The sequence below is a fragment of the Biomphalaria glabrata genome, chromosome 9 (genome assembly GCF_947242115.1).
Source record: "Biomphalaria glabrata chromosome 9, xgBioGlab47.1, whole genome shotgun sequence".
NCBI classification, from domain to species: domain Eukaryota; kingdom Metazoa; phylum Mollusca; class Gastropoda; family Planorbidae; genus Biomphalaria; species Biomphalaria glabrata.
In genome coordinates this window covers 43,345,032-43,465,258 of record NC_074719.1, presented here as the reverse complement: position 1 = coordinate 43,465,258, position 120,227 = coordinate 43,345,032, and the positions used below count along the sequence as shown (strand labels likewise).

General features: G+C 36.5%; 9 protein-coding genes and 1 long non-coding RNA gene across 12 annotated transcripts; 4 read left to right on the top strand and 6 right to left on the bottom strand.

Annotated features, from left to right (window-relative positions):
- Window positions 1-5,615: 5,615 nt before the first annotated feature.
- LOC129928422 (GTPase IMAP family member 7-like) lies at window positions 5,616-12,623 on the bottom strand. Its single transcript, XM_056042701.1, has 2 exons — window positions 12,438-12,623; window positions 5,616-9,607 (listed from the first exon to the last, which is right to left on the bottom strand). The coding sequence occupies exon 2, from the start codon at window positions 9,604-9,606 to the stop codon at window positions 7,984-7,986; it is 1,623 nt and encodes a 540-aa protein (XP_055898676.1). The 5' UTR covers window position 9,607; window positions 12,438-12,623; the 3' UTR covers window positions 5,616-7,983.
- A 457-nt stretch (window positions 12,624-13,080) lies between these two features.
- On the bottom strand, window positions 13,081-21,822 carry LOC129928306 (uncharacterized). Of its 2 annotated transcripts, none has more exons than XM_056042117.1 (2): window positions 21,677-21,822; window positions 13,081-16,871 (listed from the first exon to the last, which is right to left on the bottom strand). In XM_056042117.1, the coding sequence occupies exon 2, from the start codon at window positions 16,868-16,870 to the stop codon at window positions 15,251-15,253; it is 1,620 nt and encodes a 539-aa protein (XP_055898092.1). In that variant the 5' UTR covers window position 16,871; window positions 21,677-21,822; the 3' UTR covers window positions 13,081-15,250. The 2 variants fall into 2 exon arrangements, with proteins under 2 accessions (XP_055898092.1, XP_055898093.1); XM_056042118.1 differs by having other exon boundaries at window positions 21,548-21,688.
- Window positions 21,777-32,139, top strand: LOC129928307 (uncharacterized). The gene is made up of 2 exons (XM_056042119.1): window positions 21,777-22,035; window positions 28,115-32,139. The coding sequence occupies exon 2, from the start codon at window positions 28,125-28,127 to the stop codon at window positions 29,661-29,663; it is 1,539 nt and encodes a 512-aa protein (XP_055898094.1). The 5' UTR covers window positions 21,777-22,035; window positions 28,115-28,124; the 3' UTR covers window positions 29,664-32,139.
- A 1,933-nt stretch (window positions 32,140-34,072) lies between these two features.
- Window positions 34,073-40,523, top strand: LOC106072010 (dermatopontin-like). 2 transcript variants are annotated; one of them, XM_056042122.1, is made up of 3 exons: window positions 34,073-34,165; window positions 37,319-37,551; window positions 40,178-40,523. In XM_056042122.1, exons 2-3 carry the CDS (start codon window positions 37,338-37,340, stop codon window positions 40,471-40,473), a joined length of 510 nt encoding a protein of 169 aa, XP_055898097.1. In that variant the 5' UTR covers window positions 34,073-34,165; window positions 37,319-37,337; the 3' UTR covers window positions 40,474-40,523. The 2 variants fall into 2 exon arrangements, with proteins under 2 accessions (XP_055898097.1, XP_055898096.1); XM_056042121.1 differs by having other exon boundaries at window positions 34,133-34,169.
- A 9,143-nt stretch (window positions 40,524-49,666) lies between these two features.
- Window positions 49,667-56,244, bottom strand: LOC106071997 (zinc finger protein 454-like). The gene is made up of 3 exons (XM_056042126.1): window positions 56,191-56,244; window positions 53,982-54,330; window positions 49,667-52,756 (listed from the first exon to the last, which is right to left on the bottom strand). The coding sequence occupies exons 2-3, from the start codon at window positions 54,270-54,272 to the stop codon at window positions 51,602-51,604; spliced, it is 1,446 nt and encodes a 481-aa protein (XP_055898101.1). The 5' UTR covers window positions 54,273-54,330; window positions 56,191-56,244; the 3' UTR covers window positions 49,667-51,601.
- Window positions 56,245-62,137: 5,893 nt separating this feature from the next.
- On the bottom strand, window positions 62,138-62,718 carry LOC129928309 (uncharacterized). Its single transcript, XR_008779901.1, has 2 exons — window positions 62,214-62,718; window positions 62,138-62,181 (listed from the first exon to the last, which is right to left on the bottom strand). It is a non-coding gene; the product is annotated as an uncharacterized LOC129928309 (long non-coding RNA).
- Window positions 62,719-69,486: 6,768 nt separating this feature from the next.
- On the top strand, window positions 69,487-78,140 carry LOC129928404 (salivary glue protein Sgs-3-like). The gene is made up of 2 exons (XM_056042647.1): window positions 69,487-69,555; window positions 77,577-78,140. Exons 1-2 carry the CDS (start codon window positions 69,487-69,489, stop codon window positions 78,138-78,140), a joined length of 633 nt encoding a protein of 210 aa, XP_055898622.1.
- A 12,088-nt stretch (window positions 78,141-90,228) lies between these two features.
- On the bottom strand, window positions 90,229-91,305 carry LOC129928403 (uncharacterized). Its single transcript, XM_056042646.1, has one exon. It carries the CDS (start codon window positions 91,303-91,305, stop codon window positions 90,229-90,231), a length of 1,077 nt encoding a protein of 358 aa, XP_055898621.1.
- An 11,280-nt stretch (window positions 91,306-102,585) lies between these two features.
- Window positions 102,586-103,704, bottom strand: LOC106071996 (neuromedin-U receptor 2-like). Its single transcript, XM_013232229.2, has one exon. It carries the CDS (start codon window positions 103,702-103,704, stop codon window positions 102,586-102,588), a length of 1,119 nt encoding a protein of 372 aa, XP_013087683.2.
- A 13,727-nt stretch (window positions 103,705-117,431) lies between these two features.
- On the top strand, window positions 117,432-118,490 carry LOC106071995 (uncharacterized). Its single transcript, XM_013232228.2, has one exon. It carries the CDS (start codon window positions 117,432-117,434, stop codon window positions 118,488-118,490), a length of 1,059 nt encoding a protein of 352 aa, XP_013087682.2.
- Window positions 118,491-120,227: the final 1,737 nt, after the last annotated feature.

Below are 120,227 nucleotides of genomic sequence, written 5' to 3'. Positions count from 1 at the left end.
AAAAATCTTAGAAGTTGTGTGTTTTAATGGTGAAATGTTATACAATTTACAATCACAAAGAGGAGTGGCTCAACCAATTGGCATCAGGAAACACGGGCAGAGCCATGTACAAAGAAATGAACAAGCCTAACAAACTGGACAGTATTAACTTCCTCCCCCGCAAAGAACAATCTACAATTTTCCAACTAAGAAAAGGACACATACCACTATTAAATTACCACCTGAACAAAATAAACTCCACACAACTCCCCCTCTGCAGCCCACCCTTTTGAAACCATAAACCTTATCCTCTTTGAATGTCCCTTCCTAATCCACCTTAGGCAGACCCTACTTCCACTACAGCCCAACATAACCAACACCCTGTACGGCAGTGCTGAACAACTGAAGAAAACAGCACACTTTTTTCCTCGGCACAGTCTGCAAAAGAGCTCACAGCTCAGCAGCAATAAAGCTGGCTAGAAGAAGAAGAAGAAGAAGAACAGTGCTAAACACATCATGACATGGTTTTGACTTAACACCTTGCCTGGGTTGCCACAGAGGTTCCGTTTGACATGACATTTTTTTCTAGTAACTCTTGCTGTCACATCGCTACAACGTTCAGCCATACTTCTGGCAGTATCAGTAGCCACTTCCACAAATTGTTGCCAAAGAATTGAAACATCCTCCATGATGTCTGAAACTTCTTTGAAAAGGTCTTTCCCAGTGGTAGTCTAGTTCACTCATCTCACAGCAGCTATGTCTTTTGTGACTTTAAAATTATATTACGTACCGCGAATAAGCAACAACTATTGAGCGATAAAATTTATGTCTGTGGCAATAGAAAACTAGAAACCGACACTTTGGACTCTTCAGCGTCACCTTATAGTTTTAAATTGATATTATTAATAACTGTCATACGAAAAAAAGATGAGGGCTTCAACTGCCTTCTTGTTTTCATAGCCCATTTCTCCCTTCACTGATAGTGGTCGAGAGGCTAAGTGCGCTTGAACTTGGCTTGTCTTGGCAACCTAGAAGGGGGCTCAAGGTTCAACACCCGACTCGGGCAGAGTTGCATTTACTGAGCGCCTAAAGGCAGTACGGAAAACCAATTCCTAGATACCCACTTCCCCTCACTGGACAACTGAGATTGGACCAAAGCGCTCTGAGCATGCTATAAGCATGAAAGTAGCGCTATATAAAAGCTATAATAATAGTGACTCCTTTCTTTTACGCATTCGAGTAAAAAAAAAATGACTTCATTTTACTATCTAAAACTTGAGTAGCTTTGTAGCAAGCTCTAACCACCTACTCATTTTCTTGTCTCTTATTGGTAAATATTCTTGTCAATCTAGTAACCTGTAGGTATTACTTAGAAATCTTTTCTTCTGAGAGTTTTTACATTCTGAATCTACTTTTTGTTTCATCGAATTATCCCATTTCATTAACGTACAACTGTTAAAAGTTACGGCACTCTTCGCGTTGATATCAAAAGGAAACAGCCCAAAATGATGTGGGAAAGATGCACACACAAGATGTCACACGGCCAGTTCAAGACCGGAGTAGAATAATTTCTAAAAATTAAAAATAACTTTGAAATAATAGCGTTGAAAACTAAGGTTTTTTTTTTTATACTTACAAGAATGTTACAAAATCTTGATTCAGTTCAGTTAATGTAAAAACGTTTCCGAAGCATGTTTTTACCAACCTATTTATTAGGAAATTTTTGATCCATCTTTACACGTTGAAGCTCTCACCAAAGTTCAAAAATTGTATTAACTAGCATTGCCACCTCTTTAAGATATAGAAAGATTATTATTTAGCAGCTTGATTCCGAGCCAACGCAGTAGCGGCACTTCATATACCCATCGCACACTCACTCTACTACTTGGTTGGATAGCAACCATGGCACACACACACACAAACACACTTGATAATAAACAGCAAGAGATGTGTTTCTTTACATTTTAGTTCTAATTTTATAAATGTCCACATTAATATTGAGATATGTATTTAATAAAAGCCATTTTATTTTCTGTAGACAAAGAAGTTATTGAACATTTTTCAAGACTTGTGTAAAAGCAAAGATCCAAGTCAGGATTAGTTAGGCTATCATCCTTGAGTTACAAAAAGTAATTTATTTTAGATCCTTGATCTAATTTTATTCACTATAAATCCTTTCTCCCCCCCCCCTCCCCCCAAGTACATATTTAAGGGAAATAATCATCTAAAACTTGTTTAAGAAAACCTGTAAAAGGATTTGTCTACCTTCTTACTTCACTTAACATAAGAAACCATTACTACAGCTAGTCTTTATTGAACTTGTTTGTTTATAAAATGTTTTATATGTTTCGGATGTTCCTTCAGAATTCAAGATAATCTACTTCCTAGCCAGAACCTCCTGCAGGACGATTGGGGATGGCAGCAGGCAGGGTATGAACCCTGGACAATGGAGACAAAGTGCATACCGCACGACCAGGCCGCCATTGAATTTAATTTTCTTTAAAAAAATTGCATTGTTTATTGATTATGTGTTAAATAGTTTATTCAGATTTCATTTACAATGACACGCATATCAACTATGTTAACGGATTCACTACAGCCAGGCTACCGAGAAAATACAATATACCAGCCGCAGTTCATGAAGTGTACATTCATGGTCATCAATAATAAGAGTATAAGCGTCAAGCATTTGTAATCAGTATAATATGCTGCCAATTGTGCAGTATTGCCTGTCGATGTATTAGTTGTTAAAGTATCACATTCGAACTCTTGTTGTCAAGCTTTTGAGTTGGTTGTTGTGTTGAGCAGTGGTACAGAGAGCCTGATTAGAGAGAGATGTAACAAAAATTATCCGCATAATTTTTACTCTTGGCTGTCGTTTGCGCGTGAAGTTTTCTTTTCTTGTTCATTAGTTGTGTTATTATGTATAGGAAGTAATCTGTATTGGGCGTGTTTTGTTGTCAATAATATAGTGTATGTTTACGTCACACTTAGTGCCCGTATTATTCTTTCTAGCTGTAGAATCTGGTCACGCTACAGTTTTACTATTTCCCCGTTTTAACGGTACGTTAGTACACAAATGTAGTAATCGGGTTGATATTTCGGTACTGGTGTCGTTAATGAAAGTTTTGTTATTTAGTGGCATCCCTAGATCTAAGTTATTCTTTGTTTCAGGCTGTTAGGCTTAGGGCTAAGTTGAAGAGTGTAGTTTGGAGCTCAAGCCTGTAGTCGTGACTGATTCTTGATCAGTATTGTAGTACTTGAAGGTACCGAGCCTTATGAAAATGTGACTACTTGTAAATAACAATGCATTATTTAATTACCCATTACTTGTATATGTTCGGAGTATTATTTATTTGTATTTAGCTTTAGTAATAAATAGTGTTCTTGTTCAACGATCCTTGACCATGTGTTCACAGTTCAGTTTGAATGACCATTCACTGTTCAGTAATTAGGCAACTTGGTTCGATGTTTCTCTTTGATTACTGCATTAGCCTGCTGAGGTGGGGGACCCGGTTAATTATGTCATTGTCACGAGGTCGAGTCTGTGACCTATTTCGACCAAATTCTAGAAGCGAGGTCAAACCAGTGCTAGTGTCTAGTGTAAACAAGTTATTTTTAGGTATCCAATCAAAGAAAGAGTTTAAGGGAAAAAAATAGCATACGTCAGCTTCTAGAAGGTCAAAGTTACCAAAACAATTACGGGAGAAGTTTCCATGATTCTGGAATGTACGATTAAGAAAGGTATAAATTAGGGGAAAGTCAGTTAGACGGGGTCCTCGCTTAATAATGGACCTCATTCACCAATCGTAAACAAACAACATTTAGTCACGTGATCTTATTGATAAAAGAACGGAAAAAACTGTCACGTGACAACCATCATGAATTAAACATGGGATCGTAAATTATATAGAAGAGATAGAGCACCACGTGGCTAAATGTTGTTTGTTTACGATTGGTAAATGAGGTCCATTGTTTGATTGAGCCATAGGTTTTGTGATATTAGCGGGTCCATTAATTAGAGTTTTATTAGCTGAAGTGATATGAGTTGAAGTTACCTTAATTGAAGGTACAGTAGTTGAAGTATTATAAGTAAGTCTTGTGTATCTTTAAGATTTGAATTGATAATCTATTTGTATAATAAATAATAATAATAATTTTATTTATAAAGCGCTGTTAACAAACAAAATGTAGGCTCAAGGCGCTGTAACAACATTACAAACATAAACACAACTGCTAAAATAACAGTTAATCTAAAAAAGTTTTAAACAAGTAGGTCTTAATGTTCTTCTTAAAAGTGGTATAGCATGTTGTCTGTCTGAGATCAATGGGGAGTGAGTTCCAAACCTTTGGTCCGTGAACTGAAAAAGCACGAAGACCGTAGCTTTTGAGGGAGAAACGTGGCACTACTAAAAGCGTTGAGTCCATTGAGCGCAGGGTTCTCTGGGGGACATATGGAGTAATCAGTTCGCTAAGGTACAAGGGCATCTCATTGTTATATATACACTGATGACAAAGTGTGGCGACCTTGTAATCGATTCTCGCTTTCACGGGAAGCCAATGGAGCGTGCGCAAGAGCGTAGTAGCAGAATCTTGTCTAGTTTTTTTAAGGACTATTCGAGCGGCGTTGTTCTGTATACGTTGCAGCTTGGCTATTTTGTCATCAGGTATACCTGCTAGCACGGCGTTGCAGTAGTCAAGGCGGGAGAGTATGAATGCCACAGCTAGCGTTTTTGTTGACTCCGTTGTTAAATATGGTCGGATCTGGCCTAATTTGCGCAGCTGCAGATAAAGACCTTTGCAGAGCTGATTTATGTGTGGGTCGAAAGATAGTGTTGAGTCGAAGAAAACTCCAAGATGCCGCACTACATGGACAAAAGGAACATGGCAGTTCGTGATAAAGAGAGAATCTGTGCTCTCAACTTTTGAGACATTGTTCCTAGTGCCAATCTTAATTATTTCTGTCTTGTCTTCGTTCATCTTGAGTTTATTTTCAACCATCCAATCGCTCACCCTTGCAACGGTACTACTGATTTTCTCTGCCAGATGCGACACCTCTGAGGGTACTGATGAATCGTATAACTGTGAGTCATCGGCAAAGAAATGGTATAAGATGCCGGTTGGCCGTATGACACCGCTGAGTGGATATGTGTACATAGTGAACAGTACTGGGCCTAGAACTGATCCTTGGGGTACTCCGTACTTCAAAAGTAAGCTTGTTGATTCCGTCCCGCTAACAACGACACTTTGGGTGCGTTCCGTCAGGTAGGATCCAAGCCACTTTAGGACGACTCCTGCTAAACCAAAAGTTGCAGAGAATCTGGCCATCATAATTTCATGGTCTAGCGTATCAAAGGCTGCGGACAAGTCCAGCATAGAAAGAATTGATATGTATAAAAAAAGTGGGAGAAGTATTATTAAAGAAGTTTTAGAGATAATACAGATATATTTCTTTCTTCATTCCATTTGAATTTATCAGCTTATTAATACAATTCTCGGCCTGTTCGTCCCAGTCATCCCCTAGATAGACCAGTAAAACCCACCTTGACAATGGCTACATCAGAATCTATTCAGCCAAAACGAACACCCATACACATCGCATAGATGTAGTCCTCTTTAATGTATTAGAAAAGGAACTTGTTATGTATGTCTATAAAATAACAAGGCAGTTGTGTCATATGGTAGGCCTAGATTGCATATCGTAAACACTGAGCATGAAAAGAACTTTTTATTGTCATATGTTAGGAAACAGTTTTAAACCATACACACATATGAATCTAAATTTCTCTTTCAGATTTTGCTATCTATAGGGTAGATAGGTGTTATGGTCCTCTGTTTCCTGTGGCCTACGAAGGTGTCATGTGGTCAGCTCAACCCCAATTAATTTCAGAGACCTCTGATAAAGTGGATCCCGAAAATAAAAATCCGTCTTCAACAGGATTCGAACCAAGGACCCTCAGTTTGGAAGCAAGCGCTTTACCGCTCAGCCACCGCGTCTCCACGTATGACACTAATAGGCTTAAACATTCTTTACACCAGCAAGTAACGTGTCGCGTGACATAGCGTTGTTAAACTTGCACCAACTTACCCTCTAGAGCGACCTCGCGAACCCCGCTTTTTTATCGCTGTTCTTTCAACCATGAAATTACCTTGACATCGGTGACGTGCTAATCGACTCTCAACACATCAGTGGAAATTATGAAGTTGGTTTATGCAAGTTTATTATAGCAAGTTTGTTTGCAATTTATATGTCCGCAATGCCTGAACAGGTTGACACTCAGTCTACTTGGCGACCTGGCCACACCGTCTCGTAGTTTCTTTCATCAATGTATCGGAACTTTAACATTAAAATTAGTAATATCCTTTGACTTTGTATTTTCAACAATTCTCAATGTAATTTTTTACATCAATGTATATTATATTCTTAATATCTGGAATCGAAGACTAGAACAAAAATATCTACTAAAAATAGAAAATCAGATGTAAGGCCAATACTTCTAAAGATTTGATAACAAAGTACAATCTTATCCTGATTATCTCTTTTTTTTTCAAATTATTCAATTTGTTTTTTAACCAGATCAATAGCTAATAAAGGATAGTACTGACATCTAGCAGGCAATATCTTTGTCTTCGTTGGATGTGGGAATATTTGTGAGTTACACTGGGTCTGCCTTGCCACTTGAAATGCCACACTTTCTACCTGATCTTCGAACGTGAAGATATTATCATTCGTGACATAGTTCAAAAGCAAACAACTACATCGCCTTTACAACTAATGTCAGGTACCTGTTAGAGCTTTGGTGGATTCAGGGGCGCCCCTCTAAATCTCGGTTCGAAAGCCACGCGTTTTACCCCTCAGCCACATAATGCAATACAAACATCATTCTAAATCCTGATATAAAAAAAGAACACAAATTTTTAAATATATTTTTTATAAAATAGTTAATGTAGGTGGGAATACAGGACAAAGAGTCGCCAAAACATATTTTTGACACACTAGAAACATAAAGAGGATGAGTTCTTGATTAATTTTCGGAATTATAGTTATGTTATTTAGTAGTTACATAGAATATGAAATTGGCACATCGGCCTCGTTTTCATTGCTTGGAAATGTAAAAACAAAACGGTCTTTTGACATGTAAAGTCATATCCAAGTTTGATGTGCTTAAAATATATTTAAAAAAGACTGATCAATTTTTACCAAACATTTCCTACCAACCAACAAGGACCTTTGAGCCGCCTTCGGGACGGTAAGAAGGGGGTATCTTGGTGAATGTTTACATTTACATTTTTAAATGCTTAAAAAAAATTTACTCAGACCTCAAGAGTTCTCAAGAGGACCAATTCACCTTTTATCGCCACATCTGTCAAGTGTGGTTTATTTCCCTTGTTTAAGATACATAGCAAAAATAATTACTTAACCAATCCGAGATTGGGTGTGGATGAAAATAACGGGGACTAACTTTTTACCATACAGAAAGACAAACAGAGTGAGTTGATATAAGCTTTGTAACATCACATTAAAATTGCATATTATCCCTTTCACACTATTGTAATGTAATGGTATCTAGAACAATCTTAGGTAACTCACATAGACTATTAATTATCATAATAATTGGTCACGAAATGGGAAGCGTGATCGAGAGGCCAAGTGCGCTTGAACTTGGCTTGACTTGGCTACCTAGAAGGGGGCTCGAGGTTCGACACCCGACTCGGGCAGAGTTGTGTTTACTGAGCGCCTAAAGGCAGCACGGAAAACCAACTCCTAGATACCCCCTCTTCATTCCCACTGTATGTCGCGTACGATTCGACCAAAAGCGCTCTGAGCATACTATAAGCATGAAAGTAGCGCAATATAAAAGCTATAATAATAATATACTAAAAAGGTTTATTTTAAAAAAGGCTGCTGTGTTATTGTCCAAAGAAATCCAACTGTTTTAGCTAACGTTTAATGTGTATACAGTATTTTATATTCCTCATTGTGTTTTAAAAATAGAATGTACATCAAGTCAGTTTCCGTTTAACAATGTCGAAAAATGATTTAGTCGTTGTTATTGCCCCTGGCATGGCTTTGTTAAAAATTCTCGCTACGGAATGATCACTCACTTCTGCTACCTGACCAGCGACACCCATCGCACCAGTTACTGTGGACACCCCAGCATCAAGAATGACGTCACGGTTGTTTTTCTTGCATTGCTCAACCTTCATCACGGCCTCGTCTTGGAGCTCCAAGACTCTCTCTCGCAATTCCTCAAAACACTGATTCTGGTCAACCGTCACCAAAAGGTCTTTTGCTTTATCTCTGATCAGTATGGCTACTTCGCTGTTTGTCTCCGACGCGGAAATGGCTTTAAGCTTTTTTTCGAGAGATTCTATTTTCTTTTTAAAGTCTTCCAACTTGACGTCAACAGTCAAACCTTTTCTTTTCTCCATTATTGATTTATTGAGTTCTTCTATCAAGATTATAGCATCGTCAAAAATGAGGACATCTTCTTTTTCCCAGTCCATGACCTTTTCATCAACACCTAATGTTACATTTACTTTATCAACAACTTCAATAACAAGTCCGAAATCTAAATATTTTGCGAACACTTGTGATACACATCCCTCGAGTTGATCAAGTGCACTTACTATCTCGCAATGACGTACTTTTGACAGAAACGTCACAATAGATCTTGTCAATTCATCTTTAATCTTGTAAACTTTTTGAAGATGAATTTGTTTTAACAGCTGTTTGACTCTTGATATTTGCTGATGAAATAAACTCAATTCACCGTCAATGTAATAAATCCCCTCATCTTCTGATTGTAGTTTTGAAACAATTTTATTGACTTCTTTTTCCAAGTAAATTAGATCTTGCACGCATTGATTATGAAGTAAATTAGTATTTACTTTATCTTGTAATTCATTCAGTTGAGAGTCATATTCTTTTAACAGTTCTGGTAATTTAGAGTCTAAATGTAGTCTTTTATGTTTCTTTCTAGCGTGGTCGAATTTCTCTTGTGTATAACTTTCATCAAGTTTGTCTGTCATTTGGATGAGCCTTTCAATCTGTTGTCTGCTGACTTCTGAGTCTCTATTTTTATTTCGAAATAATATGCACCTGTGTTCACATCTTTGTAATAGAAGCCCTAGGTCTCCATGTTGACTCCGGCACCAATTTTCAAAGGAAATATTTGTTTCCTCATTGTTTATATCAAAAACTTCCCCATGAGTGAAGACAACGATACAAGATTTTTCCAGGCATTGATCTCCAAATATTGTCTCTATGATGTCCACACACTTTCTGGTCTCTTCGGTAAATCGATCTCCGTATTTCAGGACTAACAGAAAAGCTGATTTGCTCTCCTCTGGGGAGTGATTTATGCATTGAATCATTTCATCCCAACTTTTCTTCTGGACACGATCGCTGGTCAAGGCATAGTCCATAACACAGGGGGTGTCAACTACAGTGAAAATATAACCTTGTTTAGTGGACTTGTCCACTTTTGAAGCAGACGTGACTGACATTCCACAGTCTGACACAAAGAATTTATTTTCGCCAAGAATCATATTACACGAAGAGCTTTTCCCAGAGCCGGTTTTACCAAGACAAATATATGTGTAGGCCTTAACCTTGTTATTCATTCTGAAATAAAAAAAGAGTAAATTATTTTAAAATGAATTGTAACATTTTTTGCAGCTAAATATTTTTTACTAAAACATAAACGGAAGCATTTGAACACAAAGTCATAGACAAGCGCATGCGCAGCGAGCTACGAAACAGAAGTAATTTTGTTTTTAAAGACATTTCTCGGCCCGTTCGGCTTTTCTATTTTTTTTACCTTTTATCTTTACCTTTACCTATTCTTTAGTCTATTGGATCGTTGGGGCACCATGCAAGACTCATCGACCGTCTTTCTCCATTCCTCTCCGTCTCTTTATCATATTTAATTCTAATAAAAAAAACAACTACCGGAAAACTGTTGAAAATGCGACATCATGATAATTTGTAGCTAGCTAATTTCGTCTTTTAAAAGCCTCTTTCTTTGTAAAACTAAACAATTAATCCAAGGCCCCAATCAAGCGCACGAGACCAAGGAATGGGAGACTGGTCATTCATCAATAACTCCATTCGTCCATTTCACCTCATTCCTTTATTCATAGTCTGCCGACTAAGTAATTTTGTTAGTATTTTCCTATTTGTGAAATTATAATACCGAACACTGCTATTCCCCTTTATGACTCAAAAAATTAAAGTTTTAAGTGTTTATTGTGACGGTTTTGCTAATTTGCATAAAAATCATCAAGAATGGTAAGTTTTTATTCCTCTTTGTTTCGAAACGATATTTCAGTAGCCTACTACCTTGTTTACACATATTTTTGCGCTTCTTATGTTGTTAAGCGCTTTCGCGGTGTTCAATAACAATAAACCCTAATAGAGGTAACACTGAAAGAACTGCAGGAACAGATAACACCGGCGAAAGGCCAAAACAATCAATAGAGGTACAAAGACCAACAACAACAGCATAAAAACTGTTTTTCAATGGATACCAGATTATATAGAACAAACTCACAATAAACCATTGCACTCTATCCAGAAAAAATAAAGAAACTAATCGTGAATAAAATAAATGAGAAACGGACAAGCTCTCATCCAAATCACAAGAAAGTTGATGCCTATTATAAGCTATCCCGACAAGATCAACGTCTAATCTTTCAACTCAGGACCGGACACAACAGAATGAGACAATATATTACCGGAAGCTCAAAATTGGAACCAGTGAAATCTGTCCATGTGGAGTGTCACCAGAGAACACTGACCATGTCTTTCAAAACTGATCTCTTTACCAAGAGGCCCGTTGTAGACACTGGTCCCAAAACATACCAATAGAAATAAAACTATATGGAGAGCTCTCTGATTTGGAAACCACTGCGCAGTTCATCTCATATATTTATCTAGTCATCTGAACACTCCAACATAACAATGAGAACGAAGAAAAAGAAATAGAGGTAGTCGACTCTGGTGTTAAGCATCAAACAAGTTTAACAATCATGAAGGGAACTGTCGAATGTCACCTACTTCTAGCCGGTTATAAAATGGCTTTCATTTCTACGTTGTTAAGAAAAGTGTCTTGTTTGTGTCGACTTCTATTTCGTTCTGTCTTTTTTAAAAACTATCACGTCCTCGTCACTAAGTCAAAACTTCCCCCCTATTGCCGAAACAAATAACTAATTCCTCATCGTGCCATTACAATGTGACACTTATCAGCGCTGAAAGCTAACCCGATATCATCGCTATAGTTTTTGTCGGCATGTAGCTTTTAGTTTAACCTTCAATAATATAGCTTATTTATAAGCTTGGATTCACCCTGGAATATACCTCTTCTTATTTGGACACAAGCCAACATCTTTCTTTTTGTATGTAGTTTTTTTTTTCAAGCTGTTCTAACCTGAGGCGTAGTGAGGAAATCGTTTAACGGGGCAAGGTACATTTATAGGCGCAGCCCCCCCATTTTCCATGAACCTCACATAGAAATATACGCTTCGTGTGCCCCCTCCCCTTACTACGCCTCTGGTTCACATGTATTGTCAGTAACCTTTTTATCCTTTGGTTAATTCCGTAGTCGGGAGGTTTTAAACCAGTCAAAACAATTGTCCCCCTCAGAGTAATACATGAATCAGTGAAAAAAAAAGAATATTATTTCAACAATTAGTGGTAATTCATAATTTTTATACGTCGATAAAAGGGAGTTAAAAATGCAGTATTGAGAGATATGGCAGCAAACATTTGGTTCTTCTCATTAAATAAGCTTTTTTAATTTTTTTTATATTTTGCTAGTTATTTCCGTTCTAACAGAGCTCAACCGAGACCCAACGTTATATAAGGCCTGATCACTGATCTGCAACGTCATAATCTGTTAGCAGCTATAGCTCGTTATTACGTCACAGGTGTGTGCCACGTCAGTGCTGAGGCCTTCTATAATGAATGGTCTGGGTCCAACCAGCCGAGACCAATCGTTAAGGTTGAACACTGACCGGCGACTTCGGAACCTGTGGACAGTTTAGATTAGTTTAGTTAGACCACTAGATCGTTACTAGGTCTTATGTCGTGACTAATGTTTTGTTATTGTATTGTCTCTTAACATGAAACTATTTCTGGCATTCAAAAAGATTTCTACCGCCTTTAAAACACATTATAAATACATAGACATAGTGTTATCCTTATTTTCTATATGTCACAATAGAAACACTTGCCTTTGTAATTACATCTAAATACTAATTTTTTAAAACTAATATGATATTTTTTTTTTACTTCAAGCCAGAAGTTTAGTTACACCAATCTCCTTAACAAGTCACTGTAGTACATTTTATCGCATATCTTACAATATTATATACACACGATTTAACAAATCATAATAAGGATATTATTAATGACAGAGAATAAAAAAATAAACAAATACAAATTTTTTCCTTACCTCTTAAAAAGAATCGATAACTAAATGTTTCCAAAACCTGAAAGTGAATTTTTTTTTTGCTGGATATGAGAACAAAATTTATGAAGATTTCTTAAGAACCTGTTAGTTCATTTTCATTTGTCAGGGAAATTAAGTGGTACCTTTGAGAACGTATACGCTGCCACTGTCACGGAGACTTGCGTTTTGATTCTGTCTTTCAACAGTGTATTTGATAGGATGCCAGAACATTGTCCTTGAGGGCTATCAAGTTTCAGTTGTGCAGTGTACGTAAAGCAGATACTTCATTCTAGATCAGCACTTCAAATTACATTTAGTTAAATGAATTTTGGTGTGTTAAACCAACTACTAAAATAGATGAATCCACATCATTGGCGCAGCCTGAAATTATTATTTTTTTCAATTCATAGTACTTAGGTAAATGTATTTTAGCACTTTTTTTTTTTTAACTCGGACTGAATGAAACCTGACGTTTTAAAACATCTGTAAAGATTAAATGTCCCAACTATTAATGAGTTACAAACATTTAAAATACGAAGTAAATGTTTAAGTTTTAGCTACATCACGCAAACGCAGAATATTCCACTACCTTACCAGTCTTGTAGGCTGGTCTATCGTTAATCATATTTTTCCATCACACTCTCTCTTTTATCTCTTCCCGCTCTCTTTTTACCAAGCATATATCAACTCACTTTGTCTGTCTGTCTTGTATAATAGTGTAAGTAAACGATATTTCTCGAATGCACAATTATTCATTGACATACACAAAGCATGAATATTAAAATAAGTAATCAATTAGACAATTTCAAGTTGATACTTTAAACAATTTTTTATTGTAACAAACAAAATATGAATCAATAAAGTCAATTAAACATTGGCAATTTATTACTTTGTTTGATATCGAATAAGGGAAATAACTTGAACATTTTTGGTAGATATAGTTTTAAGGACTGAGTTCTTCCCCTTAAGATAGACTTTAAAAAAAATGTTTTGCTTGCGTATTCAACTCAAGTTGATCTACTTTTTGCTGCCCTTTATGTTTTCCTCTCATTTTGATTTTCTTTTCTAAGCTTCTTTATCTGATTTCGACATGGTCAACATTTCTAAGTATTGTGTTTCCTACTTACATTATTCTACTACGCTCTCAGGCCAACAGTAATTATCTAATAGTTTGTTAAAAGTAATAGAAAATATTCAATGTAGGATTATACTGTACTTTTTTTTTTTTTTTTATTCAGAGTTATGTAAATAATTATTAGATTTATATCTTCTAACCACTTGCGGTACACTCTTACATCTGTATACATCTGTGGACACACACCTAAAACATTTAAAAATAAGAATCTAAGACCAATTTCACATCCAAGAAAATATGCTGAAGACAGATATCTTTCTACTTTTTATGGAGGCGATGAAATGTTTGTAAATTAAAAGTTTTTGTTTAAGCAAAAAAAAAAAAAAAAACCTGGTCAAGCAATTGCATGCATCTAATCAGTGTATGTATGAAACTAGCAGGTAGACGTGTTGTGTTATGGTTGAAACACCTTAAAATAGAGTATGAACAAATACTTCTTATGTCATCACGGAAGTATGTAGAATTATTTGTATGATTGACCCATGTCACTGTAATATAATTGTTTAATAGTGAAATAATAAATATATTGAATTATTTTATTATTGTATATGATTTCTTATATCAGTTAATGTTAACAGGCCTGATGTAAAAGAAAAAAAAAGCCTTCTTTTTAGTTCTTTAAAATGTCTTAATGTTCTGTCTGACTTGGCTAGGATCTTGTGTGTTGTTCAAATCCAGTACTATTTCATTAACTATTCCAAAGTATCCGAAAACATTACAATTAACAAGATAGACTTGATCAAAACTTCAAAGTACTTCAAATGATGCATTTATTCACAAATGGGGGTGCTTGTCTTGTCTCCCTATCCACCGTTACTTACCCGTCTCTACCACTATTCAACCATCTCTTAGCTTTAGCCATCTTGTTCTCTATGTACGCCTATTTTGCAACGTCATTCATCCGTCTGACTACGTCACTACTTTTACCGTCTCTTAAAAAAACAACAATACTCAGTATATTTATCTACCAAAACTAACATACTATCTAAACTTAATTACACGTATACGCTTATATATATATAATTTAGTGAATAAAATACTCATGTGTTTAAAAAAACAACTACAGTTTTTTCATAATAACTACAAACTATTTTCTTTTTGGAAGGCCGCGATACAGATTATAAGATCAAATGAAAATCTACAGGCTAAGACAATCGTAGACAGTGAAAAGAGAACTCAAATCAGTACCGGAAGACAACGTTTTCATCTATATCAGCGGTTCTCAACCTTTTAAGCTCGGCGACCCCTTTTTTACAATATCCCAGTCTGCCGCGACCCCCCCCCTCCCATACGCACACATACAGCAATAGAAGAATAGACAATAACAATCCTTATTTTTGATGGTCTTAGGCGACCCCTGGCAAATCGCCAATCGACCCACAAAGGGTCGCGACCCACAGGTTGAGAACCGCTGATCTATATGTAACTAAAAAAATTTGTAGTTTACAGCTAGGACTGGTTAGCCAAATTAAATACTTCTTAATCTTAGGACCAAAAATACAAGCCGTAATTAAAACTACGTAAGTTTGTCTACATAGGTATAGTATTGTTGCATGTCTATATAAAATCTTTTGAAACAATTGTATTATTATTTTTTGAAGTAGAGTATACAAATATACAATTTATATTAGAGAGTATCGTTTATATTTTATATTTCAATCATAGATTGTGTAGAGAGACATCATGACCTTAGTTTCCGTTTTATTACGTCGAAAACTGTCCTTGCAGCCGTTGCTGTGACTGGAGCTGCTCTGCTGACAATTTTTGCAACGGGATGACAAACGAAACTTGCCGCATGTCCAGCAACACCCAGTGCATCTGTTAATGTGGACGCGACTAAATTAATCGCTAATTCACGCTTGTTTTTCTTGCATTGATCAACTTTCTGCGCTGCATCTTCATCAAGTTCCCTGAGTCTTGCACGCAATTTCTCCAGCTTCTCCTGATTCGGATCAATAGTCTCCAGAAGCTCTTTGGCTTCATCTCTGATTTTAATGGCTTTCTCACTTTTGATCTCCGCTTCTGGAATGGCTATAAGTCTTTTTTCGAGGATTTTGATTTTTCCTTTAAGTTCTTCCTTATAAGATTTCAAAATTAAGGCATTTCTTTTATCAGTAATGGACGTGTAAAGCTCATGAATTAAGACACAGACATTGCCGAAAAGTAAAAGATCTTCGCTATGCCAGTTTAGGACATTGTTTCTATCATCAATGGATATATTATCGTTGTCTATAATTAGACCGAACTCTGAAAATTTTGCGAAGAAATCTTGTATAATGTCCTCGAAATATTCTATGGCGCTAACTCCGTTGCAGTCTTGTATTTGCATTTTAAGCCTCATTATAGTTGTTGTCATTTTTTCTTTAACAGTGTGAATTTCTTGCATATGAATTTGTTTCAACATTTCTTTGGCCCTAAGCATTGGCTGGTGGAATAAGCTAAATTCACCTTGGCTGTAATAGATTCCATCATCTTCTATTTGAAGTTTTAATATAATATTGTTGATGCACTTTTCTAAAGAAATGAGTTCCTGCAAACTTGGGCATTGAACTAAATTCCTATTAGCCTTTTCTTGTAATTCGTTCATTTCTGTGTCATAATCTTTCAAAAGTGATGGTAATTTAGATTCCAAAGCTAGTCTTTTATGTTTCTTTCTAGCTTCGTCGAATTTCTCTTGAGTATAACTTTCATCAAGTTTATTTGTCATTTGGATCAGGCTTTCAATCTGTCGTCTGCTGACTTCTGAGTCTTTAGTTTTATTTCGAAACAATAAACACCTGTATTCACATCTTTGCAATAAAAGCTTTAAGCCTTCCTCTTGACTGCGGCACCAATCTTCAAATGAAATGTTTCTTTCCTCATTGTTTAAATCAAAAGATTCTCCATGAGTAAAGACAACAATGCAACATTTTTCCAGGCATCGATCTCCAAATATTGTCTCAATGATGTCCACACACTTTCTGGTCTCTTCAGTAAATCGATCTCCGTATTTCAGGACTAACAGAAGAGCTCGTTTGCCTTCTTCTGGGCATTGAACCATCGCTTGAATCATCTCGTCACAGCTTTTCTTTTTGGCCTGATTACTGTTCACAGAAGTGTCCATTACGCCGGGGGTATCAACTACAGTGAAAGTATAACCGAGATTAATGGACCTTGCCAACTCTGGTGCAGACGTTACGGACTTTCCAGAATCAGATACTAAAAAGATATTTTTGCCAAGAATCCTATTGCAAATTGAGCTTTTTCCAGTGCCGGTTCTACCTACACAGATATAGGTGTGGTGCTTTGACTTGCAATTCATTCTGGAAACAAAAACGCAGACTTTTAAAAATAAATAAAAACAAGAAAAGAAAAGCATGATGTCAAAAAAAAAAAATTAATAAAAATAAATTTTATAACTGAAAAATATTTCTCAGAATATTTAAGTATAAAACAAAAATTCATCAAAGATTTTAGGAGATCAAATTAATATCGGCTGCAAATGGGCTGAGTGGTTAGGCACCTGGCTTCCAAACCTGAAGTCCTTGGTTCAAATCTCTGTGAAGACTGGAATTTTGAATGTCGGCATTTCTAGGGCGCACTTGAGTCTACCTAACTCTTATGGGTACCTGAATTTAGGTGGGGAAAATAAAGGCGGTTAGTTGCTGTGCTATAGCCACACACTGATCGTTAACCGTTGGCCAAGGAAACAGGTGACGTTAACATTACCCGCCCTAAAGACCACATGGTCTGAAAAGTAAACTTTACTTTTTTTACTTGAAGAAATATCATATAAATGGCAAATTTAAAATTTATTGGCGGAGTAGGTGAAGAATCTAATAAGGAAATAAAACATTTGCTATACATTAATGCAGTGTTTCTGAAACTTTTACCTTAGAGGAACACTTCGTACATTCTGAGTATTTAGTAGAACACTTTGCCTATTTTTTTAGAGAGATTAATTTACGTAGTGGCCTACTAGCTAATTATTCCAGTAGTTCCTGGAACACCTACTGAGACCTCGCGGAACACTAGGGTTCTGCGGAGCGGAACACAGTTTGAGAAACACTGCTTGAATGAAATTAATCGCATGGAGGAATGTTTAAACATGACTGCCAACATCCATAAACAGAAACGTCTCTTTAGAAACTCAGTATTGATGTCGATGGGTTCAGTTCAATAGAATTGACGGTGAACTAGGTTGAACGAAAGGCTACCCTAGTTAAATTGTTACCAGGTAATATTTCGTGTTGTCGAAACCCTTTCTCCTTCTTTGTAAACTTCTATAGCTTCAAACTCCAATACCATACATTCTTATAACCCCTGAACAAAAACTTGTCCTACATACAATACCTACTACTATATGGTAAAATTCGATAGGCTCTTTGTTGCTTATCGGCGAAACCTTTATTTTTTCATGGTCTCTTACAAAGTATATTAGCCGAAACCTGTTTTCTTTTTATTTCAGTTATAATAAAAATTAAATGTTAACTTGTGGACCCCTTTGCGGTTCAAATGGCTATTCGACATCTTTTGAAAATTTGTTGTAACAGGTGCTACGGTATGGGTTGTATTTAATAAATACGCTAATGTCTATAAAAGTATTAAAGCTTTTGGAAATTCATGTGTGGTGTCTGTACAGATGAAGATCTTATTGATCTAAGTTTGCGTTCTGGATTTTTAATATTTGATAAGCCAAAAAATTATCATAACATATATTTGTTTGACTCCTCTGATCAAGTTGACATTGTTGCTTTAGTAACTTAGGTGTTCTTCTTGAGAAGAGAGTTACTGTTGTAATGGCATGTATCAAGTGTGATAACGGAGTGGTGTAATAAAGTCACCCAGGAATCGGCTTTTTGGCTTTGGCGTAGTTGTTTTTTTATCAAGTGTATCATATATAGTTCACAACACCATTGTTACCACAAAAAACATTAACAATACTCTACAGTAGCCTTCAGCGTCTGATCTCCTACTCTCTTTTAATAATTCACTGGTGCTGCCTCTGTAACCACTTCCACAAAGTCATTGTTCCATGTCAATCTACATTTACCTTAGGAATGGCAGCTTTTTCCACGAGGAATGTCCTCCGCTGTTTCTCAGACACATTCCTGTCCTGACGTTCCCACAGAGCACCTCATTTGTTCCTCAACTTTCTTCTGGAATATCCACCTTGTGATGTCTGTGGCATTTTAAGTCTCTATAGACAATCTTTTCCTTTTGCAAGTTCTTATGTGATTAAAGAGGCCAAACCTTGATATACAGCTGCGGTCACATGTTGGACACATGTAATCAGTGGGCACCGTTGCATTCTCACCCTACTTTCTACTGCTGTTGTGTATGGCATCTGCAATCCGAGACCCTTCCTTTATGCTCTCTCTCCATTCGCATACATCCGTAAACCGTAAAAGTGGGCGATTAGCGGCTCTCCTGCCATCTGTTAGATCGCCATAAATAATGTCTTGTGGAACTCAACCTACTGGCATTCTTCGAACGTACCCAAGCCAGCCAAGGCGTCTGCTGCTGATAACAAAGCGGATGTCCTTGCACCATGCTCGTCGTAGCACCTCCTCATTGTTTTTTTTAAAGATCCGCCTTTAGCATCTTTTCCATGTCTTTATTGATTTCAAGAAAGCTTTCGATTGAGTATGGCAGGGGGCACTCTGGGCGACAATGGAAAATTACAAAGTTACTGCAGCGATCGGACCTCACCTATGGCCATATTACAAGATCTGCGGGGCTCGCAGAAACATGCCTTCAGGGAACAACACCAGGAAAAAAGAGGCAGACAGAGAAAGTATTGGGAGGACAACATAAAAGAATGGACGGTCCTACCATCGTTACTTCAAAAAAGAAGATGATTACGTTCTACGCGTCATGTATTCAGTCATGCATGTTAACCAATGACTTAATATCTGCCAAGTCACTGGTTTTCCTGGCTAGATGAACCATAGTCGTTCTACGACTGAAGGAGGCCAACTATAAATGTACAGTTCTTTCACTTATATGAGCTTTCTTTTTTTTTGTTTACTTTAATTTAGAAGTTAATAGTTTGTATCAAATGACAAGTGAATTGAGATGGGGCGGGAATGGGAAGGGGTGGATGAATTCTTTTTTCATTTGTTAATCTTTTTTTCATCCGTAACTTCCATTGGCTTGAATCAACTGTCTACTAGATCTACTGAGTAATAAGACCACAACACACACATATATATATATATATATATATATATATAGAAATAAACTCCATCATAGCAAACGAAATATTTAACCATCATAATAAAATAGTTCACACTAAATTGGCAACTTCAGGCATCAAGAAATGCATATTATGTTTTACCAATTAATTTATATCCAAAGAAATATTCTAAGTTCACAACTTGGTCATCAATATTGAACAAACTACAATAGACATCCATACAGTTAAAAAACCTGGCTACTACTGATTCTCTAACCACGGGGTCAACTCCAGAACGAGATTTCTTGCCTACAATTCAAATTTGGAAGCTTGTTACCCTACGTGAAACATCCAAAGTATTCCTAAGCATCCACAGATAGTGTATTCCGTGCATCACAACTATTTATGTCACTGGCCTATCAAACAGTGACACAAACTACATACATTTTATCTTATAATTTAGAACAGAAAGATTTGAACCATCATTTCTCCCACTTTCAGAGTGGGTGCTGGACGGTCACTTCTTATCACAGAGAACTACATAGAGGTACATAGAAGTACATTAAAGTGCAGCACAGAAGTACATAGAGGTACATAGAAGTACATTGAAGTGCACAGAAGTACATAGAGGTACATAGAAGTACATTGAAGTGCACAGAAGTACATAGAGGTACATAGAAGTACATTGAAGTGCACAGAAGTACATAGAGGTACATAGAAGTACATTGAAGTGCACAGAAGTACATAGAGGTACATAGAAGTACATTGAAGTGCACAGCAGTACATAGAGGTACATAGAAGTACATTGAAGTACACAGAAGTACATAGAAGCCCAATATATAAAGAGCTTGTCGTGTGTTTGTGAGGGCGTGTTAGACTGTGTGGCTTTACAATGTAAATATTGTTCATGTTTGCATCTATATTGTTATTGGTTATGAGGTGGACAATTGTCGTCAAACCGAAATTTCCATTTGTTAGGGCTGTCACAAGACGCTAGCAGTGTGCTGGCGCCTGCTTCAACTGGTCATTGTCTAGGGCTATTCTGGAGGCCCGATTGTTGACACTGGAATTGTGTATTTCATTGCTTCAGCCCTGTCGCGATTTAGGTGTTTGTGTCTACAACTCACATATAACATTGAACACCAGAATAATAGTTAAAGACACGTAGCGTATAACTTTATTGAAATAGAATTTTGAGTCATCCACAACGTTTTAAATATAGATACATCAATGAAACTGATAACAACTAAAGATGTCCAAAATGACTGTACACTTTCGATTTAAATATAGTAGGCTATTCTTAAAACAAGAATTTTAGTTGAAAATATTATGAATAACAAGAAGAAGTGAGGAATGCGACCGTCCGCTCTACAAAACCCACCCCAAGTTCCGCTTTGTCCCCACAGTACCCAGGTCACCCTGCCTCGTTCAAGACCAGGTCACCTGATCACGTGACAGTAAAATAAAAAGGGAAAAATATACAGGTGTTTATTTCCCTTCCCAATAATAAACTAAGTCTAATTTAATAAAATAAAATAGATTAGAAACATAAATAATTAAATAAGAATAAAAATTGAAATAACAATTAAAAAAAAAACATTCCTCAATAACTGAGGCCAGAGGCCATGATGACGGGTAAGGGGTCAGTTGGGTCAACATTCCTTAGCCAGGCCCATAGTGGACTTGTGTCATTCTGCTACGCACACACAAACGGGTGTGGGCACACAGCGGTTCGTGACAAGGACCAATACACTTATCTTATAATAATTATTATTGTAGTTGTTATTTAAGAAATCAAAGTAACACCAATCATCTACTTACCTAGAGTCTAGACACTCTAGTCAAGCTTACAAACAAATTTAGTAAATTAACCCAAGGCTAGGTAATGAAACCGTCACTACAAAACACGTCAAACACATTTACTATTTGATTGAATAAGAATTCTCTCACCTCACATGGAGATACGCTGAAGAGCCTTGTAGAATCGTAAAAATTTCCCTTTATGGATGAGGTGTAACGTGTGATATTTTATCAAAACGAAGCCCGGACTGTTTGTGATTTTTTTATTTCTTAAACGGCCACGTTCTTTGGTACATTTTTATATTGTAAAGGTTTTATATCTCAGAAATACGTGTTTTTTTATCCTGAAAATTCCACTTAAGATTGAATTGCGCAAGAGGGTTAGGTTTTTAGATTTTTCTTTTCATTTTCCTTCAATAGACTGACATTTCTGTCGAAACTTTAAAATATAGGAAATATCAGCCGCCAAATGAGCGGGTAATTTTTTAAAACATACTTTCCTGTTCTATGTAAGTTTCATTAGTTAATTTTTTGTTTTCTTATTTCGATGATTGTTTATGATGAACAATGTTAAATTTTTGTCTTAATTGATGTTTTTTAAATAATGATAATATTATTTTAAAATGGTGGTCTTCGAGTTAAGTTTATTGTATGAGACTTCCCATACCTAGCTGTATCCTCATATTTTAGTATATTAATAAATTGAAGCCAATGGCTAGTACCTGGAGACCTCTTACAAAGTCCGGGTGATACACATTAGAAAAATCAGGAATAAACAAGGTGACAAAGGCAGTTTGTGTGGGAACACAAGCTCAAAATGGGTCCCCGAAGTGGTCCACCCAGGCAGTTAAAAAGGCAGGTTTTTATATTTTTAGAAAGAATATCAGAATGAAATTATATCAAAGGCAAATGACAGAAGAATGGAGAAAGAAGGTTGACAGATCCTGTGTGGTGCCCCAACGGTCCAGGTGAAAGTGAATGTGAAGTTAGATGTGAACCTGGCCTAGCTGATGTCTTATAATGATTATCTAATTGGTCTAATTGTTTTGAAAAGGTTCAATGTCGAATTCAAAGCCTCAAGAAAAAAAAACATTTCCGTAAACAAACAAAAAATGTTTAAATCCTTTAGACAAGAGTTCCATTTATTAGTATGAACACTGCAGTTCACGCAATAATATGAAAAACTACTTATTAATTGTTGTTTTACATTATTTTCCACTTATGTGCATAATAAATAGATTTTTTCTCTTTAAAATAGAAGTAAACATTTCTTTTTTAAATGTAGTAGTTAGTATGAAAAAAGTTGTTTAACTTTGTAATACGATTATAATAAAAAATTTGACAAAAAATCTAAAACAGTTAGCATAAATGTGTTCAAAATATGGTAAACGGATATCTCCCTTACGAAATAGTGTTGGTTACTTTTAATAGTGAATAGTTGTAAAAATGGTGTATTTTTATGAAAAAACTGCTTGCATACTTAATTTAAAAAATTAAATTTTTTCGCTTTCAGAAAAGAAAAAAAGTAGCCGTTGCATCAGAACTTTGAATGGTCTAAAATATTGTGACGTCGCATTTTCACTACCTTTTCTAGTTTACGAGATCTAAACGGGTCGGACGGACTGAAGGACAGTCAAACGACACAAAACTAAAAACATCTTTTCCCCTTTCAGATGTTTCTAAAAAGGCTATCACTAGCATGAAAACAACTTTCTCTAGCAATACAACTTCTGATGCCTTTTAGAACATAAAATTGTTTGCTTGAATCAGTCAAATAAAATGAAAAAATAAATTGCGATCGAGCGCAAAATGGCACCTGAGTTAATCTCTATATCGCTTAGAAGGGGGCAACTCTGTTAAGCCGTTCTCCTTTATGCTTACAAAAGAAAATCGCCGTTAGCATGCGGTCGTCTCCCATGCGGGATAATTGTCCGACACACCCTAGCTCTGTAATGGTAATTTATGCCCACACCAGCCTCCAGCAGAATATATTATGTTATAATATAATCTTGCTAGCGAATGTCCATTATGGAGCAAAGGCCGCAGTGGGCCGCACACTTTTATAGGCCACGCGTTAATTCTAGGTGTAAATTATTAAATTAAACCATTATAACTTATATACAATCACACTTTAATTTCTGCAAGTCGGACTAGAGTTACCCAACGAAAAAAAAAAATAGGGGGGAAGAGAACAAGTAGTATTCAGCCGTCACAAAATAGCAGGGCCGGACTTATCCGTTGTGACCTAGAAGTCATGGAAAGATCACTCTTCTTTATATCTACCCCACGTAGTTTTAGCGCGAAAAAAAGTCGGGGGGGGGGGGGGGAGAAGAACAAGTAATCTACTCTGTATTCACCCGTCACTAAATAGCAGGGCCGTACTTAACCACTGTGGGGCCCTATGCGAAAAGGATTTCGCGGGGCCAAGTTTGGATAGAGATACGGATAATAAGTAAAAATTAAGAGTGTGTATTAGAAAATAAATTCGTCTATACATTTTTTATTAATTCTTAACTACGTACAGAATTGCATTACGAGCCTTGCGTATAGCGAAGTCATACAGTATATCATAAAAATTGTATTTCCTACATAGATTACGCTCAATAGCAAAATTGCCAAATGTTTCAATCTATCTATGAGAATTGTTGACCTCAACTAATGCTTTATTAGTTTGAGGCGCGAGAAGCTTCTTTCACCAGATTCCACAATCACATAGTGCCGTTTGTTTTTTTTTGTATCGCGAGTAGGATTGGCGTTTTCCATAGTGAATGATACCCCAAAAAGACAATTTTTGTCTATATATTTCAGGAGATTTATACGAGTTTTCAAAAGATTTTAATAATTTCCAGAGATTTCCAGGACTTTTTTGTGTATATTTTTCACTTTCAGGAGCCCCTGATAATCAGGCGGGAGCTGGAAATCTGTTATAAGTTATAAAATTGTTTAATTTAATAATTTACACCTAGAATTAGCGCGGGTTCTATGAAAGTGCGGGGCCCAATGCGGTTGAATAGGTTGCAGTGGCCAAAAGCCGGCCCTGCAAAATAGCGGTGTATGCTACGCCGTGGGTCGACTAGTACATATATATATATATATAGACTGATGAAAGACAAAGAGAAGTAGAACTGTTTAAAGGCAATAGAATTGTGGTTTATCTGTTATACTAGTTAACATATATAACCAGTTCGTTCCCCACAGACTACATCCCTCTGTTCACGGTATGCAGACTAGCAGAGGACACATTTCACTTCTCGGGATTATGTGGCAATTTGAAATTGAAAGGATAAATACCGCGCTGCCTTTCTCCAAGAGTTGATCTTTACAATTGATTCATATTTGTTTTCCAGTACAGGACTTGCTCCACCCAAAGCCGCTGAAATAGAGGGGGAAATAAATGGAGAGACAGAGGGGAGGGAGAGAGACATGGGGAGGAGAGAGACGCGTTGGGGGTGGGGAGAGATAGAGTGGGGCAGAGAGAGAAACAGGGGGTGGAGAAAGAAAGGGGGGGGGAGTAAAAGTCATCTAAGTTAAAACGTGAGGATTCGTTACTGAACCAACATAAAGAAAGAGAGAAAGAGAATGTGACAGACATGAAGACAAAGAAATGAAGAGAGAGAGAAAGAGATAGATAGAAAAGAAAGAGACAGAGAGAGGAAGCGAGAGAAAGAGACAGAGAGAGCAAGAGAGAGATAAAAAAAGAGAGAGAGACAGAGAGAGGAAGAGAGAGGAAGAGAGACAGAGAGAGGAGAAGAGAGATAGAAAAAGAGAGAGACAGAGAGAGATGAAGAGAGAGGAAGAGAGACAGCGAGAGGAAGAGAGAGAGAGAGACAGAGAGAGAAAGAGAGAGATTGAAAAAGATAGAGAGTAAGACAGAGACATAGAAAGAGACAGAGAGATGTAGAGAGAGAGATAGGAAGAGAGAGTGAGAGAAAGATGTAGTCAGAGAGGGGAAGAAGATTAGGGAGAGAGAGAGAGAGAAAAAAAAAAGTGTTCTTCTATCAGATAAAGTAGATGAATTGAGAAATAGAGAAACGGTCGCCATATAGAGAAGATTGTGTGAAAGCAACAAAATAAACATGAGAGAGAGAGATGAAAACACGAGAGAAAGATTACAAAAAATTATTAACGATTAAAAAACGCACTAGTTGGGTTCTTATGTCAATTTACATTTTAAAATCTCAAACAAATGTCAATAGAAGTGTACACACCTCTAGCATAAGCACACTATAGAACTATAGAAAGGTAATTCAGTACTTAAAAAATAAACACAGATGCAAAATGGAAAAAAAAAAACTTGGCCTCGTATTTGGAGATTCCTCTTGAAAGAACTAAATAAGACTTACTATACACGCCTTTTGTTACATAATAGAAGCTATTACGCCAAAATATAAAAACGGGGGCGCGGCGGTATAGGGTTTGGCTTCCGTAGTACCAGCTTCGATTCCTGGTGAAGACTGGGTTTTATTTATTTCGGGATCTTCGGGCGCCTCTGAGTCCACCCAGCTCTAATGGGTACCTGACATTAGTTAGGAAAAAGTAAAGGCGGTTGGTCGTTGTGCTGGCCACATGACACCCTCATTAACCGCCACATAAACAGATAACTTTTACATCATGTGCCACATAGATTGCAGAGTCTAAAAGGGGAACCTTATAAATATATATATATATATTAATAATAATAATAATAATAATTGTATTATAAAGTGCTGTTAACAAACAAAGTGTAGGCTCAAGGCGCTGTAATAACATTACAAACACAAACATGATAGTTGTTATGACAATTAATCTAAAAAAGTTTTAAACAGATAGGTCTTAATGTTCTTCTTAAAAGTGGTGTTGCATATTGTCTAAGATCAATGGGGAGTGAGTTCCAAACCTTTGGTCCGTGCACTGAAAAAGCCCGCAGACCGTAGCTTTTGAGGGAGAAACATGTCACCACTAAAAATGTTGAGTCCATTGAGCGCAGAGCTCTCTGTGGGACATATGGAGCAATCAGTTCGCTAAGGTACAAGGGCATCTCATTGTTATACATACACTGATGACAAAGTGTGGCGACCTTGTAATCGATTCTCGCTTTCACTGGAAGCCAGTGGAGCGTGGACACGGGGGTCCGAAAACGAAGTACACAGGGACATTTATTATACAAACAAGCCAATGTTGCATTGACATTTCCTTTCAATGAAAACATTAATTATTCTTAATTGAGCTAGTATATTCTGTTAATCATTTTTTATTATTATTTATGAACACTGTTTTATTATAACAGTGAAAATATATTGACTTGCAGTACCACAGATTCATTTACAATTGTAAACGATACCACAGGAAAACCAATGTGAGTTTAAGTTACCGATTACTATGCATGACCAGATTGACACATAAAATCCGTAGGACGTTTCTTTTTTCTCATTTTACATGTCGGAGAGTTCAGATCCTAATCCTGTATATGAGATGACCTCGAACGGTTTCCAGTTCAGGCATATCTCCGTATAGCTTTTGTTTTATAGGAAGGTTTTTGAGGCCAGAGTCTTGTTCTGGTCTCTTGATATAGTATGCAGCTTTGAAGGACATTCTCTGGTGATGCTCCTCTAGGGCAGGTGTCGCTCGTCCCGACTTTAAGCTTCCGGAACATTTGTTGTCTCATTCTGTTGTGTCCGGTTCTGAGTCGAAACATTATACACTGGTCATGTCGCGCTTTATAATAGGCGTCGTTTTTTCTTGTAATTGGGATGTGAGCTGGTCATGTCGAGCTTTATAATAGGCGTCCTTTTTTCTTGTAATTGGGATGTGACCTGTTCAAGTCGAGATAGTTTTATAATAGGCGTCCTTTTTTCTTGTAATTTGGATGTGACCTGGTCTAATTCTCATTTATTCTACTCTCTATCATTATGGTCAGTTGGTCAGTATGTCTGCTTTTTCATTGCCTTCTAGTTCAACATGTGCTGGAATCCATTGAAGAAGTTTCTTTTCTGTTGATGTTAAGGTTTACAAGAGCTGTCCTGAGTTGCTTTATATAAGAAGTATTCGAGATTTTTTTTAGGCTTTAAAGAACTGTTTTGGTATCGGTCAGTAAGACTGTTTGGTGTACATGGGTAGTTTATTAGTGTGGTAGCTGCTAGTTCCAGTGCTTGCCTTTCTGCTCTATGGCTGTCTGAGAGATCTCCAGTTGCAATTGACCTTTCTAGTCCTTCTCCATTTGACCATTCAATTAGTATGCCTGCTCCTCCGTTTGTTTTAGATCTTTGAGGGCGTAATTATCTTCTTTTTTTTTTCGAAGTAACGTCTGTAATATATAAGATAAGACTCATTTAAATTTGATTACAGTACTACAGATTGATTGATATTGGATGTGCTTTCCTTAAAATTTCAATTTTCTAAAGTGTTTTAAGCCCCCACATTTATGTAGCCTATCACTCTATTTTCTCAATTCTGTTTGGCGTTTATGTAAGTACAAATGGTTAGCTCTAGAGTCTAGACAGCTACCATACAAATTTTAACAGCATTTAAAATTTTTCTTTAATTATGTTTTATTGTATTTTTTTTTATTTTTTTTATTTATAAGTAAGACGTATTTTTTTTTCTCGACAGACAAATAAAAATGTCTACATTTGAAAAGCAGAGTCTGTCTTTTTTGTTGGTGGGAAAAACAGGATGTGGAAAAAGCTCCATGGGAAACTCAGTCCTAGGTCAGAATGTGTTCGCACACAGTGATAGGTCTCAATCAGAAACGACTCTAATTCAAGTCCAAAGTGCTACTGTAGATGGATACACTCTAACTGTTGTTGACACACCTGGAGTGATGCACACTGGTTTGGACCTGGAAGCAATCAAGATAAAAACTTGCAACGAAATGAAAGAAGCGGTCAGCAAATGTCCAGACGAAGGCAAAATGGCGGTCGTTATTGTTATGAAGTACGGCGACCGTTTCACTGAAGAAAATAAAACAACTGTTGATATTCTAAAGCAAATGTTTGGTGAAGAAAATTTGTGCAAATCTTGTGTTATTGTCATGACCCACGGCGACATGTTTGCTTTAAATGACCAGCAAGACAAACAGTTCAAAGACTGGATGGCAGAGCAAACGGAAGACCTGGGTCAATTGTTTTCATTAGTTCAATATAGATGTCTTCTATTTAATAACATATGTAAAGATTCAGCAGAAGTTAACCAACAAAGGAAATATATCATTGATTTAGTGAACGATCTAGATCAAGGTTACACAAAAACTCAATTTGCCCTTCTGAGAAAACAACATCATAGATTTATTCTAGATACACTATTTCCGAAACGTCAAATCATGTATCGGCAGAATGTACAGTCACTTTTTGACTTGCATCTTTCTGTTTCTAAGTCATCGAGACAACCAAATATATTCGAAGATGTGCTCATAAAATTAGACCAACTTGTAGACGACTTGAACCAAGAAGATGACCCAAGAACCATTTTTTATCACGACAATGAACCGCGACTTTTTGAAGAATTTCGTGAACAGCTAACGAAGCTCAAATCCGACATTCTAAAAGAAATTAAAATTCGACATAGTGATAAGGATATTGACGAACTAATAGAAAATGTAGACAATATCATCAAGAACAATAACTTTGATAACCTACTTGATTGTGAGTCAAATTATACAACTCTTTTAGCCTGTATCCAATCCGATTCAGATCTTATAAGCTTAGAGACAAGATTAGACATAGTCAAAAAGAAACTATTGAAAGCTATGCAAGTAAAGGTTAAAATTTCGTTAGCTCCCCAGATTGAAGAGTTACGCAATACTTTAAAGAAAACCACAATCCCCACCAGTGTATGTAAGTTGAAAGCTATCTCCAATCGACTGGATCAATTAAGCACTACTGTCAACGAGGAAAATGTAAAGGTCGGTGGGCTGGACAATCTATTGGATGATATCAAAGACTTAAAAATGTTTCTTGAGTTCAAAAAAGAAGACAATGATATGTGGATAGGCTGGACAACGACTTCTTGGATCATGTCAGGTGCCGGCCTTGGTTTAGCATTCATCCCCATTGTTGGCCTACCAATATCGACAGTGGTAAGTGTGGTACCGACAATAGGTAGAGCTATCCACACAGCCGTGGTAAGGAAACGAAGAACAAATTACTTGTTACGAGAGTAATTATTTCTCGAAAACCTTTTTTTTTTTTTTTTTGTATTTTAATTATAGATTGTTACCATGTTACTAGCAATAAATGTATAGTTCCATTTAATGAACTAATTATTTAGCAAATCATAAAGGTTTTGTTGAAACATTTTTTTCTAACAATTTCTAATTTCTTATGTTGGAACAAATGTATACAAGTGCCCCTTTCTTAATAGTGCCATTAGAAAATGGAATGGGTTGCCTGAGTCAGCCAGGAAAACCAGCGACTTAGCAAAGTTTGAGTCATTGATTAACATGTATGACTAGATTTACACAGGAAATACGTAGGACATAATTATCTTCTTTTTTTTTGAAGTAACGTCTGTAATGTATAAGATAAGATATCTTATAAACACAATGTGTCAAATTATTTGCACAAGTGTGTATCTGTAAGTAATTATCTTTTTAAAAAAATATATTTTGAATAACTTTACATCTACTTTTGCTGTTGTTTTTTTCATTTCATAAATTGGTACTTGTTTAAACACAGTATTTAACTATGAACACAATGATTAAACACTTTAACAAATTTTCCATAAAAATTAAAGACGTACCCTTAAAAGGAAAAAAGAATTCCATCATACTGTCAGTAATAATTATAATGTTTATTATATTGTATTTAATGTAGATTAGTCTACGTGTAATATATAAAAAAAAGTAAAGTTCCGCTTTCAGACCTTGTGGTCTATAGGGCAGATGATGTAAAGATCAGCTGTTTCTGTGGCCCACGGTTAACGAGGGTGTCATGTAGCCAGCACAACGACCTACCACCTTTACTTTTCCCCAACTATTGTCAGGTACCCATTAAAGCTGGGTGGACTCAGAGGTGCCCAAAGATCCCGAAATAAAAATCCCAGTCTTCACCAGGATTCGAACCCAGGACCCCCGGTACGGAAGCCAAGCTCCGCTCAGCCACCGCGCCTCCACGAGTAAAAAAAAATGCATCTGAATTTCAATTTCTAATTAATAATTCTATAATGTATTACGTGTAATATAAATGCATGTGAATTTCAATTTCTAATTAATAATTCTATAATGTATTATGTGTTTCTTTGTATGAGAGTATTTCACTATTTTTACTTAAGGGTAGAATAGCCCTTAGGCTCAGCCTGACAGAGCCACCATGCAAACACAGTGCGTATAATAGTACTAGCGAAGGAACACTTGTATGAATTTGTCCTACCCATCCATCCATCCCAATGGTGCTACAGCCCATGGAGGGCTCTGGCCTGCTTCAACACATCCCTCCATTAAGGTTCCTCCTTGGCCTTTCATCTCCACGCCCTAACCCCAAGCTGTTGCAGATCTGCCTCCACATCATCAATCCATCGCATTTGTGGTCTGCCTTTGAGTCGCCTGCCTTTTTTGGTTTTTGTCTGTATACAATTTTCGGTCCTCTGTCATCTGACATTCAAGGTGACCTCTGCCCAACGTAGTCTGTTCTTTTTTTTTATTTTTTATTTCTGTCATTCTGTCGACTGAAATATCTCAAGGTTAGTGCGTGTCCTCCACCCTGTTCCCAAGTGTTTAGTAGATACTTGGTTGTCTTAGCATATGAAATAAGAAATGCTCCTTCATTTTTGTGTCTTTTTTGGGTATTAGGCTGTGTTTTCACAAAGCTTATATTAGCTCAGTCTGTCTGTCTGTCTGGGTGGATTCTTTTACATTTTTCCCCCCACTTCCGGTTCAAGTTGAAATTTTGCCCATATATTCATTGTCGATGACTACTCATTAATCAATTTAAAAATACCTAATTAGTTAATATTAATGAAAATTAATGTATTTGTTTATAAATAAAGGGGGATAAAACTTTCACTATTAATCAAATATCATATCAATATAAGCTTGTTTAGTTTTAATATGTACCTATGTCCTCTAGAGCAACAGTTTCGTGATTAATGTACTTTGACTTATCTGAAAACTCTGAAATGTGACTAATGCTTGATTGTTATAGTTTATAAAAGTAGGAGCTAAATTTACGTAATAAAATGACTGATTGTAATTTGTTATATGTATATTATGTACGTATTGTTATAACCCTATTCGCGACTCAAAAAGGGTTAACTGTGTATGATCAGCTGACATATGTGACACAGGCCAGTAATACAGATTAGCGTGCTATATTGAAAGGCAAGGGACAGTACTGGCATGAACTTTGCACGTGAATAACGCCCGTGTTACGGTCATCTGATCATAAGCTTGCGTGGACCAGAGACACAGTGTGTAAGAAAGCGGCAGTTCTAGACCGGAGGCGTTGAGACCGGGACTGTAAGTCAGCCATGAAGTCGGTCCTGATGCAGTCCTCCAGTGAAACGTACGAGTCCAGGAAGAGGCAGTAGAGTTTATGAGTTTAGTACAGAGATATACAGTCTAACGTTGTAGCAGTTGATTGTGTTGCCAATTGTGTCGTATTGGCTGTTCTAGTTGACCCTTATTAAAGCACCAGATTATTTGGAGTTCTTGATGTGTTGATGTGTTGTGTTGTGTTTAGCAGTGTTTACAGAAGGCCTGATTAGGAGAGAGAATCGTAACAATATTAGATTTATATTTTGCACAGGGCTGGCCTTAGTTCATTGGAAGCCGTATACATAGTGAATGGGAAAAGGGGGGGGGGGGGGGTTAGGAAAAAGAAAAACACAAAGTTAAGACCAAAAAATAAACACTAAATTAAAAACCTTTCCTGTATCTCTATCGAAATCAAGAAATATAAGTTCAATACGTATAGCGTTAATAGCACCATAGTGCTTTGTAGATAACTCATGATCAGCAGACTATAGAAATAACGTTTCGACATTTCAACAAAAGAAAGAAATAATGGTCTTCTAACGTATGTAGTCTAACGAGTAGATCTAAACAATGGTCTTCTAACGTATGTAGTCTAAGAAGTAGATATAAACTTTTCTTGAAGAAAACATTGAATATTAGTAGACACTTAGTAGCCATCGAGTTCTGCTATGTTTGAGATTTGATCCATGTTTGGTAATTTTTTTGCTCTAAAAAAATAATTTTCTTTTAGTCCTGTGGGAGGCCCCTACCAATTGAAGGCCATAGGTACCTGCCTAGTTTGCCAATGCCAAAGGCCGGCCCTGTTCTGTGCGTTTTGTGTCTCAAAGCAGAATATTTTATCTTTCAAGGTGTTAATTTTCTATACATTATAATAACTTTTTTTTTGTTTCTTAATAGGTTTGAGTATTTATGTTTATATTGAGTTTGAAGATATTCACTTTAACTTAACGTCAACAGTGACAGTCTTTAGAGAGATACAGAAAACGTACAGATTTGTGTATGTGCAAATTGAGACTCAGTTCATATTCACCTATATTCTGTTGGACCGTTGGGGCACGACCCACTCATGTGTAACAGGATGATAAATCAACTTATTTGTTTTGTAAAGTGTGGCAAAATATAAACAGATTATAAAACATTCTTAGTTTGAGACGCGAATTGAAGATTATCGAACTAGGAATACTCTCCAACAAGAGAAAAGAAAATGAGTCGCTGGTAAAGCTACCTACAAAGTTGCTCACATTTTAAGTAGAAAAATGAAGCCAGTTTTTGACGCGTAAAAAAAAAAAGGTCTCCACATGTCCCATTAATTAATGTAAGTACTAGATTGACAATTTCTAATAAACTTGTTTCAAGTCATTTTCGATTTATATATTTTTTGGTCATGTGGCCCGCGACACGAGTGTCGGGAATTAAAACGGCCCGCAGGTCGTATTAGGTCGTATTAGGTTGGGCATCACTGCTATGACAATATTCGTTAGTGCGTTTAAATATAAATATCAGGAAGTAGTACAATATATACATTTATACAGTTGGTTCATCTTGATACGAAGATTAATATTCTCTCCAAGAGGCTTAAGGGCTTTGCACCGAGAGTTTGTGCCTCCTCGTGTGGCTGATGTGGCCTGGGTGAGCCTGGCTGCACATTAGGCAGGCTGTTCTACCTGGAGCTTGCGTCAGTTTTTTTTCTTTTTATTGTTGTTTTGGACTTTTCTTCTGACAGCGCAAGTTTGTGTGTGTGTGTGTGTTGTTGTTTTGTCCTATGCAATATTCTCTGTACGTCGCCACGATATTCTATCATGTACTTCCGTCTCATAGGTGGGACAGGCCATGTTATAAATCAATGTATACAAACCTATCTGTCAAAACGCAAAGCGCTATTGTATTTTTATGTCATTCTCATATTTCAACATGTTTTAAATAGCATTCCGCGGACATACAAGAGCCGCCATCGAGTATGTTTATATGTTGCTGCTTTTTTTTTCTTAGTTTAGGCCATATCAAGTTTCATGTAATATGTAAGCTGGTGTTATGGTTCGTAATGTTTGCTTTTCGTACAAGCGTGAATCAGCCAATTTTCAATACAAAAAAAAAGGTAATTAAAAGTAACACCAGATAACTGTATATAAATATATTTTTTTTTTGTTTTTGGAAAATACAATTCACCGAGAGATTTATTCTTATGTGATATCGTAGGTAGAAAGAATATATATATATACATAACTAAGTTTTTTAAAATTATTTACCTATATATTTATATTAATTAGGTAACTATGTATCTATCTATCTGTCTGTCCGTCTTTCCATCTATCTATCTATATATCTCGAATGTGATTTAGCAATCCAGAAATGTGTTTCCCCTTAAACGTTTTAAAAAATAAGGTCAGCATTGATCAGTAGCTTTCATAATTTCAGGTTGATATTGATATAGTGAGAATACAAAAACAATATATTACTATGATGCACTTCAGATCATATAGATTTAATTGTAAAAAATTTTGTTATAGAAGCTATGTAGGTACAATTCTGATTTAATCATTTGCTTTTAGATTGATAATGGACCTCATTTACCAATCGTAAACAAACAACATTTAGTCTCGTAATAATATTGATAAAATAATGCAAAAAAACTGTCACGTCATAGCCATTTTGTATTACGTAATGTGTATTGAAGAGATAGAGAATCACGTGGCTAAATGTTGTTTGTTTACGATTAGTGAATGAGGTCCATTGAAAATGCCTACTCTAGTTCGACTTCCTTAATAATAATAATTATAGCTTTTATAGAGCACTACTTTCATGCTTATAGCATGCTCAGAGTGCTATGGTCCAATCTCATTTATAGTCTGGGGGGGGGAGGAGGAATCTGGGAGAAGGTTTTTCCGTAAATACAAATCCGCTCGAATCGGGTGTCAAACCTCGAGCCCCCTTTATAGGTAGCCAAGCCAAGCCAAGTTCAAGAGTACTTAGCCTCTCGACCACGCTTTCATAAAGACATCATACAAAATAGGTCTATAAGATCTGGACACTTGCGTAGCTAGGGATTTGGGGGCCCGGGTGTTTGATCTTTTTTAGGGGCCCTTGCATTTTGACATTCTACATCATAACATGTGAAAATGTACTTAATAAACATATTTTAAAATCCAAATGATACAGTATATAAATAAAATATGTACTTAATAAATATATAATTATCATTCCAATTGGTACAATATATATATGTAAAATTAACGAACCAAAAAAAAGAGTCTTTTAATAAATAATATCGTTGGTCATAGGTGAGATAATGCATACAGAATACCGCTCATCGTGCTTACTGTGTAGCAAAGGCATCTACAACATCATCTAGATCAATGCTGTCTAGTATTTTTGACTTCACGTGAATAGCAAGATGACATAGCAGTGGCGTAATATTTAATATTTACTGTAAAAAAAAACAACAACAACATTTATTTGGGGTACCTGTTTTATTGGGCCCCTGGGGGACATTCGAATTCGGGGCCCCGTCCCCACCCTAGCTACGCCACTGCTGTTGAAGAAAGGGAAGTTGATCTTTTTCAACAATACTTTAATTTAACTTTTATTTGAGAAAAAAACTTAATTTGCGGTTAGAAATTGATAAAAATTTAAGATAAAATATACTACCATATTTTAAATGCATAAGGTTCATAAAAAAAAGCAAAAGAGAGATAAGATAGTGAGCTCGTGTTTTCACACAAACTCAAAGGCATCCCGCGATGTTCCGCACATGGGTCTGTAGTGCCTGTAGATGAAAAGGAATTAATATTTACAGCACGAATAATAGAAGCTAGGAACTACCAACAACCACAAAAAAAAATTCGTGTTTGAAGCATAGTCGTCTGTGGTTACTTACGTGCATGAGGTCCTAGAGTCGTATCTCAATAAAGTGGCTAAGTCCGTCGGTGTGAATACAACAGGATTGCCTACAGGTAAACATAGAGACCTCAAATGTATGGAAACTAATAGAGTCCTGGTCTTACTTACTTAGACTTAGGTCCTCCCGCTCCATAATGATCTGTCACTGGCAATGTCTGAAGCCTCCTCCCACCTGGTGTCCACTGTTCTGAGGTCCTCCACGAAGGTGTGTCGCCAGGTAATACGAGGACGTCCCTGTTTGCGCTTTCCTCGTTTTGGCTTCCATGTTATCGCAACTCTTGGTGTGCGTAATTCATTTTGACGTAGAACATGTCCCGCAAACCTCATGCGACGCTCAGTCACAACCTCACTAAGTGTTCTACTCCCAGTTCGGCATAGGATTTCCTTGTCCTGGTCCTGGTCTAAGGCAATTAAAAAGGACTTGACATTGCCACTATTGTGTTATTGTAAGTGTTGTTTTTTTTTTATTTAAAAAAAGTCTTCCATAATTAATTTTAAATAACAAAACAGTTTGCTTTCAAAACATAAAAACTAAACTTGGCAGTCGAGCAATCCACAAAATATGTGAATTTTAAAATAGATTTTTTGGTTTTAGTGAGAGACTGAAGGCTATCTAGACAAAACTAAGAAAGATTTTTTTTGCCTTATGAGGCGGTAACTAAAAACAATAACGTCTTTTATCAAATAAACACTTATTATACACTTACAAATTACTGATGTTTCTTTAAAGAAGAATGGTATTATTATAAAATCTAGTAATCCGTATTATTTAGAGACTCAAACTCTAGTATGTTATTGGTTTACCTGGCTGATTCATTCAACCCGTTCCATGCTCTTGTGGATATAGAAAATAAAGATCACTTTTCGGGAATTCGCCCTGGCATATTGAATAAGAAATATAGCTTAATCTCTTGTGTTTTTCTGGGTAGTTTCGTAGGTAATGTAAAACCTTTTGTAAATACTCGTAAAATACTTAGACAATAATAGACGATGAATATTACGTAAAAATACACTTTAAAAAAAAAAAAGTAAAGTTCCCCTTTCAGACCTTGTGATCTATAGGGCAGATGATGTAAAGGTCATCTGTTTCTGTGGCCCACGGTTAACGAGGGTGTCATGTGGCCAGCATAACGACCACCTACCTGCCTTTACTTTTCCCAAACAAATGTCAGGTACTACTTAAAGCTGGGTGGACTCAGGGGCGCACAAAGATCCCGAAATTAAATCCGAGTCTCCACCAGGAGACCCCTGGTTCGGAAGTCAAGCGCTTTACCGCTCAGCCACCGCGACTCCATAAAAATACTCTTAGGTTAGGATAAACAAAAGAACTGTTTATTGTTAATTGATACAAATACTACACACTGTTGACTTTGACTGATATTGCAATAAACTAAAAGTATGACATGTATATAAACAAATACTTGTTCGATTCCGATTTCTTTATGCAGACCAAGTCAAAGCAAAGAGATGAGAATCTTGTGTATTGCTTTCGTCACTTTGGCTATTACCAGCGGGACACTTGCGGGCTACATCAATGCTTTTGACCAACCTTTCACTTTCAGCTGTCCAGCGAAAAAAATTATCAGCTATATTTCCAGCGTCCATGATAACTTTTACGAAGACAGGCTGTGGGAAATTCACTGCAGGTCCGAAGGGCAAACGTCCGGCTGTGTCAATTCAGGTTAAAGTTCATTTTTATAATAGTGGTCATGAAAATGTCAGACTAAGCTGGCCGAAGGAGGCGCGGTGGCTGAGCGGAAGAGCGCTAGGGTTCTGAACCGCCTTTACTTTCCTCAACTAAAGTCAGCTACCCTTTAGAGTTGGGTGGACTCAGGGGGCCATAAAAAATCCAAGAATTCAAAATCCCAGTCTTTACCGAGATTCGAACTCAGGACCCCAGGTTTGGAAGCCAAGCGCTTAACCACACAGCAACCGCGCATCCCAGGAAAAAATTAATAATAATTCAATTTTTCGAGGCTATTTTGAAATGTCTAGTCATTGTAGGTCAATGTATTTGGAAAAACCAAACAGACTTTAAGTCAATGTAAAAAAGTATTTCATGAAGATCTCACCTGAATTTTGTATTAACTTACACTTATGCCAGCGCAAAGAGATGCAACCTCTTTCTAAAGTGATTGGTCATAGGCAACCTCTAAATCTAAAATATGTATTTACATAATCTAATAGAAAGTAAAGAATCTCCAGATTATTATTAATACTTAAAAGAATGGTGGTTATGTAAAAACAATAGTGTATGAATCGCAAAATAATTTTTTTAAAAGCGCTGTGAAAATTATAACCGACTAAGATGGTTTTATTGAATTTGTAGCACTGGCCTATGTACAATATTACTAGATTTATCTTTATCAGACTTTATAACACATCTTTTGCATGTTTCGGGAGTTCCTTCATTATTGAAGACTTATGTATATCCTAGCCCAGTGATGGGCAAACTTTTTTGACGAAGAAAACTTTGGCGGGCCGTTGTTATTTTATTAAGAAAATACAGAAATTTAGTATAAGAGTTAGTGATATCTTTATCAGGGCCGGCCTTAGGCAACTTCAACCTATGTGGCCGCAGTAGAACTCGCACTTTCATAGGTCCTGCGCTAATTCTAGGTGTAAATTATTAATTTAAACCATTACAACTTATATGTAATAACAAGGTTTCCATGACATACGGATTTTCAGGGTCTCCTGGAAACCTCCTGAAATTGTTAAAATCTCCTGAAAAATAAACACAATTGTCATGAGGGGTGGGGGGGGGGGTGCCAATCGTACGCGCGATAAAAAAAAAGGCATTGTCAGCTTTCATTATTAAAAATGTATAGCAAAGACGAATGCATTTTCTTAATTTCATTAATTTCGACATTATGCTTATCCCTACCCACATTGGGCCCCGCGCAATCCGTTTCGCATAGGGCCCTACAATCCTCATTACAATTTAACTAAATGTAACGTAGTATGAAGATATGATTGTGTCGATAATAATTCTTTTTAATTTGGATCTGTTGATTAGTATTGAATCATTAAAACAACAAATGTAGAATTTGGGCTGTACACATTTGATTCATGTATCATACGACGACATCTTGAGCAGACTGCTTGTTCCCAACAAAAGGTAACATAACTAGCAACGACAAAGTAATATTACTCAGATATAAGAAGTATTGACAGGATCAGCTTCGGACGTAGTCCTCATTAAAAGTGGGTAGTTCATCCGTCAGAGGTTTGAATTTGAAGTTTAAACAATTACTTCCACATCCACTCATCTTAAGAAACACATTTAGAATCAACTTGACCTTTAGAATAAACTCGACCTTTAGAATCAAATCCACATTTAGAATCAAATCGACATTTAGAATCAACTTGACATTTAGAATCAATTCGACATTTAGAATCAAATCAACGTTTTTTAGTCGACATTTAAGAGCTAGAATGTTTTAGAACATTTTTAATTTAAATACGCTTTGTAAGAAATGCAATAGTCCCTCTAAAGCTTTGCGATCTAAGGGTCATTTGTTTCTGTGACCCACCGTCACGTGTCATGTGGTCAGCACAAAGACCAACTGCCTTTACATTTACTAATGTCAAGTGCCCTAAAAGTTGGGGTGGATTCAGGGGCTCCTAAAAAGTTAAATTGAGGTTAATCATGACACAACAACACTGAGTTCATCTGAGAAATTAAAATATAACTTCAATGGTCCACCTGGTGCTGAAAACTTGGATTCTTACATTCGAAAGGAAAGTGCACTTTTTAAATTATTATTTGGTGGGCCAGATTAAACCTTTCCCAGGCCGGAGTTGCCCATCACCTAACTCAAATCTCCCTCACTAAGACGAGGCATGACAGGAGGAAGAGTATGAATCCGGTACCACAGAATGACAATCTACGGTAAAGAATTAGCCACCAGGTTATTTGACATTATCATTATTATTATTATTATAGCTTTTATGTAGCGCTACTTTCATGCTTATAGCATGCTCAGAGCGCTTTTGGTCCAATCACTTTTGTGGAGCGGGGGGAGGCTGTATCTAGGAGTCGGTTTTCCGTGCTGTCTTTAGGCGCTCAGTAAACACAACTCTGCCCGAGTCGGGTGTCGAACCTCGAGCCCCCTTCTAGATAGCCAAGCCAAGCCAAGTTCAAGCGTACTTGGCCTCTCGACCACGATTACTGCCTAAGACAAATCAACTTTAAAAAAAGTGTTAATAAAATACTCAAAATCAATGTAATAGGTAGTGAACACAAACATAATTGAACAAATAGTTTTACCGGCAAATGATTTAAAAAATGTTTATATTTTCAGACGATTACGTGAATAATTTCGACAACCCAGTATTCTTTCTTTGCCCTGGCAGCAAAGTTCTGACAGGTATTGAAAGCTATCACCACGACCACTATGAAGATCGTAGGTTCAAGTTCCAGTGCTGCGACGTGACTGAAAGAATCCCGAGCAATTGCTACACCACCGCGAACATGAACGAATGGGACGGCAAGCTGACCATGTTGGTACCAGAGGGTCAAGCCATCGTCGGAGTTTTCAGCCACCATAACGATTTCTACGAGGATAGGTTGTTCAGTTTTAGACTTTGTACTCTGTAGTAGAAATCTCTCAACAAAAGTGCATTAAACAAATTATTATGTTTACAGTACTTCTCCATTCCTTTAATGTCTTTTGCTTTTGACAGTATCTCCTTCAATGACAGGCCCGTCCATTTTTTTATGTCTTCCCATCGCTTTCTCTGTCTGCCTCTTCTTTTTTTTCCTGGAACTTTTTGGAAATTCAAAATAAATTCTTGTTGCATTAACTCTTTCTCTCCAGAACTATTATTTGTTCTTTCTGACAAAATGTATTCAATTTGCTCATTTGTTTTAGACAACTACGTCAAGGTACAGCTTCAATAATTTTTATTAATTTGTATTGAATCTATAGTTAAAACTAAACAATTGTGCATTTAAATAAAACATACAGATACTTTTGTATGGATTAAAAAATAATTTAATTTTCGATAATGAATATTAACAAATAAATACTCACCCACAATGGACAATTACACATCTTGATCTAGGCTAGATAAAATAATATTGAATGCTTAAAATGTAAAAAAATAATTTTTACATGATTAAAAACATAATCAATGATAGCATTTTAGAAGAAAAAAAAACATTTAAAAATATACACAAGAGTATCCAAAATGGTTTATAAAGCGATTATTACTAATAAATAATGAATGTTACATTTTAAAAAATACATAACGCTCCATCTCACACTTTCTCACAGGCTGATCAGCCCACCGAAAAAATTTTTTTTCAAAGTAAAGTTAACAGCGACGTTCAGGAGTTAAAGAGTTAAAAAGCTTTTGTGTTTTTTTCTTCTCGAAATAGCTGATTCATTAGTTATAAAAATTATTGCCTCGTCAATAGAAGTTCTGGAAAATGGGTAATAGCGCTTACAACATTCTGGGTCCACGGGACATAGGCTGGGCATCACTGGTCTGGGTCCACGGGACATAGGCTGGCCATCACTGGTCTTGGTCCACGGGCCATAGGCTGGGCATCACTAATCTGACTCCACAGGACATAGGCTGGCCATCACTGGTCTGGGACCGCGGGACATAGGCTGGGCATCACTGGTCTGGGTCCACGGGACATAGGCTGGCCATCACTGGTCTGGGTCCGCGGGACATAGGCTGGAAATTACTGGCCTGGGTCCATGGGGCATAGGCAGGGCATCACTGGTCTTGGTCCGCGGGACATAGGCTGGGCCTCACTGGTCTGGGTCCACGGGACATAGGCTGGACATCACTGGTCTGGGTCCACGAGACGTAGGTTGAACATCATTGGCAGAGCCCTCGCGAAAAGGCTTGGCATCACAGACCTAGTTCAACTAAGACGATTTCATTATGTTCACTTGTAAATGTTCTCGTAAAAAAATATTATGGACTATTGTTTAAAATTGTCAAAAGTACATGATAGAGAAGTAAAGAACAAAACTTGTGTACAAACAGTAAATGTGTTTGGTACCGAAATACTTGGACCATTTAGCACGAAGCCGTGAAAGCTACTCTATGGACAGAGATGTCAAGCTTTGATTTATTTCTAGATTGACTATATCAGGTTCTTAGTTGGCAGGGATATTAGTAGGTGTGTAACAATAAAGCGGTAAAGCGCTTGGCTTTCGAAACAAGCTCCCAGGTTCGAATCCTGGAGAAGACTGGGATTTTGGGCGCCTATGATTCCACTCAGCACTGATGGGTACCTGGCATTATTCTGGGAAAGTAAAGGCGGTACAGTTGTATCTTGTGCTGGCCACATGACACCCTCGTAAAACGAAGGCCACAGAAACAGATGACCTTTACATCATCTGCCCTATGGATCGCAAGGTCTGAAAGTGGCTGGCGTACTATTTATACCACACGTGAAGGCCAGGAGTTGGACTGGTTGTCAGAAGCTATTCGAGACGCATGCCATTAGGAAGCATTTTATAGGTAGTGGAGTGCTTAAACCATTGACACTCCAGGCGTACTATTTAAAGCATCAGTATTTTCTAACATTTCTTTTGTTTAAATTTAAAGTAAGGATAATTCGAATATTCGGAGCTCTAGATTATATAAGAAAGTTTTTGCTCTAACTTGTTCTCTACTTTAAATAGTTTCGTAGATCAATACAATTACAGCCAAATTGTTTAATCATACCAATGTTAATTTGCTCTTAATCTCTATATTCTAATGATGTCAGAAATGTACAATTCAGTACCATTACAAATATAAAGAGTAAAATCATAAGACTTTTAGCTTCATTACAAGTTGTACATTCTAGAGAACGCACAAGTAATCATAGGAAACAGATCACGAGTGAAACTCAATCTTATACAGAATGAAACAGTCTGCTTATATTAAATCTGTAATTATTGGACAATCTTATATTTTAAGACATTAGTTGGCGTATTTTTTGCCGTCACCACATAGTATGCAGTGTAATCACAAGAACTTGCCTGTTTAATTTGATGGAATTAAATATTCTTTGAAATTGCTTTTATTATACCCCCGCCACGTATAATATAGATAATAATATGTAGCTCACATTGCTAAGATTAATTGATCTTTGGTGTGGGTGGAGACATTTTAAATCATAACATGAGAACCCAAATTGTTGCTTAGATAGTACGGTAAATATGTTAGTAATGAGTTTTCAGACAAATATAAAACGTAAATAGGAAATTAACTCTTTCTCTCCGTAATTATTTTTCTCGTTCCAATAGTATTATTCATTTCTCTCATTTGTATTTCACTCTCCTGTTAGGGTTAAACTTCAATAACTCTTTTGTTTGTTATCAGAAAATGTTATAGTTGGCTTTGAATTATTGGATAACGCTTGCTCTTTTTTCAAAACGCAAATTAAAGATTGTAAATCTAAAAATCAATTTAATTTAATGGGAGTCAAATCAACGTTGGCATCGTCAATTAGGAGAGAAAGAGTAAACATTTATCCCATGTTACAATAAGTCACTCTTTGGGGAGTAGAAAACAACTTAATGTGTATATTCAGATCTTACATTTACTTAAATTGTTAAAGATACAATAGGAAACACTTTCCTTGTTTTCTTTATAAACAATGACTGCATTGAGTCATAAAATAAATCAGCTCCATTTTTTTAAAAAAAGCTGCACTGCATTTATATTTATGAACTCTATGAATCACACTAAATGAGTAGCTGAGGGTCTAATAACGCTTGGCTACCAAACTGAAAAGGGTTCGAATCCCGATATAGACACTGAATTATAAATCCAGATAGAACTCATGGACATAGTCTCCACAGAATGCATCTAGTTATAGGAGCAAGGAAGACACAGTGAACTCACATAAAAATAATAAGCGACAGTAGTACAGATAAACAATATACCCTGTTATATCAACCGAAATTAAGGATAATGACTACTAACCACGCAGACACATTCAAAGTACTAAACATTCCTAAGAGGATCCTTATTACCTGTCAAAGGGCAGTACCTGCCACATTATCAGAAAAGATCTCAGTGGACACTGTTCAAGGGACAGAATGAATGTTATTTCCCTTTAACGTAGCTCAACCCTGGCAGTGCCAAAGAATGAACAGTTATTCATTTTCATCAGAATAATGACAATGTTTTGTATCTACCTTTCTATACATTGAGCAAGTCGCTTTCAAATCTTACTAGCGATCTACATATTTTTTCACAGGCCGACACACCAATCCAATTAAAAGCTTTAATGTACATTATAATTGTAAAATACCACTGGCTGACTATTTCAATGATAGGAATACCAAAAGGTTTTACTGATTCGCATGAAATTTCGTCCACATGTTCCTTTTACCTCCTAGGCGTTCGGTATGAGCCAGTTTTTATAGATCCGCAACCTGCCCACTGCAGATCGAGAAAAACCGCAAGCATTCTATCAAACCTTTGTATTTTATTAATGGTATTTCTACAAAAGGCAACCGTTTATGTATAAAGCGTTAAAAAATATCACTCATACCGTGCTACTACTTAGCATAAGGTTGTTTTTCAAGTCTACTTATTTTTAATTTGATATACTTTAGACAGCTATACAAGGCAGTGAATAATTGTTCTAATGTCTCAAATCAGAACATTTCAAAACATGTCCTTAGATGTTGAAAGCGAGAAGAGCGATTCTTTATTTTCTGCTTTGACATTTCTAGTGATAGAAAAATTAGTCTTAAACCCTCTGCATGCATTGACGTCTGTTTCCGGGGTGATCACCAACGTGTTGAACTTAATGGTGCTTACTGGACTAGGGATGACGAGCAGGTCAAACGTTGGGGTCATCGCTCTGTCCATCACTGACCTTTTCATGAGCGCCACTGAGATGATCATCACAAGCTCGTATTTTATAAGCTACCTGTGTCCAGATCTTCTTTTTGATTTCCAGTCGATGATATCTAAACTCTTAGGCTGGATTCGTTATCCGGGATTTTTTATATCCACCTGGATAACCACATTCATATCCATCGAGAGATGTGTTAGTGTAGTGTATCCATTTAGGGCCAAGCAAATGTTCAGTGTTAAACGGAACAGCGCAATCATTTTATGCATTAGTTGCCTTTATATGGGAACTGTATACCAAATTTTCTCATCCCTAACACTGTCTTATAATGAGAAACCATCCAGTGAGATGAATAGCTCAAAAGGAGAGGCTATCATTGTAACATTCACGTTTACCCAAGACACGTCAGATGTCGAAATGATTATTGATATAGTCTGCGCCATGTTTCTGTCGATTCTCTGCCAGGTCGTATTAATCGTCTGCACGGCTTTGATGATCTGCGCTCTGAAATATAGTTCTCAAGTCCGCAGACCACAAATAGAGGACCACAATTCCTCTGGCAGACACAAAAGTGATGGCCTATTTCATGGGTCATTGCTTACGCCAAAAGAAAGGCGGATGATTAAAGTGACACTGTGTTTGGCTTTGGTCATTACTGGATGCAACATTCCCAGATATGTGATAGTCGTTCTATACTATTCAATGTTAGCTTTGGATCTGGACAAATATTATGAATTGACATTCTGTCTGTGGATTTTCAGCGACTTCCTAATATCACTTTATAGTTCGTGCAACTTCTTCGTGTATCTTAAACTGAACAGCAAGTTTAGAAAGCGATTGTTCTGGATATTTTCTATAAACAAACAAAAATTAAACTCTCTGTAGGAAGAGGCTCTTCATTTATTATAGATTGTAAACATTGTAAAATCTACCATGTGACAGAAGAGCTCGAGGACTAAGACTGATTTATTGATCCTTATTGGAAATTTCTAAAAAAAAACAACAACAACATTTACATAAACGAACAGACACAACGTAAAGAGTTCATTGAATGACTACAGTCAGACGTCTTGATTCTTTTCACATTCCCTAGTCAACGAGTAGGGGCGGACTGGCTATATGGGCATTTGGGAAAATGCCCGGTGGGACGGTATCAAATGGGCCGGACTGGTCGTGACCAGATAATTTATTTTTTTTCAATTAAGACAACTTTAAAAAAAAAAAGTGACTTCAGCAAGAAAGAGATGTTCAGTTTTTTTTTTGACAATTCATTTTGTTTAAAATTCAACGGTTCTAAGCTTCTAACTTATCTCTATTCTGTCTCTCTATCTACTTGGCCGGAATCAACAGTCCACCATCTTGTTTCTACCCACTCACTAGTCTTTAACAGTGCCCTGGTGCGCACCATACGCTTCAATGTAGGAGCAGAGATATAACAATATATTCGTTTCAAACTCATTAAGACTGCTTTTGTACTGTTAATAGTTTTCAGACTACATACATGTATAAATAAAATACAGTATGTAATCCTACGCAAGCATACATCCAGTATCTGATGCATTATCAAACTTTATCTACATGAATTAAACACATATAATATGACATGTCATTTGTGGGCCGGGTTATATGGTAATGCCCGGGCCGATTTTGACACCCAGTCCGCCCCTGTCAACGAGTAGCGCTGATACAGTCTGATAGAGTAAGGAACGAACGAGTTTTTTTCTACTGTTCTGTTCTACCTCTGATGGGCAGAAGTCGACTACTTCGCTACAACTTGTAGTTATAATGACGTAGTTATCATGGCCAAGGCAAGTTTGCAGACAATAAAGAAATGAAGGAAAACTTATTCTAAATACATTGCGTGGAGATTCAAACCCACGACGCACTGCTTTTAAATGCCAGGCACTGCTATATAAATGACAAAGCTTATTACTAGCGCAAAGGAATTTGTTTCGTAGTAGTGTTTATATATGTTAGTGTGTTTTTTTTTAAACAAATAATTGTATTTATTTCTATATGATCTATTCTTCATACATTTGTTGGTAAACCTCAAAAAACTTTGACAAAAACTATTTCAGAGTAAATAGTAATTACAACATAACATAATATTTATATTACCATCTGGAACCTAATGTTGCTACCAGATATTTTTGGACGTTTAAATTTTTAGAGTATATCTTTTAAATTATGTCCATGACCAGTACTCCAATTGGACAGATACATTGTCATTCTATTGCGTAATTAATTGTATTCACTATGATAGTTCTTTGAATCAAATAACTTTAAAGTGCATGTATTTGATATTGGAATAAAAGTTATGCAAATATATCAATACAATTTTTGTGTAAGCAAAATTTAAAGGGAGATAGCTTTTCTTTCCTTTATGTGAAATTAATAGCAATGTTATATCCCTTTGTTAGACTATACTCTTAAGTCAGTATCTATGGTCCTCTTAGTATAATATAATGTTCAAAGAGAAGGCATTGTAGAAGTTAGGCGCAGAAGACGAACAGTACACTTGAGTAGACCCCCGGTGGACAACGGCGAGTTTGTGTGGCCATCCTTAATCTTCGGATTCAAAGAGGTTGCCATTAAGGATTTCAGGTCAAAATCTAGCCATTTTTTGGACCATCAGATCAATCGAAATCTAATTAATAACTGAACAAGTAGTGTTTCCACTGGTGACTAAAGTACATTTGTAGTAGACTAGCCTAGGCTTATCAGGAATTGATGGCTGACCATGTACGTGCACCCCTCTGAATTCTGAGTAACTAACTTTAAGCCAGTTTTTTACACCTTCAAATTAATTAACTTTTGCTAGGAAGCAACCTAACGTTGAAATAATGATAATAAGGATAAGCTATTAATGTAATAAACTAGAATAGGCTAATCTGTGGTTCATGTCCGACCATGTGCGCTTTATTATAGGCTATTGCAATTCAATATTCTATAGCATGTTAGTCGTGACGATTTGTTTTCACTTGCACACTATTATAGCTATCATTATATTTAGTTAAGGCCCAGAATATGATATAAGTTGTTGTTTCTTTTTGGTCTTAGAGGACAAACCCTTGCCAGCTGTCTTTCGATTTGATATATGTAAACATTTCTTTGAACAAGATTGAGGAGTGCAGTTATCTTGATAAATGTATTTACTTCTTGCGGAGTTGCGGTCATTGTTATTGCTTAATAAAATAAACACGTCCACCAGTTTACGACAGAAGAGAAATAAGAAAGTTCTTCCCATCTGAGTCGAAACTTTGATTTGTATCGACGGAGCACTGGCAAATGCATGAATTAACTGCTTTTTCTTGATTTATTTCGGTAATGAAACCAGATATCTCTGGCACTGAACAGATATGTTTGAGCGTTGGATTTGTTGATAGCGATTATATTCGAGAAGAATTCATTGGTTTTGTCCCTGTTGTTAAGAGAGACGCACTGCCTGTATCTAACGTCATTGTCAGCGAATACATTATGTACAGCCTAGACATGGACAAGCTACTCGGTCAAATCTACAATGGCTGCCCCCGTGATGGGTAGCATTCAGAACTGTGTTCAGGCTAGGATTCGTGAAAAACATCCAAAAGTAGCCTTGTACGTTGTACGTCCCACAGACCTAAACTTGTTATCATTGATCTGAATGACGTTTCAGATATACGTAATGCTGTTGGTGTCATCCAGAAGATTATCTATTTCTTCCGTAACAGTCTGAAGCGAGAGCGTTGGTGCCAAATTTACCTCTTTTTTGTGAGACACGATGGACAGCTATGTAACACATAGAAACTGTTGTTTTAATTGGTTTAAATTTGAAGTTTATTAATAAATAGATACAACTTAAAATGCAGCTTTCAATTACCTTTTCAATATTTGACTCACTGGTAAGAATATAGTTCAAAAATGAAATACATCTTAGGCATTGGGGTCAATCGATAACCAAAAAAAAACATGGCAAGGGGTCTACAAGACAAAACAAGTTTGGGAACCACTGAGCTAGATCAATGTAGATCATGGAACACTATTACTAATCTATTCTCGAGTGTGTGTATGACTTTCGTCATAGATCGTCTGTTTCATTCTCTCCATCTTGTACTATAGAGACAGGTTGTGTTTTGGGGAGCTCTTGAATTTCTCATTGTGCTTATGCTACTGGATAGCCTTAGCATTTGCCTTGGAATTATTCTAAAGGATTATCTTGACCCCTGTTTAGGGGGAGTTGTACTTCCTTATTATATACTTATTACTATTTAGATTCGATCGTATTTGTAATTCTATAATTAGACTGGAAGATTAGAAGAATCTTTTATCTTTCTATAGGGTTTTAGCTTGAAGTCTAAGTCGTCTAAGTCTTGGTTTCAAGTAACTTTCAAGTCTCAGTGTTAGACAGTGTCAAGACTCGGTTTTCAACCTCAGTTTTCGATATTTAGATTTCAGCTTTAGTCTACAGGACTGAGGTCTTTATCTCAGTCTGTCTGACGTTCAAGTTTGTTTTCACGAGTCTGAGGTTCCAGATTCCAGACTGCGGGTTGCTGTGTCCAGACCTGGTGTTACAGAGCGAACCATGAACTTTTTGACTAATAGTCGTCGGTGAACAGTATCTGAGCTAGAGGCTAGATCTACATGTATTACCAGTTGTTGTATTGAAATTGAAAGTCTATGTGGACCATTGTACTAAATATTATAGCTAAGGTAATATATTAATTGTTTCATAATTATTTTTATGTTTTACAGTGAACTGGATCATATTAGACTATATCATATTATATATCTACTGTTATTCATACCACTATTATTATTCATATATCAGTTCATTGTAAATATATCATTATATTAAATTCATAATTTTATTTAAATCATCATACACCTCGTATATTAATTTATGTACGTATAACAGAGTGTGTGTGGTGTGACTGTCGGGCTGAACTTGGGCCTCACATATTACAAGTTACAAAATAATATAAAACACACATTTGTAATTCAAAATTACTGTAATTTCTAGACACATTAACATATTGATAATAATTAAGTAACTTCATTCAACGAAGAACAGACAAAAATACGAAATAGCAGCTCGAACTTGTGCACTAAGTAAATTGCGAAAGAGAATGCCATAATAAATAATGCTAGATCTACCATAACGCCTACGCTATATATAAAATTGAAAAGCCGAAGATTAATCCCAATCAATGTGTAGAGCTAGCATTGATTCTTTTAATGTTCATATATCCGTCTACATGTGTTCAAACTGATGCTACTGTCACTGCAGCTTGATCTAAGCGTTGTGCTTTAACCCTTTCATTGCCAACAAGTGAATTAGATCTGATAAAGCGTGTTTGGCTGGAGTGGTAGTCCATACAAGGAATTTATTTCAATAAAATGTATTTCTCAAAAAAATGAATGTAACTAACTTAAGGTGAACAAATTCAAATTTTTGTGATCTCTTGACATGGCATTAACATTGGAAATATGAAATTGGAAATAAACAAAATGTGTGACATATTTTAAAAAAATCAGATATTATATTAAATGGCAAAAAAATGAGAATGAAATATCTTTTCAAATTATCCAATATATCTAAAAATAAATAAAAAGATTTAAACCACATTAACACTAAAATCTAAAACAATATGTGACAAAGTATTTAAAATTGAATTAGTTATATTCTCATTAGATTTATGATGACATCAAAATAATTATAGAACATTTATTTTGAGCATTAAATAGAATATAAAATACAAATCACAAGCCAATGTTTTATTGGCCTCCTTCAGTCGTAGAACGACTATGGTTCATCTTAAACAGGGAGATGAAATCCAGGGCATTGTTTATAGTGAGAATGATGTCGCCCACACAGCAGTTCCCCCCCCCTCTCTGCACAGCTGATGTGACCAAGGTAACCAGTTTGGTATCAGTAGCGCTCCGTAGCACAGTGTGCCACAATTTGCCACCAGCTCTTGATTTTTCCTAAATACTTAAGTTTTCAAAACAATTTGTAAAAATATGCACAAGCTTTATTTAGGAATGAAGCACCATACATGCTAAAACTATTAAATTGTACTATGTATAATTATCTTCTTTTTTTGAACGAACAGTGTATTTTTTTTTTATTAGATAAAAGATTATTCATTGTTTTATGCAAAATTTATTTTTATCGCTTTAAATCATCAGATTTGTATTACTTAATGTAGGTCTATATGAGCAAGTTGTTCGGTCAGGCACAAAATACATATTTGTCATTTAGTACTTAATTAATATAACTAGTCTTTTTTTAAGCATAAATTATTAAAAACAACATGAAATCATCACATTAAATACTAACATTTACACATGTGGGGGCGCCGTGGCTGAGTGGTTAAGCGCTCGGCTTCTGATCCTGGGGTCCTGGGTTCGAATCTTGGTGAAGACTGGGATTTTTAATTTTGGGATTTTCAGGGTGTCCTGAGTCCACCCAACTCTAAAGGGTACCTGACTTTAGTTGGGGAAAGTAAAGGCGGTAGGTCGTTGTGCTGGCCACATAACACCCTGCTTGTTAACCGTTGGCCATAGAAACAGATGACCTTAACATCATCTGCCCCAGAGATCCCAAGATATGAAAGGGAAACTTTTACTTATTTCTATTCACACGTAATAATTAGCATTATTATAGAAAGCAAAATTTGCATACTTCGATAATAACTCAATGAACCGTATGATTGTTAACAATTATTTTAAATATTCGATTTTAAAAACTAAAGCTAGACCAAAACATTTACATTTCAGACTACAAGCATGTTTTTCTAAAAGTTGTGCATTACAACAACTTCTATTACAATGTACACATTTCAAAGGCATTAACTCTTTCTCTCCTAACTGACGATACCAACGTTGATTCCACTAAAATGTAAATAATTACGGAGAGAAAGAGTTAAATGTGTATCATTAAATGATTCTTTATTTCTTGCAGGGATAAGAAATGGTTATTGCAAAGAATACATTTCAATGGCTTTCCATTAACGTGACTCTCTAAGTGTATTGATAATGTTAACTTGCTGGACAAAGTGGCATTACATGTCAGACATTTAAGTTCCTCTTTTGAGTTTTGGCTATGTACAAATTGATGTCTTTTTACATCAGATCTGTGAGAAAATGTTCTCAGACATTTTTGACATTGAAATAGTTTTTCACCGTTATGAATCTGAAGGTGTTGTTTAAAACTTAAAGACTGAGAAAATACTTCCTGACATATTTGACATTTATATTGTTCTTCACTAGATTGGACCACCTGATGTTTTTTTGAATTTGAATACTGAGAAAAAGCTTTCAAACATATTTGACATTGTAATGGTTTTTCACCTATATGGACCTTTTGATGTTGTTTTAAATTTGAATACTGAGAAAAAGCTATCAAACATATTTGACATTGAAATGGTTTTTCACCTATATGGACCTTTTGATGTTGTTTTAAACTTGATGAGAGAGAAAAAGCTTTCAAACATATTTGACATTGAAATGGTTTTTCACCTGTATGGAGTCGCCGATGTGACTTTAATTTTGAAGATGTTGAAAATAATTTCAGACATATTTGACATTTAAATGGTTTTTCACCTGTATGGACTAGCCCATGTATCTTTAAATGTGAATACTGAGAAAAAGCTTTCAAACATATTTGACATTGAAATGGTTTTTCACCTGTATGGACCTTTTGATGTTGTTTTAAACTTGATGAGAGAGAAAAAGCTTTCAAACATATTTGACATTGAAATGGTTTTTCACCTGTATGGATCTTTTGATGTTGTTTTAAACTTGATGAGCGAGAAAAAGCTTTCAAACATATTTGACATTGAAATGGTTTTTCACCTGTATGGACTCGATGATGTGACTTTAATTTTGAAGGTGTTGAAAATAATTTCAGACATATTTGACATTTAAATTTCTTTTCACCTGTATGGACCACCTGATGTATTTTTAACTTTGAAGATGTTTGAAATACTTTCAGACATGTTGGACATTTATTTTCTTTATGTTGTTTTTGTTCTTCTTTGAAAAAAGTTTTTTCTTGCTCAAGTTTTTCAAATTGCATCTGAAAAAAAAAAAATTTAAATAAAAAGATTATGGAACCTCAAAAGTAATAATATTTGGTTGAGCATAGCACTTTTGTTATGACCAGAATGCTTTTACTGGATAGATATAACATAGGAGAAAGTTTCCATGTTCCTTTAACAGGTAGATGCCAAATATAGAATTCTGAATTCCTAGTCTGTACCAGGATTCAGGTTTCTCAGGTAGTATTGAAATTTCTTTTCACTCAGCCTCTATTCACAACATTCTAATGCTCACATCCAGTAATTTCTAGAAGTTTCTAAAGATAATATTCTTTTGTCTCGTTTTATAGAACTGACTGTAAATGAAACCCCAACACACATTTCGGCCCCCTAATACTCAATTAAGTGACCAACAAGTTGTAACCATATAAAAAATGCATATGGTCTTCAAGTAAGATCGTAATTGTTAACTGATAAGAGACTATTTCAATGCTTATTGTCTCTGCTTGGGTATTTTGGCAGTATCTTTTCAGTGTGCTGTGCTGTGTATTTTAAAGGCCAGCTGCTGCTGCTGCATTTTATTTTTCTCAACGCCAGGCGAGGGCAGATGAGATTTTTAAAAAATGTTTAAAGAATGGTGGGGGCGCGGTGGCTGAGTGGTTAAGTGCTCAGGTTCCAAACCTGGGGTCCTGGGTTTGAATCTTGGTGAAGACTGGGATTTTGAATTTTGGGATTTGGGGAGCCTTCATTATGTCATCCATCTTGAAAACAGATGTCTCAACCAGTTACATAGTTTATTCTTTCTGTTATCCAGATGGAACTTTTGACCCTAAGAATGAGGAGACCAAATGTATTCTTTTTCTATTTATTCAAGCTCAAATAGTACAAAGTCCAGCATTTTTTCCTCATTCTAAAGTTCTCAAACATTTTCGTCAGTTTCAAAACCAGAGCTAAGGAGAAGTTCTTGAAAAAAATCAAACTTACTAAACAAAAAAACTTACTAAAACCAAGCATAAACACACAGAGAAGAACATTTAGACTTAGACATCATAATCACATGTTAAAAACTTAAGAGGGAAAAAAATGTCATTAAAATTGCATTTAAAGAGATTAAGAAGTGGTATGATTCAATGAATTTAATAATTACATATTTCCATCTAGATCAATATAAGATTTCAACAGTATATACAGTAACTTAAGGTGACTCAGACATAGATATAAGGAATTTATTAAATGTTTAATATTAGATAACTTCTGCCTTACCTGGAAATGTTTAAGATTTGATGTTTCTCTCATTTCATAACTAATGTCCTGTTTCATGTCTGACAATGAATTCAACTTGTCTATTTCTTCTCCTGGAACTTCTGGTGTAAACATTGTGTCATTCCTTTCTTCTTTCATCCCATTTCTCAGATCAAGAGAACAGTTTGACTTGCAGTGTGACATGCAAGACAACTTAGGAGATTCTTCTTCAGATGTTGGGGCTGACAAATTGTCTTCCACCATTTCCTTTTTAATTACATTTTTTAGTTCAAAAGTAAAATTGTATTCCATGTTTGATATCCCTTATGGCTAGCTTCTTGGCTTCTTTTCAAATTTCTAGACACATTATCTGTAACAAATAACACAAAAAAAAAATTAATTAAAAAGCTACTACAGGAAATAAATGTATATAAACTTATAATTGTTTCTTTTAACAGCGTTCAAATAAACATACATTTTCTATCAATGAATCCCTATCAAGATATAAATTAGGATGCACATGTAATCTTCAATTCGTAGAATAGATTATATATATATATATATATAAAACAGTGTTTGCAATTAATATTTGACGTTGGGTGCAGGGAGGGAGTACACAGTAACTAATCTTCAAGTGTATCCTTATTTTTCTGAATCCTACAACCAATGGGAACTTATATTAGAGGAACTGTTATAAATTTGGTAATGATAAAAATGAATTCCACATAATTAATAGGCATTCTTTTATAGTCTATTTCAATCATAAGTAAAAATTGATTTAAAAAAATTCCAGTAGTCTAGTCTCTGACTATATTCATAATCCCCATATTAAACCAAATAGACCAATAAAAAAAATTTAATGTGTTAACTAGGTGATCATAAAATACATTTAAACACAGGAAACAAATTAATGATTTAATTGCATAAAAACGAAATATGGGGAATGATTTATGTACAACAGTGTTTTTCAAACTTTAGCTTTAATAGAACACTTTGAAAATTGGGAGAATTAAGTTAAACACTTTTCTTATTTTTAGGTTTGATTTTTATCCTTTTCATATTTATAAAATTCTTGAACCATATATACTAAATTTAATACACTACAGATATAAACATATGAAAAAATAAGGTTTAATAACTTGTGATTTTGTGTAAGGAAAAGTATATAACCTTTTTATATCATGATTGATATTAGCAAACTGAAATATATATATATATATATATTATATATATATATATATATATATATATATATATATATATATATATATATATATATATATATATATATATATATATATTTATTTATTTTTTTTGTGACGGTATGCACTGGTACAGTATACCGGCACCTTTTTGAATGTGGGAAAAATTAATACTTTTCTTGAATTTTAACATATTTTATATTAATTTATTAGTAGTTAAAAGTTAGGCAATCCATTACTGAGTACCGGCCCCTATTTGTTTTAACAAAAAAAGCAATGGATGGTTATATATAGTGTGCAGTCAAGCCTGTTTCTATACTTTGACTTGGTTGCAACATAATAAGAAAATGTTGCTTTGCACTAATATGTAAATTAATATAGCCTATATAATATAGGCCTAATCTAAGAACAGGGCCTGCTTTAGGACAATTTTACCGATTGCTCGAAATTTGGCCCCGCATTTAACAGGGGCCCCACAAATTACATTTAGTATATCACTATCAGTCATGGCTTTTGACTCTTGTCCCAGGCTTTTAAAGATGAATGGCATTTATATATAGACTATATACTTATATGAAGGGTTAACATATAAAATAATAAATTTAGTGAATCGTAACATTAACGTAACTTCAATTATTAACCCACTGGCACCTATTGCTTTTGAGTTGCTAAGTTGCTTCTTGTTGTACCAATATTACCAATGCACTTTGACTTTGAATATAAGGTACTTTCTAGTAGTAGACTAAGTAGTAGACCAGTAACTAAGTTGAGTAAGTAGTACTAGATCTAGATCTAGTAAAATCTAGTTAGACTGTTAACTGTTAGGTTAGTGTTACTGTTAGTCAGTTACTTAGAGTTAGAGTTATAGAGTAGACTATCACTAAGAAGTAGACTCAGTCTTTCTCAGAACATTTGGCTTATTAGCACTTAGATCTACTACTACTAGATTCTAAGAATAGATCTGGTATCTAGACCTAGACTACTAGATAAGTAGATCTAGATCTAGCTAGGACTAGCTTAACCATTACCATATCTTCCTAACTTAAGGCAAGTTTAGGACACACCGGGTCCGAGAGGAGATAAAATGTAAACAATAAACACAGACCTATATATATTTTCTTTTGCATTCAGTATTTTCATTTCGCACTATTAATAAATAATGAAAAAAAACGGCGATTTTTTTTTTTTTTTGTGTCGGAATTCAGATCTGGCGGAACGAAAAATCGTGAATGGGGAACGGCGGAATATGTGAGATTTTTTGATGATTTTGCGGGAAGGTTCCGCATAATGCGGGACTGTAGGCTTGTGTATAACTACTGAGTGCTAGACATCTAGATCTAGATAATATATACTGAGTATATTTAAAAAAAATTATTATAGATCAATATTATTATATTTTATTATTATATATATTAAATTATAATATAGTCTTACTAGAATCTACTATTAGTAGTATTATATATGATATCTACTTAGGGTAATCCTGTAGATCAGAGTCTCGCGCTCATAAAATACCGATAATTAACCAGAATAAAATTTAATTCATATAATATTATAGGTGTAAATAGTGTTTTTAATACATTTGGTTGTAAAAAGTAACCTTTATATTTTGACTGTACATCAATAAAGTGCCTTAGCGACTTCAATATGATCTGTGCGCTGCCATATGTGATTTACAGTGGTGTTACTAACTTCTAGCATTTTAAGGATATATTTTTGGCACATTTTGTTTACAAAAAAAAAAAAAAAAAAAAAGCAGCTGCATGTGTGCTAAACATAAATTATCTACTTAACTGCATGTGTGCTAAACATAAATATTATATAGTTTACTAGAGAAACTATGGCTAAAATCTTTATAATAGATGGATGGATGGATGGATGGTTGGTTTGATGGTTGGCTGTGGTTAGTAGGATGGTAGGTTGGTTGTAATTGGTTGGTTCTGGTTGGATGGATGGTTGGTTGGTTGGTTGGATAGATGGTTGGGTGGTTGTGGTTGGTTGGTTGTTGTTGATTGGCTGAATAGATTGATGGTTGGTAATGGTTAGCTGGTTAGGGGGGTAGTTGATATTTTGGTTGTGGTTGGTTGAATGAATGGTTGATATTTTGGCTGTGGTTGGATGAGTGGTGATGGTTGGATGGTTGGTCAGTATGTTGGTTGGCTAGATGGATAATTGTTTTTTTGGATGGTTGGCTGGTTAGTTGTGGTTGGTTGGTTGGATGGATGGTGATGTTTTGCTGGTTATGTTGAGTGTGGTTGGTTGGCTAGATGGATAATTTTTGTATGATTACTTGTGGTTGAATGGATAGTGGGTTGTTGTTGGTTGGTTGTATGGATAGGTGGTTGGCTGGTTAGTTGATATGTTGGTTGTGGTTGTTTGTTAGGTTGTTTGTGGTTGGTTGGATGGATGGATTGTTGGTAATGGTTCAGTGGTTGTGGTTGGTTGGTGGGGGGCTGTTGATTGGCTGAATAGATTGATGGTTGGTAATGGTTAGCTGGTTGGTGAAGGTTTGGAGGTTGGTTGATATGTTAGTTGTGGTTGGTTGGTATTTTGGCAGTGGTTGGTTGGCATGTTGGTTGTGGTTGGTTGGCTAGATAGATAATTTTTTTATAATTGCTTGTGGTTGGATGGATGGATGGTTGGTGATGGTTGGGTGGTTGTGGTTGGTTGGTTGTTGTTGATTGGCTGGATAGATTTATGGTTGGTAATGGTTAGCTGGTTGGTGAAGGTTGGTAGGTTGGTTGATATGTTGGTTGTGGTGTGTTGAATGGCTGGATGATATTTTGGGTGTGGTTAGTTGGATGGATGGTGATGTTTGGCTAGTATGTTGGTTGGCTAGATGGGTAACTGTTTTGTTGGATGGTTGGCTGGTTAGATGTGGTTGGTTGGATGGATGAATGGTGATGGTCGGCTGGTATGTTTTTTGTGTTTGGTTGGCTAGATGGATATTTTTTAATGATTAGTTGTGGTTGGTTAAGGTTAGTAGGTTGGTTGGTTGTTTTCTTGGATGATTGGCTGGTAGGTTTGGTTTGGTTGTTTGATTGATTGGTTGGTGTGTAGTGCTTTGATAGTGTCATTATCCTAGCACTTGAAATGAAATCCGATTGGGAACAGACCAACTGTGTTCTGGCTAGAAACTGGGCCGGCTCATAGCCCCGACCCCCCCCCCCCCCGGTCAAATACAGATCAAGTGACTGTCCAGACACATACCCGCTTAACTCTCAACCACCACCACGGATCGTCGCTATCTGGGTGACGCATATGCTGCTAGACACCAAGGGCCTTCTCGGATTCCTCCCAATATTTTAACTAGGCCTACTTCTCCTAATCGAGTGCTCGTATTTCTGCCGTTACCTGGAGAAACGTGTTTGGTGCTTCGGGATTAGTAGCTGCCAACGCACCCTTTCTTGCGAGAACGTCTGCCTCCTCGTTGCCTTTTCACACCGCATTGTGAGGGCATTGAAACGACAGCTCCAATAAATCGGTGGATGTTAGTTATCTGCAGCACAGACTGCCTCTTCTATTGAAAGTGACCCTCCGCTGCCGCCACCCATGGTGCATGACAGTAATCGCACTGGGTTCTTTGTTGGACATTCGAACTCTAATAGCCTCGAACGCCCTATAACTATAGTTATTCCTGTAAGGTCAACGTCCGGAGAACATGCGGCGACGCAGCATGTAGTAGCTTGTCTGGGTCAGACCTGTCCACCAGGTAGAGTACTAGGACCCCATAGCGACCCTTATGTGAAGCAGTAGATGGCATCTGACTGGGTAGGACTTTAATATGTTTGATGCTATCTTCCGGAGTATGGCGGTTGATATATGCCTCTTGGTGGCTTCGTCCTGACCTACAAGGCTCATGTTTATATGTTGGGGTGGGCCATCTCCTCCACGGAGAGCATGCACTAAATTTTTAAATAGTTACCCGGTCAGAGGAGAGTCCAGCATGTTTTAAGAAATTGGCCGCTATGTGTAAGAAAGACTACATTTTAATGCGGTTCTTTTCAACCCACTGCCTAACTAATAAGAATGAGGAAAATCGCGAGTCTTCCCTCTTATACCTTTCCTACGTGATTGGCACCGCCCTATCTCCTTCAATGTAAGGGAGCCACGTAAATGAATATTTGTGCAACGTTTAACTCTTTCTCTCCGTAATTATTTACCAAATTCTGGTGGAATCAACGCTGTTATCGTCAGTTAGGAGAGAAATAGTTAATGTAGGAGCTGGAATACTCATCGAATGGCCCGATGGAGAAAAACTAGAAAAATCCATAGCAACTGGAGAGCTCTCTGACAGCCACAGAGCAGAAAGAGAAGCACTAGAACTAGCAGCTACCATGCAAGCAAAACATCCAAGTACCTCGCACAGTCAGATTGTCTTTCTAACCGATGAGAAAACAACCCTCCAAAGCTTGCAAAACTCTTACTCCTCCAATATAAAACGACTCAAAACAGCACTTACAAAGCTCAACAACAACAGCAAAAAAAAATATGTTATTCAATGGATACCAGCACATATAGAACTAGAAGGAAATGAGAAGTCTTATCTTATATAATACTGACGTTACTTCAAAAAAGAAGATGATTAGGCCTACGTCGTACGCGTCATGCATTTAGTCATGCATATTAACCAATGAATTAAACTCTGCCAAGTCACTGGTTTTCCTGGTTAGCTCAGGCAACCCATTCCATGCTCTAATAGCACTAAGGAAGAAGGAGTATTTGTACAAATTTGTCCTAGCATATGGGACGAGGTGTGTACCTTAATCTTTGTGTCTTTCTGAGTATTTTATTAAATTTTGTTTTTGTATTTGAAGATTATGGTTCAGTGTTTTATGCATAATTGCTACTTTACTTTTGAGTCTTCTGTCCTGAAGGCTTTCTAAATTTAGTGATTTTACTAAAGGTGTTACTCTAGTCAAATGTGAATATTCGTTTGTTATGAATCTCACTGCTCTATTTTGTGTCTGTTCCAGTTTCTTAATGTTTGCTTGTGTTGAGGGGTCCCAAACGGAGGATGCATATTCTATTATTGGCCTAACCAAGGTCTGACACACTGGCCGAGTGTGGGAGAACAACACTCTATCCAGAAGAAATTAAGACACTAATAGTGAATAAAGTAAATGAGAAATGGACAAGCTCTCGTCCGAATCACAAGAAAGATGATGCCTATTATAGGCTATCCCGACAAGATCAACGTCTAATCTTTCGACTCAGGTCCGGACACAACAGAATGAGACAACATATGTACTGGAAGCTCAACATTGGAACCAGTGAAATCTGCCCATGTGGAGTGTCACCAGAGAATGCTGACCATGTCCTTCATAAATGCATTCTTTACCGAGAGGCCCGAACAAGACACTGGCACTAAGCTTAAGATCAAGACGTCGCCTCATACTCGAAAGTTGTCTTGGCTATATTCAGCAACGAATCGTCGTAATGCGTTGTACAGAACAGCACAGAACTGAACCAAGCAGCTGCATGTGTGCTAAGCATAAATTATATAGTTAACTAGAAACCAGTGGCATCACTGGGGGGGGGGGTGCGGTCAGCACAGGGTGACACCCGTTAGTGGGGGGGGGGGGGTGACCCCGAAGTAAAAAAATGCACTTTAGAATAACTGACAATTTAAAAAAAAATGACAGTGGCTAAATATTGGAACATGCTATTCACAATTAATAAATAGATCTATATTTTTTTTTTCATTTCGACCAAACATATTTTAATCTTTTTATGGAATTATTTCAAAATGCTAGACCTATATCATACTTAATATAAATCAAGTAAAACTTGAAACCTTGTTTTCAGATGTATAGGCCTACCAGCTGGATCATTGAGGAGGCTAGAGTATTAAGGACGAGAGGTACGTATTGAGAGTCTTTGATCGGCTGTATCTCATTAACTTTACTCAGCTAATTAACAACGTCTTTATTTGTCTTTAATTTCAATTCTAGTAATATTTATAAAAAAACAACACACTTTCTAACAGCGAGTCAACCTTGACCTTGAGAGTCAGGGTTACGTCATCTAGGGCCGTGTGTTTGGCACGTCTCGTGAAGGCTTGGACTGCACGTGCTAGTCTGCCGTGTCCACACTTTCTTTCACACTTGACTGCATACGATGCTCAGATCGTAGGCCTACTTGTGTTAGACATTTTAATATCGTCTGCATGTATGCAGAAAAAGAATAAGTTTGCATATTTCTAAATTAAAATGGTATTGTTCTAAGACAAATTAAAAAAAAATGTATAAACTTTAAATTTCTGTAAAAATTTCGAAGCATATGATTGAATATATAGTAGTTTATTTATTTCGGACATTACATGAATTCGGACATTCGCTGTTTTTTGTGGTCATTAAATAATTATTTTAATATGTATTATAAAACTAGCGCGCTGTATAATGTGCTTGTCCATTTTCCAATGATTCTGACCCAATTTCCTTCCATTTAGCCATCTTTTTATGTAAGAAAAACGAATTTCAAATTAGTTAGTCAGGTTGTTGTTTTTTCCTATGTTACCCGGATGACTTTACCTCTTCCTAGAGTTAAGACTATATTTTTTTATTTTCTAAGTCTATACTAATGAGCCCGGCAATATTTATTCTGTTTTTGGAGCTAATTTATTTGATTCATAAGCCAAGTTTTCTAATTCCATACCAAAAAAAAATTAATACGGTGTCCGAATCAAATTACGATTTTCTTACCAAAATTTATTTCGGACAGCCAGTTTTGGACATCAATAAAATGATCTTATATTATATTTGTTCGTTTGTTGTTATTATTTTTAAATAGAGAATAAATGGGCAAATGTTTGGAGTGAGCTTGGTACATTGAATGAAGTTAAATGCTTAGATCTAGACCTACTAGATAGATCTAGATTTATATAGAGAGAATATAGAGGATTCAGTTAGGCAAGAATGGCTATCGTAACCTATAGGGGCCTACTATACTACAAAAGATCATCTGTATTAGAAATTTATTAAATTAATAAACAAAAAAAACACAAACATTCAACACATCTAATCATGCAAACCCCAAACATTCAACACACATAAAATAAACAAACATAAAATAAGTCTAAAGGTCGGTGCAGAAATCACTATTCCAGTGACCTAATTTTGGTAGAATAAGTGTGTTCATATTTTTATTTTTTTGTGTTCGTATTTATGCATAGTTTCAAAACATCGTTATGATTTCATGTGATGGGCTATGCCTGGGGATCTTAAAATTTAGTTAATGTTAATATAGAATTAAAATCTGAGTTTATTGATACCTAAATATAGAGACTGTCCGAAATAAATTATGGTGTCCGGAATCAAATAATGTGGGTCAAATGTGTCCGAATTAAATGAAAACACACGGCGTCTTTGACCTTAAATATAATAACAAATATAGGTTTGGGGAACAAATATAAGTAGTCATCCTTATTCTCCTTTAACTAAAGAAGATTTTGATACGTCATTTTCTTTTCTATGTCAAACCATTGTCAAATAATGCGCTGTCAAAGTCAAACTTTCAAATTTGGGCCTATAGGTGTCCGAATAGCATAAACTACTCTAGATCTACAGTTGTGGACTTTAGATCTTCAGTTCTGGATATTAGACCTAGGCCTTGGCCTAGTCCTAGATCAACATAGACAGCCTGTGCTTGGATTATATTTTAAATTCTTAAAACAGGTAAGTTCTTTTTTATCTTTATATGTATGTTTGTTGTTTTTTTGATAATTAAAACTAGGTGAATCCAGATCTCCATTATCGAATCCTTATTCCTAGCAGTGTCGGAGAATGACACATGAATATCTAAATCTAGATTTAGGTTTTTATTCATCTTTTAATGGTCGGATGGAGGTCAATCGCATTCTGAAAGTCGCCCCCACCTCCGTTACGTAGATGTCATAAAACGGGACCTCAAAACAGTGCACATTGCTACTGACCATTGGGAAAGACAGCCCTAGACCGCACTGGATGTAGAGAGACGGTGACCAAGAAAGCTATGGACAGTAAAAAAAAACATGGGCTTCAGCTCTGGAAGAAAAGCGTACCATGCAAAATGGCCAGCTCCTCTACCAACAAAGCGAAAGCCACCCTAGACCTGCGATATTTGTGTTCGTTCTACGACTCAATGGGGCCAACAAACGGCATATCTTATTAAGAACACGACACCAAGTCTATCGCTTAATGAGAGTCTCTCCAATTGTAGGAGCTTCTAATATGCGATCAACCTTGCGAAATGATTTAATGAAGTTAAGAACTTTGAAGACACTGGCTTCTTAAATTATAGGGCCTACAGTATTATCTGTGTTTATGCATTTACTTTGCAATATTATTTGTTCATTAGAGTTACTTCAAAGTTTATGCGGAAATTTCAAGATCCCGCGCGACACTGTATTGGTGGAACACATTTTTTATATATAAATAAAGAAGTAGCCCTGGAGAAGGGAGCACACATGCTTCAAAAGTGCAGTATATTTTTGATTCATAATTGTTCATTGGTCTTAGATCTGGATGATTTGAGAACATAAATAATATATGTTGATATAGGTTTAAAATGGGAGTAGTTTTATCGGGGATTTGGACGAAATTGGTTATGGGAATGAAACGGTGAGAAGCAAGACGTGTATTTTGGTTTAGTAACTGTTGACATTTGGACTGTACCCCGTCATTGTGGATTAATTATATTTTCAAGTTGAAAAGTCTTATTAAGTTACTTCATAGACTTAATAGATGTTGTGAATATAAGCGAACCGTAAAGCTTGAATACGGGCTACTAACGAGTTCTACATTTGGAATCTACATCTTAAAACAACACCACAACAATGTAGTGCTCAATTTCAAGCATTGTATTTTGTTTGATATAGTAGCGAAATGAAGCTATGTAATAGGATTGCATATCCACTTGGTACCCAGCACAAGGCTCAATCATCTACTCGCTAATTACCCAGCATAAAGCGTAATTTTTACCAGCATTTCTTGGCATCCGCATTGCAACTACATGTACAAAGTTGGGAACATCTTAACCTTGTACTTTCGATATAGTTTATAGGTGTTCTGTTTCTTTCTTCCTCGTTCTCTATCTCGCTATCTCTTTCTCTCTGTCTCTCCCTCTTTCGGACCACTAAGTAAATATTGGTCTTAGCTATAACTGAAGTAGAACTGTAGTTTGTGTAAAATGTGCTATCAATCCATCTTTCATGGGTTCTTCGTCCATCAGTAAAGTAGACGTACATCACATTTGACCTTCTGGTCATTTGTCAGTTTTTCAGAATTTCATTATAGTTCAATACACATTCATTCTGAATCTGTCATGTATTTTAATGTTGGAAATGTCTGTTTTAAAAGGGGTGACGATCTCAATCTAGATGGTTCTTGCATTTAAAAAAAAGTATTAAAAACATATTTGTTATAATTTTAAAATGTAAATATTATATGTCAAGATATTTAAATAATGTTTCCTAGACAACCCTCTAGATGGGTTGACTCATCTCTTTAATACACTCTTCTGCTTGTTACGAAATTATTAGAAATAATAACAGAAATAAATGAGTATATCAAACATCCATATAAGTAAAATATTAATAGCATTGTCTTCGATTCCGAATATTAAGAATGAGAATGAACACCTAAAATAATAGATACTTTGTTTCACAGTTAGGCCTACTATCAAACCCTCTGTATTTATCCATGAAAACCCCTGTGGTGTTTTCAAAAGATCTGATTTAAAAAAATAACTATTACTCCCAGACTTTTGTTATGAGTTTTCATACGAAGTGACTAAACAATGAAGTAACAATAACAGATGTTTCAAACGACTGCAACCTCTAATTCAAAGTCATCTGGCCCTAATTCTTAGTTTACAATCTGTAAGCAGATGTGATTGACAAAGTTGAACAATAAATTTACTTTGAAGCTCTTGATTATTGATTATTTTTATACATGTGTACAAAATAAATGTTACACATCTCTTTATAAATTTCTCAGCTCCCTCCCCCCTTTCTTTCTTTCCCCCTTATTTATATTCCCACATTCCCCATTTTCTCCTTCAAAACTATTAGTCTTAAAAGCAATTTCTGTCCTAGATTTGAACAGAGGACATTTCTTGACGTTTTGTTCTCTCCCTTTTCATTATGTGTTTCAAGACTTCAGTTTAGCAACACTGTTCACCGTACAGACGAAGGCACTGTCTATAGTAGAGACTGTAATTGACTCAAACTACTATGATGCGTTTTATAATCTTTAGCACCAAATGTGTATGCAATGTATTAAATATGCTTTAGTAAGTAATGACAGTGTTTTGAAAGTAGGTCGCGAATGTTGACATATTACATTAATGAGGATAAAAAAGGGAGTAAAATGTTTGTACGATTCTTAAGATTCTAGACGGGAATAACGCAAGTTGTTCTTTTTAAAAGTATGGCTCTAATTGAAGTCTTGGAAAACGTTACTGTCCAGGAGAAAAATGTTCTAAGTATTTCTGAACATGTTTTAAATCTGGAGCAGCAGAATTGGGCAGCTCTGTTTTTTGAACGACTGATTTTACATTGTCTTCATGCACTGATTTCTTTATCTGGCATGATTACAAATGTTCTGAATATTTTTGCGCTTAGCAGCATCGCATTCAACAGCAGCGTCAAAATAGGAGCCATTGCTTTCAAATAGGAGCCATTGCTTTCAAATAGGAGCCATTGCTTTCAAATAGGAGCCATTGCTTTCAAATAGGAGCCATTGCTTTCAAATAGGAGCCATTGCTTTCAAATAGGAACCATTGCTTTCAAATAGGAGCCATTGCTTTCAAATAGGAGCCATTGCTTTCAAAATAGGAGCCATTGCTTTCAAATAGGAACCATTGCTTTCAAATAGGAGGCATTGCTTTCAAATAGGAGCCATTGCTTTCAAATAGGAGCCATTGCTTTCAAATAGGAGCCATTGCTTTCAAATAGGAGCCATTGCTTTTAAATAGGAGCCATTGCTTTCAAATAGGAGCCATTGCTTTCAAATAGGAGCCATTGCTTTTAAATAGGAGCCATTGCTTTCAAATAGGAGCCATTGCTTTCAAATAGGAGCCATTGCTTTCAAATAGGAGCCATTGCTTTCAAATAGGAACCATTGCTTTCAAATAGGAACCATTGCTTTCAAATAGGAGCCATTGCTTTTAAATAAGAGCCATTGCTTTCAAATAGGAGTCATTGCTTTCAAATAGGAGCCATTGCTTTCAAATAGGAGCCATTGCTTTTAAATAGGAGCCATTGCTTTCAAATAGGAGCCATTGCTTTCAAATAGGAGCCATTGCTTTCAAATAGGAGCCATTGCTTTCAAATAGGAACCATTGCTTTCAAATAGGAACCATTGCTTTCAAATAGGAGCCATTGCTTTTAAATAAGAGCCATTGCTTTCAAATAGGAGTCATTGCTTTCAAATAAGAGCCATTGCTTTCAAATAGGAACCATTGCTTTCAAATAGGAGCCATTGCTTTCAAATAGGAGCCATTGCTTTCAAATAGGAGCCATTGCTTTCAAATAGGAGCCATTGCTTTGTCCGTCACGGATTTGTTGATGAGCATGTTAGAGATGAAGATCTCCCTGGTCTTCATTGCTGGCTTCTGCTTTCCAAACGTCTTCCCAGAGACCTTACGGTCACTGATGGTCACTCTATTGGGCTGGATTCGCTATCCAGGATTTTTCATATCCAGCTGGATAACTACAGTCATAGCCGTGGAGAGATGTGTGTCTGTGGTGTTGCCTTTCAAAGTCAAAGAAATGTTCAGCCCAAAGCGCTCCCTCGCAGCTATTATCTGCATCAGCGGTTTTTATATTGGTCTAGTTTATCAGATCTTTGAATGGGTTGCTGTAGAGTATACATTTGTATCTCCTAATACGTTGAACGAAACAAACTCGGACAGCACAGGGGTTGTTTTTAGCAGCTATGGAAGTACACAAGAGAAAAAAATATTGATTGTTGTAGCCTGCGCCATGGTTTTATCCATTCTTTGCCAAATCGTGCTTATATTATGCACTGTCTTGATGATCTATGCTCTGAAATCTAGTTCCAAAGTTCGTAGACAAGATTCCGCTGACGGCGGTAAAATGATTAAAGGTTCAGCTTTGTCTGTGAAAGAGAGAAAACTCTTCCAAGTGGCAATGTGTTTGGCTCTAGTTAATACCGGATGCAACATCCCAAGATATGTGACAGTCATCTTGTTTTATGCCTTGTTTATCCTTGATATGGGAACATATGCAGGGACTTCGTTTTCTCTGTGGGTTTCTAGTGATATTCTACAATCTATTTATAGCTCATGTAATTTCTTTGTTTACTTGTCTCTAAACAGGCAATATCGAGAGCGTATAAACAAGTTATGTAGCTGCCAAAAGATAGCTCGTTAATGTTTCTCCACGACAACGTCCGATACTGTGATATGATTGCAGAATTTTCAAACATTTGATATTTGTTAAGACTAAGACTGCTCTACTGACCCATATTAAGATTTTTTAAATACAAAGACTTCACCTTCACCTATCACTTAGCCTGTTGGACCGTTGGGGCACAACACATAACTGCCAAACGTCTTTCTCCATCCCGCTCTGTCATTTGCTTCGAATAGAGGCTCATTCACTGACAGTTTACAATAACATTTTACAAAAGAGAACAAACACAACATACAGAACGTTCATTGATTGACTTCACACAAATGATTGGAGGTTTCCCTAGTCAATCTGTAGCGCTGATTCAGTGTGAAAGTCAAAAACGAGTTTGTTTTTTTTTATACCGATCGGCCATTGCATACTTGGCGAAGAATTGAGGTAGTTAATATGATGAAGAGGGTAGCTGACATTCAGGCTTTGCTGAGACAGCTTTGTTTTCAAAGTTCATTGGTGTACGTGTGTTTGCACGTGTGTTTGTACGTGTGTTTGTTCATTTTTGTTCAATCCATTTATGTTTGTAACCTTTTTATTTTTTGTTTGTAATTAGTTAACTCTTTATCTCCGGAACTATTTTCCACGTTCTGACATATTTTTTTGATTTTTCACATTTGTACATTCTACCCTGTTATCATTAAACCTTCAAGGCCCTTAATATTCCTAGGAACATCTTCGTTGCCTGTCAGAGGGCGGTACTGCTGCAGACCTGCCACATCACCAGAAAATTCCTCAGTGGAAACTGTTAAAGGGACTACGATTAATTTTGATTCCCTTTAACTAAACTCGACCCAGGCAGCGCCAGAGAATGAATACTCGTTCGTTTCTGTCATAATAATAATAATAATAATTTAATTAATAGAGCACTGTTCACAAACTTGATGTAGGCTCAAGGCGCTGTGATAACATTGCAAACATAAGCACAAGAGCTAAAATGACATAACGTAATGTAGATTATAGAAAGATTACAGTTGGAACACAACTAAAGTCTTGCAGTTCAATTTAAAGAAAACACACAATTTTATTTTAAGTAAAAAAAATTTTTATCACCAATAAGCATAGAGTGTATTCAATTCACCGAAATTTAAATAATGTTTTAAAATTTGTGTTTATTGTAACAAAAACCACGAAGTTGCTAGAGCTATTGAGAAGGTCCAAGATGAAAATTACGCTTTCCAGGACAATGTTCGTATTTCTGCTATCGTCCGATTGATCGGACAGGTCGGCCAGATATTCCAAGACGCTGGCTGCTTTGGTTATAGCGAACACTGCACAGACGGATATTAAAATCTTGGTTGTTTTAGAGGACTCCTTATTGGAGGACGATAGAACCATACTCTTACGCTTCTTTAGAGTAAAATGAAGCTTGGTAGATATAAGAATCGATCCTGACGTGACTATAAGAAACGGGACGTAGAGACCCAGTGGTATCGCTGCATACAAGTGCAAGGAAGTGTAGAGAGTATTCGGATTAAATAATGCATTACCCGCATAGACTTTCCACTCAGGGTAATACGAGTAAACGAACGTATAATGACTCAGAAGATATAATGGCCATGGAATCCAAACAATAACTAAAACTAATACAGCCACAAAAAGTCTCCTCGCGGTAATCACGCTGACTAGCTTCAGTGGGAAAAAGACGGCGATAAATCGCTCCAGCGTGATCAGTGTCACGATGCCGGAGCTGAGCTTGACTCCGTACGAAAACAAGAAACGCAAGGCCAGCGTGACGACGTAGAAAATGTACGAGATGCTTTCGTTGAAGTCCCAGACGTTACAGTAGCTCGTCTCTCTCTCGGAAAGAAAAGCGACAATTCTCGGAACGTTGAAAGCAGAGAGCAGCACCAATGAATCAGCGACACAGAGACATGTCAGAAGTACGTTGGAGGGTTTCTTCCAACCAGACTTCACGATGGCGACAATGCTGAGAATATTTCCGACAAGTCCCAAGACAGCAATGATAGGACTCACCAGTACAGCGGTAAGCGTACTGATCTTCCAAGACAATTGTGTATCTGCTTCTGGGTAGGGTGCGACGGTTTGATTGGTTCCATACGTTGAAATCATTGTTGTAACTGTAATGGACAATGTCTACTATCGATCATAACTCTTTGGGAAAATAATTGTGATAATAGATCCTTTTAATTTGTGTATACAGTATTTTTGTAGCTACATCAAATATCTTATACATGACACAAAGGACAACAAAAATAAACAAAACACAACAGTAAACAAAGTGACGAAGAATTCTGAGGGTGCAGTCGTCATAATTGAATGTTCCACAATATCTGATTCACCGGAGACAAAAGTTTTGATTTATATTGTCAAGCGAATACTGTGAAGTTTATTTTCTATGTATCCCAGAAAATTGGTTCCATGAACATTGTTATACTCAACAATGGGGACAAACAAACAGTGTCTATAATGTCCACTTCACCGGGGCGGGGTCAAGGGTCACTTAGTCACAAATGTCGACAGTTTGTTGCCTTTTTTTTATAGTTCATGATCATTTACACTGTTCATTGTGATATAACCGCCGCAGTTCATCAATTATAAATTCATTGTCGCAAATACAGGAGCATAAGCGAGTAGTCAAAACGAGATCAATTTTTTATGTTTATCACAAGAAATCACAATCTCCGATTTCTGGACACACATAGATCCGAAAGAAACTGTCATAGTTCAAAGTTCATGGTTCATGGTTGTACTTAAATATATTTGGTTACTATACAAACCAAAGTTCGAGTAATGTATGCTAGTTGAGCTTTGCTTCAAGCGAATTCCAAGTAGCAAAATTCCTGAAATGTCACCCTATGTCTGGTTATGTGACTAATCTTTTTTTTTATTCCATTTTTTTATTTTTATCATTTCGTTTCAAAATAAGTTGTTGTTATTAGGTTAACCCATCCACGTCCAGACCATACAGTTGAGCTGTCAAGATTAGTTATATAGTTCATGATCGAATACACTGTAATATTGTAATACAGCCTCTGGAGTTCATCAATTATAAAGTCATAGTCACAGATATAGGAGCATAAGCGAGTGGTCAAAACAAGATCAATTTTTTTTTAAGGAAACCTCAGAATTTGCGCTATTCAATTTTAGCTTTATCATCATAGGAATCCTTGGGCCTTAGGCCTCTTTTCTTTGACTCCTTTTTGGGCCCTCTTGCCTTTTTGTGGGCTCTTTTTTTTTATTATTTGTTAGTTTTCATGTTCATTACAGGGTTGTGTTTTAATTATCAAAGCCTCTTCGACATTAACAAGGACTTATTTTATTTAATTATTGAGTTACAATTTCAATAAATATTTAAGGTGATTATCTTAATGCATAAAAAATATTTAAAGCTTTAGTTTTCTTCAAATTAAAAATTAATGCTATGAAATTGTCACATATTTTAAATGCAGTCATATTTTAATGATACAATTGTAAATTCTAAGAACCGTGAATTCTGTTATAGAGTCCTTCATAATTGTATTTATATTGTAAATAGAGCCTCTGTATATGCTTGAAGATTATTGTGTGAATCCTTTTAAAAAAGTTTAGATCTTTCAATCAGCATAACAGCATTTCAGCACTTCAGGACCTATTGTAACTCTGTGTCGAGATGTATAAACATTTGCACTTCTGTACTAAGCCTCACTTCAGTACTTTTGCATTGAGCACTTCGGCACGTAGTATTTTAGCTATTCAGCACTCAACGATTCAGCACTTCTGTATTTTGTGCTTCTGCGCCTAGCGTTTCGGAACATATGACCTATGTACTTAGTATCAATTTACAACTTAGCGCTACTGTATTTAGCACTTCGATACTTAGCATTTTAGCACTTCGAACTTTAGCATTCAGGAACATTTTTTTTAATTCAATCTGCTCAGGCATATTTAAGGCACCTCATATTGTACTTAAAAAAAACAACTAAAAAAAATAGCCTCCGCAATTTAAATTCATGTACAATGACCATATTCTGTACACTTGTTGGACTTTAACTTGTAATATCTGTTTTAGTTTAACCTCTTAACAAAAGAAATAGAGAATAGATAAAGTTCAATATATATATATATATATATATATATATATATAAAGCACCAATTTATTCCAGATGAGTAATTATATCAGAATAATGAAACACCGTTCCTTTAGGGAATCATGATACTCCACTTAAGATTTAAAAGAAAATGTAACTGAAAAACAAAGTTCCTTTGTATTCAGTTTTTATTGTTTGCATTTAATGTGTAGGCGTGACATTGTCTATATTAAGATAATTATTGTATTACTTGCTACTGTTTAAACACAAGGCCCGCTACCCGATCGTAAGACTAAAGATACTATTTGCATTTGCTTCCCTTTTTTTAATGTTATCGCCTCTCGGTCACGTAATTATCTCGATGGCGGTGGATCAGTCTAAATTTAGATCGAACTATTCTTGCAAGGGAGGTGACTCAATGACGTAATTATTTATTTTTTTTGAAAACTAGTTTACTCAGGCTAAGAAGATAATAAGTTTAATTTCCGGGACGCGCTGGTTTATGCCAACAAACTCGTTCACCTTAAAAAAAACACCACCACCACCTTGACATTTACTAGAAGAAGGTAAAAAAATATTAGAGTACACAATAATTAAAAAGGTTTACTGAATACAAACCATAATGGGATCTGTTCTTTTGCCTCTCTATACATTAAATAGCTATCTCGCATGCAATACACTACAAACCATGCTACTACAATGAGCGTATGCCAGGCACTATTGTTAAATATTTAGTTTTTTATTGGGAAAAAAATATTGTATCTTTATTCATGAAAAATAGTTATGTAGGACACTAGAAAGTAAATTATAATAATTTAAACAATAGTAAAGTTCCCCATTCAGACTTTACGATTTATGGTTAAGTTCGTTGCTTTGGCCAACGGTTAACGATTAGGGTGTTATGTGGCCAGCACAACGACCAACCGCCTTTTTTTTCCAACTTAAAATTAAGCCAGGCTTAGAGTTGGGTGGACTCAAGGGCGCCCTGAAAAATGCCTGTCTTTACCGAGATTCGAACGCATTACCCCAGATTCGGAAGCCAAGCGCTTAACCACTCAGCCACCGCGACCCGAATTATAATTGAGAACATTTCAAAGATAAATTAAATTGTAATTAAGAAAATGTGAAAGTTTTGTCGTTATTGCACTTTTCAGAGTAAAAAGATTCTTCTCTACATGTTGAATTGTAAAATTCCCTATATGTTCTATATACGATAACATATAAGAGAGAATAAGAAAAGAAAGGAAAGCCATAGGAAGAATAGCTTTAGATTTAACTCCGTAATTATTTTTCCACGTTCTGACAGAATTGTTCATTATTCGCATTTTGTACATTCTACCCTGTTATGATTAAACTTCAATAACATTTTTGTTTTGTGATCAGAAAACGTTACTTTTGGTATAGAATTATAGGAGAATGCACGGCAATGCCTGCTCTTTATATATAACACAAATTGTAATTTATAAAACCAGAAATTAATTTAATTTAATAAGATCATTTTCAACGATGGTATTGTTAATTAGGAGAGAACAGGTAAGGCATTTTCTCCAGGCAACAAATATCCAATGTAAAACATTAGAAACATCTTGTCTTCACTTGTTCTTTAGTCTGTTAGACCGTTTGGGCACCACACAAGATCTGTCGACCATTTTTTTCCATTCCGCTCTATCTTTTGCCTTGGCTATAATCTCTTTCATGGCAGTCTCATCCATTCTTTTATGTTGTCTTCCCATCGCTTTCTCTGCCTCTTCTTCTTTTACCTGGTACTGTTCGCTGAAGGAAGGTATTCGCGAGCTCTGAGATATGTGATACGGCCTCATAGTTTAGATGGCGTGTTTTAACAATCAACTTTTGCAAAGCCATTGTTTTTCCTGGCTGATCTAAGAAACTTGTTCAATGCTCTAACCTTCACATTCGACAATCATGGTTATTAACTTTTTTTTTTTTTTTTTTACAAATCTCCATTATTAGCAGCATTTATTTGGGATTCTCACACTAAAAGTTTATCCCATTAATCAGCTCTTTTGTTTGCACTTTGAATTTTCACGTTCGTTGAACAACAACAAACAACAAATAAATGTTAGAAAGACGAAGAAGCGCAAGCAATATGAACGAATGTAGAGACGTTGTAATGGAAACAGAAGAAAAACATGACAAAATGAAAAGAGGAATATTCAAACATAAAAAAATACACTCATAAAAATTGAAAGAAAACAATATTGAACTGTTACCAACTAATTACTAACAACTATTTTTTAATGCCTGAAGCGAAATGACCGTAGAAAAGCAATACTGTAGCGCTGAAATTGGAAAACAAAAACTTCATATTTTTGCTTATCAATACAAACGTGTTCTGTACATTGGAAACACAATAAAAATCTTTGCTATGTATGTATGAAAATGCCCTATGTATTAGTTAGACAGAGACACCTGAGAATATTAGATGACGTGAACAAGTAGATTTCAGCTAATTGAGACTTATGTTAGTAAAGGATGCCCGTAACAAGCTGCCCCGACACGACCAATATTAAAATGTTTCCTCTCAAAACTGGACACAACAGAATGAGATCCATTGTCAGGTAAGAACAGAGACTAGTGAGATTTGCCCTTGTGGAGCATCACCAAGGATGCCGACCACCAGAACAAAGCTGCATTCATTATCTACTTGGAGAGCTGCCAGATCTGGAAACCGCTGCAGATTTCCTTGCACATATAGATAGATCAACTCGTCTGAACCTTTCGACATAAAAATGTTGAACGCAGGAAAAGGAGAAGCAATATGTCGGAACGTTCTTGAACATCTTGGGATTTAATTTATTATTGGTTCATTTCTACACCAATATTAACTCTTTCTCTCCGTAATTATTTTTCTCATTCCGATAGTATTATTCGTATTGCTCATTTGCATTTCACTCTCCTGTTAGGGTTAAACTTCAATAACTTTTTTGTTTGTTATCAGAAAATGTTTTATTTGGTATTGAATTATAGGAAAATGCACGCTCTTTTTACACAACACAAATTAGAGTTTATAAATTCAAAAACCAAATTTAGCTTAATGGGAGTCAAATCAACGTTGTCATCGTCAATTAGGAGAGAAAGAGTTAAAAGCCTGTAGACATTTGCTAATAAAGTTATGTTCGTTTTATTCATTAAAGAGGATTTAAAGTTTTTACTCATAATGTTTGTGTCCGTTGATAAATACGTCCACAGCGAATGTTGGTGTACGTACTGATATAGAGTGCATTCAGCTTACACACACAAAATGGGATCATCTTTTTATTCACCACCAATCAGATTACGTTGAGCGGGACAACTGGATGTTTTGACTAATGAAATTGAAATATGACTAACAAAGATTATTTTAACATGATTGATTTTAAGTGTGCTACGGGTGATCAGGTTTAACTCTCACGGAATTCTGCATGGGTTTAGGTTGAGAACAAAGGGCTTAGAGAAATGTATCGTGCTTGAGCTGCCAGAATGTTTTCCTAATTTTGTGGCATGCGCTCTGGGCTGTCCACCGATGAATTCGATGGTACCTTGCTCAAACCTTCCCGCCGTCTCCGGTCCGTCCTGCGGGAGGTTTGGTCTGCCCGCGACCATCCCCAGTCGTCCTGCGGGAGGCTTGGGCTGCCCGCGACCATCCCCAGTCGTCCCATATAACGGTTTGGGCTAAGATGTAGTTATCTTCAAAATATAAAGGTACATCCGAAACATTATTTAAAACATTTTACAAAATAAACAAACCAGGCGCGGCTGATGGTAAATAACTTGACTTCAGTCATTAGTTAATACGAATGATGCTGTACGTCGTTAAGAGAAGGGATGATAGCGAACTTTTTCATTTTTATTTTATACATTTGAACGAAAATGTACACGTAATCATTTCTGCTGCCATTGCCTTGTTTGTAGAATATTTTAAACCCACAACTGATTCTATGGCTCGCTCGAAGGTTTATAGTCTCAAACTACAAGTCTCATTTCTTTGCCCTACTCCAGCTAATTTCTGTGTATATTTTCTTCTAAACAGATATATCGTCAGATGGGGGGGGGGGGGGGCGGGGAGTCAGGGGGATGTATGGCGAGAGTGAGTATGTTACTTTGATATTTTGGTAAGTTGTTATATCTCTTTGTTTATGTACTCCCTGGCCCAGGTTATGAATGTGAATTCTCTCAAAAAGGTATGAACTGAATGGTTTGGTCTTCATTGAATGTGCGAGAGAGTGTGTTAGTCTGTGAGGTCTTCTTCCCGGTCCAGGAAGGTTGGACGGTTGCTCCCTGGACTGGTGTTTATGTATTAATATGTCATGAGAGTTGATGCCATTATTTTTGCTCTATTGGATATTAAAGTGATCTGGAGTTGGGGTATATCCAGTAATAAATGCTCTTAATTGTAAGTAACCCCTAGCGAGCTAAGACAAGCATTAAAAAGGATCTCGTCAATAACCATAATTAGATTATTAAATACATAATGAGGTAATACTACATGCACTACGGGATTTTCTACAGGAGTGATTGAATAAGTTCACGAAATGTATTTTTCCTAGTATATTTTTTACGAATATTTTTTTATAAAATGTTCACTCTGCTAGACATTATAGCATCATCTAGTTGCATTTCGGTTTCATTTCTGCAACAAAAAAGTCCATTTCTTTCAGAACAAAGAGATATAAAGGTGAGTAAGACTATTTGATTCACTAGCTCGTATTTTGTGTTTTTGTTGTAATTATGGACTTACCTCCCTTATCTGATTATTGTAATTTAATAGTATACATGTGTGAGATTTCTTATTCCCCGGGCATGCTAGCCTGCCTCATAGTAGCGCCCGGGTGGAAACGATCGCAAGAGGAAACGATTAGGCTAAAGGGTAGCAAAACAAGACTCCCGTGGGGGTGCCTAAGGGGGTGCGAGAGCATCCTCATTGCACTGTTGTAAAAAAAACTCCCACATTCTTGTCACAAACCAGGCGCCGTTCCTCAAGGGGCCGTTACATGATTGGCGTGTCCTGCACGGCTAGCCTGGTATAGAAAAGGAAAATGGTGGGACTCCGGTGTACGCGGCCTCTTGCCGCGAGTCTGACACTCTGCCTCACAGAACAGTGTACACTGTACACATTCAGGCCGGTGGTGAGAGGAAGCTCTTGTTTACTTTTGCTGATCTAGGGTTCCAAGAGCTGGAGGCTAAACTCTACCTGACAGTTTCAAGAAGATTTCTTATCCCGTATGGGGGACGAAAGTATGCCAAAAGCAGTCTTTTTTTTTTGGTGAGCTAAAAGGTGGTCGACATAAAAGAGATGCCGCAGGGAAATGCTTTAAAGACCAGCCTAGACGCCAACATGCCTTAGCTGACATAGAAGAGAGCACCTGGTTGCATGCGGCCTCAGAACGAGACAGCTGAAGGTCACTCACAAAGACCGCAGGCTATACATTTGAGATTAAAAGAAAATCCGCTGCCGAGGACAGATGCAGACGGCGAAAAGAAAATCTTAATCGACTATCGGCGGACAATGTTTATGCTTGCCCTGAATGTGGCAAAATATGTGTCACAGCCACAGGAAATACTGCAATACTCATTAATCTTCGGACTCGAAGACAAGCCTTGTTATTATGTTTCACTCAAACTTTACATCACAAATAAAAGAAAATAAAGCTTGTCTCTATTCTATTTCAATATTTTATTCTTTGAAAAAAAGAAAAAAAAAGGGGGGGGGGTGTTAATTAAAAATGTAGTTTCATTGTATATTTATAAAAACATGTTTGATTATTAACCAAAATAGAATGACACTATTTCACAAATAAAAGCACCGGAGCTTAGAGACTATTACATCTGTCATAGTAGGACCTTTAAACATATGTATTCTGTTTTACCCAGAAGCGTCTCCAACAATATCGTCACAAACTGTATGAGAAGTTTCAAAACTTGATCATTCTCTTTTTTTTTCTCAAAAGTAATACGTAAGCAATAAACGTATATCCAGATACAAACACTGTATGCACCTTGTTATACTGAGAACCTTCACGTGCACAAAGTCCGCCACAAGACCACAAAAAGACCTCAACAAGAGCTTAACAAGACCACGACAAGACCACAACAAGACCTCAACAAGACCACGACAAGACCACAACAAGATCACAACAAAGACCACAACAAAGACCTCAACAAGACCACAACAAAGGCCACAACAAGACCACAACAAGACCACAACAAGACCTCAACAAGACCACAACAAGACCTCAACAAGACCACAACAAAGACCACAACAAGACCTCAACAAGACCTCAACAAGACCACAACAAGACCTCAACAAGACCCCAACAAGACCACGACAAAGACCACAACAAGACCTCAACAAGACCTTAACAAGACCACGACAAGACCACAACAAGACCTCAACAAGACCTCAACAAGACCACAACAAGACCACAACAAGACCCCAACAAGACCCCAACAAGACCTCAACAAGACAAGACATCAACAAGACCTCAACAATACCCCAACAAGACCTCAACAAGACTTCAACAAGACCTCATACTTACCATGAAGATGATCTAAAGACAATAAAACCTATTCAGGCCTTCGTGTGTCATATTGACCTAGAAAGACCATCGTTTAATATTATTAACAAGCCTTTTCCCTTTTTTCCAAAACCTTTATTAACCCTAACCCTACTGTCTTGTCAAAATCATGTACATGTTTTTCTTCCACTTTTTATTCTCGAATCAAGTTGAAATTTTGTCTTGTAAAACACCAGGTCTATGAGCTTATTAAAATGTTTTGCCAATGCCAAGTCTTGTAGAAACAACATGTTTATAATGACAACAATTAAAACTAAACAAAACACATCGTTTATGGCGAGTTTTAGAAAAAAATTCTAAGAATATAGGATAGTGTAAGGGTTTGACCACATCTCTCCTCTAATCTCAGTGTTGGCACTGCTAAGTCCAAGCGTCGTACGTATAAGACATTATAGACTTCTTTTTTTAAATTGTGTATATGTCGGTTTGATATATGAGATGCGATATGTGGTATGTCAGTGGTATGTGTCCAGAAGGATCACTGGTATGTCAGTGGTATGCGTCCAGAATGATCACTGGTATGTCAGTTGCATGCGTTCAGAATGATCACTGGTATGTCAGTGGTATGCGTCCAGAATGGGCAATATGCCTGAATCTGGCACTGATTATTTAGTGTTGAAGGTCCAGAATGGACACTGATATGTCAGTGGTAAGCGTCCTGACATGATTATTAATCCATTTATTAACCTTCTGACTAGACAAACGGTAAGACAGTGTTACAGTGTGAGATTTGAACACGAAGACGTGCAGGAGCAAGTTTCAGCGTTTACTCAGTCACTCAGTGCTGTACAAAGAGAGAGGGGTGATAATCTACCATACTGCATTTACTTACTACTTGCCCTGGCGGTTCTAAATCTGTTCCGCCGAATTAGTTTTATATTTTAATATGTTTACCAATACATACTTGTTTATGTCAAATTTCATTTCTTTTTCAATTTCGAGTTTAAAAACAGGTCACTAAAACGTTGCTTAAACTTTCTGTTGAGAAGAAAATATACACAGAAATTGCTGGAGTAGGACAAAGAAATGAGACAATCTCCCATGCCCCAGAGAATTAACGAAGTACTGGCCCACGCTGCCATGTCTGTTATGAATACTGTGTAGAACAGAGTTAGTGTCATATACCTCGGCACGTTGCATCCAGTAATGATCAAAGCCAAGCAGAGGGTCACCTTGATCAGTCGTCTCTCTTTCTCGGACAGCGCTGACCCTTTCAGCCAACCTTTGCGCTGTGTGCCCGCCACGTTCGTGTGATCTTTTCTTTCAAGTCTTCTAACTTTCGAGCTTGACCTTAAAGTGAAGGTCATCCAGACCGTGCAGAAGATAAGTATCGCCTGGGAAAGCAAAGATAAAAACATGGCGCAAGTAATGTCGATACTCCATTCAGTTTCAGAGGAATCGTTTTTATACGTAAATGTCAAGACCATGTAATTGAGATCGCTTTGATCAAAGTATTTGCACGATACCGATTCGTAGAGCACTGTGATCGATGCGAATATCTGGTAAACTATTCCCATAAAGAGACAACTTGTCAAGATGATAATAATGCTAGTTAGTTTGGTGCTAAATATTTGTTTAACTTTAAATGGAAGAACTACAGAACAACATCTTTCAATTGAAATGAATGTCGTTATCCAGCTGGATATAAAGAATCCTGGATATCTAATCCAACCTAAAGGTATAAATGATATTGACCGGAAGTCGACTGGACAGCTCTGACACGTGTAGCTTATGATGTAGCTGACCACTATCAACATCTCGGTGGCACTAGTGCAGAGATCCGAGATGGACAGTGCGACAGTTGCCACGCTTACACTGCTTCGTATCCCTAGACTGGTCAGTATTAGCAAGTTGATGGCGTTAGTGCAGACGCCACTGACCGATGCTATAAAGTGGAGTGGCGCTAAAAGTAGTTTCTCTTCTACTGATATCGTCAAATCTGGAGCCACGAAACTCTCGACCACTGTCTCTGTGACATTCTCACTCCACCCGCATTGAGGCATGCTAGAAATGAATAAACTAGATCATATGCTTGTGAATTACACCATTTAAATATATAATAAAACTGAAAGATTGTAAACATATTCTTTAAATCTTTTCTAACCCAATTATCTTAGACATTCTTTTTTTGAAGTAACGTCTGTATTATATAAGATAAGATTAATTGTCTTCTTCACTAATACATAATTTTAAAATCATAATTTCATACTATTTTACTTCATTAGAAGATCTGGTATAATTGCACAACGATACGACACACCCATAATTAGTAGTCCGCATAATAACCCATTGTGTACCATCTATTTAGCTTAGCTTTTGTATGTATAATAATAACCAATCATTGTTTTTCCTTTTTTTTTTTTAATTGTTATGCTGTTGTAAGATAAAGACTACTTTATTGATCCTTATGGAAATATGTTGTGATTACAAGGACTCTTTTCTAAAAAAAAATAAATAGGATATGTTAAATTTTAATAGGTTTAATTCAACAGAAACAATAATCTAGAGCTCTAGACTAGTAATCTAATACAACTATGACTTTAAGAACTACAATGGTATTAGTGTTTTAGAGACAATGTGAACGTTACATATTAACATGCAATTAACTTAGTTCTGTCTAAAGATGACATACTGTGTGGATCAATGTATTGATTATTATCATCAGTCCGTCCATTGTATGGCATTATTGTACGTGTGAGTAGAAAACATGAATTAATGAAAGTACCATCAAGTAACAACTTTTAGATCTAGTGGCCACTGTGCATGACCAACTATTTGCTTGAACATACGTGTATAAACTATTTTGGGCTTATGGTTAAGATCACACTTCCATTTCGAAGCCCGAACAAAGTAATCGAATATGTTAACAGCCCTGTCTATGTCACGTGCCTCGGTGGACCAGTATTAGCACGCGCTGTTCTCTATGGTCCACATTTCATTCGCAGTTATTTTAAAATCCGTGGACAAGAAAATTTGTCTGGAAGGTCTTTAATTCTTTTGTTAGATGCCTTATCCCATATGCCTACTTCAGTCGTAAGTTTATCGTGTGGTCTATACTGCGATTAGAACTTGACTCTTTTTCTGGTGGGACATGAAATGTCCACATTCAACACAGATTTGGTTTGGAGGAAGAGGAATTATGTTCTCTGGTTTGGCTCGCTTATCTCCCTGTTTTGTAGCGAATGCTTTTACAACACAAAAACGTAAAACTTCTACAAAAACTTCTTGAGAATCCCTTCATGTTTTAGTGATCTTAAAGTGAAATATAAATTTAAGGCTTATAGGTTCAGTTAAAGTTCGCTCTAAAACATTGCCGTTTTCATGACTTTGCTATTAAAATAATTGCTTATGTTCATATAAGAAGATTATCTCCCTCTACACAATGTGATATTTATTTTTATCGATTGAGACGGAATAGGCTGAAATACTCGCAGTGTAGGGATAGAGACACCTTGTGAGCCGCAGATTGTATTTAGTTAAGATTTATACTACAATGAACCTCGCGAGAACATAAGGAAGAGCTACTAACGCTTTACTGGCTGGCCACCTTGCAATGTGATTACGGTGCATCACGATACAATGTAGCGCCTGGGAAAGCAAAGATAAAAACATGGCGCAAGTAATGTCGATAATGTTGTATGGCTAAAGTTGCTATGTTAACAAGTGAAAAACAAAACACAAAAATAAGAAATACTTTTTTTTTTGTAAATACAAAGCTTATCTAAAAGAAAGAACTGCACTGTCACTGCAATATAACTCCAAACAGCTATTTTTAAACTCCCTTTTCTTAGATAAATAAAACAAAATTAATGAATTGCTCTAATTGATTAACTAATGTATTGTTTTTTTTTATTGATTTGTATATTGTCATCGACTATAAATAATTGTGCTAAATTTCATCTTGATCCGAGAATGGGAAGTCGGAAAAAAAACAACATTTAAACGAATCCTCCCAGGCAGACAGAGTAAGCTAATATAGGCTTTGTAACTACTGTCAAATGTCTAAACGATAACTCTACTAACAAATGAATTAATACTAATAAAAAGTAAAGTTCTTTCAAACCTTGCGATCTATGGAGCAGATGATGTTAATCTCATTAATTTCTTTGGTCAAAGGTTAACGAGCAGTGTGTCATATTTTACAACGACCTACCTTCTTTACTTCCCTTACTTCCCTATGTCTGGTACCCATTAGAGTTGGGTGGACTCAGAGGCGCCGTAAAAATCCCCGAAATTTAAAATTTCTGTCTTTACTGAGATTCGAACCCAGTACCCAAGTTTTCAAAGCCAATTTAATAACCCCTCAGCCAACGCTCTAACTTTACTTAAATGAATTTATGGGTGAATTTGATCATTCTGATTGGTATGTCACTAGCATGTGTGCTTTTATTTGCGGTTTTATTATATGGACCTTACAATATCTGCGGCATTAATCGCGAGATCTGAGAGGGGAACTTTTTTTTTCTAAATTTAGAAATGGTAATTAAAATAAGATTCATATAATAACTTTCGTTTTCTTTATGAAAAGATATCATCATGAACAATGAATGCCTATGTTATCACATAGATTTATAGAAGCACTTTTATATCGAATTCTCTCCATTTGATTAATTGTTTGACATAAAAGATGCAATGTAAACGGGCACGTAATGTCTATTCAAATTGTCATGTACCGTGTGCCATTTAGTACTTACTTATTTACTTATTACAACAGCACCACTAGAGGTAAGTAAAAACATAGGTAGCCCTTTTAATAGACAACGTAGTGCATATCTGTTTGTATGTGTTGATGAAGTTGTGACCAGTTGTTGATGAAGTTGTGACCAGTTGTTAATGAAGGTGTGACCAGTTGTTGATGAAGGTGTGACCAGTGGTTGATGAAGGTGTGACCAGTTGTTGATGAAGGTGTGACCAGTTGTTGATGAAGGTGTAACCAGTTGTTGATGAAGGTGTGACCAGTTGTTGATGAAGGTGTGACCAGTTGTTAATGAAGGTGTGACCAGTTGTTGATGAAGGTGTGACCAGTTGTTGATGAAGGTGTGACCAGTTGTTGATGAAGGTGTGACCAGTTGTTGATGAAGGTGTGACCAGTTGTTAATGAAGGTGTGACCAGTTGTTGATGAAGGTGTGACCAGTTGTTGATGAAGGTGTGACCAGTTGTTAATGAAGGTGTGACCAGTTGTTGATGAAGGTGTGACCAGTTGTTGATGAAGGTGTGACCAGTTGTTGATGAAGGTGTGACCAGTTGTTGATGAAGGTGTGACCAGTTGTTGATGAAGGTGTGACCAGTTGTTGATGAATGTGTGACCAGTTGTTGATGAAGGTGTGACCAGTTGTTGATGAAGGTGTGACCAGTTGTTAATGAAGGTGTGACCAGTTGTTGATGAAGATGTGACCAGTTGTTGATGAAGGTGTGACCAGTTGTTGATGAAGGTGTGACCAGTTGTTGATGAAGATGTCACCAGTTTTTGATGAAGGTGTCACCAGTTGTTGATGAAGGTGTGACCAGTTGTTGATGAAGGTGTGACCAGTACCCTCACTAACCGCTTTTACTTTACCCCAACTAATTTGAGGTGCCTATCAGAGTTGGGTCACTCTGAGGCGCCATTGAAATCCTGAATTTCTAGTCTTTACTGGGATATGAACTAATGCCTCTCGGTTTGGAAGCTGAGTACTCTACCACCACTTAGAGTGTTTTATTTTGTTTATATTATTAACATACATTTGGGTGATTATTCAGTAAATCTACAACGGGACATGCAATAGTCCATTGACAAGATGTGAAAACAGTAATCTGAATTTTTATTTCTTATAAACATTGTACTATATACTAGTTAAAAGAAAATTGATAACGACGAGATTTTAACTATATTTTGTATATATTATTCTTGGTCTTCATTTCATGAATATGTTAATATAAACATTTCTGTCTGTTCAAAATGTTTATTTCAACTAGGTGAAGTATGATTATATGATTGAAAATTCACTTCTTGAATTGCACAAAAATAATATATAAAATGAAGGGAGGTAGCTCGGATTGATATATTACTCATTTTGCCCCATTTCTACGTTTATCTCCCTTAGTTTATTAATTCAATTCCCATTTCAGATCTTGCGATCTATTGGGCAGATGATGTTAAGGTCATCTGTTTCTTTGGCCAACGGTTAACCAGCAGGGTGTTATGTGGCCAGCACAAAGACCAACCGCTTTTACTTTTTCCAACTAAAGTCAGATACCCATTAGAGTTGGGTGGACTCAGGGGCGCCCTAAAAATCCCGAAATTCAAAATCCCAGTCTTCACCGGGATTTGAACCCAGGACCTCAGGTTCAGAAGCCAAGCGCTTAACCATTCGACCACCGCGCCCCCCTGATGTAGTCTACAAGTTCTGTGTACAATTTTGAAGATGAGACTTCCTTTCCTTAACTATTTAACAGTACAGATGACTATATCATTGGCCTCCTTCAGTCGTAGAACGACTATGGGTCATCTCAGAGCACACTTCCTCATGTGGCTGTGGAGCCCTATTTTGGAGAGACACTCCCGTCCACAGATAGCGCAGGTTAGGGTGGCTTTTGCTTCGGCGGTAGAGGAGCTGGCCGTTTTTGGGATTGTACGTTTTTCTTCCTGAGCTGAGACCCATGTACTTTCACTGTCCATAGCTTTTTTGGTCACTTTCTCTCTCCATCTGTTGCGGTCTAGAGCTATGTCTTCCCAATTGTCAGTATTGATGTTCACTGATTTGAGGTCACGTTTTATTACATTTATGTAACGGAGGTGGGGGGGGGGCGACCAGTTTTTCTTGTGCCAGTCGCGAGTTGACCATAGAGGATGACTTTTGGGATGCGCTTGTCCTCCATCCGGCGAACATGTCCAAGCCAGCGCAAACGGCGTTGCCTGAGGGCTGTAAAGATGCTGGGAATACCTGATCGCGCAAGGATCTCAGTATTGCACACTTTTTCTTTCCATGTGACATTCAAGATCCTACGGAGACATCTCAAATGGAATGAGATGGCTATATACCTCCGTGCTATTGTCTCAGATGAATGAAACCAAACCTGAACTATTGTCCAGAATTGCACAGTCCACAGCAGCATTTGCACTCTGGAAAGACGTACGCAAAACCCTAGACACAAAATCAGATTAATGCGCTCCCTGGTGATGGTGGCATTCCTATGTGCTTGCGAAACCAGGACACTGATTGCAGAACTAAAGAGGAGGATAGTAGCAATCGGATTGGGATGCTGCATTGAGATCCCATGAAGATATACATAGACCGCATCACAAACGATAAGAAACAGAATGAGTTTAGCCATTGGAAGCCATCCTGACATGCTTACTACGCAAGCTTAAACTCTATGACCATATCGCAAGGTTCTCGGGACTCGAAAAGACCTTCTTTCAGGAAACAGTACCAGGAAAAAGAAGAAACAGAAAGCGATGGGAAGACTACATAAAAGATTGGAAGGGCCTGTTATTGAACGGTATTTTATCCATAACAAAAGAGAGGAGTGGAGAGCGATGTCATCAGATCATATGTGGTGCCCCAACAGTCCAAATGACTAAGAGGTAGATCTAGGTGAAGGAATTGTTACACCTTTTGGATAACAAATAGTCTAGGTAAAGGCTTTGTTAATTGTATTTTATTATTATTCTTTGTTTTGTTGTGTTTCGTAAGTTAATAGACTTCACTTTGAAAAGTACTAGACATATATTACCAGCGGACGCGGGTCTTAATTTGCGTATCACTGTCAATATAGTCACTGAGAGTGTTTTGTAAACAATTAAACGAAATAATAACGTTATAAGTAAAGCGAATGCGGAATGCGTAAATGTAAAAATAGTATGAATGGAGCATTCAAAATAGCCAATCGACTTAAATCCATTTTTTCAAATAAAAACATTTGCTTGTAGGACTACATATAATTGACTAAAATTTGAAATGAATAGACTTAATTTCGTAAGTTCATGTGTTAAAGTATAAAGTAGATCTTGAGTTAGACATAGATTTAGATCTGGACTAATCTAGAGTTAAATATTGGCTTGGATAGAGTTCATTCTGCGAGTGGGTGAAGGCTTCGCTCTGCGATTGTGTGATTTTTTTATTAGATGTACGCGATTCATGAATGAAACTATTAGAATATATCTCAACACGGCTTCGCAGCTTTAGCGAACGAATGTATGAAAAATGCTTTAGGAAAACAAATTTGAATGTAAATTTGATTTAAATATGAAATGAGTGGACTATAATTAGTATGTTTATGTGTTAAAGTATAAAACTATCTTTGCGAAGAGAAGTTATATCATCTTAAAGTTGAATTAGAGTTTTAGACGTAGGAATAGAGAGATGTGTAACATTACGGTATTGTCTAATGAAAGAATGTACGTCAGGAATTCTTAATTCGCAGATATAAGGAACAAATTTATGTAAAAAATGCTTTTGAAACACAAATTTGAGGGTTAATTTTATTAAATAATGAAACTAATGAACAATATTTAGTATTTTCATGTGCCAAAGTAAAACAACTATCTGCGCAAAGTGTAGTTCTTAAAATTTAATCTAGATCCTTTCGATCTTTTCTCATGTAAACATAGTAAACATGTCCTAGATTTATAAGATACTATACTTTCATAGAGTTGGGCAACTTTTTTTTTTGAGGGTCTTAAGTTTGTTTTAGGGCTACTATACATACGTTACTTTTCCAGTTAGCACCAAAGGAACATTTCTGCCAAGTTTTATCACGATTGGTCAAAAGGTTTTGATTTCTATTCGGCACACACATACATTCTACCTTATCGTATAGATAGTTCCTGCCGAGCAATATAGGTTTACGGAAATGAAATTTGAAAGTGTATTTGACATTTCTTCTTCTTCTAGCCAGCTTTATTGCTGCTGAGCTGTGAGCTCTTTTGCAGACTGTGCCAAGGAAAAAAAGTGTGCTGTTTTCTTCAGTTGTTCAGCACTGCCGTACAGAGTGTTGGTTATGTTGGGCTGTAGTGGAAGTAGGGTCTGCCTAAGGTGGATTAGGGAGGGGCATTCAAAGAGGATATGGTTTACGGTTTCAAAGGGGTGAGCGCAGTGTCTGCAAAGGGGGAGTTGTGTAGAGTTTATTTTGTTCAGGTTTTAATTTAATGATGGTGTGTGTCCTGTTGTTAGTTGAAAAATTGTAGATTGTTCTTTGCGGGGGAGGAAGTTAATACTGTCCAGTTTGTTAGGCGTAGTCATTTCTTTGTACATGGTATTTGACACAGTTAATCATCTTTTATGTTTTCAATAGTTTATAATAGTTATAATTTTTCCCACTCTTTACCAGTGGCGCCATTTAGATGAATTTCGTTCACCCACCCCCTTTAGTTTAGCTGGTGTATGGTGAAACGTTGAAGCTGTGATAGTAGGTTTAGGAACAAGGGATACAAGGAACAAAAAATGACCAGCGTTCTCAAACTGTGGGACGCCACCCCCTTACCTCTTTCTTTTGACGACGAGTGTTGGACTTCTACTTCGCGTATACTATGCAAAACAAACACAGACACACACACAATAACCAATATGTTTTTGTTTTACTATACAAAAAAAAGGCAAATTATCTTGCAATGTTAGGTGTGCTTTAAAATCTACATGTTAAAAACAATTTTTATATTTCACAAGTCAACGAAAGATAACAAAATGTTGTTTTTTTTATGCAATGTTATTGTTCTGAATTTCAAGTGGTCTAGTTGTTAGCTCTCTCACACTTTTTTGTTACATTCTTTAATATTAACAGTGCTAGAAACGAAGACTTTTTCAACTTTAGCTACAATATATTAATGCAATAAAATATGCATTCATGTAAAAGTTGTTCTGTTACAATTTCTTGAAAGATATATAAATGCCCAAATCATTTCCTTAATTTAACTGCATTCTAGATTTTTACAAACAAAAAAAAAAACCATTAAGTGTGATTGTGAGTATATGCATATGTATGTAAGTTTTTGTTTGGATTTATGGATGCCGAATGACAGTCTGTGGGATATATAGGTATATGCATATGTATGTAAGCTTTTGTGTGGATTTATGAATGCGGAATGACAGTCTGTGGGATATATAGGCATTCATATTTTTTAGTTTTACAGTAGTGGTTTTGTAATTGCAATTATATTTGACTTAATGGAATTATTTACATAAAATAAATGTTGTGCTTGTATTAGGGTGTATTTGAGGGACTGCGCCTTCAGAAGTCTCCGACACCTTGTTTTTGTAGATCTGTGAGTTACGTACAAGATAACTGTGTGTATATATCTTAGATGATTGTGTGTATATATTTATGTTTGGTATGTGGGTGCGGTCATGTATGTATTAGTGTGTAAATATTGGTGTGTATTTACCTTTATTCTTGGTTAGTTTTTCCTTTAGTTGTTGATATGCTAATCATTTTAACATTTTTCTGTCTCTGATGGTCTTAATAGTTATGTAGTATATCTTTGCTTTTAAATTGTAATTTTATTATTATTATTATTGTTGTAATTTTGTAAAGTAAGGGTTTGATCCATTGGAGGTGTTACATAGCACAAAAGGTTGGAGAGGCTCTTGGAGTTTTATTTCTACTAGAAGCTACTTGGAAAGAAATACTATATAAAAATTACTCACAGATATTTGTTCTAACAAAACTCAATGACCTCACGGTGTCAACTGGTGGAGATTAGTTGTCCCGAGACTTCATTGGGGAAAACAAATATCGTTAGACCAGACAATTTGTCAAGGATTAATCAGTCTTAGATTATGTTATAGTCCTCTGAACTCCTTATGAGCTCACTGCAATGCTGTTTGGCCTAAGTCCTGGGGTGACGACAAGTTAACATCTGGAAATCGTACCGGTCTGTCCATTTGTGAAGTTCCGCAACGTGATGTCCAGGAACATTGTTGATTAGCACAGCTTTAAGTGTTGAACATAAACATATCAGATCAATGGGACTTCAGGCTGATCTGTCAGCTGGTAAACGATCCAACAAAATCATTAACTAGGAATAATTTTGGATCTTCGATCTTGTAATGAACATGAAAAACTGTTAGGACCACTCGCTATGCTACTATTTACCAGATAACAGAACCCTGTATACACGAGCCTTCCTACAGTTTGAGAATGACTGAGTACCCACAACACACCATCCATAAAAACTTCTGCGTGTGTATGTATCCCAGAAATGTTGGACTTTACTAGTAAATCAAGACATTGCCCTTTAAAACTCCGAAGATCATGCATTTCGTGTGAGATGTAAGCCCATGTGGGAAAATAGGACAAGCAAATGAACGCAAGAACTATGTACAATTGTAAATGTTTGTAAAATGTTTTACATAATTCGGATGTTCCTTCAGAGTTGAAGATAGTTTACTTCCTAGTCCAAACATCCCGCAGGACGACGGGGGATGGCAGCGGGCAGGGTTTGAACCCTCGACCGTCGATAAATCCGAACGACAGTCCAGCGCGCAAACCGCACGACCAGGCAGCCAGCCAATTACTTTTGTACGCTATCAATACCTTCGTATATAATTAAATAATATTTGAAACAATTTGGATCTCGTACTCGTGGCACCGTCAGAGGCTTGAATGTACGATTTTTCTGATTGTAAGGTAATGTTCCCCTTTCAGACCTTGTGGTCTATAGGGCAGATGATGTGAAGGTCATCTGTTTCTTTGGCCCACGGTTAACGAGGGTGTCATGTGGCCAGCACAACTACCAACCGCCTTTACTTTTTCCCAACCAACGTCAGGTACCCATTAGAATTGGGTGTGCTCAGAAGCTCACGAAGATCCCGAAATTGAAAATCTCAGTCTTCACCAGGATTTGAACCCCGGACCTCGTTTCGGAAGCCAAGCACTTTACCGCTCAGTCACCGCGCCTCCACAAACCCATAGGAGGACGGTAAAGAAGAAGATGAAGCTAGAAAACCAAAAACTTTGAAAAGCTAAAGCCATTGATTAACATGCATGACTAGATTGACCTAGGGACACGACTCGGGGGTAATCATCTTTTTTGAAGCAACGTCTGTATTTTAATAAGATAAGATGAGATGATGCTAAGAATATGCCGTGTTGTTATTTAAACGTCTTCTACAAGACATGTCTTTAAAACATTTCCTGAATTTAGAGTTTAGCTTCCAGTACACAATAAAATTACAAGAACAGTTGAGCGTACTAAAAAAATCCGATAAATCCCACAAAAATCCGGATAAGTTTTTATATTTTCCAACGTTCATACCAGGGATGAGATGGTACGCTGCGATTTCCGCGTATCTTGGAACGTTGCAGGCAGTTAGAATCAGAGCCAGGCATATCACCATCCTGAGAAGTCTTCTTTCTTTGGAGGTCAAGCCCGTCTCTTTCTCCTCCTGTATTGGAGCCCCGCTAAGTTGATTCAGAGTTATGCCACCTGAATTTACCTTCCTGATCTTCGAGGATGTTTTCAGGGCAGAGATCATCCAGACGGTGCAGAATGTTAATATAAGTTGGGAAAGAAGCGATAAAGACACGGCCCCTACAGTGTCCACTATGATCTCTAGGCTAGCACTTTGTTCTGTAAAGCTCACAGTTAAGACCCATTTCTCGAAAAGAGTGCCGTTGGTGCCCATGGTGTACTGGAGCTCCCAGTCTAGTTTTTGCTGGATGTAAATTGGCGTGACGAGGCCAAGGAAGGCGATGTAGATGAGGACGACGACCACGACTGTGCGAGTTTTTGTGACGATCATCCCAACGTTGAATGGGAACACCACGCAGAGGCATCGCTCCACTGAGATGAAGGTGGTGACCCAGCAGGAGATGAAGAACCCGGCGTAGCGAACCCAGCCCAGGGTGTAAAACCCCATCACCCATAGGTCCACCTCGCAGTCCGGATACAGGTACTTCAGCAAGAAGCACAAACAGATGGACAGCTGGAGAGTCGTGACCAAAAAGTCCGTCATGGACAAGACGAAGACTAAGATGTTCATGCTGTTGGTCAACCCGAGCTTAAAAAGAATGACCATACACAGGAAGTTGGTGACCAGACCCACAGCAGACGTCGAGCCGTGTAATGGAATCGTTAACGAAAGCTCCAAAATTTTGATCAATTCATCGGAAATAAGATCCAAATTCTCAGAACTGTTATTGGCAGACATGTTGGATAAAGTTGTCAACTCTAGAATCGAAGTTACTCCCAAAGTATTCTCACATACCTCAAATTTAACTAACTTCTTCTAAATGTTTTTAAATAATATTTATTTCTTAACCTACTAATCTCCAAATGGCTTCGAAAACAAGAGAACAAGTCTTGTAATTAATGTCCAGATGTAAGTAACAACGTCCGAATCTGCTCTCCTTATTTATCTCCAGACTTGAAGAGCCAGTCTTCTTCTGCTAATTCGATTCATATGTTTAAGGACGCATTCATTGTATAATTCATTGTAAACACTCCTTTGAAGAGGTAGATATGCATATTGTTTACGTACGCAAGATGTCTGTTGATGGCAATGTTAAAAAAACAACATCTGTGCATTGGAAGGGCGCTAACTCACCAAGATTCACATTAACTTTTATCATATTAGATTAACTCTCTTCGTTTCACTTAAACACAGCTTCTCATGAATAAGAAAGATTTTTTTGCTGCATTTTTTGTACAAGAAGCAACTATAATAGCACGTGGCACGTTCTTCATTAAGCGTCCAGTGTTCCAACACATTTCTTCGTTAGTGTCTTCATATTTTTATTGGCCAATTATTGCTGCACATAAATAAGTAGGAAAAAACAACATACGAAGTTTTTACTTTATCAGATGACTAAAGTAGTGAAACATTGCCGTACATTGCCCTCTGACTGATTCATGATAATTGGATATAGCACAGACAGACAATGGTATTTTGTTTTTTTATCATGATTAGCTAGCCCTTGCTTCGAATAGGTAAATGAGGTACAGAGTTGTTGCCCTTGTTTAAGTTTGATTACACGTCCACCTGTAAGGAAAGACAGACACTATTTAGATATGTAACAGTAACTTGATAAAGAAGCAAACTGAACCAACATTTTTACATATACGCATTAAAGAATGGTCTGCTGTGATCTTCAATTTTCAAAATGAGACTATTTTAGTTTGTGTCGTTATATTGTTTTGCAAGTAGAAAGACACATGATATTTATGTACCTGCGCGATATTGAATTAATAAAGATTTAGTAACATTTAATTTATTTTACAAACTAAAAACGTTTCATCAGAACTGAATTTGAGATTAATTAAGAAAAAAAATCGCACAATTATAGCAATACATCTCAATACTATAATATGTCACACTTTTGGCATCTCGTTTTTAAGAAAAAAATACCACTTATACATTAATTGGTTAATTTTTTAATTGGTTCATGATTTGTGAATAAATGTGCGAAGTTTCAACTTAATCCAATAATGGGAAGTGGGAGAAATAACGTGTTCAAGATTTGTACCAGACAGAGAGACAGTTGAGTGAGTTTATAGAACTTTTTAAATTTTATTTTAAAGACAATTACGTAATATATATCTTTTTATAAGTTCCATTTTGTAACTGTTCCATTTCATCAAAACTAATCGGTAACGTTTACATGTTGATAGGTATAACTAGAAATTTACAAAGAGCCCGCTAAAGTCATTTTGCGTTTAGATCTAGCTGCAGAGAAACTGAACAGTTCTTCGGTGAAAGTCGATCATGTTCAAACTGTACTTAATGACTGAAGCAACTAGAATTATGTTGACTACGTCGTTTTTTTAGTGCATGTTTCTTTATTTTTTCTAATTTTTTTTTCTTCGAAAAGTGAACAACAAAAGAAAAAGATAGTGAGTGCTACGAAGGGAACATGAAACCCCCCAAAAAAGGGACGAAGGTATTTTTCTGTAAGTTCCCTGGACAAAGCTATGGGGGGCACACCTCACTACAGCTATTGGTTTAGTCTTCCAGCCTCATACTGTTAAGCGAATAAATAGTTGTTTTTTTAACTACGAAATTTTCTAAAAAAAAAATAGAATTCTCTTTCAGACCTTTCGATATGTAGAGGAGTTGATGTTAAGGTCATCAGTTTTTTTGCCAACGGTTAACGGGCAGGGTGTCATGTGGCCAGCACAGCGACCAACCGCCTTTACTTTCATCATTTAAAGTCTTCCCTAGAATGTATATGCAGGGATAATCATTGCAATTAATATCGCGCTCAACTCGGAGAAAATGCTATCCTTACATTAAGCATGCATTTACTGCTGAGATAAGGTTCTACCCTGTTTAAAACAGATACGTTTTTTTTTTGCTGAAAATACATAATTATGCATAGGATAAATATTTACCGGCTAGATTAAGTCGATGCCTGGAGTTTCTTTTGTCATTTTTATGCCTGAACAAGCACTTGAGTAATTCACATAGCAAAGACAAAAACTGGTTGTAGGACGGAAGAAATGGATTCAATTAGAGCAAATCAATAAAGTGGTTGGCCTAATAGGTTTTTGTCTCAATCTGCTTTAAGTGTAATGGTTGATAATCTCTAGCCACGTGATGTTTAATTGATAAGAAAACGTTTTACATGTAGATCATGACTTCTGCTGTGCACTGTGCATCACTTTATAACACTTTATATCTGTGAAGCACTTTATCTCATTTGTTTGTAAAATGTTTGTAAAATGTTTTACATAATTCGGATGTTCCTTCAGAGTTGAAGATAGTTTACTTCCTAGTCCAAACCTCCCGCAGGACGACGGGGGATGGGAGCGGGCAGGGTTTGAACGAACGACAGTCCAGCGTGCAAACCGCACGACCAGGCAGCTTAGAGATAAGGCCAGATCATAAAAAAAAAATTGAATTTAGAAATCTTTTATTAAAAAAAAATCATAGGACATATAAGAAATGAGGACACTAAAAAAAGTATATACTAAAATCAAATTATTAGTTGGCAGGTATAAAAGAAAGAGTGTGATCTTAAACTGCCTATGTTCGATCCTCTAGCCACTAATGCTATAACTTCACGGTTTTAGTACAAGCTAATTTAATGTGATTCTATTCACTTCACCACTTGTAAGACATTGTTAGCATTAAATTAGCACTTTTTTAGACCCTTATTATCACTTTTTAAGCACTTTTGAATTTTAAGAACTTCATAATTTTTTTTTTATTTAAATTGAAGATTTAATATTTATGTTTTGTTGCAGATGTATTTCGTTTCTTAAATTCTTAAAAGAATCTAGCATGCATTTAACTTTTTTTAAAAAATCCAATATACTGAAAAGACACGAAGTCATATCTAATTTTTAGCTAAAAAAAATTGTTTCAAAACTAGATCTGTATCATTTTCTTCAGCATTAAATTGGCAACTTTCAGGTTATTGATTTCTACTATTCTACCAGACCTGAACAGACATTTGTCTTCTATGTTCACGCAGATGTCAGTATCTTATTTGGTCTAGCCTGACGTGACATTGGATTCCATCCCATTGTGCTATCACAGGAAACAAAAAGGCAGACCGTTTAGCTAAGGTTGAAGAGTCTCTGAACCCACCGGAGGGGCCCAGAAAAATTTGAAAGTGCGCGTGCACGGATGTGTGAGTGGAACAGATCCAAGTGGAACTATAGTTGGGGTCACTGCTGTCCGGTCCAGAATGTCTGGGACAACATTAACACTAAACTATGACAGACGACTGTTTACTGTTTGAAAAAAAAAAGGTCAAGCGATATTGGCACCTCACGATCCTTTAACACTTCAATCCCAGATGTCGAGGCTGCCAATGTCGATGCGGTCAATGTCGAGGCTGTCACTGTCGAGGCTGCCAATGTCGAGGTTGCCAATGTCGAGGTTGCCAATGTCGAGGCTGCCAATGTCGATGCGGTCAATGTCGAGGCTGCCAATGTCGAGGTTGCCAATGTCGAGGTTGCCAATGTCGAGGCTGCCAATGTCGAGGCTGCCAGTGTCGAGGCTGCCAGTGTCGAGGTTGCCAATGTCGAGGCTGCCAATGTCGAGGCTGTCACTGTCGAGGCTGCCAATGTCGAGGCTGTCACTGTCGAGGCTGCCAATGTCGAGGCTGCCAGTGTCGAGGCTGCCAGTGTCGAGGCTGCCAATGTCGAGGCTGCCAATGTCGATGCTGCATAGATACAAAACGGTAGAACACGTCCTAGACGAAAGCATGGAACCCAATAACATTGTTAGGATGGTGTTGGAGGTCTGCATGTAGACATAGCTTGTTGGAACGGTCATGTCTCACTGTATGTGGAATAAAAGGTTTCAACATTCGCGAGGACTCCATATTAAGAGATTACTTTTTTTTGCAACTCATACTACCAATTATTTTATGCTACAAAAAAGATTACAAATTGGATTTTTCAGAGCCAAAAAAACATACACATTTTTTTTTCTACCTTTTCAAATGTAAAGCTAATTAACACTTTCTATATTCTGTACATCACAACCGTAATGTTACCTGGCTGGTTAGTTTTCCGCTATAGATGCAAATCTTTATTTCAATTTGAACAAGTACAACATTTAGAGCAACATTTGCGCCTCCCCTTTTCTTTATAATTATTTTTACTGTCTGTCGTATCTCATGACATTTATTCTTTGTGCTCAATTAGTTTAAAAATACGGTGGTATTAAAGGAAAACAAAATAAACAATTACACTGAAACAAAAAAAAAACAAAACATAATGATCTTATATAGTACTGTCACGTTGCCTATATAGTTATTATCTGTATTTCTATTATTATTATTACTATTATTTAATTTAACAAGCGAGCGTGTGAGAATTGAAAGAGAACTCTGATAATTTAAGAGTTACCTTTCTTTATTAGAGTTTATACTGTTGTAATAAAATGTAGACCTACATTGATTCGTTATTTTGCTCTAACTGATAAATATACCAGAATTCTAATTTAAGAAGAATAAATATACACTGTTTCTTATTCTCTAATTACCAATGTGTAATTATTTGAAACAATGAAATTCTTACAATTAACACAGTTTTTAATATATTATCCCTTGTAATAGCATATTGGCAATACATTGTTGTGGCACCATGCTCAATGAAACCCTTAGGGCCATTGTATCACTTCTGTTACCGTAGTGATACTATGTGACTACAATATGAATATTAAAGCAGTCTTAGATTTAATTTCGAATTCTGTTTTTAAAAGGGTTTATGTCTACTTACGTATATCTTTTTTAAACACTGCACCTGGAATATACAAAAGCAAGAGTAGATAATCACTGCTACCAGACGCACATAAAAGATTGGATAATTTAAACATGCGCTTAAGAAGCAGACCGCAGCGAGAAGACTGTCACGCTCCACGCCTTGACCGACTGACCAAACAGAAAGAGAGGCGGTCGATATAGTAAGAAAATAATTGCCCCATTATCATAGAAAGCATGTTATTCGTTGATTAATTAGGCTACATGGTATGTCTTTTAAATTTAATTCAAAGTCTTCAGCACCTCTTAAGGAGTCTACTCTCTTTTCTACAAATTCTGTGGAACCATTTTTTTTTTCTTCCAGTCGTTCCTATCTCTTTTGCCTGCCTCCCGAACTCCATTTCTCTCTTTCTCCCTCTCTCTATCTCCCTCTCTCTCCCTCTCTCTCTCTTTCTCTCTCCACCATCTCTCTCTTCCTCTCCATCTCTCTCTCCCTCTCTCTCTATCTCTCTCCCTCTCTCTCCCGGTCTCTCTCTCCCTCCCTCTCTCTCTCCTTCCATCTCTCTCCCTCTCTCTCTCCCCCATCTCTCTCCCTGTCTCTCTCTTTTTCTCTCCTTCTCTCTTTTTCTCTCCCTCTCTTTCTCCCTCTCTCTATCTCCCTCTCTCTCTCACTTTCTCTCTCCACCATCTCCCTCTCTCTTTCTCTCTCCCCCTGTCTCTCTTTCTCTCTCCCTCTCTCACATCTTCCAGTCCCTCTCTTTCTCCTGCTTTCCCTTTCTTATTTGGCTCTCTAGCTCTCTGTTTCTTTGCTTCTCTCTGTATCTCTCTCTCCCATTTCTCAATCTTTATATTTTATCATCATCCTTCTCTCTCTTCCACACTTTCTATCGCTCTCTCTCAACTCTCTCAAACTCCTTTTTTTTCTCTTTTTTTTAGCATTGCTCTCTCTCTCTCTCTTCAATCTTTGATCTTCTTTGATCTTCCATTGTTACTTTCATCCTGTTTGTTTTTTAAAAACAAAGTCTTAAAAAAAAAACTATTTTAAAAAGTGTATTCATTAAAAACGAAAGTAAAGAAATCAATATCTCATCTAATGAGTTGTTCTATTTTTAAAACGCCATCAAGAAGATTAAACAGTCAAAACTCTTTCATAAAATGAAGGCTGTTTTTTTTTTTGTAATGAGACAATTGTTTGTTTGCACTGATCATTATAAAATTAAGTTTAAACAAAGAATGGTATGAAGTGAAACAAAAATATAGGTATACATTTACTCTCCAATCTCAATTTACCGAATTTAACTTTCACTATTGTTAGGTTAAAAAAAAAAGTATTGACATGTTTATTTACAAAGTAGGGATTGCAAATGGTTTCAAGATTAAAATGTATACATTCTCACTTAGAAGATATAATTTGGCAATATTATGTATATATATATATATATATATATATATATATAGAAGTCTAGATTTAGAAGATGAATTGACTTATAAGTTTCGAACGTTCGTTTAAAAGTAAAGATTATTACGATTTATTTTAGACGGCATTCAACGACAGAGGATAGTAGCGGACAAGATTCGAATTCTTGGACAATCGTGACGACAATCCGAAGCACATATTACATGACCAGTCAGCTATTCTGACTTCATTTATGCAAAAAGACGTTTTTCATAAAAAAACAAACTTCTATATAGGTCAGGGAATAAGCTTTATGTTGGTTAGGGAGCCAACAATGAAGAACATCCCCCCCTCCCCTTTATGTGTGGTCAGAGAACTCAGATCACCTGCCTCTGGGTTCACGGTTTTATTGACGTGTAGCAGGTCAGAACGAAGACGAAAGCCTGGGCATTAGCTGTGAGTGGAACAAAAGCTGGCTGCTTCCTCTGCCACAGAACCAAATGCCACCTTTAAAGCTGGGAATTTCTCTCCAGAATAGGGCTCCACGGTCACACTAAAAAAGGAGTTTACCAGATGAACCAAAGGAAGGAGGCTTGAGAGATGATCTGTGTGATTATATGTGACCAAGTATCTGCTAAATAATCTGTGAGAATATATGTGATAAAACGTGACGGATTATCCGTGGGATGTATATATTGATTAATATTTCTTTTACTACATTGCAACGATTTTTACATTTCTAATTTGGCTCGCATGAAATATTAACGCAGTGTCACAGATTAGCTGACTGATCGTATCACAGATCTTCTCACAACGTGGCTCACAGATCGTTAGTTATAAATATCGTATTTGTGTAGAGACTAGGTGTCGATTATTCTTTTCGAGTAATTTGTGCTGGGAAAAAAAGAAACGACGCTTTCTTCTGGAGCGCTACGACATATTTTTTTATGACGTCAATTTTGCTGTACTTTCTGGTCTTGGCATCTCGCCATTTTGTACGTAAATAGGTACCTTTCTTTTGGTCCTATATGAGCTTCTGCTCATACATTACAGGCAAGACGCATTTTTAATGCTTTGGGCATTTTCTTTTCGGTAGGACTGTTTTCCCCCTTGTTAGGTTGACTTTTGTTTTATATCTATATATTCTAAGTGCAATCTCTTCGTACTTTAAGTTTGGACGCTAATGTTATGTTGTTTATTTTTATGGTGTACCAGTAAGGAATTGTTAAGTCAGTTTTGGGAGTGCTAATGTTGATGTCATTGTGAAAGATTTGATGTTCTTAGTTCTTGCCAGAGTCGTTGTCACTGTTAATAGTCCTTGTTGATACTGCTATTGTCAGCGTCAGGGTTCCATTGTTGTTAATTGTAAAACTTAGTATAACAATCAACGTGAAGCAACTAGACAGAGACTGCATGAGGCATTACTCTAATATCCAGTTGAAAATTTCTTCTATTCGATTTTGGAAAAGGCGGATACATTTTTTTTTTAAATTGTTGTAACATTAATGTTCAAGTGATAAACATATTAATTCTAGATCTCTATATAAATAGTATATATAATATGTTTTGAAACTGATAATTAGAATTTTTATTTTTCTTGTTTACACAATGACTTCTAGTAGCTCCGACTTTCTACACAGAAGAGTAGACAGTGTAGGGAAGATAGTGCTCAACCGGAACCAGAACTTTTTTGGTAACATTTAATTTCTAATGAAGTATTTAAAGACTAGAATTAGATGAGACAAGGTTGTATCCAGGATAAATCAGTTCATTGTGTCTACAAGTTTCAAGCTTCATGTTCAGTCTACTTTTTATATTATACTTAAACTTGAATTCTATTGTGTTCAGTGTATTATCTCTCAAATTTATGATTTCAACTTTGAAAATCAAATGTTCCTGTTACGAAAGAAGAGTTCTTTTGGCTCCTCACCAATACTTGAATTCTCATTTGGTCTTCAGATTTAACTTCTACATAAACCAAGACTAAGACTACTACTACAACGAAGGACCTAGAAAAAAAAGTCATGTCAGAATAAATCTTTGCTTAATTTTTTTGTCTCCAGTCGAATAAAATATCCAGACACCTTAGAAAGCCAAGCAGTTTAACACATAATTGTATTTAGAAAGCTTTTACTGTTTTAATATATAACTTTATTTATCTGTCATAAAAACAAAATTACAGAACCATCCAAGCAGAATAAAGTATGTCAAACTTAATTCAAGCAATACTTCTCTCACAATGCTGATATATTTTTAGTGTCTCAAGTGTTTTAAACAATTGTATAACATTTCTTACTTCCCTATGCTTATTCCAATATATTACCATTAAAGAAGTGTGACTTATTTAATGAGTCATAGAGTATAGAGAAAGATGCCCTGAAAGTTAAAGAGACTATCTCATATCTTAAGTGTCAGCATAATTTTGGTTGGGCCCCCACCCGAGACGACGTTAAACTGCCCTCCTCTTTGCTTGAGAGGCGCGGTGGCACAGCGGTAAAGAGCTTGGCTTTTGAACCGGAGTCCGGAGTTCGAATCCTGGTGAAGAATGTGATTTCTTATTTCGCGATCTTCGGGCGCCTCTCAGTCCAGCCAGCTCTAATGGGTACCTGACAGTTGGGAAAAAATAAAGGCCACATGGCACCCTCGTTAACCATAGGCCACAGAAAACAGATGACCTTAACATCATCTGTCCTATATTATATACCAAAAGGTCTGAAAGGGAAACTTTACTTTTTTTTTTTACTTTACTCTTTGCTTGGCACTTCTGGAGCTCAAAAGTGCCCTACTCCTTTCCTATCATTGTGTCTGCCTCCTATTTACCTCAGTCTGCTTCCATTTCATTTCCCATCACTCTGTCTCCTTATCTTAAAAATCTCCTGGATTTTGGGCACGACATTGTGCCAATGTGCCAAAAACCAAATATCAAATATTAAGATACAGCCTAATCACAGATAATACGCACAGTATATTTCCTACAAAGTTAATACAAATTTCAGTCCAAGAATTAAAGAAATTAATATTTTAATTTTCATAATTGACACCGAAGAATCGCTTTGATTTAACTTCACATATATAAACGAAATGCGGTCTACGGTGTGGTCATTGGTCGAAAATGTAAACATGTTTTACGTGTCTCAGATGTTCCTTTAAGATGTTCCTTTCAAGGTGAAGATAATCTACTTCCGGGACCATAGAGACGACCCAGCCGAGACAAAGCGTTATAGAAGGCCTCAACACGGAACTGCAACGTCACTTCATGTGGGCGGTTTAGACCAATAGGCTGTACCGGTCTGTACAACGTGGGAAACGAGCTATAGGTCTAAACTGCCCACAGGTTGCGACGTTGCAGGTCAGTGTTGAGGCCTTCTGTAACGAATAGTCTCGGCCCAGGGCTCGTACCACACGACCTGGCAGGCAGTTCATGTCAAGTTAGAAATCACAATAAGAAAACTAACCATGACTTTTTTTTACACTCTATACACAGCTAGCAACAGCGATATAAAGAAAGTTGAAATCAGCGAGTTGCTAGTTGCCAGCAAAATAAATTAACTTTTTATAAGAGGCTATAGTCCAGGCGTTCTCAACCTGTGGATCGCGACCCCCTTGGGCGTCGATTGACGATTTGCCAGGGGTCGCCTAAGACCATTGAAAATATGGATTGTTATTGTTTATTCTTCTATTGCTGTATGTGTGTGTGTGGGGGGGGGGGGTCGCGGTAGAGTGGGGAATTGTAAAAAAGGGTCGCCAAGCATAAAAGGTTGAGAACCACTGGGCTATACAATGTCAAATGTTTTCGTGTTCAATTAAGCTTGATTTTTTTTAAAAAATTAATTGTAAAATTTCATAATTCTCAAGCATAAAACTTTGAAATTATTTCCACATCTATGTAATACCATATATCAGCAATATTCTATTCATAAATTTGAGATGTTTCTAAAAAAAATGTCTTCCCAGACATTCCATTTTTGTAAGACTGCAAAACGTTATTTAATTCAGGTGAAGCAAAAACTGAAATCTAATCCATAATGCACATCTAGAGCTTGCTGTTTTCTATAATCTTTTGGGCGACTGCTATAGACACACTGGAGGCGCCGTGACTCAGTGGTAAAGCGCTTTGCTTCTGAACCGGGGGTCCCGGGTTCGAATCCAGGTGACGACACGCAGCGCTAATGAGTTCCTGAAATTAGTCGTGGAAACGTAAAAGCGGTTGGTCGTTGTGCTGTCCACATGACACTGTCCTTAACCGTGGGCCAAAGAAACAGATGACCTTTACATCATCTGGCCCATAGATCTTAAGGTCTGAAAGGGGAACTATTATATAGACATATTAAACATTAAAAGAAAAAAAAAACTCTCTGTATTGTAATTGTCTTCAAACATGGCATCAGTTAACACGGTACACAAACAATACGTCAACACATTGTGAAGTCTAGGTCCAAACACACGCAAAGCAGCAACAATTTTGGTACACGATAATGTAAATCACATTAGTCTCTGGTATTTGATCACGTTCGTAACAAGATATAATAACACCAAATGCTATCTGATTAATGCTTTTAGTGACAGGCTGAGTAAATAAACAAAAGCAAGTTAATAAGCTCTGTAGCATTTAGCGTCTTGAAAAGCAATCCTTTCCAGGGCCAGTCCATGATGCGCAACTGCGGTTATAAAAATCATCTAGTCTAAGTGCACTCGCACTTTCATTATAGACCTTGTGCAAACGTTTCGAGTGGTAGGATAACACCTCTTCATGGGCCTGACTAGATCTAGATTGCTCCTCTCATTGCAGTGTGAAAATGATCTATCCTGGAAACACAAATAATCGTTTGTTTTTGGTTTGTTTTTGTTTTTTTGGTTTCTACAAAGTGTTTATTTCTAATCAGTTGAATAAAGTGGCTAGAGTTTTCTTGAAATTAACATTCAGTAGAAGATAAACGAAGAAGTTGCTTGAGCAGTTGATGACACTCAGAAGATCTGAAATGTCCCAGAGGAAATCGGAAAGATTTTTGTAGCTCCCGGCGTTCATCCCCGGGAGGAAGTAGTAGACGCAAATGATGGCGTAACGAGGTATGTTGCAGGAGGTCAGTAGAATGACCAGTCCCAACACCACCTTGACCATCCTTCGCTCGCGCTCGGACAGGACGGTAAAGTTGGGTTTTGTGAGGATGGCTTGGTTTTCATCGACCCGCACTCTGGCCGAGGACTTAAGAGAGTAGATCATCCAGATGGTGCAGACAATTATAATGCATTGTGAGGTCACGGACAGGGCAATGGCGTAAACGTTGTTTAGTATGACCTGGACGTCAATAAACTCTTCCGTGAAGACAATTGTGAATGTGAACACGCTGGTAGCCGTCTGATTATCCTCGCAGGAGCTGGTCGAAGTCCAAATCAGTTTCTGAACTGCGTATATCGGTACTATTAAACTGAAATGCACCGCGTAAATGAAAAGAATGGCGGCCACGCAGCGCTTCTTGGTAAAAATAGTTCTCACTTGGAAAGGGGAGACGACGCAGAAACACCTTTCAATCGAGATTGTCGTGGTTATCCACCCTGAAACAAAGAAGAACATGTAGCGGGCCCAGCTGAACACGAACACCCCCACTGCCCAGAAGTCGATCCCGTAGTCCGGGTAGATCTTGTCCAGGACGTAGCAGACACTGATGACCAGCTGAAGGAAGGTGACCACAAGGTCGGTCATAGACAATGCAAATATTCCGATGGCCATGCTGCTCTTTAAACCTAGCCTCATCTGGACTAGCATGTTGAAGATATTGGTTAGAACGCCCACCACGGACAGAATAAAATTAGCCGGAAAGATGAAGGCCACTCTTAGAGCTTCCAAAAGGAAGTCATCAAAGATATCTGAGTTTGGACTCATCATAGCTTTCTTTGATACTTCTGTCACACTATCAAATGTGTTGTTACCTGCACTAGCCGTATCACCCCGGCTTTGATTAGGACACATTTCGTTGAGTTGCTCTGAAAATGTCTTCATGTTAAACTAATCCTTATTTTATCCATAAGTATTTTTGGTTATAAACATTTTGATGCAATAAGAATTAAGACACTCTGATAAATAAACAAGATACCCCCAAAAACCTGAAAGCAGCAAAGTATATTTAATGTTGTTCTTTTTTTTGTTTTAGTTATGTGGTTGTTAAATGTATATTAGATGCTAGTAATGTCTGCTTTTAATATGAAATATAGTAAAAGGTTATATATCTTCAGGTTTTACTTCTTTGTAACTGAAATATGTAGAAGATACAGCTTTACATTTTCTTATTATAGGTTATGTACTGTTATTTTAATTTACATTTTTTATTCTTAAATAAATAAAAAATAGTGATCTACATTTTAATTTTTGCTTCATCTTATACACTTTCTCTTATTTGAAAACAAGGCGTAAAAATTATAAGATCTCGTCATATTCCTAGTTAAACGCTTGTTTGAAGTTGTGTACCCTGGCGAAAGGCTTTTGATGCGGCCTGCAATTATCGGTATAACATTGATACATTTCGAGGCCACACCTTTATAATAAATTCTATCGTCAAGGAACATAATTGTCAATGTTGGATGTCGAGCGCAGAATTACAGTTGTGATAAAAAAAAATATCAGTTCTTTTTGTTTTCATGAGAGCCAGGCTTGAATGGCGTATCACAGGGTGTCATTTTGTCCCAAGAAGAGTTCACTTATTGATATTGTCTTTAAAATAAAAAAAAAACCCGTTACATTCATATCAGCACCCTCTGTTTTTGAGATGCCAGATTACTGACGTAGTGTATAATTTATTTCAAAACAGATAATTAATGCCAAGGATGAAAGATGAGCTAACAACGTAAATTGCTATTCTATAATGAAATTGTGCTACATTTTCTTGGAGAGAAATGCTGAAATTTTAATTTTTGCGACAATTGACGCCATTGGTTACGCCCTTGATTAATTTCCCTAGGCTCCTGAACAATTAGCTAGTTTTCAATGTATCATTAAGTAATTCATACTGAATGTTTAGCGCCAAGACATTGCTTTGTGCATGATTCGAATGTAAAACAAGTAGGGTTTGAATTGATTTGATACATATTCATAAAGGGATGTATAATTTATTCCAGTCCTTATACTTTCATCTGATCGTCTGCTACGTCTGAGCTCGACACCTCCTCCATACAAGCGGAAGTAAGAAATATGCGACTTACACAAGACCTGAATCGAGTTGATTTGAAAATTAACTTCTATATTTTTGAAAAGTTTAGCAAAGAGCAGTATCCACACTCCAAAACACTTAAGCCAAAGTCTCCCGCAGGATAGCGGGGCATGGCGGCCGGAAGACAGCAGACCATACACACATGAACAGTTAACTATCATTACAGAAATAGATAGCACGCATTCTGTTAAAGTTAACTCACGTTTATATACATATATATATATATATATATATATATATATATATATATATATATATGTTATATACACAAGAAATATGCTCTGCTAACTCACGATATAATTCTCATCATAGATTCAACTAGCCAGTATTTTTTTCTTCGATTTCAACTGAAATATTTAATGATTAATGATTTAAAAAAAAAATAATGGCGTTGTCTTGAACTGCGTTTAGTTTTGCAAGGTATAGTTGCAGGTTCTGAGGCGCTCTCTTTTCTATTTTTTTTTTAAATTCTTTTTTGCTGTGTCGCAGTTTTGCATGAAAGTGAACTGTAAGGCGACCATACAGTGAACATCCCTAAAATGGATGGCTGCCTAGTCGTGCGGTTTGCGCGCTGGACTGTCATTTGGATTTATCTATTGTCCCGGATTCAAAACCTGCCCGCTCCCATCCCCCGTCGTGAGGGAGGCTTGGACTAGGAAGTAGACTATTTTCAACTCTGAAGGAACATCCTAAACATGTAAAACATTTTACAAAACCACATATTTTCTTTTGTACACACCCATACGTTGTACTTCTACAGCCCTCTTACCTGTCTCAGGTGTAGTTACACCAGAGCATGCTCGTTTCGTTACTGCTATCAACAATATCAGACAGACAATTGGCTAAAATCTTTTTTTTACTTCAGTGATGCAAGATTTTCTATATGCAATGTCAATCGTATGTTTGAGTGTGAGCATTAGTGCTGATATAAACAGAATGAAAGGTGCCGCTTTAACCCTTAAGGCGCGTGTGGTAGTTTAGCCTCCATTGCTTATGCACTCATTGTAAAACAGCTCAGCATTTTAAGGGTTAAGCGAGACTACTCGTTATAGAAGCCCTCACGCCTGACCTGCGACGTCGCAATCTGTGGGTTGTGGAGACCAGAACATGATATTAATCTAAACTGCCCACAGGTTGCGACGTTACAGGTCAGTGTGCAGGCCTTCATTGACGATCAGTCTCGTTTAAAGACCGCTACTGCTTCGAAAAATAATACGATATGCATTTTTTTTCTCATTTTCGCTCACCTTTGTTACCAAACTGGTACTCAGCCTGCTATTTAGAGTCAAGGAGTAACTCATTGGCGTCTCTGGCTTACGGATTTTACCACAAAGAGAGCCATAAATATATTACAAGTAAGAGATGTATCTTCTAGGCAGGGCCTTTTAATTTGTGCCATTTTTCGCGGAATGCATTATTATTTATTATACCTTGTATATAGCGCTACTTTCATGCTTATAGCATGCTCAGAGCGCTTTTTGGTCCAATCTCATTTTGTGGACCAGTGGGGGGGGGGGGGGAGGGGGGATCTAGGAGTTGGTTTTCTGTGCTGCCTTTAGGTGCTCAGTAAACACAACTCTGCCCGAGTCGGGTGTCGTACCTCGAGCCCCCTTCTAGGTAGCCAAGTTCAAGCGCACTTGGCCTCTCGAACACGCTTCCCACCGCATCTGAAATTATATCGGGTCAATTTTTTTGAAGAAGACATATCGACTTTGTGTCAGAACGGTAGAATTTCTCTCCGACTTGTAGATTTGTATGTTGACAATTTTAGCAAGGCCAAGAAAACAAAAGTTCCGCGTGAAGAGGTTGTATGTCAATGCGTTGTTTCGGATTGAAAACTATCCACGTCCATACTCTGCCTTCCTGGTTCGTTCTATGACTTCATTATCTTCATGTCTAAAGGGACCTGCTAGAACAGAACATGCCTCAGGAAGTCTGAATGAGTCATGTCGTACAATGCTACCTGTTAAAGGAAACAGACATTTGACTCTCCACTAAGTCCCATTTCACTCGAGTTTCATTGATGTTGTTTTGCAGACCAAATCTGAATGTAAGAAAATTTAAATTACTGCTTAGCCAGATTTTCTTTGTAGCCTACACTCTTATCACAGCCTAAATTTGTAATGTAATGTTTTTGTAAGACGATTTTGTCCCGTCTGGTTGTTTTGGCGTTTGATTACTTTTAATCTTGTTTATTTATTTCTACTTTTTAATTAGGAGCTAGTAAACTATAGTGCGACACTTAGATCAGTTGATTTAAATAGGTCATAATTTTAGTTTTTTTTTGGCATTTATTTGTTCATAGCTTAATTTTCCACTCCAAACACAGCTAAAACTGTGTTGCCTCTGTCTGTCTCAAAAATGCTCTTTCTTTCGACAACCTGTCTAAAATCTTTGTACAGCCATGTAGCTGATGATCTCTCATCGAGGTGGAAGATGTACAAATTCCGGATAGATCTTTATACGTGAATTCTTCTTTAACAATTATCTATTTGAGGGGAAAACACACCTTTGACCACTAGGCGTTAAGTCATGATAATGACAAAACCGGATCAAATATCGAAATAAATTTTAACTTTTGAGTTTTTCTATTGTGTGAATTTAGTATTACTCCACCGTTAAGCTTACTAGGAAGAAATTGTTACGTTTTGTTATATGAAGAGACTCTTTTAATAATACAACAACACAAAAACGTCAACGTCATAGATTATAATTCATTTAATCTTCTTATCTTATCTTATATAATACAGACGTTACTTCAAAAAAGAAGATGATTACGTCCTACGCGTCATGCATTTAGTCATGCATATTAACCAATGACTTAAATTCTGCCAACACGGCTTCGCAGCTTTAGCGAACGAATGTATGAAAAATGCTTTAGAATGAAGCTGATGTTTATTTACTGTGTTATCAAGTAAACTTTATCACAACTACTTTTTAACTACTGAGGACCATGAAGAGAGAATGATATTGTTTTTTGATTATTACTAATAATCATTCTTTGTAAACCAAGAATCCAATATAGTTCTGTTCTTGCCCACTCTCGTATGAGATCGGTAGGTTTGTTGGTCAGACATTCCCTCGACAAAAAAGAATTTACATTACATAGATCAGAGATTCTCAAAGGAGTATATATATACAGACCACCAAGGGTCTACGACGACTTCCCAAGGGATATATGAAAGCGAAAAAATGAATTAAAGGTCCACGAAATGTAAATTGAGGTCCACCATATTATTTTGTTTTTTTTTGTTTTTTTTTTCAAAGGTCAGATTTTTATTTTTTATTAATGGTCCATATTTATCGACTTGCCACTGAGATTTAGTTTGTTGATAATGGAAGATCGTATCGCAAAGGAAGAAATTACAACCAGGCTCACAACGACTTTAGCCCCCACGATGTCCTGAAGATCACCGTCACAAAAACGCAAACTAAACCTTTATGGTCATATCACAAGGTCCTCATGGTCAACAAAGACCTTACTTCAGAGAATTTTGTTAGGAAAATGAAGAAGAGGCAAAACCTAGAAAGCGATGTGAAGACAGTATAAAAGAATGTACGGGCCTATCTATAGATAAACTAAAAGAGGCGCCAGCGTATGCAAATTCGTTGAAAGCGATCTGGAGATCTTGTTCATTGTGATCTAATATGGCGCAATTATCGGTATAGAGAAGATATAGTCTTCTACGCAAAAAACATAGAGAGGAATTGAGAAAAAAGACTGTCAACAGATCATGTGTGGTGTCTTAACGGTTCAACAAACTTAAGGAACGTGAATGCTATGAAGACGCAAAGGTCAACTCTATTTGACACGACAACATTTCGAATAACTCTAGTTGTCAGTTCTTTTTGTCTTTCAACCTAGTTCTGACTTTTTTAGTAGTCACATACACTAAACTTTTCAAAGAAAGAAAAAGATCCTCCATTCGTCAGTGTTGGTTCCTTGCGAGCTCCACAAAGCCTAAAATTTGATGTTTTTATTGTGAGTAAATATCATTAGTTAGCAATATCAAATATGTCTATGGGCTTGTCAGCAGCAATAGAAAACATTTCAATATATGCTGCTATGTCTTTTAGCTTTTAATGGATATTTTTATCCATAACTTTTCCTTGTAATTGTCATGTGTGAAGGGCTGACGTCTTTTGACTGTGTTATTCTTTTCATGGTGCATTTCTTCCAGGATTCACAATTTTACCGTAGGAAAAGACTTTTACTTACTTTTTTTGCTTATCGCCGACTCATTCTTTTGTCTCTTTTTCGTAAATAACTTCGTCAATCCTCCAATCTTTAGACGTCAATCCTCCCATCTTTAGAACTCAATCCTCCAATCTTTAGACGTCAATCCTCCAATCTTTAGACGTCAATCCTCCCATCTTTAGACGTCAATCCTCCCATCTTTAGACGTCAATCCTCCAATCTTTAGACGTCAATCCTTCAATTTTTAGACGTCAATCGTCAGATCTTTAGACTTCAATCGTTCGATCTCTGGACGTCAATCGTTTTATCTCTAGACGTCAACCCTTCAATCTTAAGACGTCCATCCTCCAATTTTTAGATGTCAATCGTACAAAACTTTTAGACATCGATCGATAGATGGAACTTTCTACGTTCTGAGTTAATTTTAATTTTCTTCTGCTGTCTCATTTCATTTGTGAACATATGACACGATAAGACTCGCTTTATAGCGACAGATCACGACCCAAAGCGCAGAAATAAATCCCTTTTCACACCTACCTTAATCTTAAGGACACAGCCAGATTAGATAGCAGCGGCGGTTTCCAAAGACTAACAAAATCTTTTAGCTCATATTGCCTAAAATATAAACGCTTTGTTAAAGATAAATGAAATGGATATTAAAATATCATAAAATGACTCTAAGAAAGCTTGAGGTTCCCAACAAAAGGGCAGGAAGGTATTGGCTCTTGTCTAATTGGTTTTGACACTTAGTGGCTACGTTTTGTCGGCCCACATACCACAATGCTGAGGGACGGATATGGCTCGCGGGTCGTAGTTTGGGCATCCTGATTTATGACATTGAAATGTTCTTATGTCTTTTTTTTTTGCAAACGACATATTTCTTTGTACAGCTTGACGAGTCAACTTAGCCTTGTAAGCAAATTATTATTATTGGCGTATGTTCATTTTACTATGATCAGGAAAAAACTGACGTTTGCCAGAACTTTGACCATTGACGCTCAAGGACTGATTTTAGAAGCAACGGTTAGTGAACGGTTAGTGAACGGTTAGTGAACCTTCCTTATTTGGGTGCTACCAATGATTACAGTGACAACACATATGAAGACAGAATGAAGATTCGGAATGCCGATTCACGGACATATAACTTGTTTATTGAACATACAAAATACAACACAGGCACAGTTCTGGCAAGCGAAGTTTCCAGTATCAATTAATATATAATAATAATAGCTCAATATCCAATAGACTGAATAATAGCTACATAAAATACGATGTACGATGCTGCTGTGTCTTCATAAACAGGATCAATAACTGTGGCATCCAGGCCACCATTTCGAGTAGGGTTAACTCTAGAATAGTACAGCAAACGAATGACTCACTTAGGCATCTCTGGAAAATAGCATTACGTTAAAGCTGTAAGACGCTACTGAATGTATTAAAAAAAAAGATTAGAATATAGATCCATGTACAGCTTGATTTCTGGCTAAATTCATTAGCATGCAAATTTAGTAAACTAAAAAAAATGTCATAACTTTTTATGTTTGAAGATAAAAAGAATACATTATTTACTTAGACTGATATCTTTCATGTTAAAACAGAAAATTGTTTCTAAACATGTTTGAAACTAATAAACATGATATTAGTTTAATCAAATGTGTTTGCTATTAAATACATTATTTTAATTAATCATGATTAATGCTCCTTCTTCCCTTGCGCTATTAGAGCATGGAATGGGTTGTCTAGACCAGGGGTCGGCAACCTTTTGAGTTGAAAGAGCCAAAAATTACAATTTACAAAATTTCGAAGTTTTGAAAGAGCCGCAACGTTGTTGTTGTTTTTTGTTTTGCCAACTATAAATAGAATGATTTTTTTAAAATATATAACATAATATGGCATTATTAGATAATTATTTTTTATTTCGGTTAACAACTAAAGAAGTTAAACGTTTATTTACAACATTAACTTGTACTTCAATAACAAACAATTAAGCAAACTAATTCAATGGGTGAGTTAGCTTTGCATGGTTTTAGAAATTTCGGATACATTTGGCTCATACGGTAACTTATTGTTTTTTTTTTTGTTTCAAACACGACTCCAAATGCTCAATTTTTAATTGGCTTCTTACATTACTTTTAATTATATTCATGCAAGAGAACGCTTGCTCGCACGACTATGTCAATCGATACATAGTCAGCACTCCAAATGCAAGCTTCTTCACCTAACTGTAGCAATCTGGAAGTTTATTCCATGCGCCGAATCAACTCGCGGCATTCCTTACAGTTGTCCACTTTGTTGCGTTACACACTTACATTTCTGGACCTCCAACTGTTGAGATGGTGTACTAGGAATGCTCGAATAGTTTTGTTGGTTTCGAACTGCTCAAATCTGTCAAGAAATTCTTCTTTGATTTTTTTACAACTGTGATGAAGTAATTCGTGTCATAAGATGTGAACGAAGTGGTCGTCTCCTTTCCATTAGGACTAAAACAGAAAGATCTAAAAATTCCTTTATCCCACTTTCGGTCAGGGTGTTACAAGATCAGCTGTCGTCATCAAGAAGTACATAGAAGTCATATCATAAAGCGCTGGTTTCGTGTGTGAATGTTGTTCGAATTTGTCATCTATACTGTTATTGTACAGTAGTTACGCTGATGTTGTCAATTGTAGTCAAACTGAATTTCCATTTGATTGGATCAATAAAATTATCTTATCTTAAAATTTTCACTGATTTTATCGCGATACTGCTTTAGACAGACATTCAAAATGAAGTAATTGACCGCTCTGAATATCTTCTGCAAAAGGAATAAATTTGTCTTCAAAACAAACCAATTCTTCCACTAAAACATAGGATGGGTTTTCCTTTACTTGCAGTTTTAGATTCAGCTCATTGATTTTCGCTGTTATATCAATTATAAAGAAAAACTTTTGTAACTATTTGTCGTTCTCTAGTTCGGTGTGATAAATGTCTTTGTCATTTAGAAATGTATTTATTTCATTCAAGCACAAAGCTAAACGTTTCATCACCTTACCTTTGGAAAGTCATAGCTTTTGTTTGGGAAGAAGGAGGTCGGAATACTGAGTCTCCATTTCGTTGAAGTGGTAGATGGCTTTTGACAAGATGCTGTTAACAGTCTTGATTACCAAATTCATGACCTCATCTATTTAGGTTGGAATCGTTTTGGGCACAAAGCATTTCTTGGTGCATTATTCAGTGAAACGTAAGAATTTCTTGGTTTATTTCGCTCCGACAAATCGTTGTTGCTCTTTTATTTTTTCCTGTCATATTCTGTCAGTTGCTTTTAAAATGATTTTATTTGAATCTATATTATTGTCTTCAATGTATTTTTGCACGGCATTCTCCCTATCGTCCACTCTAGTTTGTCACGTAAGCGGTAGCAATCCTAGAAGTTCTTCTTTTAGACTTTTGAAAGACATATATCTGACAAAATGGTCAACTTGTGCCGTGTCTTTAAGTCGCAAGACTAATCTATAGCAAGTGATAAGGAAGAAAAAAAATGAATATCTTCCACCTGTTAATATGTAACATTTGAAGACATTTTAGCTATACTGTCTTGTACTGTTTTAGCGGATAGTGGCAAATCTTTGATTTTTTTCAATATTTCCGGTTCGTTTTTTTTAAACATGAAACAGTGTTTAAGATGCCAATTCGTCTTGCGTCAAAGCGAATTAAATCCTTTAGATGCACGTATGAAGCAGTTTTTGACATACTCGTCATCGTAAATGGTTTTCCATTTTGTGCCAAATCTAGTGGTGCCGCACAGCTTACCAGAATAACATTACTTGTAAATTGCTTCTAACTTTGAGAAGATAATTCGTTTGTAACTCGTTTACAAACAAACTACATGGTACTACAACCACAAACTATACGTCACAGTTAAAGCAAGTGTTTAAGATGCCAAGTCGTCTTGCGTCAAAGCGAATTAAAACCTACATAGAAACATCCGACGACGACGTCATTCGAGAGCTTCAGGCGGACTGACAACAGTGACGACGCATGTAATGGGGGAGGGGTGTGGTGAAAAACGAGTGCAAGTGGCTGAGAGAAAGAATCTGTGCCTAATCTTCGTTAAAAAAAGATTCAGAACTATTTTTAAAAATGTTTCGATACAATAAATAATATTTGTGTATGGAATTAAAGAGCCGCAGCTTCACACCCAAAGAGCCGTATGTGGCTCGCGAGCCGCAGGTTGCCGACCCCGGGTCTAGACCAGCCAGGAAAACCAGTGACTTGGCAGAATATAAGTCATTAGTTAACATGCATGACAATATGCATGACAAGTAGGACGTAATCATCTTCTTTTTTTGAAGAGACGTCTGTATTTTATAAGTTAAGATAAGATTACTCGGAATTTCTAATGAACTGCAATGAATGAGATAGTCACCTGCATTAACTAGTTTTCTCTCATACCCCTTCCATAAAACAAAAGGTAAAAAAACAGGTAATCAACCCTGAGAAAGAATCAGTAGCTGGTGACCCTAAGAAGCTTGCACAGTGCTACACTCTGTCATGTCAGAACCTGAAACGCCGCTGATTCCAAATTGTATAGGTACTTGCTGTTCTTTGATACATCGCATGAGGAAAAATGTTTGTGCCACTGTGTAGTATGCATTTTTCGACCATTGTCGATTTGCGAAGGAGGCTACGGTCTCTGCGCACATTGTGACATCCCATATATTTGTAGCGTCTTCACATCTTTACTTGAATCATGACTGTTTTCTTCTCGGTCGTGAGATTGCTGAATATAATAATCACTTAAACTTCACGTACCAAACTCAGATAGCGTTGTTTCACAAATAAATATAAGATCAACATTTATTTTTCATAACCCAGAGTTTTCTAGGAACTAAGCTCATTTTGAATCATTCCTCATTAATTGTTTCATATCTTTACTCTGTTGCCAACTTTTCATGAGCCGAAGTATCGAAATAATTATTCCTCTACCCACATTGAAATAAAAAGTGTTTTGAATAACTCAGATGTTAGATCAGCTCTTGGGTCAGGGGGTGGCCAACCTATGACGCATGCGCCAAAAAGTGGCACATCGCCCAATTAAAAGTGGTGCATCTCACCCAGAGAAAAAAAATTAACAAACAGCAATCCTTGTCGCAAAAAAAATATAATGATAATAAGCACTTTTTTTGAAGAAAAGAAAGGTTTCAAAGGAATTTAATTTACAAGCCATTACGACGAATTGACCTTAACCGAAATGTTTATATAACTATTCAGACTAGTAAACATAAAACACAAATTATGTGTTTCTGTATTCTGAAATAGATGCATTCTCTTTCTTCTTATTTGTTTGCCTTGGAATTTCTTGTTACCTATTTAAGCTTTTCATTTTTAGAAAACAAAATGATAATTTCAACATTTTTAAAAACCTTATTGGCCTTAAGTCACTCTAAGTTAAAAACCAGATAGTCAAACATATTTGAGGAAGCAAAGTCACGTCTAGGAAATCGTCAATTAAATAAAGTTAACTAAAATAAACTATGCCGCCAATGACTGGTAGAGCTACTGGAACTGTTATCTTGCTTTTGCCTGTCAGATACTGATGCGAGCAAATATTTGCATTCATGAAAATTATCAAAAACAAACTGGTCATGAAATAAAGTCTTAATATTAGAGATTCAGTGTGGGCGAAAAAAAAAAAGAAAAATATATTGTCTTTATGTTTTAAAATTTAAAACTGCTATCAGTGTTCACAAATTATAATTAGTCTATAAGTGGTTCAGAAATGATATATAGTAATTATAAAATGCAAACTAAAAAAGTTAACAAAGACGGTAAGTAAAGTTAATTTTGTTTTAAATTAGTCTTTAATCTCCTCAATTACTAAACACAAATATGGTAGAACAAACTAAATGCGTATAACAAACCAAATGTGTATAACAAACCAAATGTGAACAAATGTCGAAACTTTCAAAAACTAAAACTAAAAGTGGCACATCTGAATCAGGAGTGAACAAAATTTGGCACATGGAACCAAAAGGTTAGCCTCCCCTTGTCGTAGACAGCTGTCTAAATATAGTAACAAAAGAAGTCGATCTATTTTACTCATTGTAATTATAATAATTAACAACGGTACCGCAACTATCAGGTCACACACTAGACAAACAGTGAAATAATTATCTAAGCACCAGCCACAAGCCACGACACAATACAATAACGTAATCAAGCTGCATTTTAAAATAACAAGACACAATTCTATAGTAAAATTACTAAATTTAGAAACCCTTCAGGACAGAAGACTCAAAACTAAAGCAGCAATTATACATAAAACACTAAACCACAATCTTCAAATACATAAACAAAATTTAACAAAATACTCTGAAAGACACAAAGATAAAGGCACATTCCTCGTCCCGTATGCTAGGACAAATTTGTACAAACACTCCTTCTTCCCTAGTGCTATTAGAGCATGGAATGGGTTGCCTGAGCTAGCCAGGAAAACCAGTGACTTGGCAGAATTTAAGTCATTGGTTAATATGCATGACTAAATGCATGACGCGTAGGACGTAATTATCTTCTTTTTTGAAGTAACGTCTGTATTATATAAGATAAGTAAATGTGTTATTGGCAATCGTTGACTTGTAGCACCAAACTGCGGGTAGACTTGTAAACCGTCGTTGGCGTACTATATCTTAACTAATAAAACTTTTAATAACTTGAATAACTAGTTTGTAAACAATATTAAATATATGTTTTATTACAATATAGACAAAAATCAAGTTGATATGAGATAAAATAAATGTACCAAACTTAAGTAATAATATTTTTTAACTAAATCAAACTCACTACACTAACACAACCTTTCAATCTCACGTTCTGGGGTCGTCTCCCCTAACTGAAACCAAATGACGACAATGCCACCTATGTTGCATCATTCACAACTAATCGTCTTCCCATACCTTTTAAAAAACACGCACATACAGACAATCCATAACTAATGGGGTTAAATGTTGAAAAATGACAGTCTTTCTTTTATGAATAAACTTTTTGATTTTTCAGTAATTTTACAGGTTTAGAATTTAACAGATCAGTTAATTTTTTTAATATTGGGTCTGGAATAATACTTTTGAAACTCTTTTATGTGTAATTCAAAATCCTCATAAACCAAAAGATAATGAATGAAACGAATACAGGGTGAGCGAACTACGTCCCCCATAGCTGCGTCGCCCTTACACTACTGGGAAGTTGTAGTTACTAGTTCCTATCTTCAAAAGAAATAAAGCATCTTTTTAAATGGTCATTTATTTTTAATTCTGCTGTACAGTCGAATCGGTTAATCAGACCGGCCGGTTATTACGGGCTTAAACCATTGTGACCCTGTCTGGCCCAAGTAAGCGGCTTTGACAGCATCAATAGAAAAGTGCTATAGAAAAGTGCTATAGAAAAGTGCTATAGAAAAGTGCACTTTATATGCCTTTCATCTTTTACAATGGCATGATGTTTTGTTGCAAGTGATTTGTATGCAATATATCTTGAGACAGTACTACTCAATAAATGTTTTTTTTCATTTAAATAAACCAACAATTGATCTTTCCATTAAAATATTTCACGAACTTGTGTACGCAAGAGTCGCTTACCCTTGCAAATTACCGGATGTAGAAATGTCCCTCATTTTAGCTAACCAACATTTCAAGGGTTAGTATATCATTACACGTTTTCGTACATTTACTTCAGCGCAAAGATCAAAGATGACTGACTCAACGGATACGATGATAGGATGATGGTATATGATCATAGAACAAAGTCAACTGTTTGAAAGTAGCGACTTTCTTTGATTTTATTTTAATTGAAGGTTCACGAAGTTTATGATTACAAAACCAGTTAACATTATTTTGTAAAAACATGTTAGTATAAGTGGCATACCTTTTTAATGAAAACATTTTATATACAGTATTAAAATAAAATAATATTTTAATAATAAACCCATAATATTCATACAAAGTCATAATGAGATTCCTATCCTAGAAGAACAACATATTTTATAGCAAATTCTTTTTTGTCACTCTAATTACAATAAGTTATTGTGGCGAAGAAAGTGAGATATCTATGAAGCATGTGTATACACAAAATCTTTGCATTTTATAAATCTTACATTTGAAACTTTTTCATTGTAAGTGCATCTTATTTTGTTAATTTTCTGTACATCTCTTCTTAAATTCGCATCAAATAAATCAATACAACTGTTCCAGGTGTAAATGTTATCTTTCTAGTTTGCTATGTAAAAATATCATCAGCATGTTAGTTGACCAAAACTCACAGAACGTTACGAGTCATGAGAGCCTCCACATTTTTACGATGTCTAGGTCAAAAGGAGGCGTTACTACTTTAGCGCCCGACTCGAACTCTGATATCATACCAGCAGCAGTAATAGAACTGCTCTACACTGTCATAGCCATAGCAGCCCACGGTATGGCCTCATTTCTGGGTCTTGGCGCTAACTGCATCAACCTCATTGTGCTGTCAAAGCTCGGCTTGCAGAACGGAAACAGCGTTGGGGTCTTCGCCCTGTCCGTCACTGATTTCATCGTGACACTGACCCAGTTAGCCACAAGTCTTTGCTATCTACTGGATAAAATGTATCCAGACCATCCATCGAATTTGCGAGTGTTGGGAAATTTCGAGCTCGGCTGGATTCGCTACACTTGTTTTTTTATATCCGGCTGGATAACGGCTCTTCTCTCCGTGGAAAGATGCTGTTGCGTTTTACTCCCTTTCAAAGTCAAGCAACTGTTCAGTAGGTCTCGAGTTGTGACGGCTGTCCTCGTGGTGTATACAGTGTATATAGGGTTTACTCTGCCTCTTTACGCTTCTCAGAACTTGAGTTGGTCGCCCATCAATTTTACAGACAATAAGAACGTGACAAAGGAACGTCTCTTTCTAGTTTTCAAATACACCGAAGAGTTTTTGGTGCTACAGAAGTATCTGATGAGCGTATTTGTCGTGGCGCTGTTCTTTATGTGCCAGGTTCTTCTCTTGTCCTGCACGGCTGTCATGATTCACGTCTTACATGCCTCCTCAAAATTCCGACATGCCATCAAGAAGGAAAGCCATCCTTCGGTTCCACAGTACTCACTCAGCACCCGAGAGCGGAGGCTGGTGCGGGTGATTCTCTGCCTGGCTCTGATCTTCACGATCTGCAACCTGCCCAGGTTCGCCGACCACGCTCTGAGGTACGCCATCACCGGTATGGAATTCGGAATGTTCGTGAATTTGTCAAGCCTGTTATGGTCCGTTTCTGACTTCTGCGGTACCATTAATTGCTCCACAAGTTTTCTTGTTTACTGGACTCTGAATACGAACTTTAGAAAGAGTTGTCTAGAAATGTTTACACTGATAGAGATTTATAAGCATTAAACTTTGGTATTGATATATATATATATATATATATATATATATATATATATATATATATATATATATATATATATAAATATTATAAGTATATATGTTATGTATCAAAACTTTGAAATTTGCCATTCTCTTTGTTATGCAGTGTTATCGTGTGTGTCGAGTGTCTGATGTAATATCTTTCTAGTAGGATTGATGCGAGTGATGAGATAAAACAGGGCAGAACGGAATAGGAAACCGAAAGGAGAGACTAGATACTGAGCCAGATACAGTTAAATTACACTTTCAAATGAGTTGAAGACTATTGTTTGAATAGCTTGACATTGTGTTAGTTCATTTAAACTTGAAACTACAAATGTTTGTGAATAATAATTTCTTTTACAGAATTCTTTAAGAATTGTTTAAACATTATTTGCCATATAAATCAGTCATACACACACAGACCACATTTAAGTCATGCATACAGTTGCTTATTAACATGCACTGCCATGCATATCTTGTGTACACCACGTTGTGTAACTAATATGCATGCTATTTATTACGTTTTATAAAAACATTTGTGTGACTTTTTGGAGACCAAAATTACCTGTTGCATCAAAGAAAACATATTTATCTGTTAGAATGAGAATGTATCTAAGTACATTCATATTCGTTGGGCATATATTAGAAGACAACATAGTTCATTTCTTTACATGCGCCATGTCATGGGGTGTCAATGTTAGATATTAGAATGTTCAAGCGACGCCCCGCTGGCCTTATCCCCCAGAAACATCTACTCACATTTTGATTGAAGATGCTATGCTAGATTATATTTATACAAAAATTTATTAACTCTCTCTTTCTGTCTTGGCAAGATCTTTAAACAATTTATTAGTGGTACTTCATTAATTTAGTTTTTTATAGAAAAATAGTTAATGAGGCAATATTTGAGCGTTTTTTTTCATATTTCCACTTGATGTATAGTAATGTCTTTTTTTTTTTAACTTTTTTTTTAACTTTTTTTTTATTTTATTCAGTACAAGATTACATTGCCAAAAACACATAAGACAAACTAAATTGTAAGTTCCATGATTTCAGAATAATTAAAGCTAACACTATTCTGAAATTGTTCAAACTTTACCAGAAACCTCTACAAGTTGACAGACCGGTTGTCTATTGTTCTCAGTTCTAGACCCATGTACGTACAAATGTGTTCTACATGCCAAATGACCAAACTCTTTGAAAGGAACTGTCTTTAGTTTCCATGAAAGCCCAAAATTCCAAGAAACATAATGCTAAATGTTTTTGTTGGTGCGTGTACCATCTGACAGCTTGTAAATGTTTTTATGTACGACAATATGTACTCAGAAGTACTCAGAACTGGGCTCATCAACGTAAAAATGTTCCCGTACAACTCTCAGTCATTATCACGTTGTGTCTAAGTCGTGTGTCCTGCGCCATTGTATACAGACTGAAAGGTCCAAAAGGAACTTTCATACTATGACAGTTTTTTTTCCAAATCATTAGTAGAGAAACCTCCACAAGTTGACAGACCGGCACCGGTTTCCAGATGTTAACTTGTCATCAAACCAAGATTGAGGCTAAACAGCATTGCACTGAGCTCATGAGGAATTTAGTGGCTGAGGTATAAGTAGGCCTAGGTTATGATTTCTAGTATGTCTCGTCTGGCGATAAACTTTTCCTCAATGAAACCCCGGGACAGAGGTCCCAGAGTTCTGTTATAATCACCACAGACTGAAAAGA

Coding starts and splice junctions, on each gene's coding strand:
- LOC129928307 (XM_056042119.1), top strand. CDS start 28,125: ATGTCTACATTTGAAAAGCAGAGTCTGTCTTTTTTGTTGGTGGGAAAA.
- LOC129928422 (XM_056042701.1), bottom strand. CDS start 9,606: ATGAATAACAAGGTTAAGGCCTACACATATATTTGTCTTGGTAAAACC.
- LOC106071997 (XM_056042126.1), bottom strand. CDS start 54,272: ATGGAATACAATTTTACTTTTGAACTAAAAAATGTAATTAAAAAGGAA. Junction 52,757..53,981: donor CAAATCTTAAACATTTCCAG/GTAAGGCAGAAG, acceptor TTTTTTTTTCAG/ATGCAATTTGAAAAACTTGA.
- LOC129928403 (XM_056042646.1), bottom strand. CDS start 91,305: ATGTCTGCCAATAACAGTTCTGAGAATTTGGATCTTATTTCCGATGAA.
- LOC106072010 (XM_056042122.1), top strand. CDS start 37,338: ATGAGAATCTTGTGTATTGCTTTCGTCACTTTGGCTATTACCAGCGGG. Junction 37,552..40,177: donor GTCCGGCTGTGTCAATTCAG/GTTAAAGTTCAT, acceptor TTATATTTTCAG/ACGATTACGTGAATAATTTC.
- LOC106071996 (XM_013232229.2), bottom strand. CDS start 103,704: ATGAAGACATTTTCAGAGCAACTCAACGAAATGTGTCCTAATCAAAGC.
- LOC129928404 (XM_056042647.1), top strand. CDS start 69,487: ATGGCGACAATGCTGAGAATATTTCCGACAAGTCCCAAGACAGCAATG. Junction 69,556..77,576: donor TAGGACTCACCAGTACAGCG/GTAAGCGTACTG, acceptor ACGTATATCCAG/ATACAAACACTGTATGCACC.
- LOC106071995 (XM_013232228.2), top strand. CDS start 117,432: ATGTCTAGGTCAAAAGGAGGCGTTACTACTTTAGCGCCCGACTCGAAC.
- LOC129928306 (XM_056042117.1), bottom strand. CDS start 16,870: ATGAATTGCAAGTCAAAGCACCACACCTATATCTGTGTAGGTAGAACC.